The sequence below is a fragment of the Vulpes lagopus genome, chromosome 3 (genome assembly GCF_018345385.1).
Source record: "Vulpes lagopus strain Blue_001 chromosome 3, ASM1834538v1, whole genome shotgun sequence".
NCBI classification, from domain to species: Eukaryota; Metazoa; Chordata; class Mammalia; order Carnivora; family Canidae; genus Vulpes; species Vulpes lagopus.
Genome location: NC_054826.1, coordinates 37,565,503 through 37,698,809, shown reverse-complemented (window position 1 = coordinate 37,698,809; position 133,307 = coordinate 37,565,503). Strand labels below are relative to the sequence as shown.

The following is a 133,307-nucleotide window of genomic DNA, read 5'->3' as shown; positions in this document are numbered from 1 at the left end:
TGGTTGATCCATGACTTTTTTTAAACCATGGTATGTTGGCTTAAATTTTTCAAAAAGTCTAAGATAATTATGGCTATATGGCCCATTGGTAAAATCTCATTTTGTCTCCTTGTGGTCTTAAGTAGCTTCAACCAAATGCATTCAAGGTGCATTTCCCCCATTATTATTGAATTTTATACTAGTTTAATCGCAATCTGGCACTAGAGAATATATGGCTAGAGCAGGAGACATATCTGGAAGTGATAGAAAAGCATCAGCATCTCTAGAAAATAGGTCTAAAGTTAAATGATTTAACAACACTCAGCAATTACTTAGCATTTCAGAAGGTGACCCTGTGTACTGAACATGCTTAACCTGTGTACTTGAGTGTGCCTAATGTAATTATTTTGGTTCTCCTGGCAGCTCTGAGCTAGGCAAAGCATGTGTTATTCCCATTCTACAGAAGACAAAACTGAGGGACTTGTTCAGGTTGGCCATGAATGGCAGAATTTCATTTATAGCCAGAAGGACACAGAAATCTCACAGTTCAAGGGGTTCTTCATCTCCTTTCGTCTGTGGATTCTTTTGGCAGTCTGCTGAATCCTGTGGACCCCCTTTCAGAAAAATGTTTTCAAGTGCATGAGACAAAATCCATAGGATTATGAACAGAATAAATCGTACTGAAATAAAGTTACTGAAATGTTCAAAATATATTTTTGTGATATATATGTTATATATGTATATAACCCATTAAATATGGCAGGAGTAGTAACTACCATGATTTCGCAGTAGTGGTGAGCATAAATAATATTTAAACATATCTAAAACAACTAAAATATGCTATAAAAAGCCTGTGATTTCTTTTGGTTGAAAAAGTCACAGATTCTGCTAATATTACTGTGGTCTGTTGCCTACAGTCGTAATAAAAGAAAATACTACATTTCAATTAGAGGTCAGTGAAAATAAGAATGTAATGTTTTTCCCCAAATTCCTGACCATCCCCCCTGAACTTTATCCATGGCCCTATAGGAGTCTATAGAGCCCAAGCAAGAACTTTGAACTCTAGTCCAATCCCTCATAAACATGAGGAAACTGAGGGCCAGGGAGGGAAAGAGACTTATCTGGGATGACTTACCATGTACTACCAGGGCTTAAACTAGAACCCAGGGTGAGGGTGCCTGGATGCTCTGTCATTAGAGCATGCAATGCTTGATCTCAGGGTAATGAATTTAAGCCCCATGCTGGGCGTGGAGCCTACTTTAAAAAAAAGAATAAACTAGAACCCAGGGGTTGAAAAGACCTTCCTTACAGGGTTTTTATGAAGGATAAACATATTAATATATGTAAATGCTTTGCACAGTATCAGACACACAATAGCCATCTTGCAGAAAAGAATGTCCATGTGATGCAGTAGAGGCACACATATGGGCCTTTCTGGAAGCCTCCTTAAAAGGGGGACAGAGTCAGTTCTTTGCCCTTGTGCCTTTCCTCTTTGGGAGTGAAGGAAGGACATCATGGCCACATTAGAAGGATGGTACAGGCAAATACTAGATGGGACATGGGCCTTTCCCAGCAGTATGAGGTGGCCACACCTTCCTTGGACGGCCTACCTCCAGTCTACCCACATGAGAGAAAACCAAAATCTTCTGACTCTTCAAGCCTTTGTTACTTGTGCTCTCTTATGTGCAGCCAAACTCAATTCTCTCGCTGACACAGTCCTTCTTCTAGTAGGGTGATGGAGCCTCTCGGGGCTCTTCCCTAGAAGAGCCTCAATTTGACGTTGCTTGGCAAGGGTTCAAGGATGAGAGGACTTAAGGTGGTGCCCGGCCCGATTTCAAGTGCACAGAAACAGGCAGTTGTTATTACCATCATGGTTTCAGTGCCCCATGGTTCTCTGTGCTCTCTACCCGACTGGCTCCTAGCTTCAAAACCACATACAGCTTCCCACACCCAGCCCACCCTCCCGCTGTGGCTCTGCGACACAGGCCTCCAATTTGGCCTTGACTGAATGCTTATCATGTCTCCCAGAAAGAGACAGCTGATGAAAAATGCTGACAGAGACAAAACACCTAATAATTAGTGGCTAACAACCACAGACATGGAGGCAATTAGGTGGTTTATACAAATTCAGGGACTGAGGCAGCGTCCCGCTAGTCCTCAGGTTTCTTGCATCAGCCGCAAGAGTGGTTTCTGCCAGTTGTGCTGACTTTACAGGAAGAATGTGGCATGAGAAGTAGTGATTGGAGAGGTTGTGAGGAGGTTGAGAAGGATCTTTTTTTTTTTTTTTTTTTTGGAGAAGGATCTTTTAACATGAAATGCCGTCCCACCCTTGGTCATGTCCTGCTCCAGTGGCCACTTTGCTCTACCTCTTATAATCAAAGCTGTAAGGCTCATGTGGAAGCCTTAGAAGGGCCATGGGTAATGCCATGGACCTTAGAAGGGGCCAATGGGTAAAGATGCATGCAAGTCGGGCTTCCCAAAGATACACTTGGCTACTGACTTGGTACAGCACGGAGTTGTTTCCCCACTGGTCCTTTTCCTTCCCTTTGCACTGATGGATTGGGGACTGAGTGGGATGCCACTGCCTGCCAAAGTAGGTTTCCTTCTCTGTGGGACCTAGAAGGGAGGCATGTGTCTCTCCACCCTCTGGGCTGGTGGGGCTTCTGTAGATGTACTGGGCAGGCTAAAACTTGGCACCCCTCCCAATTAATATCCTTTTATCACCAACAGCTTTTATATTTTTAAAGATTTTATTTTATTTATTCATGAGAGGCAGAGAGAGAGAGAGAGAGAGAGAGAGGCAGGGGGTGGGGGGTGGGCAGAGAAAAAGACAGAGGGAGAAGGAAGCAGGCTGCATGCGGGAGCCCGACGTGGGAGTCGATCCCGGGTCTCCAGGATCATGCCCCAAGCTGAAGGCGGCACTAAACCGCTGGGCCACCAGGGCTGCACATCCAGCAACTTTTAAATTAACATCATTTAGTGGCACTTGGATGGCTCAGCCACTTAAGGGTCTGGCCCTAGATTTTGGCTCAGGTCATGATCTCAGGGTTGTGAAATCGAACCCCACGTCGGGCTTTGTGCTGGGTGTGGAGCCTGCTTACAATTATTTCTCCTTCTCCCTCTCCACCCCTCCCCCCTTTCTCTCTCCCTCTCTAAAAATAATAATAATAATAATAAAAAAGCGCACCATTTAAAAAATTCAGTAGAAGAACAGGCCTCACTTGAAATCCCAGTGCCATTCCCCAAAAGTGACATCAACAATGGTGTGCTGTGTATCCTTCCAGAAGATTTCAATACACTGTTATAGACTGAATTATGTCCTCCCCAAATTCATATGCTGAAGCTCTAACTCCTAATGTGACTGTATTTGGATATAGGACCTATAAGGGGGTAATAAAGCTTAGAGGAGCTTGTAAGGGTGGGGCCTCACTCTAATAGGACTGATGGCCTTAATAAGAAGAGGAAGAGGGACCAGTGATGTACATTCTCACTGAGGTAAGGCCATGTGGGGACACAGCAAGAAAGCAGTCATCTGTAAGGCAAAGAGAGTGGCTTTGTAGAAACCAACCATGTCTTGATCTTGAACTTTGGGCCTCTAGAACCATGAGAAAATAAATTTCTCAGTGATATTTTGTTATGGAAGCACGAGCTAATACATTGACTTAATTATTTAAATACACAAGCAGGACAATTCATCAAAGTATGAAATATGTGCTTAATTTCTGTATTTTTCCCATTCTCCTTCTACCAAGTGGCAGTCAGCTTTCGCAATTCCTTGGCTGAAGGATGGCTAACATGTACCTTCTCTTGAAAAGTTTTATCTCCATTCCCATAAGTACTGCCTGAAAATATTTGTTTGCCCACGTCCACCTCAAAGGCAAATTGTCAAACTCTGCCTGTAGATTTTATTTAGTGAGAATGAGGAAGAACTGATTTTCTAGAAATAAAAATTCATAGAATCAGAGAAATCAGGCAGTCTGAGTGGCTCAGCAGTTTAGCGCCACCTTCAGTCCAGGGCGTGATCCTGGAGACCTGGGATTGAGTCCCCCTTTGGGCTCCCTGCATGCAGCTTGCTTCTCCCTCTGTCTGTGTCTCTGCCTCTCTCTCTCTCTCTCTCTCTCTCTCTCTGTGTCTCTCATGAGTAAATAAATAAAATCTTAAGAAAAAAATCAGAGAAATCACCCAGTGGTGCCCCCTTGCACTGGTGAAGCAAACGAATGTTCCAAAGAAAAATTCAGGAGAGCATCTCACATACTTATTCTCTCTCTAAGTCTCTTTTGTGGTTTTCCTGAACTGGATAACTTTTGGGGACACAGGTTAAAGAGTGCAAAATTAAGATAATGAAACACATCACCCACTCCTCAGGAACAGACCCACACTATGCATTGTTTGGTTTCAGAATTTCAGTGATGGTGAGGCACCCATTGACTTTGTGCGCCTAACATCTATTATTTTTAGTGTATTCTTGTTCTAGCCACCCACATAGTTCAAGTGAATCAATTACTCTTTACCAGCAGACACTTAGAAGAAAGGGAATTCATTATTTTCCAGTGTGTACAAAAAAGGAAGAGCAAAAATTGTTATCAATTGTCTATCTTTCATTCTCCTGTCTCTTGACTTTGGGGTAGAAGATAACCATGGATTGGGGCCCACTTTTTTCAAGGTGGGGCTATTTTTTGATAGAGTTTTCTTACCCAAAGTTAGTGGCTTCTGCTGATCAGTGTTCAGAACTTGGATCTCCCCTCTTCCATGTCTGGGAGAGCCGAGGATGGGGTTGGTTGTGAGGAATGTTGCTGATGACCACAATGACACAAAGAAGCAGTCCAAGGATGTGACAAGGATCTCCATGCCTGAACTACTAGTCTTGTCCCTCCTGGAACCAGCTTCTATCTGCCCAACTCTCCCGCATTTGTAAACAGGACTATTCTATCCTAGGAGCTGAGTTCAATTAACGAGGACTTTCTTTTAGCTGGGCTTCCTAGGGGGTTGCACAAAATTATATTTTGATTTGTGACACATTTTGAGCCAAAATAAAAATCACTATTTGAACACTATTTTTTAACTTTATTCTTAAAAGGAGCAGAAGCTCCTTGCATGAGAATGTTCCCAAACACAGGCAGAACAAGAACTTTATGAAATATGCTCTATGCTGTGATTACTAACATTTTTGTTGACTCTGACCAAATATGTACAGTCAGGTCTGTGTTAGGAAGGAATGGATTTTAAAAAAAATCTCTAAGAACTATCTTCTGGAACAGGAATGAGACCAATTATCTTTTCTACTAATTCATCCCAGTGATGTTTTAGCATTTCTTCTAGAGTCCCCCTTTCCCCAAGAAGCTACACAGCTGGCTGACTACTGAACCCAGCTGTCTACTCTAAAATCCCAGGCCTTTCAAGGTATCAGCCTGAGGCACATTGGGAACTCCTTATTCTCTTATCTAGTAAGATCTTTCTAAAGGTTAAACCATAGACAGTTGTTTTTGTTGTAACTTAAAGTGAATAGCCCTCTAGATCTCAGGTTTAGAGATGGTGTTCATTTGGGGGCTTCTTAGTAATCACTGCTCTGAGGGCTCTTGGAATAGGATGGATGATGGGAAAAATTTTGAATGATTATAATCTTGACCTCACTTCTCACGGGGAATGATCCTGCCAGTGGCATCCTCTTGAGAAGATAACTAGGACTAGTAGTGTGAGTGCAATTCAGGAAGACCTATTTCTAGAAGATTCTTTCACATCTAGAAGATGAGGTGCGATTTTGGAGGCAGTGAGATTGACCAGGCATTTATTTTGCCAACTGCCATCACTTCCCCTGCAGAGAAATTCTGTGATGGAGTCACAGCAGAGCCCTATATTACCATCAGGGTCGGCTCGTAAAGCCTTGGACCAGAAGCCAGCTCCTGTCTGCTCAGCTTTAATTTCCAAACCACAGGCCTCCCTGGCTCACTCTCCTTGTTCCACTACAGTGACACAGTGACAGGGTGGGGGTGAATGGGGCTGTACAATCCAAGTCTGAGCCAGAACTTTGTCCACAGCATATAATTTCTCAAGGTCTGATGTGCTATGGTTCCTGAGAATTAACAGCAGAAATTGAACAGTGTACTTACATCTCCCAAACTGCAGTCATTAGCAACAACCACATCATGATTTCTGTCATTTCTGAGGTCCTCTATTATTTAGGTAAAGTGAAAAATGATTTCGTCACTTAATAAAATTTGTTTTAAAAGGAAAATTTTATGTCATCTGCATAGTTGAAACACTAGTGCCACTTGCTCTAAAGAGAAGTTTTCAGTAACACTGAATACAATGAAAATAAAACAGTATGATTAAATTGGAGTTTTGAGGTCGTCTGCTGAAAGCTGTCATCTGGAGATGTGCTATCTTTTTACTTAAAAAAAAAAAGTCGGGGTTTGGGGGAGAGACTGGCAAGTGTGAGAGGGTTGTTCAGGATTTGTGAGCACCGAAGTGAGTCTTTCAATTCGATGTAATCATAAGTAAAAGAGAGTACTTCCTCATTCTATGGTTTAGTATTACAGCCCATTCAGTGTTTTCTTAAATCATCATTAAGTAGGCTCACTGCAAAGTACACCACTTGAGCAGTTATGGTATCTTAAAAAGTTAGGACCAGAAGGGCATAATGAGGTTGACTTCCTTCTTCCATAGTTGGGGAAAGATGAGGATAGACAGCTTATTACTTCTGCTTTTTCTCTGCTACAGACAATGTAAACACCTTTGCACATCTTTGTACAAGAACATATATTTTATTGAAAGGGTGTTTGCTTAAAATGTTTTAGACGTTGCCAAGTTGCCTCCAAAATATCTGCACTACCTCACCCACCTCCATCCCCCAGCACTATATGTGATTGCCTCTGTCTCTACTCACTCAATAGATGGTTAATGGAAAAAAAAAAATTCCTGCTGTGCTTTCAGAGGCCTCTAGAACCCAGGCCACTCTGCATGTGTTTTTTTTTCTAATGACACAGTAGCCAACCTGCCAGGTTATGTTCTGGGAATCTCTCCCTCCAGGAACGCCTTCCCTTCCCCTCTGCCCTCTTGCTTTCTTTTCTTTTCTCCTTTCTTTTCTTTCTTCCTTTCTTCCTTTCTCCCTTCCTTTCTTAGATTTTATTTATTCATGAGAGACACACAGAGAGAGGCAGAGACATAGGCAGAAGGAAAAGCAGACTCCCTGCAGGGGAGCCAGATGCGGGACTTGATCCCAGCATACCAATACAGGGATCACACCCTGAGCTGAAGGCAGATGCTCAACCACTGAGCCACTTTGGTGCCCCTCCCCTGCCTTTCTAAATCCTTCCAGGTGGGCTGCAGTTCTCCCTCCTCAGATGTTTCTGCCTCAGCCTCTGCCTGGAGGCCTCTGTGTAGTCAAGGTTTATCTAACTATACATTCCACCATTGTTCAACATCTCTTAATCTGGAGCTTTTTGGATTTTCCCACCAAAATATCCTTAATGGCAGAGTGAATGTATTCCTGGGAAGCACAATTGCAAGTAGCTAAAGGGAGAGGAAAATTTCTTTGAAGTCCCTTATTTTATCTCAAAATTGTAGTTTTATATTAAAAATGTTTTAAATCTCATCTCATCCAGTAAAATTGCTGCTCCAGGAGATGCCCCACGTTTATCCTACAGCAGTGTGGAGTCCCTGGCACATCTCTACAGCCCAGGTAAAAAAAAAAAAAAAAGCAGCCTGGGTTTTATTCTCCACTCTAGCCTCAAAGCTCTCCAGGAAAGGGACTCAGATGTAGACCGACCTCTCTGACACAGGGCTCAAGTTCAGTAAATCAGTATTACTTGCACTTTCTGCCTCTGTCTCCTCCTGGAGAGGAGAAGGATCCCTAATACAGAGACCTTCGGCGTTGTAAAGGGTTGTGAGTATGGAGGTCTCTAATCACTTTCAGGGTGTGATGCCTGCTAAGATGTATGTTAGTTTCCTATTACTGCTGTAACAAATCACTACAAACTTAATGACATAAAACAACACAAATGTGTTCTCTTCGGGCTGGAAGTCTGAAATTAGTTTCACTGGGTTAAAATCAAGGTGTCAGCAGATCCTTCTAGAAGCTCTAGAGGAGGCTGTTTCCTTGCCCTTTGCAGCTTCCAAAGGCCGCCTACGTCTTCCGGCTCTTGGTCCCCTCCTCTCATCTTCAAAGTCAGCTGCGCAGCATCTTCAAATGTCTTTCTGTCCTGACTCAGATTTCCAGAATGTCTGGCTCGCCGAAACACCAATGCGGGGCTCCGAGGAAGCGGGCAGAGCAGTACAAGCTGAGTTGCAAAGCAACTTTGTCCTTTTACACTGTCGCTTAGGCACGGGGGACAGCAGGTGGCGCCGGGGTCCGCCTCAACCGCCGCACTTGGCCCATTCGGAGCACCTGCTCAGGGAACGGAGCGTGGAGTGGTCTGGGTCACTGCGGTGTCTCAAGAACCGTTTCCCAGTCTCTGCACGTACGGAGGAAGGACGCCTGGCCCAAGGGCGCCGAGGGGCGGCCCCGGGAAGCTGGGCCCTCCGCCGCGCGCATCTGGAGACGCCAGGGCGCCCGCGCGGGGCGCGCACAGGAGACACCCGCGCACCTGGGCGCGCTGCGCCCCCGCCCGGGGCCGGAAGATCTGGGCTCCAGGGTGTGGCAGAAAACGCAGAAACCTAACGCCAAATATTTGTGAGCCTGCAAAAGACGGAAATTGAAATCTCTCGGCGTGATTTAAACTAAAGCATGAAACAACTGCTGATGGATTTCTGGAAATGGTCTCCGGGAGCTTTTTACAACACTGCCCTTTTGCCTCCAGGCCTGGCTCCTTCTTCCTTGGAGGCAGGAGTGGGGAGGTCAACAATCTAAGACTTATGGGTCAGGCGAGAGGCTTACTTTCTCTAAAGCCATCCTGGGTTTAAGGCCGATGGCAGGCATGGCACACCTGGAAGTCACCTGTCAGGTCTCACAGTGCCCCAATCATGCTTTGTTCCAAGCAGAATGCCCCTATTTCTAGCTCAGGATCAGATTTTGTCACCAGGGCCCAGAGGCAGCATTGCCTGGGCTCCCAGGTGACCCAAAGTCCTTTGAGGAAAGAGCTTCTTCAGAGATTAGAAGTGGTGTGTGGTAAACTGCCTTCCAAAAAAAAAAAAAAAAAAAAAAAAAGAAAGAAAGAAAAAGAAAACCAAAGCCCTGATTTGTCATATTTGCCAATTTTTGTGGTATACATATTCCTACGTCAGTAGACTTCAAGCTACCAGTGTCTCATCACTGAGTGCAAAGTTGGAAAGACATGCTGATTATTGGCCTCATAGCTGGTAAAAGGCAACTTTAGCATGCCACTACTTGAGGCCTGGCCAGGGACCAGATACCAAGATATCATTGATTCACGCAACAAATTTTTAATGAGTGCCTGCTGTGTGCCAATTACTACTCTCTAATCTGGAGATCCAGAAGTAAATACAACGGATCAAGCTCCTGCCAGGGTGGAATTCACATTTTAATGCCAGTAAACAAGCAAGCAAGCAAGCAAATAAATAAATAAATAAGATCAGTTCATGACAAGTGCTATAAAAAAGGGAAAGCTGGGTAAGGAGCTACAGTGAAAGGTGATCTATTATAGAGCAAATGATCAAGGGAGGCCTCTTTGAGGTGATGACATCTAATCATCAAATGGGATTGGAGGAGAAGCCATTGTGGGAGAGAGACAAGAGGTCAATAATATATGGTACATGGTGCTGAAAGAACACTTGACTCTTGGAGACCTTAGGAATGCCAGTGAAGGTCCAGAGCAACTGCACTAGAATATCTGGGGCTTGAAACTTACAGTGGGGAAGATCCTGAGAGAAGGCACCTAGTGCCCCTTAACATCTCCCTGCAGGTAATTCCCAGTGGTGTGGGGAGAGAGAAGACCTGCCCAAGGTGTTCCTTTGGAAGGACCATAGCTGGGGGCTGGCTCTCTCCTGGGGCTCTCTGGAGCAGCAGAGTGGCCTGGCTGAGGAAACCCTGCTGAGTCTGCTGTGTTGGGGAAGCCACCAGCGTCTGCTTTTGGAGTCTGTTCCTGAGAAATCTGCTGAGCTCATCCTGGGATCAGGGAAGGAGGGAAGGAAGGAGGATGCTTTAGCCCTGAATGGTGCAGCAGATGCTTCCTTATCAAACCCTGCTCTGGAAGAAGCTCAGGAGCAGTGGCCTTGAGCTGGATTCATTGTGTGGGCTGGACCCCTCCACACCTGGCTGAGTCAGGGTACTTCATCCTTCATAAACGTGCACACACACAGAACATCTTCATGGCTGGATTCACCCTTTGGATGGGGATTGACTGGACATTCGGATAGTGAATGCCTGGATGACAATCTGTGAAGTTCATCCAGATTTCTGCCCCATACATCCCTTTCCTTACATTCAGGCAGGCAGCAGGTTTTGTGAGGCCTGGATGGGGGAAGCAGGAGAAGCATACAAGGTGTCCTCGCTTTATTTTCTAAAAGCCCAAGACCAGAGAGAGGGCAGAGTTGGGAGTGTGCAGAGGAGAAGGGAGTTTGAGAAGCCGGAGGGTGAGAATCTCTTCTTCCCACACACAAAGGAGGTTTCTGTAGGCTGGGTATGTGCAAAGCAAGACTGGTAGACTGCTTGATTCAAAGCCTGGCTCTGCCTCCTGGAAGCCATGTCCTTGTGGACCACTTAAACTTCTCTAAGCCTACAAATGAGACAATTATGGTGCCTACTTCAGTGAACATGTTACAAGTGTTTGTAACATTATAGCTTTAGTCCCAAAGTTCTGGATTGTTTGTGCTTGTTATGGGGTGACTTGTTCCCCCAAGCCCCCATCACCAGCTCATATGTTGAAGCCATAACCTCCAGTACTTCAGAATGTGACTGTGTTTGGACATAGGGTCTTTAGAGAGGTTAGTTAAAAAATGTAAAATGAGGTTATTAAAGTGAGTCCTAACCCATTATGACTGGTGTCCACATAAGAAGAGGACTTTGGATACAGGGCAGAAAGGATTGTGTGAGGACACAGGTGACTTAAACAACAAGAATTTATTTCTCACAGTTCTGCAGGATGGAAGTCAAAGATCAAGGAGTCAGCAGGGTTGATTTTCTCTGAGGCCTCTCTCCTTGGCTTGTAGATTGATGTCCTCTCCTTCTGGTACTTTGTTAAGGCAGCCTTAGCAAACTAACACAATACTAAATAAACTTTGGAGGTCCTGGAGGTTGGAGAGCACAAATCTGCCTCCCCTAATTTGGACAGAGAAAAAATTAAAGCCATTTGGATGTATACAAAAAAACTATTATTCAGCCTTAAAAAAGAGAGATATCCGGGATGCCTGGGTGGTTCAGTGGTTGAGCATCTGCCTTTGGCTCAGGGTGTGATCCCGGGGTCCTGGAATCGAGTCCCACATTGGGCTCCCTGTGAGGGGCCTGCTTCTTCCTCTATGTCTCTGCCTTCTCTCGTGTCTCTCATGAATAAATAAATAAAGTCTTTTTTTAAAAGAGAGGGAGAAATCCTGCCATTTGAGACCACATGGATGAACCCAGAGGACATTGTGCTAAGTGAAATAAGCCAGATACAGAAAGACAAATACTGTATGATCTCACTTATATGTGGAATATAAAAAGTTGAAGTCATAAAAATGAAGAATAGAAAGGTGGTTGCCAGAGGGGGCAGGAAAGAGAGAAGCTGGTTAAAGGGTATAAAATTGTAGCTATTTGGATTCCAGATGAGTAAATCCTGGGGAATCTAATCTACAGCATGGTAACTATAGTTAAAAATACTGCATTTGTATATGGGAAACTTGCTGAGATTAGATCTTAAGTGCTCTTGACAGATATACATAAAAAGTCACCATGTGAGGCTATGAGTTAAAGTGTGGTAGTCCCATTCCCCAGTGTATACATGTATCAAAACATCAAGTTGTATACCTTAAATACATACAATTTTTATTTGTTAATTATATCTCAATAAAGCTGGGGACAAATAATCAAACCACAAAGTACATCCCTTCCTGGCCCAATCTCCTATTCTTTCCTATCATCCTCTGTCTCCTTGGCAAGTCAAGACCAGAAGGGGCCAGACCTCATATCTTGCCCAGTATTTCATTAGCTTCGTTAAGAGAGTGAACACATTTTGGGCACCAGTTAGGCATTAGGGGTAATGGTTATGTGCAGGGGTTCCAGGGTCAGACTACCTAAGTAGAAATCTTTCCTTTCTAGTCATCTGTTGCTGTGTAAGAAACTTTTGTGGAAAAGAACAGCAGTGATTTATTGTTATCTGTCATGATTCTGGGGGTAGATGGGGCTCAGTTGAGCAGTTCTCACCCAAAAATCGCTTACAGGTCTGATAGTTGAGGCTGGCTGGGCCCTCAGTTGCAGAAACATCTACATGTGGCCTCAGCTTCCTCATAGAATAGCATATAGGTTCCTCTGCTCCTGCTTCTTGCTCGTCTCTACTTGGCCACATCTTTCAGACCTAGCTCAGATGCCACTTCCTCCATGAAGCCTTTCTGATTCTTTGCAGATGGATGTGAACTTTCTTCTTCAAATTCCCAAAGCCCTTTATTTACATAGCTTCAATGGCATTGAGTAATCACAATGGTCTTTTATTGAGCAATATCATGTGCCAGGCACTGTACTACACACACCATAATACCCTATTGAAACTGATCTTCACAACAACCCTCTGATGAAAGATAGTTAGAAGAAAGGCAGGCAGGGACAAGGGCCCTCCTCCCACCCTCAAAAGAAACCACCCTTAAAAGGATTTTACACTACCCCGGAAGGAGCCCTCCACCCTTTCCTGCCTGATGGATGGATGACAAAAACCTGATCCGATGACAGGTGCCTGGAGGGTGAATCAAATTAAAACAGCTGACCAACAAGCCCATAAAAATGGCTAGACTTAGAAACGCCAGTGGCAACCCTTTTGGGTCCTCTCCCTCCTCCAGAACTTCATATTATCGCTTTTCTATCACTCAATAGATCTTGCTTTGCTGCCCACTGGTCTGTCTGGTCTAACTTTTCATTCCTTTTTTTTTTTTTTAAAGATTTTATTTATTTATTCATGAGAGAGAGAGAGAGACAGGCAGAGGGAGAAGCAGGCTCTGTGCCAGGAGCCTGACGTGGGACTCGATCCCGGGACTCCAGGATCGCGCCCTGGGCTAAAGGCAGGCGCCAAACCGCTGAGCCACCCAGGGATCCCCCTACCTCTTCATTCTTTGAAGCAGTGTGACTAAGAACTGAGGTCACTGAAGAAGAAATCTTCTAACACCTCGAAGACATGTATGATTGTTCCTTTTTTACAGATCATGACAACTGCCCCTCAGGGACACTAGGTGACTTGCCCAAGTAGACAAAACTAATAAATGGCTGAATCAGAATTCTCACCTGGTTCTGCCTGACTCTGTGGTTCTCATGCTTAACCTTTGTGTTACAGGTACGTCTTTCTATCTCATATAAGGTTTTTTTTTTTGAGTCCAATTTCCTCTTCTAGACTGAAATTCTCATGAGAGCAAAGCTGGATCTTCTTTGTATCCTTGGCTCCCAGCTTTGTGTAGATGCTGTATAATCATTTGTGGAATAAATGAAAGAACATGGAATGTACAGGTGTAAGTGGTTGCTGGCTCAGATAGCATTTGGTGGAGATGGAATATGCCTCCCACACGGGCTGACACTACACGTGAGGTCGGTCACCAGATTTTAGTGCTTTCCTCTTCTCCAAAGCAAGCCTTTTATAAAGATGCGACATCTCTGAATGAGGCCATTAGCAAGAACCAAAGCTGTTTGTCTTACTAATCCCAATAGAGTTGTCTCCCCAACCAGCTTGTCCCTGAGGATTGTGCCTTACAGGCTGGAATTACAGATTGGCAGGGCTTAGTGGTTGTCTCTGGTTCAGTGTTCCTGATGGTCAGTCAGTAGACAGAGGTCTAGAAAGCGGGGGGACCTAGGGCCTGGCCTTCAGACTCCCATCTCCACTGAGGGGTGCATGTGAGAGCCCTAACAATGGAAACACAGGGGGTGTTAGGCAGTGGGGGCTTCGTAACATTCTTCAGATGTCACTTCCTCCAGGAGGCCTTCCCTGATTAGAACTGTCCCTTCCTCCATCATCAGGGAAGAGGCAGGAGCCTCTGTCAGGAGCCCCCTAGCCCCCTGTTCTACTGCGATTACAGCACATCCATATTCATGCCAGGGACCTATATACTCATTCATCCAAACATATTTGAAAAAAAATATATTTGAGCAACTACCATGTGCCAGGTACCACTTTAGAGGCCGAGATAGTGAACAAAACAGACAAAAATCCCCCCGCCCCATGTAGTGTACGTTTCTAGCGTGTACTTGAGGAGACAAACATGTGAACAGTGGAATATATAACACGCTAGGTAGTGATAAGTGCTATGGAGAAAAATAAAGTAGGGAAGGGCCACAGGGCGTGCTGGGCGGCATTGGCAGTGGGAAGGCCAGTTTGAAAGAGGACGGTCAGAGAAATTGGATGACCATAGAAGTGACACTGGAGCACAGATGGTGAAGGAGGTGAGGAAGGAAGGGGCTCTAAGCAGAGGGACCAGAAGTACAAAGGCCCAGAGTGGGGAGTTGGGCTCCCCCGACTTGAAGAACAGCAGAGGTGGCCTGGCTGCAGGGGTGGGAGGGTGGGGTAGAGGTAAAGAGGAGAAGGGGAAGGAATGGGGGCAGATTACACCTTTGTGCCCTGTCCCACCTCTCAAGACCCATGCTTTAGCATAGTAACATGAAACAGAGACTCTGACTCTAGCTAAGCCAGCCAGGAGTAAGCCACCCATCATCTAGGGGAAGGTTTTCTAGGCAAAGCCAAAGAAAACAGTGTCAAATTCTTGGCTTTTAAGTTTCAGAAGGCAGGGCCAGGTATAAGATGGGAAACCTGTAGGAGGGTGCAAGTTCTTCCAGACTGACCCAGGCCTCCCTCCAGATTCTTCCCCCACTCTCAGCTGGACTACATGAAGATTCCATGGACTGGCAGGGTGGGATGGAGACGGTTCTGAAGAGACCTGCTGAAAGGAGGTGGTGCAGCCAGAGGCCACCATATCTGCTTCCAGGACCAATGAGAAGTTCTCACCCCGAGAATCTGCAGTGAGGAGTGGTTGCTGTTCTATTCTTGTCACCAAGAGGCTGAGAGTAGCCAGGCCAAGGCCTCTTCTTCATCTGGAGGAGTGATGCTCAATGCTTTGCCCAAGTGCCATCCAACCCTCTTCCAAGAATCCAGGGAACTTAACCCTCACCACCAAGCTCCTGATGGATGATGGAGCCTGACACTCAGGGTCTCACCAAGTGAGGAAGGTTCTGGATCCCCGACTCTGGTTATACACCCCAATGGGATTGCCTGGTGCCTGCCCACCTCTCACCCAGGCTGAGCCCCAGGAGACCCGGGTCAAATAAGTTCTCCTCTCTGTGTATACCTCTCTCTGGATTTGATTACTTCCATATTTTGAGGGAGTTGAATCTGTTGAGAAGCTTATAACTTGGGTTTCATGTGTCCATTGGGAAATTCGAGGGGCATGAATTGTAGGGGAAATTTGGGTGGTTACACTCACTTCTTTCTAGTTTTCATCAGATTCTTAAAGGAGCTGCTGATGCAGGAAAAGGTGAGAACTTCTGGAACGGGGGATATATAATGTCACCCACAGGTACTAAAAATAGTGCCTAATTTGGGCCAAGCTCTTTATGTTTTTTTTTCATCCCAAACTTGGGGTGTGTGTGCTAACCATATCCTCAATTTACACACAAGGCAGTTGGCCACAGGAAGGCCAAGGCACCTGGTTCAGGTAGTGGAGTGAGCTTTGAACCCAGGTGTTTAGAGCAGCTGAGTGTGCCCTGCAGTGCCTCCCTGCCCCCGCCCTTGTTCCGCATCATAGGATGCACAATCCCTAAGACATCCAGCCTTCCATCACACACCCATTCTGGCTTTGTCACCCTGGAATGTTCTATAACTTTTATTAAATTTCATTTTTCCTTTCAAATCTGGGCTGATCTCCTCTTTGAGTAACATGTTTCTTCATGCTGTAGGACCCAAAATTCTTGTACTCTGTTATAAACTTGTCTTTTTTCTTTAAGGTGGAGCCTGAGTCCTAAAACCCTGGACTTTGATGAATAATACCGAATTCATTTTCTTTGTCCCGTTTATTCAGATTTTCTAAACTTCATATATCGAAGTCAAGACTGAATAGTTAATACCTCTGCTAATAGCTATCACTCGTGGGATGTTTCCAAGGGACTGACATGGTGTTAATTTATACTCATGGTTTCATTTGATCTGCCTAATGCCCCTCTGAAGTACTATTATTATCTCCATTTTAAGGAAACTGAGGTTTAGATGGGTGAAGGGAGCTGCTCAAGGTCACAGAGCTACTAAATGGCAGAGGTGGGCTTTGAACCCAGATCTGGAGGATTAACCATTACCCCATATTACCAAGCCACTTGTCTCTTTACTTTGGTTGGCAGATGTATTCCTGTGTAGGTCTCAGTGGTGACAAGGACCCAGTGGCGTTTGGGTGGCTGCAGAGGATTAAGCAGGGTGGATTGGGAAGTCAGTGTAGAAGGGACTTGTTTCCCCCAAGGGCTCTTGAATTCTGGGCCCTCTCTGGGCCTGACCATACTGAGGTAACCTGAAGAAGTAGTGTAATGCAGACTCTGGAATCCAGGCCCTATGGGGATGTGTGCCACTGCTTGGCCAACCTTCCTTCTGGAAAAAGGCAGGAGGCTGCTGCTGTCATCCTGTGTTGCCTGTGTGGACTCCAAATACCGGTGATGTGTGAAGTTATCAGAACCGAGCAGCTCAGGAAATGCCTTTGGTGCCTGTGGTCCAAATTACAACTTGCACCTACCCAGTGAGTCACAGTTTGGTGTTGAATTATCTCATTGAATTATCTCATTGAATCCTTTGGGCTTCCTGGTAGGCTGTGATGATCATGTCCATTTGATAGATGGGAAAACACCAAAGAGGTGGTGGTGGGGGGAGTGAACTGCTCAAGGTCACACAGGGTCAAGAGTTGAACCCAGGTCCTACTGACTCTAAGTCTCACTTGCTTGCACTAGACCAGTGATTTCTTTTCTTTCTTTCTTTTTTTTTTTTTAAAAAGATTTTATTTATTTATTCATGAGAGACACACCCACACACACAGAGACAGAGACACAGGCAGAGGAAGAAGCAGGCTCCATACAGGGAGCCCAACGTGGGACTTGATTCTGGGTCCCCAGGATCACACCCTGGGCTGAAGGCGGCGCTAAACCACTGAGCCACCTGGGCTGCCCAAGACCAGTGATTTTCAAACCTCATTCTGTGGAGCCCTCTTCTGGTGCTTGGGGCAGGCCAGAGCAAGGGGCTGTGCAGGAGGGCAATCAAGGGGTTGAGGCTCTGTTGTCCCTTTCCTTCTTCACTGGAGGCAGCTATGCCTGATACCCCTAAACTTTTCAGTTACATAAACTATTGCTCCTTTTCACTAAGCATTTTCTAGTCAATCACCTACAGAATAAATGATTGATGTACTAACCTTACTGGAAAAGTCTCCTGCCATTTGAAAAAGTATGAAGCTCAGGATAGAAAAAGCAAATTGGGAAGAGAAAAAGATTGAGGTGGGTATGTTTCTGTCCTGCTTTTTGAAACTCAGGGAAGAAAAACGCTTCTTGTTTTGTTCCCCATCCTATAATGATAATGGCAACAACAACAATGACAATAATAATAATTATTATTATAGCAAACTGGAGGCTTTTAGAGGCAGAAAAGACTTCAGAATCAATCCCATCATTACACAGACGGGAAACCAATATCCAGAAAGAGAATGTGACTTTCTCAAGGTCATGCAGTGAATCCATAGAAAACCTGAGGCTAGAATGGAGATTACCTTCTCCCAGGTGTGCTCCACCTCTCTACTTCCTCAGTACTTCTTTCCCAGGCAAGCTCTTCAGTTAGCAGAGCTTCAGAGGGTCCTTGTGCTAGGTATAGTGCTTGGTCACATGGATCCATATCTTATCCAGAAAATTCTTCAGTTTGGATTTCTGCATCGGGCTCGGTGGACATAGGGAAGCAATGGAGTGTCTGGCCTAGGGACGCGGAGGAGGTGAAAGGAACAAACCCCCCTCTCTGCCTGAGTCCCGGCCCCTCACAAGCGACAGGCCCACCTGCTGTCCTGGCCACAGAACCCCAGCTGAGACCGGGGTCCCCAGGACCAGGCCAGGCATTGCCCAGTGTTGCCCACAGCAGGATGATTAGATATGCTAAAGGTCAAGAGCAAGGAAGCTCTCCCACGGGCTGGCTCACTTTGCAGCCACCGGGTCAGATTTGTGTAGCTGTGGGAGGCGGGACTGGCAAGGGCAGAAGCGGCGGGCGCCGAGGGGCTCCTGCGCACAGGACCCAGGACGCGTGGCACCGACCGGGACTAAGCTGAAGAGGGAGGGACTCCAGGTCCCGCCCACCGCCCCGTTCACAAACTGCTCGAAGGCGCACGGGAGCAAAGACCTTTAATGTCCGATTGGTTTCCGACCCCGGCCAGGGCCATCCATCCCTCGGGGAGGGCCGAGGAGCGGCTGGAGGGGCGCGAGGTCCCGGGGCGCACGCCCGCTCCGCCCCCGCGCGCGCTCGCAGACCACACGGACACGGCACAGACACACGCACGTGTACCCACGGTTACATACGTGCACACAGGGACTCGTGTGGGTTTGTACAGAGACAGACGGACGCCCGCCGGCGTCGGGCCCCAGGCTCTCGGCATGCTCGCCCAGCTCTCCGCGGTACCTGGCACCCATGCCCCTGCCAGCAAAGCAGCTGCCCCCTCCCGCCCCCCGCCTCCCCCGGGCGCCCGCCCTCCCCCACGATGGTTTCCGCCCCCCTCCCGCCCCCCCACCCCGCGGGCCCCCTAGAACTGCCCGGGCGCCAGGGGCATGTTGGTCTTGAAGCCCGGCTGCCCGTTGGCCACGTCGGGCGCGGCCTCGCAGGCGCCGTCGCCGGCCGCGGGGCTCCCGTGCTCCGCCAGGAGCTTGCAGGTGAAGAGCGGGCCCGAGTCCTGGCGGCCGCGGCGGCCGGGGGGCTCGGGCGCGGGCAGGCTCAGCCGCGCGCCCGGCGCCTTCCACTCGGGGACGGCGCACAGCTCGACGGGCGGCGGCGCCGCGCGGCCCAGGTAGCCGGGGCTCGGCGAGGCCGACGGGAGGGTCCGCTGGCTGCCGCTCAGGCAGCTGCCGCTGTCGTCCAGCGAGTCCTTGCGCGACTGCGAGCGCTCCAGCGAGCCGCCGCGCGTCCACGGCCGGTAGGTGTAGGCGCAGCCGCCCAGGCGGCGGCGGCGGCGGCGGCGGCGGCCGCGGCACTGGCAGCCGAGGATGCGCACGAAGGCGCGCTTGAACTCCTTGCTGGAGCACGGGTAGATGATGGGGTTGAGGCAGCTGTTGAAGTAGCCCAGCCAGAACACCACCTTGAACACGGCGTCGGGGGGCTTCAGGGTGGAGAACAGGGAGCCTGCAGGGGGGGGGGGGGGCACGGGCAGAAAGAGACAGCAGGTGGTGAGTAGTGAGGCCCGCCCCGAGCGCGCCCCGCCGGCGCCTTCTCCGCCTGCACGGCCCGCCTCTCCGTCCCCGGGAGCGAATCCGACTGTCATCTCCAGGGCCAGCCTCCGCAACGCCCCCTTCACCCCTGTAAGACCGTCCCTGGCCTGGCTGACCGGCCTCCGAGCTCCCGTTTCTCTCGCTTTTCCAAGGCAGGGCTCACGGCCTTCCAGCTCAGCCGTAACCATCATCACCTGCATTTGCACAGCTCGTGGGTCGCGGGCACCGTGCCAGGGAGGCGCCGTAGCTGCGTCACTTTGTCCTACAAAAGGCCTCGGAGCGGACAGACGCCCGCTTTATTCCCGCAGCAAATAGGAGAGGTCTTAAAGACCTAGATGTGAAAGGGGACACTTGAAAAGTTAGAGAAGACAAGGCAAAGGACGATGTTTTTGATCGTGAAAAGAAAACGACTTGACACTTCAGACACATAAACTATGAGGCAAGGATGAGAGAAGGTATGTCCAATGTTTAAGACGGTCGAGGGATGGGTACTTAAGAATATATAAGGAACTCCTGCAAGTCGGCAAGAAGAAGGAGCATTCCCGATGTGGGCAAAGAAAATGAATAGGCAGTTTACAAAACAGGAAACCCTAGGGCCAAGATGCTCAAAATATCAGGGAGTCAAATAAATTACAACGAAAACCATAGGCCAAGATGCTCAAAATATTAGGGAGTCAAATAAATTACAATGAAACATAGGCCAAGATGCTCGAAATATTAGGGAGTCAAATAAATTACAATGAAAACCACACAGAGATACAACGTGTCTGTTGGGCTGGCAAAAATCAGGAAGTGGGAGAGTGCTAAGTGTAGGCAGGGTTGTGGGGACATGGGGAGCCTTCTTAAGGGCTAGTGGAGACACAGGCTGTGAAGGAGTGCTGAAGACTCTGGCCCCACTTGGTCTCATTAAGTATATTTACAGACCTCTTGACCCAAAAGTTCTGCACTAAGGCATAGATCTCAAAGAATTTTCACACAGGTCCATAAGGGGACATGCATGAGTATGCTCAGAGCAGTGTTGCTTATGATGACGGAGAGTCAGAGAGAACCTAGGTGTCCCTCACTGGGAATTATGGAAAGGGTGAGTGGGCTGGATGCCTAGTGCAGCAATTGTGCCACACTTAGAGCCCTGGATGGCATGTCCATGTAGCAATATGGGAAGATCCTAAAACCATCATTCTTTATGAACAAATAGGAAACAGAATGGAGATTTACAACACAATACTATTTAAGTAACACACCAAACAACCACACACATTTTGCAAAAAACACTTTCAAATAATGTCAGACACAAAATTGTTGCCTGAGGGGGTAGGCAGAGGGAAATGGGAATACAAGGAAATAAATCAATAAAGTAAGAGAGAGGCCTTCCAGTGAGATGCCATGATGGAAAAACATGATTAACTCATCCCTCTAATTTCAGAGCCAGAAACATTTTATGGCAATATTAAATTAAAAACAATTTTCATTTCAAATGCAAGGCAACTAAGACTTGGAGAGGGTAAATGGCTTGCCCCAGGTTACACAGCCTGTTGGCAGTGTAGCTGGGATTTAAACTAAGTTCTGTTTGAATACAAAATATGGTTTTCAAATGGTATTTATAAGACCCTTTGTGGAAAAATCAGAAAATACAAAAAAGCAAACAAAAATTATTTTGAAAGCACACATAACCCTGCAACGCAGAGTAATCACATTTGGTGTATATACCTTCAGATTTTTTTCCCCTGTTGTATAACGCATTTTTAAATGTTTTGATAAATGCAATCATATGTTATAGGACCTTCCTTCCTCCCTCAGTCCCTCCTTTCCTTTCTTTCTTTTTTGTTATTTCAAACCATGCCTCTGGGCTCCTGGTGCAGGGCTAAGCCCTGCAAGAGTTTAAACTTAGAAAGAGGGTTTATCCAGGGGCACCTGAGTGGCTCAGTCAGTTAAGCATCCAGCTTTTGATTTCAGCTCAGGTCATGATCTTAGGGTCGTGAGATCAAGTCCCGTGTTGGGCTTATTGCTCAGCATGGAGTCTGCTCCAAATTCTCTCTCCCTCCATCTCTCCTCCCTCTAAATAAATGAATAAAGTCTTAAAAAAAGAAAGAGGGATACCCATACCTGGATGTAAGTGCTAATTATAAATGTACTTTTTTTTTTAAGTTTATTTAAGTAATCTCTACACCCAACGTGGGGCTCAAACTCACGACTCTGAGATCAAGAAGCTCATGCTGTAGCAACTGAGCCAGCCAGGCAACTCACTACACTGATTCTTATCCCAACTCAGGGGGAAACGTGGGAGTGGGCTATACATTCTTGGTTTGCTTTAAAGGAGACAGATAAGGGCACCACTTTGTGGTCTGATTTGTGACAAGGTCAGCACCATTATGTTTTCATCCCACCATCCCAGATCCTTCGCTTTATGGAAGGCCCCCACTGAAATACACACATGGCATGTGAACACCTAATATCCACGACTGGATGAGTTGTCTCTGACCATGGGAATGTCCTTGTTTCTGTCACTGAGTCTGAAGGGCATAGGCACTGGTCTTGACAAATGCAAAGCTGGAGAATACATTTTGGGAGAAGTGGAGAGAGGGCAGAAAAGTAGGAAGCCTTGTACATTACCCTGGAGGGCAAGTGCTGATGAGCGTGTGTACAGGTAGGCACACTGTCTTAATGAGGACCCTCAGGCCCCAGGTGTGGGGATGCATAGGCAGTAATGGCAAAAGCAAGGACATTAAGATTAGGAGAGCATGCTTGCTGAAAACAAACTCGTAGCTTTGCTTGCCAACCCCATTGAAGATGATAGTAAAATGTGAATGGCTTGACGGGGCTACATCCTTAGGGATTGGCTCTTTTAAAGGATACACAACCATAATGCTAACTGCTAATATTCATCAGAACCACTGTTTATATTGTATGTGTGCTCTGTACAGGTCCTGTGCTAAATAAACCCTTTATACCATTAGCCGATTTAATTGTTGAAATAATCCTTTGATGAAGGTATTATTGTTGGTCTCGTTTTACGGATCAGGGCACCAACATATGATAGTAATAGCTCTTTACATTTTTATACATTTATTCATTCGCTCATTCATTCATTCCACAAATACTGAGTTCCTGCTAAGTGCCAGTCATGAAGCCAAGCTACGGGGATACAAAGATGACTTGGGGTGTGGTCTCTGTCCCATGGCGGCCCACAGGCAAGTGGGGAGACAGACATAGTAACAGGTCATTGCAACAGAGCACACATGGCATTATGAGAGTGGCATAAATGTTACTGTGTCCCCCCCTATGCCCAGGGGGCATTTCCTTCTGGTTCTTCATTGCCATCATATTGGAAGCCCCTTATCAAGGACAAAGATGGGCTGGATCTTTGCCTTGATTTTCTTACAAAGTATTCTTCAAGGACTATGGCTCTGGGAAGTATTCAGCTAAAAGTAAGGGAATTATGCTGACTTTTTTTTTTCATAGCATTTATTTATAGCCGCATTGTGAGTTTGGACTCCCTGAGCTACTTGTTCCTCTGAGAAGAAGGTCATTCTTTGCCTTCCATTCTTTGCCTGCCTTTGTCACCCTTCCGCCAATTTAGGCAGTGTGATCCTGTGGCTTGAACACAGGGTGTGGGATCTCAGACCTACTTTTGAATCCCTTTCTTTGTGTACTAATGGTTTGGCTTTAGAAAAGTTAATTGGCCCTCTCAGACTCAATTTTCTCATCCATATATCGGGGACAGTATCTGTTCCATAGGGTTATTTTGAACACATGAAAATATCCATGTAAAATACTTGACTTAGGTATAATAAATAATAAATAGAGGCTATTTTTCCAAAAATACTTTATATCCTGGCCCAATCAGGAGCCTTCTCCAGGAACTCTGCTCTGATGGACCCCACCCAACTCACACTGACTTCTTTATTCTGTACTCTGCAGAAGGTATACAGTCACATCTTATTCTATTATTTTACTGTTTGCCTGTTTATGTTGTTAAGCCATCCCAGGGATGGTTGAGTCCTTCTCACCACCCAGACTTTAAATTCCTTCTGGGCAAGAACTACCTCTTCATTTCTATTCTTTTCCCCTCCAGATTTGTATATTTTTATTACAAAAATAACAGATGGAGGGATGAATAGAGGGAGACCAGAGGATTTTTAGGGCACTGGAACTACTTTGTATGATGTTATAATGGTGGATACATGTCATTATACATTTGTCCAAATCCATAGAATATACAACACCAAGAGTGAACCCCAATGTAAACTGTGGACTTTGGGTGAAAATGCCATGCCAGTGAGGTTCATCCACTGTAACAGGTGTACCACTCTGGTAGGGGATGTTGATAATGGCAGAGGCTGTGCATATGTGGGGGCAGTATGGGAAATCTCAGAACCTCCCTGACAATTTGGGTGTGAGTCTAAAACTGCTTTGAAAAATAGTCTGTTAATAAAACCTCACTTGGGGCACCTGGCTGGCTCAGTTGGTACAGCATGTGGTTGTAAGTTTGAGCCCCACATTGCATTAGAGATTACTTAAAAATAAAATCTTAAATAAAAAACAGCAACCACTTCACTTACTTACAAAAAGTGATCCCCAAATTCCTTTCTTCACTTAGAATATATCTAAGACAGGGGTCGGCACCAGTAGTTAAGCATCTGACTATTGGTTTCAGCTCACGTCATGATCTCAGGGTTGTGAGATCAAGTCCCACATTGGACTGTGCATTCAGTTCAGAGTCTTTGTGGGATTGTCTCTCCCTCTCCCTGTGCCCTTCCTTCCCATATGCTTATGCACACACTCTCTCTAAAGTAAATAAATAAATCTTAAAAAATATATTTATATCTATAAAACCTTTCCCCATATCAGGACATTACATTCTACTGTCTGGATATACACCAGTTTAACTTTCTCCAAACTTAACTCTTTTCTAATGATAGTCAAGTAGTGATTTCCAATTTTGACTTTTACAAACTATAGTAATAAAAAGCCTTATGTATTTTGCTTTTTGCATGTTTGAGTGTTTCTGTAGGATAAATTCCTACTTGAAGAATCACTGAGTCAGTGCCACATTTAAGTGCTGACAGCTAGCCAGATTGCCTTCTGAACTAGTTATATCAATTTACCTTCCTGTTGGGTGTGTATGATTCTGATATTTTCTCTATAACTCTGGGTTTGGTCAGTTTTTAATCCTTACTTGTCTAAAAGCTGAGTAATGACTTTGCCCTCTTGTTCCCCTTGCATTTTGTTTTATTTTGTCCTCCGGAAGACCCTACTATTGCATGCCCACCCTGAGCAAACCATTAGTGACTTCTGATAGAAAGTCTCTTTCCTTATTAGAATTGGACTCCTTAATGGAAGGGGAGGTGGGTGGGGGGATGGGATGACTGGGTGACAGGCACTGAGGGGGGCATGTGACGGGATGAGCACTGAGTGTTATACTGTATGTTGGCAAATCAAACTCCAATAAAAAAAATACAAAAAAAAAAAAAAAAAGAACTAGACTCCTTAAGATAGAATCCAGGCTCTCTCACCAGCAGCCAAGTGACCTTGATCAGGTTTCACACTGTGCCTAAACCTCAGTTTTCTCATCAGCAAAATGGGCCTACTACTGATACCATGCCTCTAGGTTATTTTGAGAATTAAGAAGATAACGGGCACTGAGGGGGGCACTTGACGGGATGAGCACTGGGTGTTATACTATGTTGGCAAATCAAACTCCAATAAAAAATATACAAAAAAATGAAAAGAGAATTAAGAAGATAAAACATGTAAAGTCCTTATTAGCACTCAGGGTATCTGGAGCCTGATACCCAATCAACTTTGCATTAATGCTATTAACCAAATAATTACTTTTTTTTTTAAGAAAAATTATTTATTTATTAGAGAGAGAGAAAGAGAGCATGCACAAGCAGGAGTGGCAGAGGGAGAGGGAGTGAGAGTCTAATGGGGACTCTGTACTTAGAACAGACCTGGACTGAGGGCTTGATCTTATGAGCCTGAAATCATGACCTGAACCAAAACCAAGAGTTAGAATGCTTAGCGGACTGTGCCACCCAAGTGCTCCAACCAAATAATTCTTATTCTTGCCAATCACTCATTGGGCTAGAAATCTAATTACAGGAAATCTATATGCAGGACCTATGTTTGATAATTTGATGTGTCAATCAGAGTAAGTTGCTTTCCCTTTCTGGGCTTCACTTTCTTTTCTTTAGTTGGCTGGTTTTATCTGGGTTCTCTCCATCATTTAAATACAGTCTCCACGAAGCTGAAGATGCAAGCCCTGCCCATCCTTGCTGGGAAGTGCCCTCTTCTCTAGACCTACCGCAGAGGGGCAGTGTGTGTCAAGGGCTGGACCAGCGGCTTCTCAATTGCCAGCATAGTTCTGCTTCTCTCCTCCCCTCCCCTCAGCCACACAAAGCTACTGGGCTGAGGTGTCTTGTGTGCTACACGGGCTGGCCCTGATGCAGCCAGGAAGCCTTGATGAATTAGGGGAGGTGCTGGGCCTCTTGAGCATGAAAGAGGATCAGTAAAAAGAATCTTTTCTCCTGGGCATCCAAACAGACCTTTGGCAGGGGGTAAAAAAGGCTGTGGGAATGTGGGTTCCTGGAAGCCTGCTGTCTCTGCTTTAGGTCAGGGCTGGGCAGCCTTTTTGACACAGGCACCAACTCATGGTGCATGTCCTGAGCCTGGCCCTACTTCTCTTGCTCATGAAATGCTGTGATGCTCCTTGCCCCTGTATCTTAGAATCCTGGCTTGACAGAGCTGGGAAACTTTCCTTAATGGAAGTTCAGTGAGAGTGAGTGACTTGCTCAAGGTCACCCAGCTGGTGACTAGCAGAACAACTGCTAGAACATGTTCAGGCATCATTCATTGGATCCAACAAACATTTATTGGTCAGTGGTTAAGGTCCTGTTCAGATGTCAAAGGTAGGTAGATCTGGGTTCAGATGCTGACTCTGGCTTCCCAACTGTGTGACCTTGGAGAAGCTACTTGAGCTCAGTGAGGCTCAGTTTCCTGGCAAATGGGGACAGTGATAATTCTTTCCTGTGTGGAGGAGATGAACCTAGGCTTGATGAGTGCCGGGCATGTTGAAAGCACCCAGTAAGTACAGCTATTCTGACTGCTTCAAACAAGCTGCTATTAGTACTACCAACAGTGCTGTTAGCGCCAGTATTGCTGCTGCAAAGATGAGGAATGTGGCAAAAAGGACAGGATCTACTGTGGTGACCCGGTGCTGGCACTTCCACTCTATTGCTCTTTCTGACACAGGCCCAAGGATGGGCACCATATGACTCTCAAATATGCTGAAATTGTATGCAGTGTTCATGTGTCTTTCTGGGGAAGAATCCATCTCAAGTCTAGGGCTCCCTAAGCATTAGTTACTCGATTACCTGGACCACCAGTTTCTTAATGCTTTTCTTTAGATCAACTTGCTTTTGGTATCTAAACATTTTTTAGGAAGCTTTTTGGCACTATTTTTAAATTGGCTCCACTTGTTATAAATAGAATATCACAGCAGAGAAAAATTAGATGAAAAAAAATGGTATTAGTATCCCTGGATTGCTCCAGACAGTGGAGGACCTGAAGCCTGCTCTCTCTCTGTCTCTCTTTTTTTAAGATTTTATTTATTTATTCATAAGAGACATGCAGAGAGAGGCAGAGACAGGCAGAAGAAGAAGCAGGCTCTGTGCAGGGAACCCGATGTGGGACTGGATCCTGGGACTCCAGGATCATGCCCTGAGCTGAAGGCAGACACTCAACTGCTCAGCCACTCAGGCATCCCAACCTGCTCCCCCTTTTTTTTTCTTTAAAGGAGATTAGCTGGGATTGTGGGGATATTAACTACTTGCTAAACTAAGAGGAATTCCACTTTGAGGAACCTAAGGGATTGAAAGAAAAATGAACAGGGAAAAATATTCTCATAGAACCCAGCCTTGGGGTACATGCTGAATAGATATTTGCTCAATGACCAACTGATTGAATTTGAGACTCAGAGTTTCTTGTGCCATCTCTAGCTGTCATTTCCAGCTATCTTGCACACCAATTCAAATCCATAGTGAATTTGAGCAGCCATCTAGGAACAGCCCTGGGAAATTCTGTGGCTCTACTGTGATGCTGCCTGGTGGTCTCCTACTGAGGCCTTTTTTTTTTTTTAAAGATAGATTTTATTTATTTATTCATGAGACACACACACACACACACACACACACACACACACACACACACACAGAGGCAGGTAGAGACACAGGCAGAGGGAGAAGCAGGCTCCATGCAGGGACCCAGACGTGGGATCCCGGGTCTCCAGGATCATGCCCCTGGCGGAAGGTGGCGCTAAACCGCTGAGCCACCTGAGCTGCCCCTACTGAGGCCTTTTAAGCAGATCCAATGGGACAACACTTAGGAACACTTCTATCTGGGTAAGCAGTGTAGGAGGGGGAGACCAAGCTCCCCCTAGGGGTAGACAGGCTAGCAGATGGTGCAGTGAGCCCACCCACGCCACTTGGGTTTTGCCTGCCTGAGGGCAAGGGCGATTTAGAGGGATTGGGAAGTGTAAGAATCAAAAGCCAAGGCTGAGCAGGATCAGCTCAGGGAGAAGCATTTCTTGGCTGGATGTGGTCCCAGTGGGTCATCCTTAAAGTGCCACTCAACAAATCAGACCAGTGAATACAAGGTCTCAAACCCCTGTGAACCTCCAGTCTTCAAAACCAGAGGGTGTGTTTGTGGAATAGCAGCTACCATTTGACAAGCTCTGACTCTGTGCCAATCACTGGGTAAATACTTAACCTTAGTTTGCTTTCAACTGCCAGCGTTTCTAAGGCAGCCCAGCACGGCTGTGCCAGGTGCAGCGCTAGGCAGTGTCATTCCACATGGTTCTCTACAGCACTTCTAGATGACTGTGGCCAACCTGCATGAGCCCCCTGAAGGCCATGACCATTACACGCAGGGGAATGGAAGGTAAGTGGTTGGATGTCACAGAGTTAGTGGGTGATCCAGTTAGAATTTGAATCCAGGCCGCCTTTGACAGAAGCTGACAATCACTACTAGTATAGTACACAGGGAAACAAAATATGCATGCGGATGTGGATAAAGGACTGAAGGATACACACTGAAGGAGACATCAACAGAATTTATCATCTACGTGCTTTTTGGTGTTTTCCAAAATTGGAAACATGAATTACTTTTGTAATTGGGAAAAAATTCCAATGAATATTATTTAAAAAATAAGAGGTAAACCAAAGATACTGTGTTTATTGGGTCCTTGTTATGTGCCAGCCAACTTCCTATACTGTATTTTATTTATTTATTTATTTATTTATTTATTTATTTATTTATTTATTTATTATATACTGTATTTTATTTAATTCCCATATAGCCTATGAGCAAAGTGGGATGATCCTTACTTCTGGGACTTTAGGATTATAGATTTGATTTGACTTATTTCACAGCATCAGACAAGCTGATGACCTCAAGGGAGCCAGTGGGTGGTAAAACTATTTTGATCAACTTGTAAATCAAATAAAACTCCTTTTCAACATGGCTCTTAGTAGGAGCCTTTAAGTACACCTACAGCCAAGCCAAGTCTCCCTAGCTGAAACAGTTTGGCTCAATAAAAACTAAAAAAATTTGAAATGGTTGCTAATTCTTTCAGCACCAGTTTTATGAAGGAGTTTCCTTGGATCTGGAAATTCCCTTTGAGGTTTTCCATTTTCATTTGCCACTTAACCCTAGAATGAGATCATAAAGTTGTCCAACAAATACAATATCTTTGGGTCCAACAGACCGCGCTAAGTTTTAAAGCAAACAAGAACAATAATACTCACCAGAGCCACCATTTGCAGTGAATGAGGAACCAGTTAGTAGGTCCTACGTTTACATTCATTTGCTCATATAATCCTTCCAGCACCTCTGCTATTACTGCATCTCATTTTACAGATGAAGCAACTGAGGTTTAAGAGATTAACAAAGTCACATGTCTAAAAAGGCTGAAAATCCAACTTTGAAGTCTGGGTTCTTACTCATTGTTTAATAATAAGAAAAAGAAGCTTCTATTCACTTCCTTAAGCACCAGGCAAATTTCTCCCTCAACAGGGAACAATCTCTCTCTTTGCTGAATTGTCAAAGCACTTTATCAGAATGCCAAAATATAGCATTCCTCACTTTCTACCTTGAATCACAGTTGCTGAGGGCTCATCTCTTCTGGTTAGACTGTGAGCTTCTACAAAGGAGAGTTCATGTCTGAGTTTTCTCTTTCCCCAGGGCCTAGCACAGTGCCTGACACGTGACGGGCACTCAGCCAACATGTGTTGCAGGAATGATAATAGTAATATAAATAATAAAACTGAAATATGTTAGCCCCTGGCTACTCAAAGTAAGGTTCATAGATAAACAGCATCCATATCACCTGGGTGCATATTAGAAATGCAGAACCTCAGTGATCCAGTGAATCAGAATCTGCTTTTTAACAAGATCCTGAGGTGAAAGGCACTGCTTTAGTTCATGTTACAATTTTATTTTTAAAATTGTTTTCCTGAGTATCTTGAGATTCATGGATGAGCAGAGGCTGGGCTGAAAGCCACCTCACCAAGGGGTTGACACTCTTGCCCCAAACCCTCCAGTGGCTCCCATAGTTTATAGGATAAAGTTCAAACTGCTGAGCCTGGAATTTAAGACCTTCTCAACTTGGCTGCAGTGGACTGAATCTTCACAACATGAGTTGACTTTTCTGGCTCCTTTCCCTTTATTCACACTGTCCACTGGTCTGAGATGCATTTGCTTTCCCCTCCTCCTCTCCATCCTTTCCAGGCCTGACTCAGAGTCCTCATACACACAACTACAGCCCATGCTGCATGGTTTCCTTGGAAGTGTAAAAGCAAGAGGAGGGAATGAGCAGTCCATAAAGACCTGCTAAGATCCAGGTGACTCGTACATCTTACCTAATTTCACCGTCACAATAGGCAGGAGGGGGAGGGGTGTCTCTAATTCTCAATTCTCAATTACAGATGTGGAAATCGAGTATCTAAAGGCATGGAACTCCCTCAAGGTCACACTGTCATTAAATGGCAGAGCTGGGATTCCAACCCAAATCTGCCTGGTCCTAAAGCTGGGCAGTTTCTCTAAGACAGTATTGGCTCTGAGATCTTAGAACACTTCTGCGATGGGAGGCGTCTAGAGTTTTTTACTTGTTATTTTAATGGTGTAATGGTTTACATATATTTTTTCTGGACATGAAGATGCCAAGATCTAGAAACCAAGAGTTTTAAGTCACTCTACTCCAGTGATTCTTAACCTGCCAATGCTGGTTATGCAGGTAACTTGGCACCACAAATTTGAGGGGTTCACAGACCCACTGAATCCAATCCATGGGTACTCAGGAGGTGCACAGTCACCAGATTAAGAGTCTTTGCTATTCACTCCACAGATTTCTATCATAACACTTGTTGGACTTAGGCGAGAGTCTGCATCCCTTACTTACAAGATTCTCCAGGCCAGGGTCTATCTTACTTGTCTTGGTTTCTCTAGCATTTAACACTGAGCCTGCTTTATAGTGAATGTATAAAAACAATTGTTGAGCATATAATGTCCTCTTCATGTGCCTAGGCCAGTTTCAGATTCATAGGAGGTGCTGAATAAATGGTTGTGAGTGATTCCCTTGCTTATATCTTGCTTCCTTCCTTTTCTTTCTTTAAGTGGTAACCACATGACAACAGCCAGTTCAGTTTCCCCCTCCTTCCTGGAGCCTTCCCCAATTGCTCCAGGCCTCTTCTTTTCTTTATTTCCCATCAGAATAGAGTTGCAACTCATAGGTTAATACAGGATGCCATTCTTAAAGGTTGTGCCACTTGTCTTCTTGGGCAGCATCAGCACTACTTGAAGATGAGGTCTGTGTCCTGTACTCTAGAACAGCACTGGGCATACGGTTAGTGCCACCATTTACCCACTGATTAACTGGTGCATTTCATCTTTCAGGAGGGAAGTTACCTCCTGGTTTAGGCCCAGAGTAGAGAGCAGATGGGATAGAGAGATTTCCATAGCACTGAAGGCTCCACTTTTGGTGCTGAACTGAATGTGTTCCATGCTTCGACCTGACTGCAAACAGCAATTTCTCCAAAGAACACTTTTAGAAACAGTATTAGTGGGACCTATGTGAAGGAAGCTATAAAACTTTATAAAGGGGCATAAAAGGGAGACATATATAAATGGAGAGACATAGCTTGCTTTAGTATAGGAAGTCTCTATTCAAGAGAACTTCAGTTCTCCCCAAGTGAATCTGTACATTCAAGACAACCTCATTAAAATGCCAACACAAGAGGTTTTTTTTGGGGGGTGGGGGTGGACACTAAATGATCCAAATATATAGAAGAATATGGAATGTGGAAGAATAACTATGAAAGAAATAGCCAGGTCAATTGAAATAAAGAATGGTGGTGTGGGGAAGATGGGTAAGCCCATTCCTACAGATATTAAAATCTATCATAAAAATCACAGTAATTAAAGAAATACTGGGGTGGCTCATTTGGTTAAGTGTCTGCCTATGGCTCAGGTCATGATCCTGGGGTCCTGGGATCGAGCCCTGAGATAGAGCCTGACACAGACTTGGTGGGGAATCTGCTTCTCTCTTTCTCTCTCTCCTTCTGCTTATGGTCTCTCTCTCTCTCTCAAATAAATAAATAAATAAAATCTTTTAGAAAAATACCAGAGCAGGAAGTGCAGGACAAGGCAGATAGATCAATGAAATTATATAGTTTAGAAAGAGAGCCAAATATCCATGAGAATTTTATATGCCATTTCAATGTTTATGGGAAAGAAGAGATGATTCTCTAGGTTAGGACACTAGGCTCGCTAGTTGGAAACAAATAGAACCATATCCTTAGTTTATTTCCTAATCAGAATAAACCCACATGCATCCAAGATTTTAAGTATAAAAATTATTAAAGCATTAGAAGATATAAGTGAATATTTTTATAATTTTTAAATAGGAAAGAACTTTTAAAGCATGATAGAAGTTCAGGATCTGTAAAGAAAAGCACTGATGAGTTTGCCTAGACATTCTGATAAGGTTGCAAACTTTGAAAAAACACAGAGGCTTCCTCTAACTTGAGAGAAATATAATTCAAAGCAGTAGTAAAAGTAATAATATTTCCCAAACACAAAGCTATCTTTCAAATCAATCACAAAAAAAACAATTCAATAGAAAACAAAGCAAATCATTATGGATAAGCAAATAACAAGAATTAGATGGCCAGTGAATAAGTGAAAACATAGTTAAATTCCTTTACAAAATTGGGGATCCCTGGGTGGCTCAGTGGTTTACCGCCTGCCTTCAGCCCAGGGTGTGATCCTGGAGTCCCGAGATTGGGTCCCACGTCCGGCTCCCTGCGTGGAGCCAGGCTTCACAGAGGCCTGTGTCTCTGCTTCTCTCTCTCTCTCTCTCTCTGTGTCTCTCATGAATAAATAAAATAAAATCTTAAAAAAAAATTCCTTTACAAAATAAATAATGCTATAAATTAATTAAATGTTATAAATAAATTAAATAGCAAATATTTCAGGTCTATTAGTTTGGAATCTATTGAAATATTGCTTATGCTCAATTTGGCAAAGGTGTGAGAAAAAGAGACATTTTTGTATATTCTGGTTGGAAGTGTAGATTTTGAGTGGAAAATTGCCATTATCTAATAAAACTAGAATGAGCATAGCTTTTGATCTATGTACTCCATGTCCAGGAATTTATCTTATAGAAGAACTCTTAAAAGAGAGGAAAGATAAAAGTACAAGGAACTGCAGTTATGTTACTCCACATAGGAAATTACCTAAATTTCTAACAATAGAAGATTGTGAAATGAGCCTTGTATTATCACACAATAAAAAAATCACACATTATTAAAATTGTGAGCTAAGTCTACAAGGAATGATACCCATGACAGAATTAACTAGAAAGAAGAAAGTTTCAGGAAACAATGCCTTCTGTGATCTGATTTTTATAAAGAAACACTGTGTGTATCTGTGTGTCTGTGTGCTGTGAGTGTGTATTAGCATGTTCACAGAAAAAACAATCTGGGTGAATATATACCAAATTGTTCTTGGTGGTTATTTCTGAAGGATGAATTTACAGGAAGACTTTCACTTTGTATTTAGAATTATTTTTGCAATGAAAACATTGATTTTGTCATGAAAGAGAGAGCAAGAGAGAAATTGAGAGAGGAGTAGGGAAAGGGAGGGGGAGAGAGAGAGAATGGTTGAGCATACAGTAGGGGGAATAGCTGGCAGACCTTTAGGACAGATCATCATCTTTCTGGGGTCCCATTTCTTCACATATGCAATGAGGGGGTTGCATTAGCTACCAGGCCCTCTCCTTCTCAGATTCTAAGCTTTGTGTTCATCTGGTTTTAGAGGCAGAATGAAAATTAGGGGAAAATGTACAAACATATACCTGCAGCCAGAATGCCTCTGAGCCCAGAACAAACAGGCTGTGTGCACTTGCTCCTTCCTTCCAAGATGCATGTGAACCTGCCACTTGGCAGAGAGGCTTGGTGTGTTTGGATGAAAGGCTCCACGAGAGAACAGGGACAATTACTGGCCTTAGGGAATCAGATGGTAAAATGGCGAGATTGGGCCACTTAGGCCATTAGGCTCTGTGCAAGGCCTTTCATCCCTTCCTTCAGTAGCTGTTTACCGACTTCCCTGCCTTCCTGTCTCTGACTCATCCCTCTGTTCTGTCCTGTGGCTGGTGGTAATCAAAGTTTTTCCCTATTTCCAAACTGGTCTGCAGGCTCAGACCTGGGACCCACAGACAGCACTGTGTCTCTTTTCCACTTGCATGGTCTGGTCTGGGACACACTTTTCCCAGCTGGGGGGCCTGCAGCCTTCAGAACTTCTCAACTACAGAGCGAGTGGCGATGCTACTCCGCTGTCTCTAGGCTGTCCTGTCTTCTCACCAGAGCCCTCTCTAGCCTTTGTGCATCATGAGAGCTTGGCACATTGCTGGCTTCCTGAATATTGTATAATAAAATGATTAGTCTTTGCTGCTGAATGCATGCCACTCTCCATATTTTAGCAAAATGGGACTTTATCTTGCTTCTCAATCTAGGTTCACAAACATGCCACAAAATGACCCTGAAATTCCAGCCCTTTCTCAGAGTTCACAGTCTCCTCACTGTTAGGAAACTTTCCAGTTAGAAGTGCCTGAAGGACAGAGAACTGGCTGGGTTTGCTGAGGCCATATGAGAATGTTTTCTGAGCATTTCCATGAAAACAGGACTGGAAGGGCTCAATATTTATGGCCTGTGCTGTTTATATATGTGTAGCCCAGATGTCCGCTGGGAGCCTTTCTGTCCCTTGAAAGCTAGGGAGGATTATCTTGAGTGTCACATTTCCTTAACCTTGGCAAGTCCAAAATCTTCCCTCAAAGTCTCTAGATTCCGAGAGTGGCATAGGGGAACTAACTTCATTCCTGCCTCTCCTGCTTCTTAGGCTCCATTTACCTTGAGAGCCTGCTTTGCTTATACTACCTGGAGGCAATGATCCCACAGAGAAAAATCACCCACACCAAACATTTGAAGTACTACTTAATACTGGGCTCCCTGTGCCCCTCCTTGTCCTTCCCATCTCAGCTCCTCCCAGATTGCTCCAAGAGGTCCAAATTCTTTTCTTTTTGTTTTCTTTTCTTTCTTTCTTAAGGTGAGCATTTCTCTTCTCTCTTCCAGTTGCTTCGTCATCAGCTTTATGGAGGGCAGCGGAGAGGGGACACTTGGGGACAGTGATTGAGGGAGATGGGTTTCACTTTCCATCCTCAGCTCTAATTATTTCCCTAAGACAGCTCCTTTCCTCACAGAAAAATCTGAATTTCCAGAAAATACAATTTTCTCCATCTTTTCCCCTGTAAATAAATGCTCCATTCCATTCGGTGTAGGTTTGTAGATTATTTCTCCTGCTTTGCTCCACTTCATAGCAAAGTCTTTACTGAGCTCTTCCTAGGTGCCTGGAACCAGCTGAGAATTTAATCCAGAAGATTAACATTGACTGGGGAAGCAAAGAGGTTTCAACGATTATTTTATTCAGTCCCCCCAAGCCACGAGGTGCCCATTCTATGGATGAAAAACTTGAGAATTTAGGAAATTGCTCAAGATTACAGAGTGGTGGAGATAGGATTCAATTATAGGCCTGACCCCAGAACAACTCATCTTTCTGCTACTTTAGTGCTGATTCTCACAGACTAGAGATTCATTCTTTCCCTGAAACATTGGGTGTGAGAATGCCTGGGAGAACACTGGGAGGGGCTGGTAATGTGTGGGCCTGGAGAGATGGATGTGGGTGATGGTTTGCGAAGGAGGTGTTATTTGATTTTGGTACTTTCAGGGAACTTTCCTGCAAAAAAACAATTCCCTCCTCACACGTTTTAAGCAGCCAGAAACTGGAAGGGCAGGGGGTTGCATCCCCTTTTTGGTAGGGGTTTGGTGAGGTTGCAAAGGCGATGAAGCAGGTGTGTTTTAGAGAGCTTGTAACTTAAGGTAATTTAGTCCTTGAGGGTAGGTTCGACTTCCTACACAGTGTCCTGATTACAAGGAAGGTGGAGAATGCATGCTGACTCTCAAAATAGTTAGAAATGGACTCAATCTTTATGATGGTCCCCATGAAAAGACAGAAGATGGTGGTGATCCAAATTTAAGCACAATGGTGACAACAGCAGGTACCACTTGCTGAGAACTTATAGGTGGCAAAGGCTGTATCTAATTCTGATGTGCATAATTTCATTTAGTACCCCAAACAATTCAATGTGGGAGGTACAGCTATGGTCCCCATTTTACAGGCATTGAAATTGAGGCTTGAAAGAGAAGTAAGTTGCTCAATCACAGAGCTATGAGATAGTATGAGTTTTATTGCAATCCACGGGTTCTTGCTCTCCCCTCATTCCACTGTTTTGACTATGAGGCAAGCCACCAAGAAACCGAGGGCTAAAAGAACATTTTAAAAAGTGGAACAGATTCCACAGGGTAGTTTGGGGTGCAGAGGGAAACAGAAGAGCCATGTTTGGGTGTGAATATACTAGTTTTCAGATGACTCATCTTCCCAGCCAAGTCCAGGAGGCACTATAATTATTCAGAATTGAAAAGTTGTCCTTTTGCCACCTCTGAGCCTTATAAAAAGTCCTAGGGGCCCAAGAAGATGGGGGGAGAAGAGATGTTTAAACACAGATTCTTCCATCATCTGCAGAGGGGTAATGCCAAGAGCAAAAGCGAGAGACTAAGGCAAAGTTTTTGTAGGCTGGAAAAAAATAAATAGAGTTCAAAAGATGGAATGAAACCATAAGGGCAGAACAGCCGCTTTTCCCATCATGACTCTGACCATATTTCTGACAAGGATGGGGCTGTCTTGTGCAAAATGAGACCCCAAAACTGGCCGTGGCTGGGCGGCAAGTCCAAGGCAGCTCAGGTTCTAGCCTGAGGAGCTGCCTGCACTCTCTGTGTGTGTCTCATGGTGGTCTGGCAGCCCCAACCTGTATATCCAGATGGAGCTAAATTTTCCACTAGGTCACCCAAAAGGGCAATTCACTTAAGGGTGCTAATTCCTCTGTCCACCTCCTTCCCTCCAGGCTGGGACCAGACGTTCCCTCCCAATTCTCAAGATGTCACTGAACCTCAATGGATCGTTATGAAAAATGGTCCCATTACTTCCAGAAACCTGTGCTCAGGCCAAGGAGGGCTCCCAGAAAAGCCTTCCTGGCAAAGCAGCATTCACGGTGGATGGACTGGCTAGGCTCTGGCTGGCATGTCCCCTCCCGTCTTGTCCTAATCTACTGCTTGTGACAGGGACGGGTAGGTAGGGTTGGTGTAGGTTTGACTGGTTTGGGATGAGGCTTTCCAAACCATAAAGGAGCAGGATGTGGGGGGAGATCATGAAAAACACCAGCGTGTGAAGAAGCAGCATTTGGCAGTAGGATCCCGCACTTGTTCTCTGGAGGCTGGTGGAAGTGCATGGTGGAGGCAGGCCGGGGCTGGCCTGCCCATCTGCTCTGAGCTCTTGCTGCTTTGCTGGAGGACAGCATGACCTCAGGAGAGAGTCTTGACCTGGATACCTGCCTCCACCCCAACGTGGCAAATTGTCCTGCCTGGGCATCTTACTGCAGCCTCTTCCGATCTGGTTCTGTATGCTGCAGGATTGTTAAAAAGAACAATCTGGTCAACCTGCATTTGACTTGGTCCTGTTGTTAGTTTTAGTTTCAATGTTGTTGATGTATCAGTCCTTTAGCAAGCACAGCAGTTCTTAGTGGTGTCCATGAATTCCTGTAAAATAAGTGGTTATTTGATGGGCACATGTGTGTTCTCTGTGTGGCTGCTTTATAGATTCCGTCAGAATCTTAAAGGGTTCCATGTACAAAAAAAAAAAAAAAAAAGGATAAGAATCATTGATTTAAAGAAAATTGATGTTTCAGTCTGGAACTGGGTTGTGTGCATGCTCTAAAGGGCACAGATTAAACTAAGGGGAGTCTGGGCTTCATGTCTCTAATGAACAGTAAAAGTTAATGGCTCCCTGTGTTGGTGATGATGCAAGTGGATGGGCATTCAGACTCTGATGGTGGGAGCATTAATTGGGATATGCCTGCTGGAGGGCAACTGGGTGATATGATGCAGAGACTTTATAATTTTATGTATTCAATTACCCTGAGATTACAATTCTAGAAATTGATCTTAATGATTAAGGGTGGTGGCTCTGGAATCATCATCTATGTCACTGTAGGCAAGGTACTGAAACTTTCTGGGCCTCAGTTTCCTCACCTATAAAATGGAGGTAATGTTACTTGTCCATCTAGCTAATAATACACATAAAACATATAGTATGATGCCCAAGACACAATAAATATCAGTGATTATTATGCAGACACAAGGATTTTATTGTTACATTATTTATCATAACTGGAAATTAGTAACAACTCCAAATATCCAACATAAGTGACTGGTTTCATGATCCATACAACTCAACTAGTAAAGATTAAATTAGCATCATGGAAAAAATGTTCATAATATATCAGAAGACAAAGCAGTTTACAAAATAGTATGTATTATACCATCCCACAGAAAAGTAGCTGAATAAATATGCAGTAAATATTTCAATGATTATGTTGAAAGGGTGGCTTTTTATTTTCTTCTTTCCGGTTTTCTATGTCTTCGAAATTTTCTACAATGAGCAGTTATAACTTCTTGCAATAAAGACAAAACTAACCTCGGTAAAAGTTACTTTTGAAGAAAAGGATGTCGAATCTGAGTTGAGAAACTCTGTGACCTTGAGTAGTCATTCCTGTGAGGGTTCCTTTCTGCAGGTCTGAAATGAAAGTTGCACCTTCTTTCCTTCTTGAGAGAGAGACGACTCAAAGGACAGAGCGAGGGAGAGTGTGCTTTGGAAGGGTGACACCTGGCGCGGCGCGCAGCGTGCAGGAAAGCGGGCGCTCCTAACCAGCGCAGCTCTCCCCAAACAATCTGCCTTGTCATGCAGGATCCCGTAGGCCCAGCTGTCTGGGCTTGGAAAACCTGTTTCTGGCTCTGGGCTACAGTCCTGTTATGATCAACTCTGGGGAACTTGGTATGGATCGAGGATGAAAGGTACAGTGACTCTCAGCTGCGAAAATTAGTCTGCAGTCAGGATCGCAAGTTTAATCTCTGTGAAACCGATGGGCAAGTGTGGCCATGCTTACTAATTAGGTAGCAGCAACGTAAATTGATCAAATCAATTCCCTTCGTGACGCAAAGCCTAAGAACTCAGGGACAGCTTGAGCTTGGAAGAGCTTCCAGAAAGGCAGAGAACGTGAATCGCTCTCCGGAGATGTTAACATGGTTAATCGAGATTGCTTTGTTAATTGTCGGCTCCCTTTTCAATAATGGATGATATGGTGACGCAATGTGGCTCCCATGTCCCTCGCGTGGCCAGGCTCTGGGTTGGGCGATTTGAATTGTGCTCATTCATTTCTTTCCTGGATTTACAGCAAGCATTAAAGTTGATCAGGCTTAAAGAGCCCTTGCTTTCTGGAAAGAAGCAAAGTAATAGCCAGGGTTCCCATTTCATTTACGAATAGCTTCACTGTTAATTTGAAAGTCAATGTATTAAAAAGGAATGTAAAAAGGAAACCATTAGAAGAAATGAGGCTTATTGCAGCAACCTAATGTTGAGACCAGCATTTTCAATTTATTTAGTACAGATCAAAGGAAGAAAAGCCAGAGATAGGCTGCTGGGGTGGAGTGAAATGAGTGTGGAATACAGGAACAGACAGAGGAGGCTCCAAGCTCAGCTCTTGTCACTTTTTAGCCCTGAGAAACTGGGCCAGTTATTTTACTTTTCCAAGCCTTGATTTTCTTAGTTATACAATAAAGACAATGATGCCATCTTCAAAGGGTTGGGCAGGTTAAATAAGATAACATATGGAAACCCCTTGCCCGGTGCTAGAGACGTAATGAGTGCTCAGTAAATGCTGGTTCTCTGTCAGTGTTCTGTCCCCTGAACCAAGCCCTGAAATCACTTCTTCATTCTATAAGACAAACTCGTGCATCCAAGGTCTGCTGTCTGTGCTACTGGACTTCCAAACTGTTCTTTTTTGACAAGGCTATTGGCAATCTTTCTAGAATTCGAACCAGGTGATTCTTAAGAGGGGGCTTGACAGAATGTGCATTGGGAATTTTTGTCAAGTTTTAAAAGAGCATATTCCATATCATATTCTAATTTTTTACGTGAAAACCTGTTGTTTTTCATAATACACAACACAAAATACAAAGCATGAATCTTGTCTGGTGGTATATGAATCTCTAATTGCAGAGGGCATGTGACTTTCGGTTTAGGTAAAGGGGTCATGGGTTAAACAAGACTGAGAAAATTGATTCACAGAATATCATCCTGGCAAAACGCACTTGGAATGCTAGTGAGTGACTGGAAGGGGGAAGCATGTGGGGAGCCCCCCCTGGAGGGGGGTATAACCTTTTCTTGTTCTGGCTGCAGAAGATGTGGTCACTTTGTGAAAGCAGATAAGGTGTTATCCTTATGACTGGTGGGTTTTTCTGTGTGTATGTAAACTTTGCTAAAAAGTCTAAAGAAAAGTAAGTGGCAAGCCATTGGCACACATTCAGTACTAGATGGGGAGGGCCTAAAGATGTCTCAAGTCAGTGTATTGAGAAAGGTGGGAGATTCTCTGTAAATCCTAGATGATACTTGTTCCTCGGTGGTTTAGGTTTTTCTTTAATTTTTTAAAATTAAAAAGGGGGAAGAAAGAGAGGGAGAGAGAGAATCCTGAAGCAGACTCCTTGCTGAGTGTGGAGCCTGATGCAGGGCTTGATCCCAGGACCCTGAAATTATGACCTGAGCCAAAATTAAGAGTCGGCCACTTAACAGACCGTGCCACGTCAGCACTCCTGATCTGGGTATACATAAAAAAAACAGAGGACAATTCCAAGCTGCCTTCGACTCTCTCTGGGACCACTGCTATGCCCTCTTGAGTGGCCTCCCTGCTTCCACTCTTGAGCCTCTATAATCCTTCTCTGTTTATCCACAGTAGTCTTTAAAAAATATAAACCTGGTTATATTACTTCCCTTTTGAAAGCCCTTTAGTGACTTTCTATTGCATGTATTGAAAACCCTATGCTCTTTATCATGACCTACAAGACCTTACAAAATGTCCATGCTATCCTTCTATCAGGCATCACCTGTCACCTCTTTCCTTTCTCTCTTCACCCCAGCATTCTAGCTGCCATTGTTCTTGCTCAACCATGCCAAACACATCTTTACATCAGGGCCTCTGTTTCTTATCCCTGCGGCCTGCAGGACTTCCCCCCAGATCCTTGCAAGGCTGGCTCCTTCCAGTCTCACTCAGCTTCCCATCCATGGCCTTCACCAGCCCTCCCTCCCTCCCTTCTCATGTTCTTGGGCTTTCTCATGATCTTCACCCTCCTGTCCCTCTTTAGCATATCACCTCATTTTATTCCCTCCATGGTACTTGCAATGATTTGATATCATATGGTTCATTTGTATATGTACTATTTGTCCATGTTATTCCACCCCCCCCCCAAAGCTGGGAGCCTCATGAAGGTGGGGACTTTGTTGTCTTGTTCACTTTTGTATCTACACTGCTTACAAGTGCCTGACACAGAGTAGGTACTTAATAGAATCTGTATGATCGTTATAAGCTTCTCAGTCTCTGACCTTCAATTTTCACATCTGTAAAATTAGGCTACTAATAAGCCTCTCCTCCTACTCCTAGGGTTGTTGTAAAGGTGATAGGAGATAAAGTATGTGAAGCACTTAGCACCATACTTGGCACATTGTATAAATGGTGGCTGTGTTCCCTGGGTGCTAATTGCAGGGCTTTGTTAACCTTATAACCACCAGAGGCCTCTGATTTATTTATCATGAGAAAAAAAAAAAACCATCTTTTTTAGGGGTACTTTGATGAAATTGTAATATGGCATGTTGATAGGCCAGCTTTCCCAACATTATTCTGATGTTTCTTTGGCTGTTAGTGATTCTCTGTGTGCTGAGCAATTATTGACTGATTAATAGAGACCTTGTGCTACTTTGCTCATCCTTTATAAGACAGGGTAGATGGGATTTGTATCTAGAAGAATGAGCAGCATTCAGGACCCTGGCTATGACCAGATACATAAGAAATGAAAACACAGGAGCAGGACACTCAGGCCAGGAGACGGCTGGCTGGTGAGAAAGCAGATTGCCAGGGCTCTCGACTGGAGTAAACTGGTATCTTTAGAAGTGTTTTGTAAAAACAAACAAACAAAAAATCACCGAAAATATGTTCAAAAGTTCAGAGGGGACAGGACCTGTGTGCTTTAAGAAGTTCACAAAGGTAAGAGTGGTCACTGTGAGATGCTGATATAAATTAATGGGCAGATCTTGGGTGAAGAATCTCATTGAATGATAAAAGCTACTGATTTGCAAGCAAGAGAGAACCCAGAAAAATAAAATCAGGAAGCAAGAGTCAGAGAGAAAGAGAGAGAGAGAGAGGGAGAGAGAGAGAGAGAGAGAGAAAGAATGAAAATGAGAGCCAATTGTGGTAGGATAGGAAGTCAGCCACCCAGGTAATAATATACTGATTGGAAGAAAATCATCACAAAATTTTAGCTGCAAAATGAGAAAGTGTTCATTGTGTTCTTTTTCATTTTATCTTTTCTCCCCCTTATGATCTAGGGAAGAAAAGATTGAAAAAAAAAAAGGGAAAAAGTCAAATGAAAAGCAAATCTCTTCTTTTCCCCAACCCCTAGGAAAAAAAATGCCCTAACTAGGTCACATGCAGCATCCTCAATCATCTCTGTGGGGGCCCAGGCTACAGGAAGCATGAAAGAATTTCAAGGCATTACCTAGATAGATCTGGTTCTTGAGAGATGATGACAGGTGACACAGAGAGGAAGTCATCCAACTAACAGCTTTTAATCAGTTTGGAGCTAGGGAGTCAGGGACCTTTAGGTCTGGGGCTCTTTCGTCAGGGAAACCAGAGGAAGTGGCCCTGTGTGGGTATTTTCAGAGCAAGGCAATGTTTAAAAGCGGTTTGTTCTCTCTGGGGGAATAGAAGAGTTCGATTAACAAAATATTTGATTATACTTAGGTAGAATTTCTTTGAAACTTGCTCTTTATTATATTTCTCTTTCTTCCCCACAGAGAAGATCTAATTTATGCTTTTATTTAAATAAAGAGGGCTTTAAAACTGTTAGTTGCACACATAATGTTTTTCTTTCTAAAAATTAACAACATATCTTTTGACCACTACCTATAATTCTGAACTCTTCCTTCAGAGGAAATTCTTGTTATCTTTTTGTGCATAATCTTCCAGGGTTTTTTTCTATGCATTTTCATAATATATACTCATAGAAAATAGAATATTTGGAATTTTTGTGTTTTTTTTTTTTTGGTAACATTTCATACTATATGCAACACTGAAATTTTCTTCCCTCTTCCCCGAGCAATTTGTTTGGAAGATATTTATTAATTAGTATACACATTTAATTCATTCTTTCTAACTATTGCACAAAGTCCACTGTTCAGCTATGTCGGGATTAATTTCCTCACTTGCTATATATGGCCATTTAGCTTGTTTTCCAATATGAAGAATATTTTATTTTAGATAACTTTTTTCTTTTCTCTTTTTTATTTTTTTGGAGAGAGAGGGAGAGCATGAGCAGGGAAGGGGCAGAGAGAGAAGGGGAGAGAGATTCTTAAGTAGGCTTTACACACAGGGCTCGATCTCATGACTCTGAGATAATGACAGGAGCCAAAATCAGGAGTCGGATGCTTAACCAACTGCACCACTCAAGTGCCCTGTTTTCAAATAACAGTTTTATTGAGACATATCACATATCAAAAAATTCACCATCTTAAAGTCTACAATTAGTGGTTTTTAGTGTGTTTTAGGAGTTGTACAAGCATCACCACTATCTATCCAGAACATTTTCATCACTCTCAAAAGAAACCCAGTGCCCATTAGCAAATCCTACCATCCCTCTTCTCCGCCTCTGGCAACCACTAATTTACTTTTTTCCCCTCTGTGGATTTGCCTGTTCTGGACATTTCATATAGTGGAATCATACAACAGAGGACATTTTTGTTTGGCTTCTTTCCTTCACGTATCCTTTTCAAGCTACATCCATGTGGTAGCATGAGTCAGTGCTTTTTTTTTTTTTTTTGCACTAACATTCCATTGTGTGTATATATGGAATTTGTTTATTCATTTTTCATCTGATGGACATTTGGTTTATTTCCACTTTGGGACAATTATGAACAAACCTTCTGTAAACAGTTGTGTACAAGTTTTTGGGTGAGCATATGTTTTTGGTTCTCTTGGGTATATATCAGGAGTAGGATTGCTGGATCCTTAAGGCGGCTCTGTGTTTAACTTCTTGAGGAACTGCCAAACTGTTTCCCAATGTTGCTGCATCATTTTACATTGCCATGAATATAATATATATATATATATTTAAACAAGAAAGAATATATTCATGGGGCAAAGGGATGTGTTGATTAACTTGAGACATCAACCATGTGTGGAACAAGCTGAGAAACATACTAACTTAGTGCTGTTGGTAGAACTTTCTGTAACTTCGCTGTCTCATGTGGCAGCCACCAGGCACATGCAGCTACTGAATTTTTGAAATGTGACTAGTCTGACTGGGGAACTGAATTTTTAATTTTATTTAATTTTAACAAATTTAAATTTGATTCGTCCCATGTGGCCAGTGGCTACTGTGTTGGTCCGTAGAGTCCTTAATCTTTCCTGTCTGTATAGTTCCCAAAATAGTTGCCTTAATTTACTGGGAGAGTGATATGCCTCTTGGTCTGTATCTCACAGCTCCAAACTAGCTCCTGTCACAGACATTACAGAGAATAGATTTGGAGACTATGATGCCTTAAATTAGAACTGCACCACATTGACATTCAGGTAACTCTCAACTTTTTCAGGGACTGTTTGGGAAATTGGCACTTTGTATATCTCCTTAAGCTCACTTGGATTAAAGAACTGGTTTTATTGTTTTGTTTCTTATTACAAGAGGAATACATATTCACTGTAGAGAAGCATGAGAAGAACATAAAAATGACCGAGGCAACTACTGTTAATATCTTGGTGTGTGTGTGTGTGTGTGTGTGTGTGTGTGTGTGTGTATGTGTTTCTACACAGAATCTGTTTTTATTTCAGCTTTGGGGACAGGAATAGAAGTGCCACTGGAACCAATCTTCCTCCTCACAGTTCCTGTGAGAAGATTTCATCCACTTACTGCGTTCTCAGTGTGTGCCAGGCCCGTGCTTGGTGAGTTGAAGTCTCTTGAGGGGAGCTAGATATCAAAAATCCATTCCATCCCAGCATGATTAGGTGCTCATAGGGGGTAGGGAGGAGTGAGAGCAGAGAAAGCCCAGGAGAGGAGTAGCTTCTGCCTGGGGAGTTGTGGAAGTCTGCAAAGGGGAAGTGACATTTGAGCCAGACATTCGAATTGGAAGAATTTATGACAAAGAGAAGAAGGAGAAGGCTGTTGCAGGCAGAGGGAATAGCATGTGAAAAGGCATAAGATAGCGATAAGCTGGACATGTTCAGGGAAGAGACTGCTCCTGTTAGTCGGAGGGGTTAATAGTATGGGTCACATGTGGCTTATCTGCTTTAGTGTCATTGAATTCTCCTATTCTCCTGATGAGATAAATAAAATGTTGTCATTCCCATTTTTTTATAGGCAGAGAGTGGGAACTGAGGGAGACTAAGTAATTTGCCCAAGGTTGCACAGCTTGTGAGGGGCAGAGCTGGGATTCTGATTTGTTGAGCACAAAGCTCAGTCTTGAGAAAGGAGGTAGGCTGAAGCCCAGTTGTGAAGAGACTTTTCTGCCATGTGCAAGGAATTGAGAAGTTACCTCGCGGCTAGGTCAGCAGGATCATGGCATGATTGGGTCTGTGTTTTAGAGAGATCTTTGTGGCTGCAATGCACAGATTTGGAGACAGCTCCACCCACACTGTAAGCAGGTCAGCAATTTACCTGGGATTGAATCTCTCTCTCTCTCTCTCTCTCTCTCTCTCTCACACACACACACACACACACACACACACACACACACACACACCACAGCTTCAATGATAGGAGCCTCTGAGAATCCAGCACTTTTTGTTGCCTTCTCCCTTCTGCAGTGAAGCTCTGTACCAGCAGCCTGAGTTCTGTGTCTATTCCAGACCACAGTGGAAGAAGGCTGAGGGGCACAAGACATAGCTCCTTGCCAGGGGACCTTGAACAAATCACTTCCTAGTTTCCTCTTCTGCAAAGTGAAATTGTTGGAATTTCCATGTTCAAACATGCTTTCCATCTTAAAAATTCTCCTAAAAGCAGTGGGACCTATTAAGGGATTCCGCTGTGGCTGCACACCATGATTTTTGGAGGAACTGAGATAGTTGGAGACTGCCCCCAGATTTTAGAGCCTCTTGGCCTTTCCTGCACGAGGCCAGAGATCTGGCTTTCTAGGCATCATTGAAAATTTAACAGAATCTTCTTTTGTTTGCAGACTAGGCCAATAGAAGCAAATAACCTAATTAGGACCTCACAAGCAGCTTGCCCAGTTAAAGCTAATTTAATTAAAGTCTTATTAGCTGTTATAACTACTTTTTAATGAAGCTTTATTACATTCAACTACGCAGATCCCAAGCAATTGTATTAAATGTTGGCAAATGACCCATTAGTCTTTGATTTCACTACTTTTTTGCATGGTTCCCCTCCCCCTCCTGATATGCAGATGCCTGTGGTTGATTTGTTTTTTTCTTCAAAGCCAGGTGCAACCTTGAAGGCATATTTCCCTTTTTAATCTAATTTCCTATTTCTCTGGGATTCCTTGTACACTGGAGTTGTATTGGAATGATATGAAGAATAGAGAAAGGCTATCCCATTGGCCTCCCATATTCCCTAATATTTTTACCATAAATCACTCCCAAATGGCACAATTTTGAGGACTAAGGGCCCCTGGTTGAAATGCCAATGGTGTTGTGGAAATAAACACAGAAAACCATTATTATGAATTAACATCTTACTGAAGATTAGCTCATAATATTAGCTAATTGGCCAATAAATGAGACTCAAGAAAATAAATCCTGGGAGTGAGTAGTTTTGATAGTTGTTGGTGTGTAGAGCCGGATGGGGAAAAACCAAGAGTTACTTTCTACTATGTATCAGGCCCTGGGCTAGATACTTCCACATTTATTATCCCCCACTTAATCCTCTTAAAACCTTGATATGCATGCATTATTATAACTGATCTATAGATGAGAAACAGAGCACAAAGAGGCTGAGTCAGTGTCAAAGGTGCACAGCTAGCAAGAAGGAAAATGGGGATTTGAAGTCCCAGGACATCAGGGAAAAGCTCAGAGAGGGTGGCAGATACTTGGCCTCTAGGGGTCAGTATCAGGACACTGGGGGTTAAATTAAGTACTTGGGACTGGGAGTGGAGGGGATTACCTATGGGGGTAAAACCCAGGACAAGTGATTGAGGGGCACTAAAAACAAACCTGACTGGGCTCCAGGTTTGCCCTGGTGGAGCTGATGTGTTTGTGTTGTCTCTCTTTGTCATCAACTGGCAGTATGCTGGCATCATTAAGAGCATGGGATTGGCCTCAGGCTGACACACACTCAGAGGCCAGTTCCAGCTCTTTTCTGTAGGTATGAACCTGGGCAAGCTGTTTAAGTCTCTCAGCTGTGATTTTCTCATCTGGAAAAAGAGATACAGGTGTCTTCCTCATATTCATGTTGTGAAAGTTACAGGCTGTGTATCAAGCATCCAGTCCAAAGAAAGTGCCAGCAAGTAGCACCTCCTTGCTAAACTGATGAACTGTGTGGCTACAGTGGGAGGGCCATGGGCAACAGGAAATGTACCCTCGGGAAAGGGGAGGATCATGTCTTATTAGGCTGGTGGTTCTTAAACTTGAGTGCACACCTGACTCACCTGCAGGGCTCAGGAGACACCCCAGCAACCCCGGGGTGCAACCTCAGTCTCTGATTCAGTAGGTCTGGAGCAGGAGCCAAGAGTGTCATCTCTTTCAAGTTCCTGGGCAGTGCTGGTGCTGCTTGACCCTGCAGCACACTTGGAAACTCATTGGATAAGGTCACTCATAGTGCATGGTCTCTAACCAACATAGATGGTCGCTCCAACCCTGGAGATGGCCATGGGCATAATATTCTGAGTCCTTCAGAGCCTGGGATGAAGGAGAGAAGCAGAGCTCTTCCCCATGTTTTTACTCTGCTTCTGTGCTTTTTTGAGCCACTGGGAGCCCGTTCTTGCAAACAGGGGCCAAAAATGTTCACTTAGTTATGACAGCCTTATTTATTTTTTGCCATACCAGTCTTTGGGCCTGCTAAGGTGGAAGGGATATTTGTGGTTTAAATGAACCAATTTTGTAGCAGAATGTGCTGATACAATTTGTTCTTCACAGAGAGCAGGGAGGGTCTAGGCTCTAAGTAACAATTTGTAATTGATCTATTAGCCTGAAAATTTACATTATCACTGGCTTAACAGGAGAAGATACTCTCAGATATGGAGAAACAACAGTGCTTGCCTTCTATCATTCTTTTTATCAAGAAGGGACATCTTACTAGATACCAGTGAGATAATGTATGTGAAAATGAAATAAAAGTAGATGTGAGAATGATAGTGAAATGAAAAAATGATTTGCTATGTTTATTAGACAAATGTTTTTTGAGCCCTTATAAAATACGACAGCATGCTTTACACTAAGGTTTGTCTACTTTGGCACTAGTGACATCCTGGGCCAGATAGTTTTCTGTCCTTTGCAGTGTCCGATGTTTAGCTGTATCCCTGGCCTCTCCCACTAGATGCCAGTAGCACACTCTAGTTGTGACAAGCAAAAATGCCTCTTGACATTGCCAAATGTCCTATTAGGGGTTAGGGGCGGTCATCCTTGGTAAAGAACAGTTGCTTTACATGAGTAATCTTATTTCATCCTCACAAGGACCCAATGGAGGATGTGTTATTTGTCTCAGTTTAGAGTGGAAAGGAGGAACAGAGAGGTCAAGCAATTTGCTAACGGCCACACAGCTAGTAAAGGAGCAGGAACAGAATTTGAACTCAGGACTGAAATCCACAGCCTCAGTCTTGGTCATTCTTCTTGCTTCTAAGAGTATACATTTAAGAAATTGTAGGGAGGAGAGTCTATTTAATTGCATACATATATCCTGGTGGTTGCTTCCGAGAAGGAGAGAGGTGAACTGGAAGCCCAGTGGGGGCTTTTAGATATATCTGTAACATTTTATTTCTTAAAAGAAAAACAGCTAATTCAGCAACATGTTAACATTTGTTAAATCTGGGTGGAGGAGTCATGGGTGTCTCTCTCAAATTATTTTTTGTACTTTTTTGGAATGACTGAGAAATCTAATAATTAAATATCAAAATAATTTTAAAAAGAGTGAAACACAAGTAGAAATGTAAATATCTTCTGATATTTTCTGAGCATGTGATCATCACACTTGGCACGCTGTTTACCTAGTTTTTTTTAATTCTTTTCCTTTTTCTTAACAAAGGGATTCCCCAGCCTTCTTGTGTGAAGGAATCAATCATATTTTTGTTTCCCCAAAAGGCATAGCTCCTTTGCAGAATGTCATAATCATGACAATATCGACAGGAACTTAATATCTCCTCCAAAGTGGATAGTGTGTTAGAGCCTTCACATATATTAGTAGCTGATATTTATGAAATATTTACTAGTGTTTGGTGCCCAGCTGAGTCCTTTTCATCCTTCCTTATTTATTCCTCACTTACAATCCTATGAACTGATGATTTGGGTCACATTTTACAGATAAATTAATTGAGGCTTAGAGAGACGAGCTGCAGAACCAGCACTCCAGACCTGGATTTGTCTGATTCCGATGTCCCTGTTCTTTCTAGTACTGTAAGTGGCCACTCAAACAGGAGTCACCAAGGGCTGTGAGGCTGTCCCAGAGAAGGGAAGGTGCCAGCTCCTTCCACTGGCTGAGATGGCAGTGGCAGAAGACAGGTGGCAGGAGAGGTTTTCCTGGTCAGGTTCTGAGAATCACTGGCTGGTCGCAGGCACCTGGCTTAGCTTCTTCTTTATCTCTGGTCCTGTGGCAGTGGGTCAAAGTTCGTCTTGGCCCTGCCCTGTCCTAGATGCTGGTTCCAACACCTCTAGATTTAGTACAGTCTGAAAATAACCCTGCTTCTCCTTCCAGATCAGCAGTTCAAGGTCAGTATTAAATTTCACCCCTGGCTGACCAGGACCCATTGACTGCCTCTAGAAAAGCCTCCTTTCACAGCAGAATGTGCTCAACAGGCCATCTCCTTGCTTCTTGAGCAGTGCTCAATTCAATTTTCAGTTCATGAGGCTGGCATCTTCCAGAGCCAATTTGAATTTTGCAAGTAAAATGTGGTGCATTTACCATGCTCTCATCTAAATATAGCCCGTCCACTGCATTCCCTGGATCTGCAACAGGCCCCCATGGTGGGGTGGGGCAAGTTTGGATGCCCAGAGGAATCCTTTCTTGTTAACTCATCCTCCAAATGCCTCAAACTCAAGTGTTTTCCTGGAGGGTGGGGGGCAGCATTTTGTTTTATATTGTTATAGATTTACATCAGGAGCCCTGGAGCCTTGAACCACTGATGCGGACAGTGGTGGGCCTGGCAGCCTTGCAAAAGATCAAATCCGTTTACACACCGTGGGTGACTGCTTTTTGTTCTTACATCCTGGGTAAAATAACACACATTCCAAAGCCGCTGCCTGCTCTGGCTCCCCTGATGGATGGGGTGTTGCATTCCAAGAGGGCAGTTTGCTAGCCCTGAATTTGGGAAGCTGACACCAAATTAGTTGGAAGGATTTGAACCTTTCAAGCCATCTTATCCCCTCTGAGGGAAAGCTGACTTGTCATGCAGATGCCTGAAATTTCTCCAGTGCCAATATCAGTATAAAAAGTAGTTTCCTCAGCTATGCTGAAACACACTTAGTGGGAGTGGAAATTGCTATCCCTTCCTACAGGAAGGTGTATGGTGATGATGTATGTCTGATGCCTTTCACCTGAATCTACCTTTTGATCTAGCCATTCAAAGTGGACTTTATCCTAAGGAAAACCTAAAAGGCAGGTACAAAAAGATCCTAAAGGAAAAATGGGTATAGAAGAACATTTGTCACAGCTGAAAACTCAAAATAAAGGTACATCAAGAGAGGATGGATTATTCTAAACATACAAAAAGATGTTTAGACTCATTTCCCCTGTCAAGGTGGCAAAGATCAGAATGCTTGGCGAATGTGTGGACACTCAAATATCAGTTATGAAAATGCAAATTGGTACAATCCCTATGGAGGATGATTTGGCAATATTTTTAAAAATGTAAAAATTTACTCAGAATAGTCCACTTCCAGGATTTTTGTCTTATAGATGATGTAGAAAATAATGAATTGAGTACAAGAATACTTACTATAGTGTTGCTTGTGATAACAAAAATTTTGAAATAACTTAAATATCCTTCCATAGAGGCCTACTAGAAAAAAACACCATGGAATACTATGTAGCTATTAAAAAAGGACGTTGCTGTATTTATACTGAAGTGGGAAGATCTCCAAGGTAATCATGTAGTGAAAAAAAAAACTGAAGTGCCAAAAAGTGTTTTTTAGTATGTGATTTCCATGAAAAAGAACATATAATTATATTATTATATGCATAGAATATCCCTGAGTGTCTATGCAGGAAATTGTCAACAACTGCCTCCAGGGAGAGGAAGCAGATGGCTGGGGGCCAGTGAAGTGAGAGGGACATACTTCTCATTCTACATTTTGTGAATGTGATACCTCGTGTATCTCACCTCCTTACCTAAATGGGTTGTCATAAGTGGATTGGTTAAATACATTAGGGCACCTTCCATTATGGAAAGCAATGCAGCATTAAAAATGTGAAAAATAAATAAGAAAATGAAAAGATTCAGATTTATTAAAATGGAAAGAAGTCAACGCTTGTGCTTAGTGATAAAAGCACTAGGTGATGGAATTTGTTTATACACACACACTCATATAGAAAATTCTGGAAAGTTCCATAGGAAAAAATATTAAAACATGATTATATAGAGGATTATAGGTGACTTTTCCTTTCTTTTTTATTTCTCACTGTAGCAAATTATTTTTTGCTACCAAAAGTGACAATATTCTTCCCATTTTGGAAAACATATACAAAACCAAAATCAACAAACAACTTGACAACTGGGGCAGTGGGCAGGGCTGTATCCAACAGAGAGGGGACAAAGTAATTTTTAAGTGTTCTAGAGCTGGTGATCACATAACAGTATATATACATATATACACACATATATGTATATGTTTATCAAGAAAAATATATAAAATGTAAGCAAAGTGAAATTATATTAAAAATCACAAAGTACAATTTTTTCTTTTTGGCCATTGGTATTATTCTTTTAAAATCATAAAAAATGAAGAGCCCCATCATAACTCTATCGAAACTCAATTTATATTCTGTCACATTTCTTAATCACAAGCAGAATATGTGCTCATGGTAACATGTGAAATAATACAGAAGTATATAAAAAAGTTAATAATCAACTCTTTTTCCCTTCATTCTAACCCTGCCGGTGATTGAATTAATGGCTTTGAAAAATGGTATTACATGTTACTCTATGAGTTACTTTTTTAAACTAAGTATCCTGAGCCACCCTCCTAAATAATAGATTGGTAGACATAGATCTAACCTATTACGGTTATTTTTAAAAAAAATTTATTGGTTTATTTTAGAAAGAGAGAGAAAGAGAGCATGAGTGGGGTGAGGGACAGAAGGAGAGAGAGAAGGAGACAAGCCGACTTCTCGCTGAGGGTGAAGCTGACGAGGGGCTTGATCTCACCACCCAGAGATCAAGACCTCAGCTGAAATGAAGAGAGTAAACACTTAACCGACTGAGCCACCCAGTGGCCCCTAACTTATTTGTTTTAATGATACCCTTATTTTTACTATATTTTAAATTTCTTATTTACATAAAATTGAACATAATCAGGCTAAACCTAAAATACCGAACATTCCTTGCTCCAGTGATTCATTTCTAGAAATTTATGCTGCATATGTGCACACAGACATGTATGCAAAAATATTAATTGCAATAGTGTTTGTAGCAGTAAAAGGGCAAAAACAACCTAAATGTCAATCAGTGGGGAAACTGGTAAGTACAATAGGATGCTCCATAAAATGGATTTCTATATAGTCATGACATAGAATTGTGTCCAAGACACCTTGTTGAGTGTAAAACATAACCTTCATTATCTGATAGCTTTTGCAAAATGATACCATTAGTAAAGGTAAACAGGGTAGAAACACAGATTCCATACACATATACATTCAAGTATATGGACATACACTTATGTATATGTATGCTTACAAATAAATAGAATATTTCTGGAAGCATACACAATCTGGGATAATAGTGTTGCTTCTGGGAAAAAGACTGAGGGTGCACAATATAGGCGGACCTGGGTCTCCTGAGGGCAGAAGAATTTTATTCATTGCTTTTTTTTTCTTCTTTCTGATTTAAAAATTTATGCATTATTTTTAAATAAAAAAGTTAGATGATAAAAAGTTGCTACAACTATTATGAAAAATAGTTACAAAGCATGATGACATAGTCCAAGTTCCCTGTGTCCTAAGACTGCACCATTTGAAAAAAAAATGTATTAGAGAACTTCACATCCTGAAGTGCATCTTTACAATGTTGTGTGGCAGGGCTTTTATTCTGGGGCTGCGGGGTGGGGTCTGTGAACTTGGATGGGAAAAAATCACTTTAAAAAATTTTTAAACTAACCTTTTGGCTGAAAGTTAGCATTTCCTTCAGTAGGAATGTGGGCAGCAAACCATAGTAGAATTACTAGCAGGATTTGTCACCAATAGAAATCAGATTTATGATATCACATTACATTTGTTGCAGATATCTTGAAATATTTGCACTTGTCACTACTTCAAAATTATAGTAGTTATTTATTTGACTTGCTGCTAGATCTTGTTTATTTAATATGTTAATAAAGAAGAACATTCTTTACTCAATCATAAATTTGTTTTTTTTTCAACATCAGAATAACTATTTCAACATAATTGGTTTTCTTTGCAATCCTGTCTCTTATTTTATGTATTGTTGGTGAGAAGGGGCTTCACCAGATTGCTGAAGGGGCCCAGGGAGCAAGAAGGCCCAGGAGCCCTTGTGTTAAGATACCTTCGGAAGGGTTGGAGACAAGAAGTCACAAAGGGATGCTGTGAGGGTGTACCTGCAAGCAGGGAGAGGGGCCCTACCACATTCTTTTGATGCCAGGGGGCGATTTATGGCCTGAATATATAAATTGGAGATGTAATTTCGTTGTTGTTGTTCCAGTTGGTGGACCTTCCTTCCCCCCACCAGCTGCCTCCCTGGACCTCTGCCCGGCTGTGCTGGTGGTGTGAGCCCTGGGGCCCGTGCCGGCGAATGACAGTAAGCCCGGCTTGCCCTTGGTCCCATTTTAACCTTCTTCTGGGGCACAGCCAGGGTGCTGAGCTCAGCCTCTGAGCAGTGCACGTCAGCCTGGCAAGAAGCTCTATCTTAAAGAAGAATTTCAAAAATTGTGAAGCCAGAGCCCCAAATGCATCCCAGCTTTAGGGGAGCAAGATGCTGTGAGCAGATACCCCTGGAAAAAGTTAAATGGGGCTCTGTGAGGAATGGTCCCTCGTGTGTGCTAGAACATTCTGTTCTGAACTTTTTGGCCTGAACTGCTCTTTGATGCAAACTTATAGCACAGTTTGTGTGCTCACACCAGAGGGATGCTTGAGTGTTCAAACGGGGCTCAGATGTGCTGCTGGTGGTGAGTGTGGTTAGATGTAATCTTGACAGAGTCCTAGGAACACAGGCCTGCCAGTGAGGACTATACCCTGGGCTGACTCATGCTGTCATGCCATGCTCCGTCATGCCATCCATGGGGGTGATGGATGGAGTGAAGATGGCCCACAGATATTCCAGCCTTTGGAGTCCTTTAGACATAGCTTACTCTCCCTTCTGCTCCCCAGATCGTATCATTTCGGCCTACCCCTTCTCTTTATTCTGCATTCTGGAGACATGTGTCCTTTAGATCACACCACTTCTCTTGGGTGAGATGGATCCATTCCTTCATTTACTAAGTATCTAAGGCCAGCCAGCCATGGTTTCAGACCCCACCTACATCACTTGTGTAACCAGGGTAAGTCAGCTAAATGAAGATCTAAAAATTTCAAATAAACATTTTTAGTAACTCCTCATTCCCACAAAAAATAGACAAATGAAGTTGCATCTTTCCCCTTGAAATTGCTCTTCACTTCATTCTCATGATTCATCATTCTTCAGATGGTTGAGGCTGTGGGTACCAGATTCTCTTTTCTCCCCACTTCAGGTGCTCAGTGACCTGAGGCACTGTTATATGCTTCTCTGTAAATGCTCTTACTCTAGGGTTTCAGGTAGGGAGGTATGTTTAGCACTCAAATTTTGAGTGATAAATTCACTCTGAGAATGAGAGGGGGTTATCATGATCATGATCATGATCATGTGTTGGTAACATAATAATGGAGGCTGGGACATCTGGTCACTTCATTATAAAGCAATACTGTATTACCCAACAATCAGACCCAATGATCTTTAGTGCATTAGCAAACCTGTGACATCTCCACATTTTTGGGAAGTAGTTTGATGTTAAAGAAATCAAATAGTTTTCATGAATTAATCAGAATGTTGTGGACCTAACATTTATTTTGGGCATGCGTGTGTGTGCATGTATGTATTTTAATTTAAAATTATAGTTGGAGGTGGGAGCAGCATTCACTTCTCATTACCTTGGGCCTCACAAAAGGTCTTAATCTGGCCCTGCCACAAAGTCACCAGAATTGTCTCCTCCCCTTCTTCTTTGGGGACCACGTTTGGCCATATCCTTCCAAGAGGTGAGAGGCACTTGACAAGGGGCCAGTAAGGTGAGTGGAAATGGGGTCAATTGGTACTGGACAAAGTCTCCCTCTAAGGTGGGTGGAAGAATAACCTTCTAATAAAGAATGAAGATGCTGTCCAATTTACAAGCTCATGCCTGTGTCCCCTCAGGTCTTTACATATCCCATATTTCTTCATTGGCCCTATGACCAAGCCCATATTGGCATTGGTTTTACAAGAAGCATTCATGATAGTCTCCTTTCAATGTGCTTGTGATCATTTCTGGGAATGAGATAAGTCATTTAATGCCTCTAAGCCCATTTCTTTATTTATAAAATGGGTAAGACCCTAATACCTATCTGATGGGAAAGTGGTAGATAAAGTCTGGAATGCACTGTATGAGTCATAGCTGCAATTGATATTTTTACCAAGAATCTACTAGGTACATGTCTTTAGGCATGGAGGATGAGATGAGTCAAACCTGGACCCTGTCCTCCAGAGGTCTGAGCCTGATAGCGCTGCCAACAATGTGCACATCGTCCTGGTCCCCATAGGCAGATGTAGCCAGCATCAGAAACCCAGGGGGCGGGGGTCACTGCCAGGAAAGGCATGGGAACCAAGGAAACGTCCATGAGAGAGGTGTCCACAGAACCGGGGTTTTACACATAGGCAGGATTGGGATATTCAGAAGGTACAGGTAGAGCATTTCTAGTAAAGAGGAAACAGTCTGAGCAAATGCACTGGGAAAGAAGATGCAAGGTGTATTTGGGAAACCACAACTAATTCTGAGTTATAGTACACTCCTAATTCTCCTTCTATACCCACACTGCTGCTCATTTACTCATTTGCTTAGCTTTTGTGAACACTCATGTTAGGCAGAGAGGAAAGATGAAGTCACTGCTTACAAGACATTCACAGTTTGTAGAGGAGAGAGGTAAGTGATCAGTTAGTTACCAGGTTGCTAGGGAGAGCATCCCTGCAGTGCTGGGGTGTGAATGAAGGGCATCTGCCTGGCCTTGGTGTTCTTTTCTCTCTCTCTTTTAAAGATTTATTTATTTATTTTTGGGGGGCAGAGAGAAAAGGAGAGAAAAAAAGAGAAAGAGAGAGAGAGGCAGACTCTCTGCTGAGCACAGAGCCCCATGTGGGGCTCCATCCCCCGACACTGAGATGATGACCTGAGTCAAAATCAAGAGTTGGTCGCTTATCCAAATAAGCCACTCAGGCACCCCAGGGTTCCTCTCTTTATGAGAACTCCAAGGTCTTGGGAGGGACCCTCAGGAATTTTCCTCATAGTTGTATGATTTTGTAAAGTTTTCAAAAGTAAGATCTATTAAGTGCAATTGATTAGGGCCACTGTCTGTTTCCACTTTGACTTCTGTCATATTTCCCCTCATATCGGTGTTAGGGGCCACAAGCATTTTTTGGGAGCTATTAAGAGTTGAGATGTATTTCATTTGAGTTTTACTATATATATATATATATATATATATATATACATATATTTATAATTTGCAGACTTTTCATTCTATATAGCTTGGTCATCACTAGTCAGTAACTTGTAAGGTGGAAAGATAGCTTCTCGAAATACTCTCTTGTTCATGACGCTGACTCACCTGGACTCATAGCATCAAGAGGTCGTAGCATCAAGAGGGGTCGGAGGCTGAGTCATGATAAGTCCTATGGTGCTACAACCACATGTATGTGGGTAGCAGAGGTGAATCATGGTCTGAAATATATCTAGACAGAAACTAAACTAAATTGTGCAAAAGTCTTCCAAGTTCTGTATTTTCCCAAATTTGATAATAATCTTTTAATAAAAATTTTATTTATTTGAGAGAGAGTGAGAACGAGCAAGAGAGAGAGAGAGAGAGAGAGCAGTGGGAGGAGCATAGGGGGAGGGATAAGCAGATTCCATGTTGAGCGTGGAGCTTGATGTAGTGCTTGATCTCATGACCCCAAGATCATGACCTGAGCCAAAATCAAGAGTCAGACACTTAACCAGTGAGCCACCTAGGCACCCTCAAATTTTATAAAAATCCTTTAAAAAGTATGTGAAATTACCAATCATAAGGTTGCAAAACGTCTAAGTATCCATAATAAAAGGTAAATTTTGAGTTATCTTGCTAGAGGAAAGACCTAATCATTTTTATATTTATGTTCTCACCAGGACATGATGCCTCTCAGTTGCCAAATGATAGGCAGTCACTTGCCCTTCCTTTCCTCCTCTCTCAATAAACTCTGGTTTCCCCCAACTCCTTTTTTTGGGTTTCATAAATCGAAGCTCAGAGCTCCACACTTTGGGTACCCCCAGTGATGACCCTTCAGTATTATCTGATTGCCTACATGTGAATCTAGGTTCTATCCCTAATCAGCTGAGTGGCCTGAGGCAAATCACTCAACCTCTCTGAGCTTCAGTTTCCTTATTTGTAAAATGAGGACAGTAACAGTGCCTGCTTCGTAAACCTTTGGAGAGAGGAGTTCATGAGAGAACGCAGAGAAGCACCCCTCAGCCCTGTGTAGCACAGTGGGTGCAGAACATAGCAAGACCTAATAAATGGGATCTATTAGTATTATTATTATCAGATGTGGTCTGGGAGCACAGTGACTGCGGAAACATCTTGCAGATATCGGAGAAAGCAATTTCCCAGTGTGGCCCAGCGGCCATCAGTTATTTTTATGAGCCACGCACACACTCAGGTAAAGGCATTTCCTGCATTAGAGATCCGAACGGGCCCATCTGTGATGGCACTGCAGCTACACACACACCCGTTGGCATTTCTGTGGCCTGTTTTGCCCCAGCAGGATTCGGTACCTCCGCAAATGGCCCCCCCTCCTTCACATATTGTCCCTCCCCCTCCTGCCCTTCTGCCCCAGTCCTTTGAATGTCACTACAAAAGGGAGGCTAACTCATTATCCATCCCCTCCCTCCCTTCTGCCCTCCTTCCCTCCTTTTTTGTCTTGCTTTCTTCCACAAACATGTATTGCATCTAACTACCATGGTATCTTCTACGATTCCAGGACTTTATGAGACTCACAGCAAAATTTCAAAACATTTTTGGTGTGGATAGGCATAGGGCGTACCAACTTGTTATTTTGCCAAGTAGGACATTTAACACACACGTACACACATGACTATCATCACTACTTATTACCATCATTCCATCAAAGAAATGCTATTTCAGTGTCCCAAAATAGAAAGGACATAATCTTTAGAATAAAAGGACAGTCATTTATATTGAATACATTTGGGAAAAACACAGAATTTTTCTAATTTTTTTCTCATTTTGTCATGAGCCAGTGAAAATGTTACATGCATGGGCACCAGACCCCAGACAAATGTTCAGAAAGTACTGCAGTAACGACAAGAATAATATAACAAATGCTTATTGAGTGTCAAATGTGGAGTCTGATAGACTTGACCACTTACTAGCTGTGTGGCCTTGGGCAAGTTACCAAACCTCTCTGAGCTCTTGTTCCCTCACCTTTAAACACAGGGATGATGATACTTGCTCTCCAGAGGGGGTTTGTGAGAATTTGAGCAATACATCACATTCAGTGTTGAGCAGTGTACCCAGTACATTGAAGAGCTGCTTCTATTCTTCTGCTCTTCTCTTCTCCAGGGAAGCTCTAGTTTAAAGAATTCACCTTCCTTCCTGCCAGCCTTCTGCCTTTCTCCATGTGGACTAACCCAAGGGACTAGGCAGGATTGGAAGTACTTCTGGCCTCACTGGGGGAAGCATAAGCAAGTTCTCTTGGCTCCCCATGAGGTGTTCCTTCCAGGGTTTCCCAGGCATGGGGAGGACTGGCGCTATTCTGGCTGCATTGGAATCACCTGGAAACTTGTTAAAAATGGCAGTTCTCCACCCCCTCATGAGAAATTCTGAAACAGTTGGTCCGTGATGGAGCCCAAGAATCTATGCTTTTGGGAAGAGCTAGATGTTTCTGATAAATAGCTGGTCAGTAATTGGTCACGGCTCCAAGCTTTTGAGTTGGGACATTTTATCTACTCGGAAGAATGTCTGGCAGGTCACTCCTAGCATGCTGTCCTATGAACCCTGATGAATAGGGTCTGAGGAAGGTCCTGAGAGGAATCCGCTTGGCTGTGTCTTGCTGGCATTTCAACGAATGATACCTGCATTGCTCAGAAACTTCAGAGTTATTCCAGACACATTTCTTGTTCTCACTAACCCTCCTAAATCATAGAACCAACTAATTCCAAGTCTTTGTCCATTTCTCTCCACCTTCACTGCCCCCAGCTGAGTCTAAGTTATCATCAGCTCTCACTGGGATGGTGGACATCTAACTGCCGTGCCTTTGGCATGTGTTCCATATAGTGAGGCCTGATTCATCTTTTCAAGATATAATTCAGATGGTATCTCTTGTCTGTTTTAAACGCTTCGGTTGTGGCCAGTGTAGCTTAAGATAAAATCCTAAGTCCTAGAAGTGGCCTAAAATCCCTGCCTGGCCTGGCCTCTTCCCACACCTGCAGCCCTGACTTGCCCCTGGCTCCCCATGTTGTCCAGGCTTGCTACTTCCCCACCAGCTTCTGCCTCAGGACTCTTGGGCATGCCCTTCCTTCTGCTTGGACCCTCTTCTTCTACCTGCCGCCTTCACTCACTGAGTTAGCCCCTCCACACCATGTCACTCAGGGACCCCTGTGATATGCTGACTCTTGTTATTTACTTTTTTTTTTTTAAGATTTTATTTATTTATTCATGAGAGACACAGAAAGAGGCAGAGACACAGGCAGAGGGAGAAGCAGGCTCCATGCCGGGAGCCTGATGTGGGAGTCGATCCCAGGTCTCCAGGATCAGGCCCTGGGCTGAAGGTGGCACTAAACTGCTGAGCCACCCAGGCTGCCCTTGTTATTTACTTCTAATAGCATCTCACCCCTTTACTTTCAGGTTGCCTGTTACAATTTGTGTTCATGTTTAATTGTGTGCATGTGTTTTTCCAATGATCTGGTTCCCACTAGAACTAAATTCTATGAGGACATGGAGCATAGATGTTTTGCTCACCATTGTATCTCTAGCATAACACCTGGACCCAGTAGGCATCCAATAAATATATACTTATTCAATGAATGAATGAATGAATGAATGAATAAATGATTAAAGATGTAGAGCTAGATTCTTAGATGAAGGGCAAGGCCTCACTGTTTCCTCTGGCTGGGGTGATGAAAGGCCAATCACTGGGAGACCCACATCCTATGCAGTGCTGGAGGTGTGGAGCAAATCTAGCCCTGAGCTAGAATGTAGATGACTTTGCTGACATATTCTGGGTGAGTCTTTTTGCAGGGATGAGCAGAGAGTGGAAGAAATGCAGGGTCTTGTAAGAGAAGCGCAATACCCAGCTTTCGATACGGTGGCTCTGGAGTTTTGGAGCATACTTGCCATGGGAGCAGATTGGGACTAGGGACCAAGAAGGCCAGACATCTCCCAGCTGCAGTGGAATAGGTCTGTGCCTGTCCTGACAGACTGGGATTCAACCCTTGGCTCTATCATTACTTGCTGTGCGACCTGGGACAAGAAGACTAACCTCTCTGAGCTCCTGCATATTCATCGTTAGAGAGGGAGCAATTACTCTCTCCTGTCAGGGTAGCTGTGAGGATTAATGAGATAATGTCTGTGGAGAGCCTAGAAGAATGTCTGGCACATAGTACATGCTTCATAAAAATATGATCTCATGAGTCTGTAAACATCCTGCAGGAGGAGGCCACATAGCACTTAGTAGGTGTGTTAGGAAGTCTTTGTTAATGATTTCATAAATGGTTGAATGTATTTTCCTTCAGAAGGATTTCCTTTTCCAGGAAGGATTCCCTGTGTCTAAAAATTTCTCCCTCATTCAAACCAATTGCTTTGTGAGCAACTCAAATTCCTGTGTTTTGAAACCTCAGAGCCAAAGGGTTAGTGTGTATATTTGTGGTCGTGGCCCTGTCCTGAGTCATCTCTGAGACCCTTGCCCTCCCTTGTGCTCTTGTGGGAGGCAGGAATTCGTCAGCTTCATCAGCCTCGATTTGAATGAGAGGAAGCAGAGAAACAAATCAACGGAGAGAGGGATTCCTAGTTGGTCCCAGCACTATGAGAACACAACTGTTTCTTTGAAATTGACCTTCATTTATTTGGAGGGGAAAGCAGTTAGTTCAATAATGGCTTCCTGGTGCCTTTCAGCATTTTAAAAGACGGAAGAAAGATTTGGAGCAAGGCAAGGTTCCAGTGTTTTCTAAACAACGCACTAAACTCAGCTACCAGTTGGCTGCCCAGCACTTCCTGCCCCCACACCCCCCACCCGCCAATCTATCCCCACAATGCAGTGTACATCCCTCAGTAGCCCAGCTGCTCCTTGAGACCCTGGCCAGCCCAGGTCTTCCCCAGGTGGGTGGGAGCTAGGTTTCATTCTTAGGCCTGGCAGCTGAAGATTCCTTGGACATCTTGCACATGGCCCATTGAGTAGAAATGCTGCTGTATTATATTCCAATTATTTCCTGTCCCTCCATGGCCCAGTTCCAGGGGCCGCATAAAGAGGTCCTTGTTTGGTGGAGTCCATCCCTGCTCCTGAGTAAGTGAGAGTCGGTCCCTGGCCCAACTTGGTCTGAGGCCACAGGGGAAGGGTGCGGAGGAGGTAGGGAGGGTGTTGCAGGTGGGGAGAGCACCACAGGAGATGAGAAGCCCAGCCCTGCATGCAACCCAACCCTGCTCCCAAAAATAAAAATAAGGGAGGAAGGAAAACAATTGGGGCCCCCTGACCAGTACCCCATAGAGGGCACGGATATTTTCTCTCCTTCCCAGGAGGGATCCCAACCCTTCTCTCCCACAGAGAAGACAAACACAGCTATGGAAATCTCATGCCATCCAGGCACCTGGAAGTCTGTCACTAATTGGAAGGTACTCCTACCTGCACTTCTCTGCTTGCCAATGACCAGCTCCCCCTAGATCCGCTTTCTTTCCTTGTGAGTGAGTAGCATTTCATGGAAAATTTTGAATTTGCAACCTTGTTCAGATTCCAAAGAGTTATTGTTCTACATCATGCTCCTTTTGTTTGGGTGTTATTTGAACTCAGGTAGAAGTAGAAACCCATATCTCCCTTTTGCTGGGATACTCTCCCTAAGTTATTAAGAACACGTTAATTAAGCACCTTCTCTGTTTGAAGCTCTGGAGTACCTTTCAGAGTCCATCTCAAACCCAAGGCCTGAAGTCCATATTTTGTACCTGTCAAGACTTGGGAAGCCAAGGGAGAAGAGGTGGGTAGAGTAGCTTAGGGATAGCACACCAAGAGATCTCCAGGAGGCAGTGTCAGGGGTGTTCAGAAAGGTTTCATGGCAAGGAGAGGGGAAACAAATTCTGAGAGCATGCCACGGAGGCCAGGGACCTGAGACGTCAGGGGGTTAAAGTCTCAGAAAATCATGAACAGAAAGGGAGGAAAAGTGGAGGAGCTAGCATTGGTGAGAAGAAACTGAGAGAGAAACTGAGTTTGAAGAGCAGGACCCACAGAGAAACCACATCATCCTGTACCACCACGTGCCTGGGGAAGGGTTAAGCTTTGCAGCATTTAAAACCTTGGTGTCCAGGGGGCTGGAGCCTGAAGGTTGCTGAGAGGTCCTCTGGCTAGTGATTCTCAAAGCCTTGATTTGTGGACCACTTCTTCAGAATCACCTGGTGTGCTGGTTAAACATGAGGATTCCTGGGACCCATCCGATTTACTGAATCAGATTGTCTGTGGATTATGTCTAAGACGGTGAATGTTTATCAAGTTCCACAGATGACTCTGATCTTTATTAAAATCTGAGAGCCCTTGATTAAGTCCAACTCTCTTGTTCCCTGGAAGTGAGATCTGAAGTCCAGAGAGGTTAAGCAACAAACCTAGGGTAACAGAGCTGACTGATGGTAAACCTCACAGGAAGACTCCATTGCGCTTGGCCCCCAGGGCAGTGCTCTTTCCCTTTTAGCATGCAGGCAGCCTCTGAGCCTATTTGGACCTGTTTCCATTGCCCCCTAAAGTGAAAGCTTGCACCTTTGATCCATTCCCTGCATCCTGCTGTGGCCTTCTCCTTCCTGAGGATGCTCTGGTCATAGCCTCTGCAGGCTGGAGGGCAGAGGCAGAAGGAAGAAAGGAGAAAGACTCAATTCTCTTCTGAGCCTTTAATAGCGGTGTGGGATTGGCAACTGAGTAGAGAAGGAGAAACACAATTATAGCTGAGGGGCGATTGGGATTTGGTTTGTAGTACAAAGCTAACTTTCATTAAGCTTTTGCTGTGCACCAGACACTGCATTAAGTCCTTTCCATGCATTAGTGCAAACCCCATGGAGCAAACAATAATTAGCCCTATTTTGCAGATGGAGAAACTGAGGCTCACAGACCATCAGTCATTTGCCCAAGGTCTATAGCTAGTATAAGACCAAATCACTTCCATGTACAACGATGATCTTTACATAGCCCAAACCAGTGTGAACTGTTACCCACTTTAACCCAACAAGCCTGCAAGAGGACCCCAAGACTTTGGAAAAAAAAAAAAAAGAAAGCTTCTCTGCAGTGAGATGTGACCACTCCTGGGGGTGGGGTACAGCTTCAGATGCTTTCCACGTAACACACTAAAAATATTTCCCAAAGGCATTAACTTAACTTGCAAGCCTGCCTTAGAAATGACAACATGGAGAGTAGGTTAAACACCTTTTTTTCCCTTTATCTTTTTAAAATGGAAACTCGTGATGTCAATTTGCTTTCTTTCCATTTGCCCTTTTTCTCGTGAAAGCAGTGTGTCTCCAGAATTTTAGTTATTTGAGGGATTTGGTTATGTTCAGTGCTAATGGAGCCCCGGGTGTGATCACAGGCATATATGGTGCATGGCATGTAGCAGCCGTTACCTCTTCTGATATCATGGCACATGACTTTGCAATGATCACCTCCCTCCATTCATTTTCTGGAGTGTCCCCCAGGGATGGGAGAGGAAACCAAAGCAGATCCGTGCCTTAGAGAAGGGACGTTTCCCAAGCCTTGTGGACAGCATGTCACGGTGCCCTCCTGTAGGTTTACCTCCTAACCAGACCTTGTCTTCTTAGGAAAAATCAGGAAGCTTTTTGAATAACTTAGTAAGACCACTAAACAAAAGAAGATGGACATATTTGTATCGGAGAGGAAGAACTCCGTTTCATCCCAGCAGGGTTTGGTGTCTGGCAGCCTAAGGTGAGGGGCCGCTGTACTTTAAACCTGGGTATTCCATGAGTCACCAGAGTTAGGAACATTTTTGGGTAAAAACTGAAAACATGTGGCCCTCTGGCTGTCCTCCTTCTCTTTCAAATCTCAAGCTTTGGATAACTCAAAGGCTGATTGGGGCAGTGCGGGTGTTAAAATGTTCTTATTAACTCATAGTGAAGGGAAGTGCATTGAGGTGAGAGCAGGCAGTGAAGGGAGGAGGGGAGAACGCAGCCTCTGCAAAGCTCACGGGGAGCGTGGGTCTCTGCAAGAGCCCTGGAAATGCTGAATGAAACCTGCCTTTCTGCGTACACGAGCTGCCTGCCTGCTTCCCAAATGCCGCGTCTGCGGTAACTACAAACTATTTTGTATGCTGCATTAGTGACGCTGCCTTAGCCGGCACATCATTACTACTGAGATAACGCTGGTGTGATGTTCAAGTCCAGTGTCCTTTTTAATTATTAAACTGACTCTGTTGAATGAGTCATGCTACATACCAGATTTTCCTCCTGTGGTTCTATTTCGGGTGACTAGCACCTTACTTACTGTGTTCCCCTAACACCTGAGTCGGTTCTTAGCCAGCTGCCCAATCTGCAAAGCCTTTGCAGAACAAACAGTATTCTTCAATCTCCAAACACACACAGACTGCATAAAAAACAACCCCCCCCCCACACACCCCCACACCCACACACACCCCCACACACAAAACTTTACGGTAAGCTCATCGGTGAACCCAAGATCTGAGAACACCCGGTTCCCCTCCAGCAGTCCCCAACTTACCAAGTGGTAGAGCGATGAAGAAGGGTAGCCAGCACAAGATGAACATACCGACCACAATGCCCAAGGTCTTGGCTGCTTTCTTCTCCCTGGAGAACTTAAAAAGTTTGACGGCTATGGAACTCCTGGGGTTGTGGCCCTTGGCCTTGGTACTGCTGAGGGTGTCCTCGTGGAAGTTCTTGGAGTGGATCCTCAGAGTCAGCTCCTTGGAGTTAGACATCTCTTTCATGACCCCGGCTTCCAGGTTCTTGGTGGTCCTCTTGGCAACGATGTACACGCGACAGTACATGACCAGAATGACCGCCAGCGGGATGTAGAAGGAGCCCAGCGAAGAGAAGAGGGCGTAGAAGGGCTCCTCGGTGACCCCGCATTCCTTGTCGTCGTTGGGCGCGGGCTCCTTCCACCCAAGGAGAGGCCCGATGGAGATGACCGTAGACAGGACCCAGACGCCGAGGAGCGCCAGGATGGCCTTCCTGCGGGTGACCAGCGTGGGGTACTGCAGCGAGTAGCGCACCCCGATGTAGCGGTCGATGGAGATGGCGCACAGGCTCAGGATGGAGGCCGTGCAGCACAGGACGTCCACGGCGGCCCAGATGTCACAGAAGACCCGTCCCAGCACCCAGTAGCCGAGCACCTCCAGGGCCGCCGAGAAGGGCAGCACGGTGAAGCTCAGCAGCAGGTCGGCGATGGCCAGGTTGACGATGAAGTAGTTGGTGGGCGTCCGCAGGTGCCGGTTGCAGGCCACCGACAAGATGACGACGATGTTGCCCACGATGGCGAAGAGGATGAAGGCGCCCAGCACCAGGCCCACGGAGATGGCCCTGGTGATGTCCAGCTGGGGCAGTGTGGAGTTGCTCGAGGTCTGGCTGGGGCCAGTGAAGTTGGCATTCTTCAGCTCTGCCCAGCGGGCAGGTGCGGATGTGTTGTGGCCGGCGTCCAGATCGGGATTCATTTTAGAGTCGGCGCTCCATAGCCCGGGCGAGCGGGCTGCAAGGGCTGCGGCCGCGCGGCTCAGCTGCCCCGCGCCTCGGCGTGGCCCGCGCTCGGCTTCCCCGCGGCGCCCTCCCGGCGAGGACGCATCTCCCCGGCGGCGCGGCCCCGCGGCGCGTCTCCTGCGCGCACCGAGCCGCCCGCCCGCCCGCCGGCTGCCAGGGGAGGCGGCGGACACGGGGGCCGCGGCGGCCGGCTCCAAGTTTAACGGCGCGCGTCAGGCGCGCGGGGGCCGGCCGGGGGCGCGGGCGGGGGGCGCCCCGCGGGCGGGGCGGGGGCGGGGCGGGGCGCGGGCGGGGGCGCGGGGCGCGGGGGGCGGCGGGCGGCGGCGCCCGGCCCGGCCCAGCCTGCGCCGAGGAGGGTCTGCTCGCACCCAGCCGCCTCTGGGCTGACTGCTCGGCGGTGACATCAGGCGGGGGAGCCCGGCGCCCTGACTCCGCGCGGCACTAGGGGGCAATGCGGGCCCAGCCAAGGCGCCCCAGCCCCGACGCCGCCACCCCGGGCGGCCGCGGGCCCCGCGCCCCCCGCCCCGCCCCGCCCCCGCCCCAACCCCAACCCCAACCCCAACCCCAACCCCCAACCGACGCGAGCCTCGGGCCGAGGAGGGGGGAGGAGCGACCCGAGAGTGGGGACCCGTGTCCCCCCACCCCGAGGTGGCCTGCTGGGACTCTTGCCCCTTCTAGTCCCCCTGCTTGCTGCTAATGGGGGCGCGCCTGCAGGCAGCACCCAGATTTAGGGGGATGCGCAACTTGCGTGGCGCCTGGAAAGAAAAGGATCGCGAGGCAAGGCAGGTGACACGGACTTGAGTGGGATCTGAGACCCCCCACCCCCGCCTTTACCTCCCCTGGGAAGCCTCTCTGGTCTCATAATAAAGCCCAGACGCTTCTCTTCCTTCATTCGTTTATTTGCTCTCTCTCCCTCCCTCCCTCATTCGTTCATTCAACAAATTTTTAACCCAGGACCCGCTGCCCGCACTGGGGGACATAGCAATCGAACCAAGTCGGCAAAGACCCCTGCCCTCCAGGAGCTTGCACTCTACTGGGAGGAGACAGACAATGAGCACAAAAGTAGCCCAATTACGAGGTGCGTCCTCCACGGACGGGTGTGACAGAAAATAAAGCCCGGAAGGAGAAATGGCGTGGTGATGTATGTCGCGGGGAAAGGGTATTGGAAGTTTTAAATGGGTCCTCCCCATGTCACCGAAGTGATGCTTGAGTCAAGACCTGAAAGTAGGGAGGAACAAACCAATGGACTATCTGCGGGTGAGCGGCGGCGGTGATGGTGACAGCGTAAGAGATCTCCAGGCATTTGGGGAAGGGACTTGTGAAATCTGGGTTATTTATTGATTATTTTTCCTTTTCTGTCTGATATTCATGTTGGACATGAAGTTGTAGGGACACACTCCCAAAGGTGGGTTTATGGTACTTAGGAGAGAAGATACGGGTTGAGGGACAGCCTTATGTTAGTTAACATTTATTCAACACTTGTTATGTGCCAAACAGCACGCTAGGTACATTTTGCATTTTCTCACAATCCTAAGAAAGAAGGGCTCTTCTCATCATTATTTCCATTTCGTGGATGGGACAAGATGCAGTGAAGTTTGTCTTTGCTCAGGTCCACACAACCATCATGGAGAGAAACTAGGAACTGAACCCAACTGCAGGTCTATCTAGAGTTGAGCACCAAGCAGCTGTGTCACATTTCCCCCCTAGAAGCACTGAGGGGCTGGATTTCCGCACCCCACCCCCAGATCTATTGAGATATAACTGACATATAACGTTGTGTGAGTTTAAGGTATACAGTGTGTTGATCTGATATATTTGCAAGATAATTACCATCATAGTGTTAGCAAACATCCTTGTCATGTCACATAAATATTATTTCTTTGGTGGTGAAAATATTTAAGATCTACTCTTTTAGCAAGTTTCAAGTATATAATAAGTATTATTAACTGTAATTACTATGCTGGACATTAGATCCTCAGAACTTATTTATCTTATAACTGGAAGTTTGTACCCTTTGATCAACATCTTCCCATTTCACGGTCTCTAGCTCTTGGCAACCACCGCTCAGTTCTGTTGCTATGAGTTTGGCTTTTAGATTCCACATATAAGTGATATCATCTAGTGTTTATCTCTATCTTACTTCACTTAGCATAATGCCTTCAATTTTCATCCATGGTGTCACAAGTGGCAGGATTGCCTTCTTTTTCTTGGCTGAATAATATTCCGTTACATATGTGTACCGTATCTTCTCAATCTGCCCACCAGTTGATGGACACTTAGGTTGTTTCCCTATCTTGGCTCTTGTGAATAATGCTGCAATGAACATGGAAGTACAGATACCTTTCTGAGATCATGTTTTTATTAGCTGTGGCTATATATCCCAAGTGGAATTGCTAGGTCAGAGTTCTATTTTTAATTTTGGGGCGGACCTCCATACTAAATTTTCGGAAGTGACTCTACCAATTTACATTTGAAGAGGGGAGTAGAGGGAGTTGTCCTCCAAGTAGTAAACTTTGGGACCTGAGTGACTAGTGCTACAAGGGAATTCCCATTTATTGAGCTCCTACTGAGAGCCAAGCATTTACTCATTTTCTTTTATTCTTCATGACAATGCTTTGAGAGGGGCATAACCATTGCCCATTGACAGGTGAGAAAACTGTGGTTCTAAGAGAATTAGTACATTTTTGAGGTCATGTGGCAGCGCAACAGAGTGAAAGATGCAGACTGAAAGGTAAAGCTTGATGCCTCCTTTTCCTGTTGTCCAGAAGCCCACATCTAGGGCTTTCCACTGTCTGCCCTTGATAATCACTATAACCTGATATGCAGGCGTGAGGAATGAGGAAGTCACTCAGGGTGATTTACATTTAAACTCCTCAACCTAGAGATAGGTTCTTAACCTCTTTTAAAATTTATATAAACATATAATAAAAATAGAAACACCTTTATATATGTATTTGGGGAGTAGGTAGTTATCACACATCTATAGAAGGTTTTAATCTAAGGCTTTAATCTTCTCCACCAAAATGCAGAGATTCCCAAATGCACAAAATATACAGTTTCAAGGGGTTCCCTGAGATTAAGAAACATGTGGTAGCCCTGAAAACAGATTTTTTTTCCTATTTCAATTAAATTTGCTTAAGTTGTATCTGAAGATTCTAAAATAAGAGATTCACAGGTTTATAGTGATTTAGCTCTTCAAGAGCTAACAGAGCTTTCACTTCCCATTTTGGAGGTGGTCTAGGAGGCAGAGGGAATTGGTAAACTCTCATATAGTCAAGTATAGAATTGGTTATCAAACTCCATTTCCCCTAGACCACAGAGTAGTGCTCCTTCCTCTGCCCCAGAGGGAAGTCACACATGATAGCCACTCACGACTTGGTTCAGGTATCAGAATGTGGAAGAGATTATTGAGCCAGATCAAAAAGTTCAAAATCCGTGTAGATTTTAGACATATTAGCATTTACCCGTGTCTTTTATGAAAGCAAAACAAACATCCTACCATAAGGCAAACAGGTATTAGCTTTAATAGTGGTCATGTACCAGGACCCCACTAAGCAACCTTTGCTGCTCCTCCCCTCCCTTTGCTGGAGATGCCTCTTAACCCCTCTGGCTGATATCTGACCCATGGAATTGACCATTTGTTTAGGTGTCATGAGGATACAGACGATATTTCATTTTCTCGGTACTCCCTGGGGCAAAGCCAAGCATAGAGCTCTGACTCACTCGAGGCTTGGGGAAGAAGAACCTTTTCATTATCCATCTGATTACATTAGAAACCTCTGATGTTGCAGACTCCCATTTCTGTGAGCCCTCTAGGAGAAGCTGTCACTGAGTTTGACCTGTGGGAAGACCTAAGCTATGGGAGGTCCCGAGATCACCTTATACGCTTGATGGGAGGAGATCTCTCACCTGTGACCAAGCAGTTTTTCATGGCATTTCCTCTCTAACTCTCTCAACCAGCTGCAAACAGCGACATCTGCTCTGTGTTAGGTATCATGTTAGGTACTGTGGGCAAATCAAAGATAACTTAAATCAAGCAAGCGATGACCTATCCCTGAACTAGGTGCTGTGGGAGAGGATGATGATGGTAAAGCGCCTCTCAGAAAGTACCTGCTATGTGCCAGGCACTGTACTACGTACCCCATGTGTGTTTACTCAAATCTTCACAATGGTGCAAGGTAAGAATTGTTCCCATTTTACAAATGATGAAACTTAAGTCCAGAGAGGTTCATTCACTGAGTAAGCAGCATTGATATTCGAAGCATTGTTGTCTGGCTCCAAAGCTTGCATCCTTCTCTCTGCACCAGACTGAGATTAAAAAAAAAAAAAAAAAAAGTGGCGGAAGGTTCATTGTTAGCCCTGAAGGAAATTACAGCAGAAAACAGAATGTGATCAGGGTCCTGAGCAAAGCAGAGGTCAGGGAGGGGACGGCAAGGCAGAGCTGTCCAGAAGAGAGGGCTCTGCAGAGGGACTCTTGAGGTCAGTCTTCCTTGCCTAGGACAGCACTCGGTCTGCCGACTTGGATTCTAATCCTGCTTCCCTCATTTAATAGCTATCAATGTGACCTTGGGCAAGATGATAAAGTGAACTCTAGCATCAAACAAACCTCGGTTATAGCCCAGTCCTGCTAATTTATTAGCTGCGTGTCCTTGGGCAAGTTGCTTAATCACTCTGAGCCCCAATTTCCTCATCTGTGAAATGAAGATCAGGATAGTCCCTAACTCAGATTGGGCTGAGGTGAAGATTGAATGTGACAATGTGTGTAAAGTGCTTAGGACAGAGTAATAGTAACAGTATCAGTCAAGAATTATTAAGGGCTTACTAGGTGCTAGGCATTGTGCCCCAAATGCCATATATACATTACCTGATTTAGTCCTGATAATAATATTATGAGGTGGGTGCTATTGCTATTATGAATGACATTTTATAGATGAGTCTCAGAGTGGTTGCCCAAGGCTGCAGGGCTAGCAGGTGGCAGAGCTGGAATACAATGCACCCAGGGGATGAGGGTAAAAATGAAAAAAGAATTGGAGGTGTGTGAGGCGTCTGCTTCATGAGGTAGATTGAGGTCTTAGGGACTTGAAGGAGAATTTTTGCCCTTGATGTAGCACGGATGGGAGAGATGAGAAGCACCCCTTTTCCTGGACAGGGGACACTGGCTACAGCAGAGGCATTTCCTTTGCCTCCAAAGGCAGCAGGTCAGAGGATCCCAGAACTGAGAGATTCCAGCTCCCTCTGGGCAAACCTGTCCTCTCTGGTAATTACAATTTGTCAATTTTGGTGTGGGTTCCCCAGCCCTGAACTTCCGGTAGCACAGCATTGCCCGCTAAGGTAGAGCTCTGTAGCAGTCCTTTGTGCAGTAGGCTGGTGAAGATTAATTGCCAAGTCATCCAGGGGCTGAATTCATATCACGTGCTCAGGGAAAGTCTGGAAACCCTGAACTGGGGGCTGGAGTGTGAGGGCACAGGGTGCCAGAACACAGAGTGTGAAAACCTGCGTACTCTGGAACCAGGGAACCGGTGCCTTCTTCCTTATGCCCCAGCAGCTCCTCTGGTAGGACAAAGTAAACAGGTTGCCAACGCCAACCCGCGTGCTGCAGCCTGGAGGGCAAAGGGGAGCGTGTGCAGTTTTCTCAAATGACTCTGGCTGTCCTCTTATGGCTGTGGGCTTTGCCCATCATTTTGCCCAGGAATCTATGGTGGTTCCAAAATTTCTCCAGAAAGAGCCTTTAGGTTGTGATCTGGTTTGAAGGCGAGTGGAGGCTGTGTTTGCACTGTGCTCTCCACAAGCCCGATGCTGTTGTCCATAACAAAGACGGAGGGCGGGGAGCTGTTGGGAGTTTTACTGGGGCTAAAGCCCTCCCAAGATGCCTGTGTATTGCCACTGCCAGGATTTACTTTCCAACCAGATTTGTTAAAACCATCAAAGTTAATGGAAAACATCACAAAGCAAAATTTATGGCAATAGGCTCCCTACAGCTGACTTTCAAGTCACTGGCCCCTCTGAGCTCTTCTGGTATAGTCAGGATCACCAACTTCTGAGATGTCAGAATCAGAAGGATCCTAGAGATCATCTAGTTCAGGGCTCAGCAAACTATAGCTGGTGAAACAGACCCAGCCCATGCCTGTTTTTGTAAATAAAGTTTTATTGGAAAACAGCCATACTCATTCACATATGTTTTGTCTGTGGGTACTTTCATGCTACCATGACAGAGTTGAGTAGCTGCAGTAGAATGATCTGTCCTGCAGAACCTAAACTATTTACTCTCTGATCCTTTATAGAAAATGTTTGTTGACCCTTGATCTAGTTTAACACTGTTATTTTACATGTGGGAACACAAAGGCACAGAAAGGGGAAGGGATTTGCCTAAAACACAGCCAGTATTAGTAGCCTAGATGTTTGACCCCATCCCCATGACTGTTTTTTGCCACTGGTTTTTTGTTTTGTTTTTTTTTTTACCTCTGTTTCTGCAGGCTGGTGCGGGTTCTGAGTTTGAATCCCAGTGATAGTTGATGAGATGTGAGACTTTGGCAAGCTATGTAATCTCTTGCAGCTTCCATTTTTTTCACCCGAGACCTGGGGATAATGCATCCTTGAGATAAGGCACATACTAGGTGGTTGTGAGAATTAAAGGAGCTATAGTATATAACACTTTAGGATGGGAACTGGCTCATAAAAAAGCACAGTAAAAAAAGTGTGCTACTATTATTGGTGTCCTCTGTGATTTTATATGTATTAATCTTATCCCCTACCCCTGCCACATTTCATGAAGGAAAGGGCTACCCCTTACCACTGGTTCTTTAACTTTTTCGGTCCTAGACTTTATTGGGGGTCTACTGAGAGCTGTGGACACATTGCTTTATTCCACACTTTGCCTGAATTTTTTATAGGACCTTTCTCAGTGCCAGGTTCCTGTCAGGTCCCCTTGATCAATTGATCTCCACTCTGTTACTTCTTATTTTTGTTTGCTAGGCTTCTCTCCCTCTAATTCTATCTTGGTGTGACATCTTTCACTCTTGGGCAACAGAATGAATCCAGTGTTTTACCTTTCATCGTGGAGCAACACTTGAACTGAATAAAGTGAGTGGATGCTGACTTACTCTGTCTTTCCAGACCTCATGGTCTAAGATGAATAACGGGAATGTGCATCTGAGGGTGCATAGAGAATTGTGTCTGACATTGAACATGTATGTGAGTTAAATAAAGAAACAAATACATGGCATAGGTCTCGAATTTCTCCATCCTTCTTCTTCCTCTTTTGTACTGTCTGAACCAAATCATCCAACCTTTTTTGGGGGATTTTCACTTGCGTTGGCCACCAAGTTCAGAAAGGTCTAAAGGAAGTGGTGGGAAGCTTTTTCCTTGGGGGCATCTAAAAATTGTATCGGCTATTAGAGACCAGCTTTGGAGAGGGCAGACCCGGCCTCTGGGGAGCAAGGCGAGGAAGTGATGTCAGAGGACGATTTCTGTCTTCTTATTTCCATTCTCTGACAGAGATGACAGCGTAGGGCCCTGGGGTGAGGATGGGCTCTTTTTGGGAAAAGAGTGTGCCATCCCTGTGGGTCCTGTGGGCATGGCAAAGGAAGGAGGAGTGTGAGAAAGAGGCAGTTTTCTTTGCCTATCTCTGCCATAGACTGAAGAATGCTGGGACAGGAAATGTCCAGCGTTTCTCAGCTATTTACTGGACGCCAACCCGACAAATTTGGAAGGTTGCCTCAGGAGTCCTGAAAAGATGAAGGAAGAAGGAGGAGCCTTGTTTATTTATTTTTTTCTTGCCTTTTGTGGGACTTCCCTGGTAAGTGCTTTTAGGTAGGTGGTATGAGGAAGATGTTGTGGAAACTTCTAGACAGAGCACCTAGTATAATGGCTATTAACCACATGGTATGAATTGCAAGTTTCTGGAGGGGCTTCCAAATGTCTCCCAGCCCTTTGGAGTGCTCTCCATTTAAAGGTAAGCATTGCCTTCTTCCCATGGCCCTATTTTAATTAACTATAAGTACAGTTCTGCACCAAGCATATGCCAAGCTAATTCGCAGGCTTCATCTTATTTGATTCTCCCAATAGCACTTTGGAGGAAGATGTTGTTGGCTCCAATTTACTGATGAGAAAACTGAGGATAAGAGACATCAATAAACTTGCTTAAGGTTACCCAGAGATGGGATTAGTGCAGAGGCAGTTTGACTCACAGTTGATGCTTTTCACCTCCCAGATAATCCAAATTTGGCTGCAGGCCGACCTCACTGCTAAACAAAACTACAGGAATTTCTGGGCAAACCTCAGTGGGCTGGGCACAGAGATCTAGAGAGGCAGAAGTCACTTTGGGCCATGTGCTACCACACAATACAAACATGAATCTTTTTCTGGAGTTGGATCTAAGGACTACATCTCTCTTGCTAACTCATCCTTGTGAGCTCAGGCTTGAATCTGAATTCTTCCAAGTGGAAGGGTGGGAGACCTGATCCAATAATTGTCTTTAAGGACTGCAAAGTTTATGTTATTAGTCCCATCATGGTAACCAACTATTGAAGGGAAAGATAGAGAGAGAGAGAGAGAGAGAGAGAGAGAGAGAGAGAGAAAGAGAGAAAGAAAGAGAGTGTAAGCACATATATAGACTCCAAAGAGCATGAGAGATGCCAGCTGGACCTCAGGAAGTAGCTTATCAAATATCAGATCAAATTCTAGTTCCGCCACTTCCTAGTTTTGTGACCTTGGGCAAAGTTACTTCATTTATTTAAGCTCCCAGTTGTTTATCTGTAAAATGGGGATCTTAATAATATTTACCCCGTATCAAGTGGTTATAAGGATTAAATGAGGCTTTGGCACCTAGAAAGCTCCCAGTAAATATTAGTTATCATCGATATTTTCTATCATCCTAAAAATACAGACTAGGTTTCTCAGTATCTGGAGTATTTAGGCACAAATTTTCCTAGCTAATTTCTCAGTGATACTTTCAACCCTTCACTTGCTAGTTCATGCAACTGATTCCTTTGTTTGTTTGTTTGTTTGTTTTTTCTGATACAAATAGCTCTGAAAAAACAGTGGCTGGAAAAATAGCAATAATATAAACAACAATAGCTATAATTTTTTTGAGAAATTACTACATGCTAGGCTTGTGTTATGAGCTTTGCACGCCCCATCTCATCTTAACACTAGAATCCTATCAGGTAGGAGGAAATATCTATCTGACCTTTGAGATGCAACTTATGAAAATAACTCTATCACACTCAGAGCCCAGGGCTTGATGGAAATATTTCTTCATGCAGAGAACTCCTAGTGATAATGGAGACTGAGCCAGGGTGGGTACCGTTGGGCTCGGGAAGTGGGGAGTCGTAGGTTAGCCCCAGAAGCTTGCTGTGTGCAGAGGTAAAGGGAACCAGCTTGGTCTGGCAGGCAGGGCGACAGGCTCTTGGACTATAATTCTTGGCCACTGGTACAATTAGTGTCAACAGGAATTTTCATCGTGTATCAGACTGAAGAGGGTCACAAACCATAAACCATCACATCAGAGGCCAACCATTTGTGCCCTAGATAGGGAAGAAAGGGGGACTCATGAACCTCCACCTGCCCTGGACACTGCAGAAAGGACTAGATCCATGAGAAGGGGAAGAAGAGAAAGTGGGAAAAGGCAGGGAACAAACTCCAGTGAATACACATTTTAAATTAAATTCCGAGGTTTGAGTAGAGCAGTGAAAAGAAAATGAGGTATTCAGTCTAGAGCTTTCTCTCAAGTTAAGCTGGAGAACTTGTCCCTAAAACAGCTGGACCAGCTCCAGGTATAAAAGTTCAGTCGTTCATTGTCACCTTAAAACATTAGAATGTTCTTTTGCTCAGTCTGGGGTATTGCCCACTTTACGCCTTCTGGGTGCTGCTCTGTTGGAAGCCTAGAAATTTAGAAAGGAAGAAATATGGAGCCACTGAGCCGGCAAAGGTTTGCTTAGAGAGCCAGTGATGCTCAAGCTTTACTGGGCCTGAGTTACCTAGAGTGAGCCTTAAGATGCAGCCCCAGAGATTTTGATCCAGTAGGTCTGAAGTGAGGTCCAGGATGAATAAAGAATATTTCTTCCCCACAAGGATCTTTATGGGAAGGTGGGTCATAAACTAGCATTTAATAACAGTGTGGCATTAAATAACACTTCTAAAATCTTCAGTATCTCATCATTTGTCACACAAATGATGGCAATCGCAAATGCTATGAGTTTGAATTATACTGTGTGTGTAATGTGCTTTGTGTTGGATTTGACACATAGTAGGTCCACTCAATAATGTCAATTCTTCTTCCTCTAAGGGAGGAAGAGATTTCCCATGGCTGACTAGGTTAGCTGGTCTCTGCAGAGGAGGGGTGCTCTCTTTGGGGCTCTGGGGGAGTATATTCTACTCTCAAAGTAATTTTTTTCAACTCCATAAATGCACCCATTTTCATTCAGAATGAATATCTATCTAGAAACAATTATTCTCTTTGTGTTCAATCTGGTCCCCTTGAACCCAACTGATCCACTTGCTCGATGAAACTGGAAGAAGAGAGGCATTCAGAATCAAAGCTGGAAGGGTTTGGAGAGGTTGTGTGGCCCTTCCCTCATGTCACAGATGGGGAAGCCAAGGCAAGACAAATGATGTGACTAGGGTCACTCAGAGCCAGAACCAGGACTGAGTCCTCTAAGGTCTAGCCCAAGACTCTTAAAAATAAATATACTTAATATAACTTTTCTTTGCATTATTTAATCACTAAACCGAAGGAAATAGATTTTAAAAAATTATTGAACTAAATTGTTCCTATGGTAAAAGCTATGGAAAGGTACAGAGAACCAAAGAGAAATTGCCCTTTATTCCACTGTCCAGAGAGAACATCACTGTAAATATTTTGGCAAATGGTTTCTAGACCTTCCACTCATATATGCACATGCATGTGCAGGTATGCCCACATATGCATGCACACACATATAAGCGCATCTTGTTTGGGTGCCTAGCCCCTGTTCCCCTTGTACCCACAACTGTCTCCCGAGTTCCCCACAGCCAGACCCAGGCTGATGGTCCCCTGTGGCTCTAGAGGGGGACACACTGACCCCATCAGAGCCAGAGAGAGCTCAAGGACCCTTTTGGTAAGGGATTAGAAGATGTGGGGATGAAGGTTTGTAGTAAGGTATGGCCGGGTATTCCAGTCATCATGTGACCACAGTGTGGGCTGTGGACATGAATGGAACTGAGTGATGTCTGTCCTCACACACTCCCACAGGAGTCATCAGAATAATTCCTGTGCGTTAAAGTGGCTAGTTGGCTGTTACAAGTGGATCCAATTCTTAGTAGAACTTTTGAATGAGTGACTTAATCTCTCTGAGCCCAGTTTCTGCCTCTGTAAAATGGGATAATACTTGGAAGACTACGGTGAAGATAATATACTACTGCTAGTACTACCAATAGCAATAATAATGATTAAATTTATAGCTGCCTCTATTAATTGTTTGCTGTGGTCAGGACTTATGCCAAGCAGTTTAATATATTGTTTCACTTAATGTTCACACCCACAGAGAATGGAAGGGGGATCTGTTGTGTGTGATTGCTTGCGTAACAGTGAAGGACTGAGATGCGGGACCAGATTCCAGCTGCCCTGATTCCTGTCACAGTCATTTTGCTAATTGATCCCTCCTGCTTCTTTGAACATTAGGTAGGGGGGATCTTGGTGCTTTTCTGGGCTTCTTGGCTGGGAGCCACCTCTGCCCTCTGCAGGGGACAGGACATTGGTTCCAGACTAGAGACTGGGAAGTGCCTGCTGGGCTGTCACTGAGAGGGCTGGGACACTGGCCAGAGCCCTCTCTGTCTGCAGCATCCTTCTTCCTGGCTGTGCCCCAGTGTTCCCTAGGTAACCACGGGGGACGCGGCACAGATTTATGGCCCTGCCGTTCCTGAGCAAGTACCTGACATGTTCTGTCCGAAAGCAATGGTGTCTGGCTCCCAGATGACTCATTGGGCAGGGAACAGACACATGCGGGTGGCACAAAAGGAAGGAAAACCCCCACTTTCACCTCCCATAAACAGAGACACCGAGAGGAGATACCGAGAGGAATGGATCCATCACACAGACTGTTTAAAAGTCAGATGCTCAAGGCTCCCATTTTATAGATGGGGAAATTGAGGCCCTATTCCGTCTGCTCCTTTATTTCGCAAACATTGGTTGAAGTTGGTGCCAGGCTATGTTAGATGGCCTGGGAATCACAAATACGGAAAAAGCACAGACTGCCATCAACGATGCTATTGACTAAGCAAAGGGAATAACGCTGTGCAACAGGGAATTGTCACCAGGGTGGGATGTGAAAAGTGTGGAAAGGCCTCAAGAGTTAGCATGCCAGTCATTTTTATTTAAATAGGTTCACGTTTTTGGGCTGGGGGGCAAGGAATTCTTTGCAGGCGGGCTGAGATTGCCTCTCCACCCCCTATCAGAGCCAAGGCACCTGCTGCAACTCTCCACCTGGCTGCATATAGGTCCCAAAAAGAATTCAACGTGTCTCTCTTACCACCAGCTTCCCCCATACTTCTCAAGGGAGACTCCGGCAATATACATTCTTGATCCGATGCAGTCCCAGCTGCAGCACTGGAAGAACAGAATGCATATTGGATGTTATTATAAGAACCAAGTGTCAATACAAAAATCATTTTGTCAGTAACAAAAAATAGGTTCAATTTCATTTCATTATTTTAATATCTACTAGGTGCTAAGGAAAGCTGAGATGAACATGAAATCCCTCAAGAAGCTTCTAGAAAGGTTTTGGGATTTTTTTTTTTTTTACAAGGTAACATCTGGATGATTTTAAGATAGTTGGATGTTACAGAACTGAAATTACATTTTACAGCAGGTTCATTAGTTCATGCTGGTAGTTAGCACGTCTTTATTTATTTTTAAAGTATTGTTCCTATTGGGATTCTATTTGGCCTATTTGGCTGGTGCTGGAGGCAGGAGGGGATGCACCTGCTGAGAAGTCTCCTCACTTTTCCCTCTGAGGAAGGTGAACATGCTGCTCTAAGACAGAGGGAGAAAAAGAAGATTTGACTGGGTTGCTGTAGAGAGTGAACCATCTTTGGTCTCCACTCCTTAGGAGCTTGTTGGAATAGCACACATAGTTTACATAGTAAATAAGTCTACATTAATGTACTTACTTAAAAGTAATGTCAGTGCATCCAAATGTAGGGGACGCCTGGGTGGCTTAGTGGTTGAGCGCCTGCCTTTGGCTTAGGGTGTGATCCCAGAGTCCTGGGATCAAGTCCCACATCAGGCTACCTCTGAGGAGCCTGCTTCTCTCTCTGCCTATGTCTCTGCCTTCCCTCTGTGTCTCTCATGAATAAATAAATAAAATCTTTAAAAAAATACACCCAAATGTAGATTTTCTCTTTCAGAATAATAACCTCAGCAGGCAATAAGCTTGTTTCAATAATTCAATTAAAACTATGTTTTCCTCCTCTTCCAATATTGTTCTCAAACCAATGCACATTCTTGCATCCATCATGGTGGAGTCAAATATCCATTATCTGAGAGCAGATGTGATTTTTAGAATTGATAGTCCTAGGTACCTAGCTCTGGTCTGTCTCAGATCCATCCATGACTTCCCCTGTGCTGTTTTATAAGGCTGGGGGCTCACCCCACCCATCCTCTAGGCTCCCTTGCCACCTCCCTTGCTTCCAGATGGGTTAGGTCAGAGGGGAGCATGGCAGCAGGGCGAGAAACAGAAGTTATTCTTTAACAAGAAATGTATGGGACCTCTACGGAGAAAATGACAAAACTTCAGTGAGCAGCACTAAAGCGGACCTGAATAAATAGAAAGATACGTTACACTTCTGGAAGTATTGTAATGATGTCAATGTCCCACAGTTTAATCTATTAATTGAAGACAATTACATAAAAAAGATATCAATGAGATTTGGAGGGAACTTAACAAATGATTCCAAAGTGCTTTTGGAAGAATACATGCTTAAGAATAGCCAAGAAAATTTGGAGAAAGGAAGGTTATGTGCAGGGAATTGCCCTACCAGATTAAAATGCTTGACCATGTCACTGGCAGAGGTTAGGCAGGCAGATTCCCAGAATAGAATAGATCATCTAAAACTAGATTCAACAATGCATGAAAATTAGTATGTGAAAAGATGACATTTCCGTTTTTCACAAATGGTGAAGATTTTAAATACTTGGAAAAAAATAGTTAGAGCCTTACTTCTCACTTTACATGAATTATACACTCCAGATAAATTAGACATTTAAATGTAAAATATCTAAATCATAGAAATATTAGAAGAAAGTCTAGGTACATATTTTTAGTTCTTAGGGTTAGTGAAATTCTTTTTAACAATCAACATCAGAAATCATGACAGAAACAAGTACAAATATAAATAAAAATGTGAAGCATAAAACAAAATTTCCTACATTATCAAGTTAAAACACAAGAAGTATTAAAAAGATTTTCAACTTATATGAATAAGGATAATTAATATTCTAGATATTCAAAAATCCTTATAGATCAACAAGGAAAAGATGAATAGCATCCAAATAAAAATGTGAAAAGAACGTGAATGGATAAATCTTAAATAAAATATATTGATGATCAATAGTCATATACAAATTTGTGTAGTGATAAATATCTAGTTTTTACCTACTGGGCAGATAGAAAGGAATAAAATTAAGTCTGAAAAGTCTGGAAAGAGTGAGAGAAAATTGATCATCCCATACAGTGTCTATAGGTGTGTAAATCGGCACATTTGTCAAGGGAGTTGACAAGAGGTGTTATAAGACTTGCAAATGTGTATTCTTTAACATAGCAATTCCACTTCTTCGAATTTACCTTAAAGAAACAAGCAAACAAATGCACAAAGATCTGTTTATCACAGTTTTGATATAAAAACAAATTGACACAAACACACTCACACCTAGTTGGAAGCATCCTAAAAGTCTGCTAGTAGGGAATTGCTTAAAGCATTCGGAGAAGGCAATGCAGCCATTTAGAGGACAGAGATGGAAAATTGTGATGTAGTATATACTTAATGAATAGCCTTTCCAGAAAATATTGGAAGTGAAAAAAACTAGGATGACAAACTTTATGAATAAAGTCTGCTGTTACAATACATATAGAAATGTGTAGGTGATTTTAAAAGAGGTGATAAACATATAACAAATACATTAGCTGGGATTATATTGGAGTAGGTAGAGGGATTATAGAAGGTTTCATAATTTCCCCTGTTTTCTAAAGGCTTACCCCCCCTTTTAAAACAGACATGTAATCAATTGTCTTCCTCTTCTAAAAAATAATAATAATTTTGGAAAGACAAAATCAATTGTATCCAAATCTGGAATCAAGACGGGAGGCTTTTTTAAATTTAGAGCTTCACTAAAATGGTACTTAACCATTTTTCCACAAACTTTTTGGCCCATTTTGTTCCTTTAGCTAGAAATATTCTTTCCAAGATGACTTCCCCCTAACAATCCCAATCTTTTCCACTTATTAAAATCCCACTCAGCCTTTGAAGGTTGGCTAAGTCCCAGCAGGAACTCCCCTCTCCCACACACCGTCCTCAGCCTTGCAGCCAGATTTGCTTTGTCCTTCTTCAGTGCTCCCAGCACACGTCAGACACTGCTATAGCACAGTCCACACCTGCAGCTGGGTGCAGTAGTTTCTTGGGAATTTCTTGTCTTAATACCCCCGACCCTGCCTTTGCAGGAGCATCAAAGTGGAGTTTTATGGGCTGAGATACAGGTGGGGAAGCCCTACCTGGGGTATTGGAAGGCATCATGTTGGAGGGGGATGCAATACTTACAACCACAAAAGTCCAAAAGCAGGAATTAGGGAGAGGACCAAATCTGGCTGGCTGGACAGACTTATGCTGGGACTAGACATCAGATCTATCAGGCCCACATGTTTGTAAGGACTCTTTGCTCTAGTTGATGGAATATCAGCTGCAACTAGCTTAAGCAAAACCAAGAATTTATTATAAGTCAGTTGAATATAATAAGCAATTCAAAACCTGGCATGTATCTGGGCTTCAGTAGCAAATGGAACCAGGGCTTCAAGACCCTTTGGATAAATCTTCATATACTGTATCTCAGCTTTGTTTCCCTTCACAGGATGAAACCTCTTTTCCTCTGATCCACATGATGAGAAACACAACCACAAAACAACTCCCATTTTTACATCTTAGAATGTAGGCAGCCACAAAAAGCCTGGCTTCTTTCCATCTTATTCCCAAACTTCCACAGAAGGGCTCAGACAAGTCTGCTTGGGTCAGAGGTTCTGCCTCTGGGCCAGTTGGCTATTTCTGGGAAATGGGTCTTATGATTGGCTCAGGTTGGGTAGGTAAGCAGCCCTGGGCCATCCACCTTTGCCAGGGGAAAGGGGGGTGTCACATAATTCTGAGATGACTTCTATGGTGACCATAGAAAGAGGTGCCTCACAGGTATTCACTAGAGCACATAAGGATCCAAAATGGGATGGAGGAGAGAAAAGCAGGAAGAGTTTGCCTACAAAACCACTCAATACTTGAAAACTATTCTTAAGAGCCAGCAGGAGTACACTGTTTGGATGGATTGGGCAGCTGCCTTATTTTTTCCTTCTAAATTATAAATGCTCTGAGGCCTTGGATGTTTTTGTTGTTGTTTCTCATTTCCTAGTGCTTGTCCTAACCCCTTACACCTAATGGGTGGTCAGTGAAGGTTTGTTGTAATTTTGATCTACAGCATTCTCATTGGGGTTTTTGCAAACTGTATCTGTACTACTTCAAAAAAGAGTACTAGAAGCATTTTTGACATTAAGAAATAAATCCACAGCCTCCCTCCCCGGTTAGCTGCTTTGATAAGAGCACTCACTTGGAAGAGGAAGTCTTGGTAAGCATGGCAATAACTTGTTTCATTTCCCCAGTCCCTTTGTGCGTGAGTGATATGTGTGGGAGAAGCACATAGATGGAATTTGGGATGCATATTGAGCATCTCACAGCGACATGCAGACTTCCCATTTCTCTTGGGCTCTTGTCAGTTATACCAAGGCCAGTTTTAGCCAGAGGTCAAGGGTGCAAATTTCACTCTATAGATTCACGAATTCAGATATATTCAGTGAGGATTCTTTTAGTGGAAAGTCTGTGCCAGCCTACTTAAGCACAAAGAATTTATTGGTTCGTGTCAAAGAATCTCTGGCTTCAGGTGAAGCTTGATACAGGGCTCAAACAGTACCAGAATACAGATTCTCTATTTTTTTTTTTAAATTTGCTTCTTTCATAAAAGGTCTATTTTTAACATTTTTATTTGTTTATTTTAAAAATATTCTCTTTATTTATTCATGAGAGACACACAGAGAGATAGGTAGAGGGAGAAGCAGGCTCTTTGCAGGAAGCCGATACGAGACTCGATCCCAGGACCCCAGGATCATGCCCTGAGCCGAAGGCAGATGCTCAACCACTGAGCAACACAGGTGTCCGAGGCCTATTAAAAAAAAAAAAGACTTATTTATGTATTTTGGAGAGAGAAAGTGGGAGGCAGGGCAGAGGGAGAGAGAGAACCTCAAGCAGACTCCCTGCTGAGCACATAGCCCTACTCGGGACTTGATCCCACAACTCTGAGATCATGACCTGAGCCAATTAAGAGTCAGACGCTCAACTGACTGAGCCACCCAGGTACCCCAGGGATCTATTTTTAAACAAGGTTTCCCATCATGTTCCCACAAATTACTGCCAACACTTCTTGGGGCTACTACATCTTTCCAGGTTTATATCCAGTAGAAAAGATGAAAACCCCTTTCTGTGCTAGATTTAAAAATTCTCTGGACTTCAGCCTCACAGCCCTATTTGAGTTATGGGTCCAACTCTGAACCAGTCACTGGCTGGGGGTTACGGGGTGCATGAGATGCACTGCTTGGTTTAGTTCAGTGATATGCTCACAACTGGAGTAAAGCTTAAAAGTTGAGAGTGGTGAGGTCAGCTCCCCCAAACAAAATTGGGCTATGATGTCACAAGAGGGAGAGATGTTGGGTGGCAAAATCAGCAGCAAAGGTCACAACATACATGTTTGGCAGGGATTTCAGGGACCTGTGGTCTAAACAGCTCATTTCATAAGCTAGAAATCTGAAATCTAGAAAAGGAAAAGAGCTCACCACAGGACACACCACAAATTAAGAGCAGAGCCAAGGGTTCTTAAATTCCCATTTAGAGCTCTTTGCACTAAAGCACCTACCCTTTAAGGACCCATCTCTACACCTGGGTCATCATCTCCTACCTCAAGTTTTATGTCCATGAGAGATAATAGGAGCAGGGCTGCCAGGTACAGTTGTACAGGCTATGGACTGCACAATTCTGGGGGTTCCATTTACATAAAAATCTATATAAATGGTGCTCTCTAGACAGGCATATTTTGGAGTCCTGCACAGGAGAATAGATCTGGAATTTGTTTTTTAGTAGAGATGGCAAATACTTGTCGCATGTAGTGACACTTCTCTCGCTAGTATCCATGACATACATTCCCTGTCAATCATGTCACTCTTTCCTACTAAACTCAGACTTAATCACAGAATCTTTTTCAAACCAACACTTTAGGTTCCCACCAGTTTTCTTTTTTTCTAATATTTTTTTAAAGTTTTTTTTTTTTTTTTAATGATAGTCACAGAGAGAGAGAGAGGCAGAGTCACAGGCAGAGGGAGAAGCAGGCTCCATGCACCGGGAGCCCGACGTGGGATTCGATCCCGGGTCTCCAGGATCGCGCCCTGGGCCAAAGGCAGGCGCCAAACCCCTGCGCCACCCAGGGATCCTCCCACCAGTTTTCAATTGTGGCTGGCACTTAAGCTAATATCTATTTGCCTTCCTGTTCTAAAATGAGTAGCTCAAATCTGTCTTCAGAATGACACTCCTCCCAAGCTTTTACCTTAGTTTCTATTCATTGATATTAGCACCAGATAGTGAGGAAACTTCCCTCCAAAATAAGCAATCAGTACTGCCATGATAATTTCAAAAAGTGTTTTAAGGATTAAATGAGATAATATAAATGAAGTTCTTAGATAGTGATGGGTATCTTGCAAATAGTCAATAGTTAGTAATTTAAAACAATAAGAAAATATTTAAAATCACCCTGTTGGAATCTATAAATGTATATCTGATGTGCTAACAGTGCCTAATGTTTATATTCTTTTTTTAAAATTATTTATTTATTCATGAGAGACACAGAGGGAGAGGTAGAGACATAGGCAGAGTGAGAAGCAGGCTCCATGCAGGGATCCCAATGTGAGACTCCATCCCAGGACCCTTGGATCATGACCTGAGCCAAAAGCAGATGCTCAACCACTGAGCCACCCAGGTGTTCCTAATGTTTATATTCTTGATCTAACCCCTAGGTTATGAAAATAAGTCAGAGGCAGAAATTATTGAGTATTATTGAGAATTAGAGCTTTATCAGTGTTTCAGTTGCCACACGCAGACACGCAGACATACACATACCCCTCCTGGGAATCAGGTTCTGGGATCCAGTGGCGTTTAAAATCTATGCAGTAATTGTCTCTATCCTTAGGTCTTATGGCTATCTCATGAGTCAGTCTTTCTTTTTTCTCTTTCCCCAAACCTTCTATCTCTCTCAGTCTCTGTCTCTCTTATCTCTGTTTTTAGAGGAGAGCAGCAAACTTGCAGGGTTGTGGTTATGGCAGAGGCCAGAAGGGGCCATCCTTCAGTGGTTCTCTCTGGCAATCCAGAAGCAGCCAAACATATTTGGGCAGGGTCACAGATACTAAGACAACTGGTTTCTTTGAGTGGAGTCATAGATAGAGCCAGCAGCGATACTTTGCTCAGGGCTTCTCTGCCTGTGGTTTGCCAGCCTTGCCAGGCTGAGCGAGGAGAGGGGGAGGGAGCAGGAAGGGGCAGCGGGTGTTATTAGCTCGATGGCATTAGAGGCAGGAGCTGTTCCAATCTCCGAGTGTCCAGGCATACCAGGCTCTGGCAGGGATATTTCTTTTCAGGTGCCAGTGTCCCTTATCCCTATCCTGATATTGGGCCTTTAATAAGTGGACCTAGAAGAGGTGGCCAAACTCCTAAGATGCCTGCTTACCTCAGAGTGACAGAAAATGTCTCTGTAGGAAGGGACTTCGAAGATTGTGTGATTCAGGCTTTTCATATGAAAGATGAAGGGAGCCTGGAAGCCAAATCTTTTTTTTTTTTTTTTTTTAGTTTATTCATGAGAGACGAACAGAGAGAGAGAGACAGAGAGGCAGAGACACAGGCAGGGGGAGAAGCAGGCTCCATGCAGGGAGCCCGATGTGGGACTAGATCCCGGGTCTCCAGGATCATGCCCTGGGATGAAGCCGGCACTAAACCTCTGAGCCACCCAGGCTGCCCTGGAAGCCAAATTTTGACTCAGATGTTCCACCAACAGAGATAGTCCTGGGCTGTTTTGAAGACTCAGATGGAACCATTCGGTGGAGGGTAATGTGTTGACTCTTGACCTTGGAGAGAGGTGGATAGGGATCTCAGGTGCCTTGGAAGGCCATTAAAAGAAACATATTTTGGGGCAGAAAAGTTTTAAAAAATCTGCTTCAGTGACAATCTGCTTTATCCATGCATGGGACTGGTCTGAGACGTAGCCAAATAAGCCAGTGAGAGAGGCAGAGGCATCCAGGAAAATAGCCCCAAGTCCCAGAATCTGCATGTCCATCTCGGCTCTGCTACCTCCTTGCCGTGTGACTTTGGTTAGCGGCTTGCTGGGCTGAGCCTTGATTTTCTCTTCAGTTGCGTGGGGGGACATTGCCAGTTGGCCTTAAAGGGTTGCTGGGGAGTAAAAAAAGGAAAGGAAAAAAATGCAAGCAATTTTCAAATTGCTCCATATTATGTAAATAATTATTTGGGATCTGGACAGAATTCTTCCATGGAGCTCTTTCATTATCACAGAAGGGAATTTTTGGATTCTGATGTACTGGGCACTGAGATTCTGTTGTGGTGACTAGGAGAAATAGGTGCTTTTCCTGCCCTGTGCTGGGCAGTGCTCTCTGTCCTTGAGCATTTTGTCGAGGGGGTGGTTACACTTAAGATCCCAGCGGAGCGAGGCTGATGAGTATGTTACCCTGAGATGATCACATCGTAAAACAAGAATGGATTTGACAGAGGACTTAATGTGCTCTTCAATATGCACTTGGTTTCACATAATATTATGTTTCCAAATCCTGCAAAATAAGGGACCTATTGTGCCCCTACCTTTCCTCCCCACACTTCCACACCCACATTCCCTGAACAATAAATCATCAGATGTGTCCTCTCCTCCCAGAGCATGAACCTTCCATCTGAGTCAGAAGGAACACTTGAGAATTCCAGGAACACATTTAATCACTTAAAATTGGTCGATGCCATCCCGTCTCTGGGGAATTGATGCACGCGGTGGGAATTATAGCGAGCGTTCTTGTGGCAACATGGTGCTGAAAAGATGACTCCTTTCAGGCTCAGGTTTGGTTTCAGATCCAAGGCTTTTAAGGTTTTAAGCTGTCTACATTGATCTTGAGTAACTGAGTTGGAAAGTGTTCTCTCTTCTTCCTTTGCCTGTCGGTGCTTGTTTGCTTATTTATTTACTTAAGCAGAAGAACGCCCCATTTAAACTGCATTCATTTCTAGGAAATAAAATTATAAAATCTTTGTTCTGCTTAATCTTCAAGTAACAGATGTCATTTATGGATTCCACAAATCTTCCTGGAGATCCTTGTATGTGCCAAGCACTGCACTGGGTACCAGGATACCAGATTCATGGGGTGGACACTCAGCCATACTTTTGCCCATTATCCATTCATTCATTCATTCATTCATTCAACAAATATTTACTGAGCATCTCCTATGGGTATCAGGCACTACATTCTATGAAGGGGACACAGAACAAGACAGAAATGATCCCTGTTTTCATGGATCTTAGAGTCTTCTGGGAGCATTAAAACATGAGTTGTGTCTTCTAGGAGCTCATAGTTTGATGGGTGAGGAAGACACATGCACAACCCCTGCAAACTGCTATGTTAAGATTTTAGTGCAGTTGCATAGAACAGGTCTCTGGAATGCCTAGGAGAGGATGGGGATGACATTAGGGAAGGCTGGGACTGTAAATGTTGAGTGCAAGCTTTGGAGGCCTAAGACCTGAATGCCAGCTTTGCTTCTGGTGACTTTGTGATCTGGACCTCCTCCAGTCTTGGTGTCCTCTTCTATGAAATGAAGATAGCTGTGGCATCTACCAGGGTTGTTAAGCTTCAACAAAGTTCTGTTGGTAAAGCACTTAGCGCAGTACCTGGTGGCATGTCTTCTTCTTCAGAGTCCATTCTGGACAGTTTCCTAAAAAGGTGAAGGTCCCTTTGGTTCTGAGATGTAGTGGGCTGGTTTTGAAATGGATCCAGTTGGTCTTTCCTGCCATTCTGGTCTAGAAGGGCAATGGCAGGTGAGAGGAAGTGGATTGGGCTTAGGCCAGGTCCACTTGTTGGCCTAGGTCAGCATTTCCCAAAGCATGATGTGCATAGATAATGTTTAGGTGGTGCCGAGGCAAACACTGAACACTGTTAAGAGCTATGTATTTTACATGCACTACAAAGATACTATTTTTCCATTTTCAATGGTTCTATAATGCTTCCTTTAAAAATCAATTTATATAGTTTAAAAACAACTGATATGATTAAAAGGAGAAGCTTAAGGATTAGCAGAGTGCATGTGAGACCAGGCATGCTACTTGCTTGTGGAGTTTTGGGGAATGCTGGCCTAGAATGAGGCTCTTAATGGTACCAGTTCTCCCATTCCTGATTTGTCAAAGGGAAGTGACAACATTACCCCCGGGAGCAAGAAGATGACATGAGAGGCTGTGTGGCAAAGGCCGTGCAGGGGGCTTTGGATGAACGCCCATCTTACCTGAGCTGCTCTGTTCCTGCCTCCTTCTAGATCTCATTTCCCCCTTTGATTGTCTTCATTGCCTGTATTGCTATTTCAAATCATCTTGTTTACAATTCTCCTCCATAATTCTGAAAATCCAAATGCCCTGAAAATGGAACATAAGAACAAAATAGATTTGGAATTCATCTGTTTATTTTTGATATAAGCTTGCAGTTTTTGCAGCAAAATCTGAACTGAACTGAGGTAAAGCTATCTTTCTCTTTAATCTATCTTTAATTTCTGGGATAATTCATCCAAGCTCACACAATTAGTAAGTGGCAGAGCTGGGACTGAAATCCCAGGCCTGGCTGGTACTTCTGACATTTTTCCTACATGGATTGGGCCTCGTCGAGCTTCTCCATTTCCCTCCTTTGAGTGGTCTCTGCAGATCACCAAGATGGAAACTCCAACTCCACCTGCTGAGCCCTGCATCCTGAGATGAACCACTTGACACTTGGAACAAGCCCCCTTGGGTCATGGTGGACATAGAAGCATGGGGCTCTCTGGCTTTGCACTTAACATGTCAGGCTCTAGAATCCCACGGGGCTACCTCTAGAATCCCATTAGTTCTACCTCTAATAGCACATACCTTCCAGAATATAAGTTCCAAGAAGCCTTGGTACATATTAATACAAAAACCTGTGTCTGATTAATCAATTTGGTTAAATCATTAAATCAAATGATATCTATAAAGGTCATAGTTCAGTGGCTGGCATAAACTAAGCATCTTCAAGGGATAGTTACTACTTTTATTTACCAGCTGGAGCCCGTTTTGAGTTTCAGTATCCATAACTCAAGCTTTTTGACAAGTGCAATTGACTCCTATTTTGCAGGCATGGTAGAAAACTAAAGTGACCAAAATCAGGGCCTAGAACATCTGTGTTTTGAGCAGCCAGCGTTGGTACCCAATTCCGACTTCCCTGACACCACTTTGCCCTTGGCTCACATGGAGTAAGGCCTAGACTGCAGCAGAAGAACTGAGGGAACAGGGCCACAGGAGGGTGTGAGGAACATTCTCAGCAATGAATAACTGATGCTTTGCTGGAAGGCTAAAAGCACAGTCAATTCATTTGATGCCTTTCCACCTTCAAATGATCCGAACCCTACCAGCTTGGGCATATTAAGTCAAGTTCGTGATGGCCTCTTCTTCCTGTTGTGTGAGCCACCATCCTACCTGGTTTCCTCTCCCATCTACACAGGCTTGCTCACGTGGACCATATTTCATGCCAAGTGTCAGCTCCGGGGGGGTTGGGTCTTCATGAACATAATTCAAGGCGGCACAAGCTGAGCTGGAGAAGTGTAGCATGAGTGATTTTCGAGCCACGTTTGTACTTAACACTGAGTGGTTTTAGTTACTTCCTTTTTTTCATCAGAAAAGTCATCTCAGAGTTTATTGATTAAATGAGTCTATGAAAGCAGAGTACAATGTGAGCTCTAAAGCAGTGTAGAGCTCTGAGGGGTTATTGCAATTTTTTTCTTTTTTTTGTATATTTTTTAATTGAAGTTCGATTTGCCAACATACAGCATATCACCCAAGCTCATCCCATCAAGTGCCCCTCTCAGTGCCCATCACCTGGTCACTCCCACACCCAGCCCACCTCCCCTTCCACTACCCCTTGTTTGTTTCCCAGAGTTAGATGTCTCTCACGTTCTGTCACCCTCACTGATATTTCCCACTCATTTTCTCTCCTTTTTCCTTTATTCCCTTTCACTATTTCTTATATTCCCCAAATGAATGAGACCATATAATGTTTGTCCTTCTCCGATTGACTTACTTCACTCAGCATAATACCCTCCAGTTCCATCCACGTTGAAGCAAATGGTGGGCATTTGTCATTTCTAATGGCTGAGGAATATTCCACTGTATACATACACCACATCTTCTTTATCCATTCATCTTTCAGTGGACACAGAGGTTCCTTCCACAGTTTGGCTATTGTGGACATTATGATATAAACATTGGGGTGCAGGTGTTCCGGCGTTTCACTGCATCTGTATCTTTGGGGTAAATCCCCAGCAGTGCAATTGCTGGGTTGTAGGGCAGGTCTATTTTTAACTCTTTGAGGAACCTCCACACAGTTTTCCAGAGGGGCTGCACCAGTTCACATTCCCACCAATGTGAAAGAGGGTTCCCCTTTCTCTACATCCTCTCCAATATTTGTTGTTTCCTGCCTTGTTAATTTTCACCATTCTCACTGCTGTGAGGTGGGATCTCATTGTGGTTTGTTTGTATTTCCCTGATGGCAACTGATGCGGAGCATTTTCTCATGTGCTTCTAGGCCATGTCTATGTCTTCCTCTGTGAGATTTCTGTTCATGTCTTTTGCCCATTTCATGATTGGATTGTTTGTTTCTTTGCTGTTGAGTTTAACAAGTTCTTTATAGATCTTGGATACTAGCCCTTTATCTGATAGGTCATTTGCAATTATCTTCTCCCATTCTGCAGGGTGTCTTTTAGTTTTGTTGACTGTTTCTTTTGCTGTGCAGAAGCTTTTGATCTTGATGAAGTCCCAATAATTCATTTTTGCTTTTGTTTCCCTTGCCTTCATGGATGTATCTTGCAAGAACTTGCTGTGGCCAAGTTCAAAAAGGGTGTTGCCGGGCAGCCCCGGTGGTGCAGCGGTTTGGCGCCGTCTTCAGCCCAGGGCGTGATCCTGGAGACCAGGGATCGAGTCCCACATCAGGCTCCCTGCATGGAGCCTGCTTCTCCCTCTGCCTGTGTCTCTGCCTCTCTCTCTCTCTGTGTCTATGAATAAATAAATAAAATCTTAAAAAAAAAAGAGTGTTGCCTGTGTTCTCCTCGAGGATTTTGATGGATTCTTATCTCACATTTAGATCTTTCATCCATTTTGAGTTTATCTTTGTGTTTGGTGTAAGAGACTGGTCTAGTTTCATTCTTCTGCACATGGCTGTCCAATTTTCCCTGCACCATTTATTGAAGAGACTGTCCTTTTTCCAGTGGATAGTCTTTCCTGCTTTGTTGAATATTAGTGGACCATAGAGTTGAGGGCCCATTTTTGGATTCTCTATTCTGTTCCATTGATCTATGTGTCTGTTTTTGTGCCAGTACCACACTGTCTTGATGACCACAGCTTTGTAGTACAACCTGAAATCTGGCATTGTGATGCCTCTGGCTCTGGTTTTCTTTTTCAATACTCCCCTGGCTATTCGGGGTCTTTTCTGATTCCACACAAATCTTAAGATGATTTATTCCAACTCTCTGAAGAAAGTCCATGGTATTTTGATAGGGATTGCACTAAATGTGTAAATTGCCCTGGGTAGCATTGACATTTTCACAATATTCGTTCTTCCAATCCATGAGCATGGAATATTTTTCCATCTCTTTGTGTCTTCCTCAATTTCTTTCAGAAGTGTTCTGTAGTTTTTAGAGTGTGGATCCTTTACCTCTTTGGTTAGGTTTATTCCTAGGTATCTTATGCTTTTGGGTGCAATTGTAAATGGGACTGACTCCTTAATTTCTCTTTCTTCATTAGTGTATAGAGATGCCACTGATTTCTGGGCATTGATTTTGTATCCTGCCACACTGCCAAATTGCTGTTTGAGTTCTAGCAATCTTGGGGTGGAGTCTTTTGGGTTTTCTATGTACAGTATCATGTCATCTGCAAAGAGGGAGAGTTTGACTTCTTCTTTGCTAATTTGAATGTTTTTAATTTCTTTTTGTTGCCTGATTGCTGAGGCTAGGACTTCTAATACTATGTTGAATAGCAGTGGTGAAAGTGGACATCCCTGTGGTGTTCCTGATCTTAGGGGAAAGGCTCCCAGTGTTTCCCCATTGAGAATGATATTTGCTGTGGGCTTTTCGTAGATGGCTTTTAAGATGCTGAGGAATGTTCCCTCTATCCCTATACTCTGAAGAGTTTTGATCAGGAATGGATGTTATATTTTGTCAAATGCTTTCTCTGCATCTATTGAGAGGATCCTATGGTTCTTGTTTTTCCTCTTGTTGATATGATCTATCATGTTGATTGCTTTACGAGTGTTGAACCAGCCTTGCATCCTGGGGATAAATCCCACTTGGTCATGGTGAATAATCTTCTTAATGTACTATTGGATCCTATTGGCTAGTATCTTGATTAGAATTTTTGCATCTGTGTTCATCAGGGATATTGGTCTATAATTCTCCTTTTTGGTGGGGTCTTTGTCTGGTTTTGGAATTAAGGTGATGCTGGTCTCATAGAATGAGTTTGGAAGTATTCCACTCCTTTTTATTTTTTGGAACAGCTTTAGTAGAATAGGTATGATTTCTTCTTTAAACGTTTGATAGAATTCCCCTGGGAAGCCATCTGGTCCTGGACTCTTGTGTCTTGGGAGGTTTTTGATGACTGCTTCAATTTCCTCCCTGGTTATTGGCCTGTTTTCTATTTCTTCCTGTTCTAGTTTTGGTAGTTTGTGGTTTTCCAGAAATGTGTCCATTTCTTCTAGATTGCCTAATTTATTGGCGGATAGTTGCTCATAATATGTTTTTAAAATTGTTTGTATTTCCTTGGTATTGGTTGTGATCTCTCCTTTTTCATTCGTGATTTTATTAATTAAAGTCTTTTCTCTTTGGGGTTATTGAAATTAATATCTTTGGGTTTACGTGCATGACTGGGAGCCTGGCTAAAATGACATTTGCACTTGTTTGTTTTTCTTTAGAAGAAAGATCCAGAAGACTATCTGGGACTCACTGAATACAGTCCTCATCTTAGAAGGTGGGTAGGTAATAGTGCATCCTGTACTCACTGAAGGTGGTCTACTTAGAAGGGCAGGTACAGAGTGAGTTGTTGCGTGATCCAAGGAGAATGAGCCCACAGAGACCTTCTTAACCTGTGAATTACTGAAGGTGGCTGGGGCAGAAACTATTTTCCCAAGATGGCCACATCAATATCTCTCCTTATCTTACAATGTGACATGGACACTCCTGAGACGTGAAATCTCTGTTCCCTCTCCATGAAACAGGGTGGATCCATGTTAACTCCCTTGCACAATGGAATGTGGTGGAAGTGATGCCACGTGACTTCCAAGTTTTGATTGTAGAAGGCAATCCAACCTGGCTCTTAGAACCCAGCCATGACATGGAGGAAAGCCTGAGCTATGGAGAGACCATGTGTGGGAGTGTTGCAGCTGATGGCCCAAGCTAGACCCCAGTTGACAGCCAGATTCTGATAGAATCTTGGTGATTCTTGATAGCCCGTGGGTGAGTGCAGCCTCCTCCAGGCTTTGAGTTTTCTAGCTGATACCCTAAAAAACTGGGAAGCAGAAATAAGCATTTCTACTCTGCCCTAACTTTATTCTGCCCCCCCAAACCATAAGAGACAATAAGTGACTATTGTTTTAAGTTCTAAAGTTTTGAGGCAATTTATGATACAGCAATAGATGACTAATTAAATAGTTAATGATTTGGAATAGGAGGAGCAGGGCAAGCATCCTACCCTTGGAAGATCCTTGGCTAATATTGCAAGGAAGCTGGAAGTTCTGAAACTGCAAGGGAGCAGAGGTCAATCATTTCTGACTGTGATTGGCCTGGAAGAGGGCAGGAGATGAGACAAGAGCTTTCCAGATGGAGTGTTTCTCTGGGAGAGGCAGGCAGATGACTCCATCTCTGCCATTGAGTTTTGAGTTGATCCTTGAGACAAGGAACTCTTTGGCAAGGTCACTGTGGCTGGAGATAGCATGCTGTCACACCTCTGGATGCTGGATGCTGGATGCTGGAAGCTTATCCCAGCTCCTCAGGACTTCTGGAGGGTTTCATACCAAAGCCTATTTACCTGCCATTGCCTATTTCTCTTCGGTATGGCAGGAGATAAAATTCCCTGAACCCTTTGGGCAATCATAAGTTTTAGACTCAAGATATAAGTTCTCTGGCCACAAAACAGTGAAGGAGTTTATGCTGGCCAAGATTCTTGGTTACAAACAATGGAGAATTATTCTAGATGATTTAAGCAGAAAATGAAATTATTGAAAAGAGTTGGGTAGTTTTCAAAATCCTTGGGAAGGGTAGAAAATAAGGGCTAGATCAAATGATAGAATTAGTTCAGTAAGGACACAGTGGCCACAGCCATTGGAGCCTGGATGTTACTGAACCTCAGATGTAGCTACTATTATGGCCCTGGGAACCCAGATAGAGCTACTTCTCCACCAGGTTGGAACTTCTCTGTCTGTACTCTGGGTTACTAGCACTCAATTCCAAGTCCAAGAGCAAGTGTGTCTGATTGGTGGATTATGGGTCATGTGCCACCTCCTAGCTGCAGGGGAAGCTGGGAAATCAAGGATCTAGCTGGGAAATCAATTTGTCTTTGTACAACAGAGAATCTCCCCCACATTGAAGGAGGTTTCAGGTACTGGGCAGACCAAAAATTACAAAGGTCCACTACCAAGTTCTAGGCTCTTTACTATTGAGGATATATCAGTGTGTCAGTGTGTCAGTTTGTGGAAAGGAGGAGAGCAGAGCTTGAATTTGAGAACTATGGAGAAGCTGCTGACAAGATCATTATATTTAGAAAATGTGATGTGCAGTTATCTGCCTGCTTATTCTTAGCACCATGCTTGCCCTTTAGTGTTCTACTTTGCACAGGGCCTGGACCCCTGCAAACCATGGATCCTAGGCTCCCTTGATAGGTTCAGCCAATGTGAAGCACTGGTAGGAAGTTGGAACATAGTAGGAGGTGGGAAGGTATGTTCTCTCTCTCACCATTTCTCATGGGATCTTTGGGAGTAACTGTATCCTTTACAGTTCAGTCACAATAGCTCAGCACTGGTCTGGGAGAGGCCTCCTGATTGGTCCCAGTACAGTCCCAGTGGGTCCTCCTTGGTGGTTCTATCACTCTTCCTGGCACTCTTTCTCCCAGTGGTGCGGTCTAGTGCATTTTGGGTCTTGGATAATAACATGTTATCATCTGTCCCAGCCCTCAGAGAAATAGCCGCTTTCTGTAGGCTCCTATGTTCTGTCTTATGTCCTTTTCTCTTTTTGTTCTTTTAGCACTTCCAAGACTTTGCAACTAGTTTCTTGGATTGAATCCGCTGTATTTGAAATAGTAATATGCTTCTTGTTTCCTGACGGACTCTGACTGATGCACATGGAAACTTGGTAAGAACAATATGCCTGACATTTATAATATTCTTAATATCAAAGAGCTTTAATGTTGGGAGTGCTGCCATTTCTTGCCTTTTCCAACTGGTAAACTCATATGCACCATTCAAACTTTGTTCAGGTATTAGCTCTCCAGGAGGCCTTCCCTGATATTATCCTTTGCTCCCTAAGCCCCAAGGAGCCAAATACAGTACCATTCACTCTTAAGTAGGTATGTGGCAGTAGTGTCTGTTGATGTTGACAGTGGCAGGCAGGAGGATTAGAAGTGCATGTTTGCGGGATAATACTTCAGTGGTTTTTCTTAGGCAAGAGTGCTGATTTTCAAGTCTGGAAGTCTGGTTTGGATTCCATTAGTAGGTAACTGTGCAATCTCAGGCAAGTCACTTGACTTCCGTGGGCTGCAGTTTACTCTCTTGAAATATGAGTGGGTTCAATTAGGAGGGTGATTTCCAAACTTTGTGTGTGTGTAAGTTTTAAGTAGTATTATGTGGAAACCCAATATGTAAAACAGAAATAAATGGTCTGACCAAAGTTAGGGGTGGGCATTTCCAGTGCTCCTCTAGCCCCGGACCTTTGGTATACCTCTACCACACCTCTAGGGCTCCATGGAACAAAATTATAACTGCAGTGGATCACTTTGTTTATGTATTTTAGCTTTACACATACAGGCACAACAAATAGGTAAACTGAAGCCAATTAAAGATGATGCCCATGCATTGCTCATATGATAATCTACTTCTATCCATAGATTTAGGGAACCTGAGTACAAATCTTTCTTGAAACCATGTCAAATAAGAGATGTATATTTTGGCTACTAGAAAGCCACACCTTATTCCATGGTAAATGTAAATTAAATCCTGGGGAAATATTTGAATAAAGATGGTCCAAATCTTTTCACCATGAACCTGATAAAATCATTGTAATAGGTCTGAATGCTGAGGCTCAGTTACCTTATAACCAACATTCCCTCTTGAAACTAACCATATCCATGTTGGTTCACTTTTTCCAACCCTGTATGTAGCCTGACTAATTGGATATACTGAGCTGAGGTGGATATTTATCATTAACAAAGCTTGATACATTAGGAAATCATCTTTGTAGCAGCCACAGTAGAGACAGTTGATTGTTTGGGTAAAGTTCAAGTGCACTGACTTGTACTTTCCTTATGGAGGGAATGTAGGGGCACGGGGCAGAATAGAAATGTAGGGGCACAGGGCAGAATAGAAGCGGAAATTTTGAATAAGGCTGGAATCTATCTGGAGTTGTTCTTTTTTTTTTTAATTTTTTATTTTTTTATTTATGATAGTCACAGAGAGAGAGAGAGAGAGAGAGAGAGAGAGAGAGAGAGGCAGAGACATAGGCAGAGGTAGAAGCAGGCTCCATGCACTGGGAGCCCGACGTGGGATTCGATCCTGGGTCTCCAGGATCGCGCCCTGGGCCAAAGGCAGGCGCTAAACCGCTGCGCCACCCAGGGATCCCTATCTGGAGTTGTTCTTAAGGAGAAACTTTGACCATGAGAGTTAACATATGTTCTATATTCAATTTTTTTCATCATTATCTTTGCAGCCAACATCATTATCTTCAAATGCATTGAGCATTTACTATGTGTCAGGAATAATGCTCAGCATTATTCCTACAACCATCTTACCCTCGTTGTTTACAAATGAGAAAACGGAGATTTAGGAAAGTTCTATTACTCACTCTTTTTTGCATTTATCAGCTAACAAGTAACTGAATTTGGAGTCAAATGCACATCTGCTTAATTATAAGACTATGCTCATAAATGACATCCTATTGCCTTTCCATTTCCTGAACCCCACAATGCAAGGGTGGGCCCCCTCTGCCTGTTTGCCTTATTAGCATGATGACATTGCCATCATTAGTCTGTCCCCTCACTCAGACACAACAAGGCCTCTGAGTCCCCATGGTAAAGCTCCTGGTGACTTATCCTCAGCTTGAAGCAGCTTTAAGTGTTTGCTTTCCTTCCATGCCTGCAACTGCTGGGTACTGTTGAGCTGTCACCTGGCTTGGGGGACCCGATGAATCAAGACTGAAACCAATTAACATAGGAAACCTGCCAACTCATACTCCACACCCCGAGTAGACAGCCTAATTTCCTTGTTGATGAGAACTTCTCACTAGCAATGATCTTGCCCTTGCTACGGGGGTTTTCCAGGAGAATCACATGTCTCTCTTCAATGGCTGCAAAAAGTAAATTAATGAGCTAACAAGACCGAAATGAAGAAAAAGGTGGCAAGGAGATGACTATAGAGAGCCAGAGAATGTGGCCAATGATTAAAGAGAAGGGCCAATCATTTAAGCCAGACTGTAGGTCCCGTGAGAAGGGATGCTTTGGTTTAATGGTGATGGGAGAGACCACACTGGTTCTTGATCTCTGAAATCATCACTGTCTACATGAACATTGAAAGAGTGCTAGACCTCAGTTTCAATCCCTGAGTGATACTGATGTATGGTACTTTTGGAACAAGTTTTTCCCTTTTTTGGGTTGTATAGCAGTTAAAAGTGTAGGTTCTGGGATTGAACTGCTTATATTTTGAATCTAGTCTCCATCACTTACCAACCGATTTTGAGCACATATTTAACCTCTCCAAGACTTCATTTTCTCAACTATAGAATGGGATAATGATAATATTCATCTTACAGGGCTGCCACAAGGCTAAAGGAAAATAATTCTTCCAGGGTACCAAGCACAGTGGCTGGCATATGGTAAATATTCTCTAATTTGGGATGTTTTTAGCTGCAAGTGATTGAACTTCCTGTTCAGAGAGGCTTTTTTTTTTTTTTTTAAGATTTCTAATTTATCTAGTCATGAGAGACACAGAGAGAGGCAGAGACACAAGCAGAGGGAGAAGTAGGCTCCCTGTGGGAGGACCCTGGGATCACCATCTGAGCCAAAGGCAGATGCTCAACCACTGAGCAACCCAGGTGCCCCTCAGAGAGGCTTTAAAAGAAGTGTGATAGCTCATATAACCGGAGGTTCAGGGAGAGGATATACTCAATGTTGGTTAAATTAGTTCTTTGGTGATGTCCTCAAGAACCTGGTTCTTTCCATATTTCTGTTTTGCGATCTTGAGTTTTGTCTCCATAATCAAGATGGTAATAGAATGACTGCTGTCTAGATGTGTCAGTGTCCTAGGGAAAAAGAAGAATGAAGAATGTCTGTCTTTTCTGTGACTCTATCTGAAACAAAAAGTTTTTTTTTTTCAATCCCATCAGCAAAATTGTTTACCTCTCATTGGCCAGAATTGGTTCACATGCCTGTTCTGACCAATCCCTGTAGGAAGAATTTAACCAATGGAATCACCTAGGAGTTAAGGGGTATCTCAACTTCCCTTGTGGTTGCATGGAGGGAGATTGGATGGCTGAACAAAATTGAGGTTCTGTTAGGAAAGAAGAAGGGAGGCATGGATGCCGGCTAGGCATCTGATTGAAATCTCCCCAATCAATACATTTCACTATTATTTTTATTATTACTGTCTTTATCATCAGTTTCTGCTTTGGACTACTTGCTAGGTATCCCAGTCTCTTTTGCATTCTGAAAGCATACTTTGATCTTACTCATTGTTAGTATGTGCTGGGCTAAGTTTGGTCTCTGCCTCTTCTGATGAGAGGGCAACTGAAATGTAGCATTTCTGCTTCCAACATTCATTCTCCAACCAGAAACATCTCATGCCAAACACTCCAGGTATACAGAGCTACTAAGAATGAGCCAAAGGAAATTAATTTCAAGATCCCAGCATCTGTCACTCACAGCAGTGAGTTGTGTAACTGAGCCGATGATATAGTTGATTATGTGCCAAAGCCTTTTTCTACTTTAGAAACACTCCTGGGAATCCTTTCTCTCCTTAAGATGACAAGCCCACCTCAAACAGTGTTCTGGATTGAAGGATGGTAGATTTAAACATTTCTAGCTCATTGAGATAGCTCCTCTATGTTTTCTGGTCACAGACTGTGTGGCTAACATTTTTTTTTCTTCTTTCTTTCTTTCTTTTTAAAGATTTTATTTATTTATTCATGAGAGACAGAGAGAGAGAGAGAGAGAGAGAGAGAGAGAGAGAGAGAGAGAGGCAGAGACACAGGCAGAGGGAGAAGCAGGCTCCATGTGGGGAGCCTGATGTGGGACTCGATCCGGGGTCTCCAGGATCACGCCCTGGGCTGAAGGCAGCGCTAAACCACTGAGCCACCCAGGCTGCCCTTTTTTCTTTTTTAAAGAAAGACCCATGTTGATGGCTTGGTGACACATTACTACCATTTTGGAGAAACAATCCAAACCATGACATATCAAATATTCCTCAGTTACATGGGACAACCAATTTTTTTTAATCTCCTTCACCCCAAAGCACAGTTTAATTCCACATGCATAACTGAATTGATTTTTTCTTTTTAATTTAATTTATTCTTGGCTTTTGATCACAAAAAAGGCTGCTTGTGGAGCAGATGGCATAGACCATTTCCACGTGTTATGAGTGGTCAGTTCAATAGACCATCATCAGCCCCTCATCTGCTAGCCAATTGGCCTGAGTCAACCAGAAAATGATGTGTTTGGTTCTGAGGGTAGATATGAGTCTATTGCCTCATAGTTTAGATAACATTTTTCTTCCAAGGGTCAAGTCAGACCCTGTTCTCTGATGTCATAAACTCCCAGGCAAACGGCAGAAATTCAGTACCATGGGAGTGCTCTCAATGATCAGCCAGGAAGTCTCCAGAATCTGGTATAGTGAATTATGGTTCATTGAGTAAGATGTTCATCACCTTCTTCTTAGAAATACCCTTCGCTTCATCAGAGAATCATGAACCCTCAGAGCTAGAAGTGATTTTGGAGGTTATGTGTTTAAATGTTTCTACTGCCAAGTCCACAGGGTGCTCCTAATTTGTGTCTGCTGCAGGGACTCTGATGCAGAGATTCTGTTTGTGTGAAGTCCCCATAGGCCTTCTAGGAGAGCCAGTGATGGAATATGTTAGAGCTAACTGTTCACTTAAGGCTAAAATTCTTGAAGTGAGATGGGGAACAAGGTTGCCTCTTAACTCTTGAATAGATTTATTCTAAGTTTGAGTCTAGTTCTTGGATGGCTTGTTAAAGAAGGGGGATAATTTTGGATGCTATACATTTTACATCTTGCCCTCTATCCTGGTCCCCAAAACCTATTCCAAGTTCCCAGAAGGGAAGACATGGTAAGAAATTATATGTGTGAATCAGAGAAAAGAATCATAACCCTAGACTTCAAGATGCTGAGAATATAAGGAGACTCTGATGAGTTTTGTTGTATGATTCTTGGAGTGGTGGAGGCATGATGAGAACCAGATCCGGGAAAGCAAAGAAAGACTACAGCCACTTGTGAGCTAGAGAGCCTGTGACTGCTTGATCAATGCTATTTAAAGGGAGCAGTAAATATAATGGCCCACAGAGCCTGGCACCAGCAGCTGCACAAGAGAACTTTAGTGGTCACTAAGGAGTAGTCATGTGAACTGAGCTCATCTATGTGTCTCACTCTTCCAGGACCTCACATGTTGGGAAGCTTGGTTGACCTTCATTTATTCTAGCCATAGTGCCTTGACATTGTGGTTTGGAGAACTCTTCATTGTTTTCCCTCATTCTCTCTTGCAAGAGTTAGAGTTGGGTTCTATTGATTGCAATTAAATTACACTGTTACAGGGTCGCTTTATGAATTAGCTAATTGCAAAATAGACAGACACCAGAGGAGTGAATTTGGCCATTTAGGGGGCCTGAGCCCTGAAGCTGTCAGCTCATCACTGTCCTGCTACTTGAACACTGCCAAGCACAGCTGTATGTTCAGGCTATTGGGCAATGGAAATGTGTCAGTAGCGAATGCTTGGTGCTTCACTGCAGGTGGAAGACACAGATGGTTAGCTGTCATGATACTTATCCTTGTCAAAAATCATTGCTCTCTTTCTTGTCTCAATATGACCTGTGCCAACAGAAAGAGGGCTCTGGGAGTCAGCACAGCTAGGGACTAGCCCAGCTCAGGTTCTAGATAGCTGTGTGACCATGAGCCAGTCATTCTACCTCTCTGCAATCAGTTTCCTCACTTGGGAAAGAGTGAAATAACACACACCAATCCAGCATACAATACTTAGGACAGCAGAATAACTCTGGTGGCCAGAAGGATGCTGGTGGGCCAGGAGGTGGTGGTGGTGGAAATCTGCCTACTCAGGCTTTCCTGTTACCTCTTATTTTGGTTCTTGAGGTACTTGTGGGGAATTCTAGAGATCTGAGGAACACATCGATGACCAGGTTGGTAAATAATCTCTAAGGAATTTTCCAGTCTACAATTCAATTTGTTTGAATTATTATTATTATTATTATTATTATTATTATTTTTTACAAAATAGTCACATTCCTGTTTCTGCCAGCCCTTCACTAACTATAGCCTCATCACTCCATACATATATACTTTCTCTGTGTGTACAAGGAAGGAAAAAAGTGGGCTGTTTATCTGCTTAGTTCTTGCTGATTAGATCTTCTGTATTTTTGAAGATGGCCCAGATGACTAACAATGTGCCATGGAACCATTAACAACTCTGATAGAACTTTCTACTGGAGGAAGGAATCTTCCAGGTCACTTGTGGTCACCTATCAGGCTTTCTAGGGCTCCATGGCCCTGAAATAGACTTACAGAAGCACAAGAAGTTCTGAAAACTCCTAGTCTCTAGAGCCCATGCTTAGATATGCTAAGGATAAAATGCTTCTCTGAGAGCATCCTCAGAGGTGTTCATCCTCTGAGAACCTTTCAGATCAACTTGTAATGCTGGTACTTAAAGGAATACAAGAGATGTTAGCATTTCTATTCACCCATACTCCTTTCCCAAAGAATCTTCCCTCCCCTCACTCCTTGGAAAATTTGCTAAAAAAGTTGCTGAAGGATCCATGTTGGATCACTAGGTGATACTTTCCTGATGCCTGCCAACCATCTCTGATTGGTTTAGAAATGGCCACCTGACTCAGGTGTGACCAATAAATTCTACTCTACTGGGACACAGAGTCCTTGTCATTTAGATGTTGATAGACATGGAGCCATATGGGAATATGGCTCTGGGAATATGGCTCATGTTGGGCCATGAGCAATAGAGGAAACAAGTATGCCAAGAAAAGAACATAGCAGACACACAAAGAGAAGGTAGACAGTAGACAACACAGGGAAAGAGAGGGAGAGAGAGGGAAAGAGGAAGAGAGGGAGAGAGATGGGGAGGGAGAGTGAGAGTGCCCACTTTCTGATATTGTTCTCAGTCCACAAGGCCATTTAACTTTCCTACATTTATCTTTTCTTCAGAGTCCCTTGGATCCTTGGATCCTTCCATCAACCCTGAATTGTTACTTGAACTAACCAGAATAGGCTCTGTTCTTGGCAATCAGGCAACCCTTAATTAAGACAAAAGACTTAATGAAACAAGTCATGGCACCATCTACCCTGAAAGAGCTTGTTCATCTCTTTATTCACTCAACTGATATTTACTTAACCTCAATGTGCCAACACTGTGGATAACAGCATGAAGGATACAGTGGTGAACAAATATTTAGGGATTGAAAATTATTTCAAGTGTGGAGTGATTGAAAGGTCCAGCTTGGTGAGGAAACAGTGTGATAACCATCATCCTTTATTTCAAGGGAAGTGATAGGAAGAGGAATTAGACTTGCTTTGTTAGCCCCAGAGGGCATAAGAGAGTTGATGGGTGGAAATCAGAAGGGGCAGATTGGGACTGAGCATAGGACAGAATTTGGCAGCACTTTGGCACTGTTTAAAGATGAAACAGATTGTCTTGAGAGTTGAGTTTCTCCTACAATGGGGCCAAATGGCCAGTTGTGGGGAATTTTGTAGGATAGATGCAAACATTGGATGAAGGTTTAGATTGTATAACTTCTAAGATTCTTCCCCAGAGCTCTAGATTATAATTTTACCTTGAACCTTTAGGTTTGCATGATTTCAGGCAAGTTATTTAACTTCTCTGGGGCTGTTTCTCACATGTGAAAATTAGGATAAGAAACTCTCTTGCTCTGTGGTTGTGAGGAATAAATTATACGGCACTTAGTAAAAGCCTGGCACAGAGAAGGGACTCAGTAAATGAGTGTTTTCTTTATTCTTTTCTGTTACAGGTGAGGCTTTTCTTTTCATGAAATGCTGCTTTCTCCACTGCTGTTGCCACTTCAGGGATTTTATTTGCTTCAAGCAGCTGTATAGTTCATGAAGATGATATAGTTTATGTCTTATTCTTGCTTAGCATAGGGCTGTGCACAAAGGAGGGCCTTAGGAAATACTAGTGATTCCATATGGAGTCTTAGCTAACAGTCCCCATGCCAAACTTATACGAGAATGCTCTTCTCCACCCTTTGAAATTAAACACTGAGTCACACAAGTAGACACTTGTCCACAAAGAATTGCATGCATGCATGCACACAGACTGCACCTAAGTAAATGCACAAGGCATGCAGACAAACATGACTGTGCACAACTACACACACACAGACACGGACTTTCACTTCCTCCTCCCCGTAATCAAGAAGATACAAGAGGAATCCGCCTGTGGGATGAGTCACGGAGGCGGTTGGGATGAAGGGCAAAATTCAGCATCCCTGGGGAATCTTTATTTATAGCCCCAGTGGCTGGAGAGGGGGCTGAAATCATTCCTAAGGAGTTTCAGCGATGGAGAGTGATAAGATAACCAAAAGAGGTTGTTCCCACCACCGAGCTGTCTTCGAAGCAGGCGCCTGTTGCTACTGAGCAGAGAAGCGCTGTGTCACTCCAGGGCTGCTGTGGACATGGACGGGGAGGAGCTGAACTGACTGCATTCTAGCTGGTCCGAGGGCTGCTGCTGGACCCCTTTCCCCAGTGAGCAGGCAATCTCTATGCTAATCCCAGCAAATCCTCCCAGCTCCAAACAAACAGAAACCTCTCTGGGCCTGCAGAGGCCACTGATCACAGAGGATGCAGTTTAGATTCATAATGATACAGTCTAATCCGCTGGCCCAATGGTCCTGCCTCTGTCAACAGTGTGGTTTCTGTAATGAGCAAAGCAAGAGGCACGGGGAAAAGGCAATGCTGGACCCAACCTGCCTTCCCGAGAGAGGGGGTGGAAAGAGGCAGCTGGCTCTTTGCTGAGCTTTGAGGGACAGTCTGGTGGGGGGGTGAGAGTGGGGCAGTGAGTTTTTTGAGTGCAGACTCCGTGTCTCATCTACTGTTGCACCCCTAGCACCCAGCACACTACCTGACATAGAGGCAGTACCTAGGTCTTAGTTGGCAACTGGATAACATGCATGACCTCTTTAATTTCCAATTATATGAAGGCCCCAGTTATAGTTCTTGCGTTAGATGCATGCTTGAGAAGAAAGAATATTTTCTAGGGAGCCAGGAAGACCAGGGCTCCAATCCTGCCTCTTCTTCTAAAAGCCTCAGTTCCCTTATCTGTAAAATGGGGACTCATGGACAACTATTATGTTTGGAGGGCTGTGCTAAGTATTAGAGATGGTGCAAGTATGTTACTTCCCTATAGTATATGCTACTGGGAGGAATGGATATCAAGTTATTATCAGCCAATAACCCTTCAGTTGAATTAGTTGGTCAGATTGCACTAGGTAGGAAACAGTGAACACTGCCCCTCCCGCCTGCCAAGACTACCTGGGATGGTTTGTTCTTTTTTTTTTTTTTTTTTAAGATCTCTGTATTATTTATATATTTATTATTATATATAAAATTATATATTTATGTTTTTTAAAAAAGATTTTATTTATTTATTCACAAGAGACACAGAGACATAGGCAGAGGGAGAAGCAGGCTCTCTGTGGGGAGCCTCTTATGGGACTTGATCCTCTGACCCTGGGATCAGGCTCTGAGCAGGCTCTGAGGGAAGGCAGACACTAGAAGGCAGGCACTCAACCACTGAGCCACCCAGGTGCCCCTATTTAATTGCAGATTTGAGAGAGAAAGAGAGAGAGAGGGAGGGAGGGAGAAAAAATTGCATTTTACACCTACGAGCAAAAGCAAGGGGAGAGGCAGAGAGAAAGGCAATCTCTCAAGCAGATTCTTTTTTTTTTTTTTTTTAAGATTTTATTTATTTATTCATAGAGATGCAGAGAGAGAGAGAGGCAGAGACACAGGCAGAGGGAGAAGCAGGCTCCATGCAGAGAGCCTGATGTGGGACTCGATCCTGGGACTCCAGGATCATGCTCTGGGCTGTAGGCGGCACTAAACCGCTGCGCCACCGGGACTGCCCCTCTCAAGCAGATTCTATGCTGAGTGTGGAGTCTGATGCAGGGCTCGATGTTAGAGCCCTGAGATCATAAAGATCATGACCTGAGCCAAAATCAAGAGTCAGATGCTCATCCAACTGAGACACCTAAGTGCCCCCTGGGATGGCATGTTCTATTGGCCCCTTACTTCTGAGCTGTCCTGCTTGGCCTGAGCCCTGCTCTGAGTATGAGTTTTCCTCAGCCCCCACTGCTCTTAGTTGGCTCAGATGTGTGCCTGGACCTTAGCTCCTAGCTGAGGTCGGAGAGCTCTTGGACTGGACACCAGCTGCCCAGTACAGATCCTGAGCTCTGCCTTACATACTTTTCCTCTTGGCCTTTGACCCTCACTTGGCTCCTGGTCCTGAATGGTTTAGGTATAAGCTCCTTCTCTTTTATGAACTCTACTGCTGGTTCTGATCTTCATAACATGTCAGGGTTGCTGGAGACTGGCCTGGTATTTGGTCCTGTGGGTTTCCACCTCTGATTCTTAGGGTTAGTTCAGCCCTGGCCTGAAGAGACCAAGCTACAGAGCCCTGAACCTACGTTTCAAAGATAGAGAGCATCAAATATAGCACTTGAGCTCTGAAGTTATTCCCAAGGTAGACCAGAGGGCAAGGGAGAACAGGACATGAGTCTGGGGAGAACAGAAAAAGTCAGGAAGTGGAGGACAATCACCTTAATGGTATAATGTCCATCTTTATTCTTAATAATAGTCACTGCAACTGCAATTAAAAAATAATTTCCTAGACTGACAGAATAATGTAGTGATTATTTAAAGCCCAGTCTTTTGAACCAGACAGATCTGAGCTTGAAACCTGGCCCTCTTGCTTGCTAGCTTGGGCAAGTTGCAACCCCTTTCTGAGTTTTGGGTTCCTAACTTATAAAATGGGATCCAAAATGATCCCTGACTCATAAGCCTGTTGAGAATGTTAAATGAGACAATGGATGTAAATGCTTAGCACAGGGTCGGGGGCACAGTAGGCAGTCAATAAAATAGTGGTTATGATGACTAAGATTTGTTCTTGTGAACCCTGCCCTAGTAGCTGCTCAGGGTCATCAGGGGGATCCCATAAGATAATGAATTTAAATATGTTTAGAAGAAGACTGGAGGACTTGATGTCAACAGAGTATTGAAATAATTACCTTCTTTCTTGGTCTTTGAAATTTGCTAAGCGATGTGCTATTGAACATAGATTGGGTGTCTCACAGCCAGTGGGTGTCTCACAGCCAGTGGGTGTCTCACAGCCAGTGGGTGTGATGGACTCCCCCAGACCCAGCTCCTGTATGACATTTTGATATGGTGCAGTGGGATGGAAGGGGCTTCAACAGCATCTTTCTATTTTCACAGGGCCTTCTAGGCCATCAATGTTTCTCAGTCTTTCAAGCTTAGCAGAGTGGGTTATAAGTGGGGAAGGCACATAGGACCAAGAGCTAACTATTTTGCCAACAGTTCGCCAACTGTTTCTCAGAGCCTGTGGCTTTGAGTCTGCCTGGGACTGAGTGATCCAAGGAGGTGACAAAGGACCAGGCAGCAAGCCCTGATTTATGACCCAAGGTTCCCATTCCAGAGGCCACATCATTAGTCCCTTTGGGAAAGAGCTTTAACCAGATGAACTGCCTTTCCAACTGCAGGATTGAGTCCCAGGCCTGCTCCAAAGGGCTTCTCCTTTTTATGTACCTCCTTTTTATGTACCTTCCTCCTTTCTTAGGGGGAAGAAAGCCCGGAGAGCAAATTCTGGGACTGAGTCAGTATGGGAACCTGCCCTCCTACTGGCCAGGCAAATGTGGTGGAAGATAGTGGTAGAGTTGTTAATGTATGCTGGACAGTAGAGTCCAGAAGAAGGGACAAATAATCTTTTACTTTGTATTCCGATCTTATCTTACAACCTCTATAGACACCACTGTGGCTAATGGTGCTCAGCCACATTTCAGTTCTTCCCTAGCATCCCAGCTGATGTGGGACCATTATAGTAGAATTTTGGGATGGCTTGTGTGGCCATGCCTTTCGCAGATGGTAGGTATTACAAATACCTACCATTCTCCCCATCTTCCTTTTTAGCATAACTGTGTGGGCAACAATGTGCTAAGGTGGACCCCTCCGCTAGACCCAGGCATGAGCCATGTTTGGTCTCACTCAAATCTAACATTTCTAGTCCTATTTGCTAATGATTGGTTTAGGTGTGGTCATGTGGTTTAACTCTGGTTAATGGGACCTGAGGCAAAGTCTCCTGGAATCATCTAAAAAGATTTTGCTCTTTGATAAGAGAGAGACATGTGAGGAGAAACTGTGGTCTCTCTTTTCTTTCTTTTGTATGTCATTGGGTGAAGATGTGCTTGAAGCTGTGGCTGCTATCTTGCCACTGTGAGGAAAAAGCCAAGAACACAGAGCCTTGAAATTGTTGAACTCCTGATCTAACCCTGGATCTAACTGCCAAGTTGTAGATTTTCTGTTAAAGTATCAAAAGCCTGTATTGTCTAAACAAATTTTGTCAGAGATTGTTACATTCCAACTAGTACATTGGGGAAAACCTCTCTTCATTTGACTTTCTCTTTCCTCTCCCTTCTCTGCCTTAACTTAAGGAACTCCAGCCTGACTGCAGGGACCAGCACCGGAATACAGAAAGGTGAATTTGGCTTGGTATAAGAGAAGCAAATTGGTGAGTGCTTCTTGTAAAGGGGCTGGTACTGGTGATACAGGAATGCTAGCACGGTATGGCTAGATGTTTTCATTATTCAAGAGAAATTGGAAAACTACATTTTTATGTGGAATCTCTCAATTTTATATGTGCAGTTAAATTGTAAAGATACTGCAATGGGCAAAACCAACACATCTGAGTATTAAGTATAGTCCAGAAGTCACACATTTGTGCCATGGTATTAAATCCCAAAATACCATCTCTTCCTGGGCTTGATCTCAAGTGTGGCCTGTCAATGACTTCATTCAGATTTTAGTTGAGTGGGGCTATGGCTGTGGGCTTGGGTGGTACAGGGATGGAAAATGGAGGATGGGGGAAGGGAGGACAAAGGTGATGACTGTGGCTTGCCATTAAGGCGTAACATCTATAAGACGACAAACCTTTACCCTGTGGGTCAAACCTTTTCTTCACATAGGGCCTGGGTGTGATTTTTACAGAAAAGTTCCTGTCACTTTCTCCACCAAGTCCCATTACCAGACTTTTCTTATTCAAACATCACTGTTGTTCAGGTTCTAAAAATGGAGGTGAGGAGAATCTATTCCACCAAACAGCCAAAGGGGCCAGGAAGTTGGATGCCCACCTCCTAGAAGATTGCCATCCCTTAGGACTTGGTGAATGCTGTGGAGACACACGTTCTGTCTGGAGCAAGCCATTTAGTCCAATAAGCACACTGTTCGTTTCAACAAATTAAAAAATATCCCATGGAAAATCCAAGGACACTGTCTGCAGAATGAGGCTGGTACTGGAGGATTATTCTCCTTCCATGCTAAGAGCATTTTGGTGGGTGGGTAAGTACAAACACATCCCTCCAGGGAAGACCTGGAAGGCAATGGGCATTTTAGATCTTTGCTAAACTAACTTTCCATGGACCTAATGACTCTGCTCTTCAAGGGTAAGTTGGGTCCTGGTCCCTGTGTGACCCAAGTAGGTTGTTTGATTTAAGTCCACAGGCTATAAAACTGGAAATCTTCATATTTGCCTTTAGGTCATCAAATTAAAAAGTTTTTGGAGTGCCTTTGTTGAAAGGCATCAGAGAAGAGCTAACATGAACTTCTTGCACTGTACTGTATAGAGCCCAATGATGCTCTCTCGATGACAAGGGAGGATGAGTCACCACCAGCTTCAGGGATTGAGAGGAAATGTCAATGAAGCCATGAATAATAGGTGCTGTACTGACACTTAGGAAGGTTAAGGGCAAGAATTTGTTGGCAGGGAAGAAAACTAATGCGGGGGAGGCCAGCCCCAATCCTGCAGAGCCCCTATAGCTCATTGCTATTTGATTGGATACTCAACAAAATAGCGAGTTTCTTTCATTTTAAAGGGAAAAAATGTGGAGGTGTTGGAGAGAAGGGTCCTTTTGCAAGGGCAGAGAGGCAGATTTGATGGCCAGGGAAGGGTACTGTCTTAAAGTGGCTCTCAACAGCTGAGCTGGTAGTACCTACAGCAGTGGGCATGGTGAGTTCTTCCTTGAATGGAGGTCTGTGTCCTTCACAAAATCCAAAACTCAAACCCAGAGAAGGTCCTCTTACTGGTGTGATAGCCATGAACAGCCCCCCATGCTAACTCCTGATCAAGGCAATTGGACAAAGCAACTGAAATGTCATTGATGGTAGTGAGAATGAGCATAGCAGAAGTCAGCCTTTGGATTTGGGTAGACCTGGATTCAAAGTCCACATTAAGAGTTACCAGCTGTGTGACCATGGGAAATTAATAATCTTTGCTGAACACCATGTCCTACTCTGTTTAATGGGGATAATATGAGCTGGTCCTGGGCTGATGTGTCCTTAGATCCATGCTTTCCCCTACTTCCTCTGTTTTGTGTACAGCAAGCTGCTGTACCCAGGCTCCTGTGTTGCTGGCTTCTACTTGGGTTTGGCCAATGGTGGGAGATCTCAGGGCAAGAAGAAGGGGCCCATCAGCATTGGTGGTGTCTTCAGCAACAGCTCTATCTCCACAGAGGGAAGCTAGTATTAATATGATCACACTTTAAGGACTATGTATAGAGTAATTGATTAACCATCGCTCGTATAGATGATGGGAATTTTTTTTTTTTTTTTTGCAAACACACGAGGGTTTATTTACAAGCTCGAGCTTGGGTCCAAGTGTGCCCGACACAGCGGAACAGGGACTTGGACCAGATGATGGGAATTTTGATTAGGACATGGAAAAGCAGATGATGGAAGTGTGTCAGGGCTTGTACTGCAGAGACGTGATGAATAACCAAAGAAGAGTGGGGAGGGCTTTGGGGTATCAAATAGTGGCATTGGGGCAAGTGGTACAAGATGTTTAAGTAGCTGTGGAAGTAAATATTGTCAATATCGTAGCTCTGCAAAAAACTAATCCCTCAAAGATATTTGAAATTAACATTCAAAGCCCGTCAAAATAGAGCTTCAACCCACCTTTATTATTCTTTCTTGAACCTTGTAGTGGGTTGAATTGTGACCCCCAAAATGTAGGTCAAAGTTTTAACCCCAAGTACCTAGGTAAGTGATCTTACTTAGAAATGAGTTCTTTGAAGGTGTTAATTAAGGATCTCCAGAGGAGATCATGTTGGATTTCGAGCAAACCCTAAATCCAGTGACTGGTGTCCTTTTAGAGAAGGGAGGAAGAGGTTTGAGACACAAGATAGAGGGAAGGTGGGCACTCAAAGACAGGGGTAGAGATTGGAGCTGTCTCATCACAAGTCAAGGAATGTAGGAACCACCAGAAACTGGGAAAGTCAAAGAACGAAATCTCCCCTACAGCCTCCAGGGGGAGTGAGGTCCTATTGACACCTTGATTTGGACTTTTGGTTTCCAGAACTGTGAGAGAATAGATTTCTGTTGTTTTAAGTCGCTCGATTTGTGGTGGGTTGTTATGGCAGCCTTAGGAAATTAAAACAGACTTAACTTTCAGGTATATTGTTTCACTGAGCTATTTCTTGGAAGTCCAATTCTTTGCTGACTTCAGGTTATGTTACGTTGGACATGAATCATATTTCTATTTCATGCATGCAAATTTAACTATTTGGCAAAAATAATAAGAGATAGCTATTGATAGATTAACAGAAGCAGAGTAAAAGCGAGCTAATAGTCAAGCTACTGCCAGCTCTGCCCTCTTTCCACACAGTAAGTGGTGAGTGTCCTCCCTGGAGGATGCTGGAGGCATGCCAATGACTGCTCCTCTCTTCTCTTCCATAAACCTCACACTATGTGTGAGTTCAGTATTTAAGAATTCCCATTTTTCGTACTTCATGGTACCTCAAAGCACACTCATAAATTCATTTGATGTTCAGATGAAGCAACATAAATGTATTTCAGGACTAAAAGAAACATTGGCTGTATTGGATTTCTTGAGAGATAGAATGCCATATCCCAATATGGTCCCTGTTGACCATAATCTAGTCATGATTTTTTTCCTTGCTTTATGAATGATTTTAGAAACCAGATGCTGAGTAAGATTTGATTCCTTCGAATTCACTTTGCTTAGAATTGTCTAGCATGCTTCAACATGTTACTTTTTATAAAAATTTTCCCTTCATCCCCTCATCTGTGTTGAATTTCTAGATTCTTCAACTTCCATGAATTTCCCTCCTCCTTGTTGACATATTTTTGCTTATAGGAACTTGTGCACATACTAGGCTTCTTGATACAAGTTCCTTGAGGTTGGGGACTACATATCATTGAATCCCCCCTACATAAATAGATGTAGGTATGTATGTATATATGTATAAATTGATAAATTTATAGATTTCAGAGAAAAACCAAATGAAAACTAGTAGCTAAAGTAAAGAAAACTTGTCTACACTTCCACTGCCTAATATGAGATTTGATGCACAAATTGAGACTCAGATCAACAGGTGACTCCATACCATTGTAAACAGCTGGCTTCATTTCTCTGTTGACTTAAAGCCAGCCATCAGGGCATCCCTTTAAACCACTGGTGCTGGGATACATCTGAATTGCAACTTAGCTTAAATATCAATTTCTCAAAGAACTCTTCCTTGCACCTTCCAATCTAAATGAATCATTTTCTCTTCTGTCACACTCTATCATAGCATCCTCTTTTCCCCTTCATAGCAAATGTCATAGTTTAAGGCTATAATTATATCTTTTTGTGACTTTTAGTTTAATATCCTTTATACTCTCCCACCTCCGAGCTGACGTTAAACTCAAGAAAGGTAGGATTCATGTGTTTCTTAACCCTGGTGACCTAATGTTAGCTCAATGCCTGACATATACTACCATTGCTACTAATGTCGAACATTAATCAACTGTGTGTAGTGTGTCAAACACTGTTCAAAAGTGCTTTACATAAATCATTTCCTTTCATCTTCAGAGCAACTCTATAAGCAGGAACTTTTATTATTCCCATATTATAGGTGAGGGATTGGAAAGTGAGAAAGTGGTGGAGTTGAGATTTAAACCCAGCTATGCTGGTCCCAAAGTCAGGACCAGTTGCTAAATATTTGTCAGAAAAATAAATGAATCATGATAAATATTACTGTGTATTGAGGAACATGGGACTCAGAACTGGGAAGATACACATAAATTTTCTGGGATAACCTCCTAGCCCATGTAGTCACATCTGCATTAGCTATTCTGTTAGTTCTTCAGATCCTTCTACAACACTTCTGGCAATGGAGACTCACTAACTTATCTGATGGGATGACTCTAACCATTGGGGTGCTCTTCCTTATATGACACTGAAATCCACTTCCATGGTATTTCTACCTGTGCATACTTGTTCTACCCTCAGCAGTTTAAAAGAATTTTAGTCCTTCCCATATATCTCTGAGAAAAGTTTCCAATTAGATGACAGTTTCCATCCCAGCAATAGCTCCAGCTTCTTGCTAAATCATAGCATATTGGTATCCCTACTAAACTGTGGTGTCCATATCTGAATACAAGGTTTCTCAGGCAGGGTTAGTGCAGGAGGAGTAGGGTGGGATTATTCATCTCTGTATCTGGGGGACTGATGTGGTTCTTGAACTGAAATTGAGTGATTTCATAGTGGTAATAAAAATCCCTTTATTTTATAGTTGAGAAGTTATAAAACAGTTCTGCATGTTTGATTTCAGCTGATTTTCTCTGCAGTATCACATTTGACCTGCATTACTTTTTGATAAGATGTTTTAGGATGTTGGAGCTATAAGCAGTGTAAGAAGTACTCTGAGGCCCAGAAAGATTGAGTGGCTTGCTTAAGATCAAGCTAGTAATAAAATTAAGGTTATTTTTAAAATTGGTACTTTCTGGAAACTGTCCTTGCCAGGATCTCCCATATACCTGCTGGGTTTCCCCAACCCTGGTTCTTTTCAATATGTTAACTGTGGTCAAAAGTGTTTTGGCACCGAACTTCCTGTCATTGGAAGTGTGCAGACAGATAACTAGATGACTTTTGGGCAAGGATATTGTACCTACAATAGTTGAGACATCTATTGAGTTTATATAATCTTTCAGTCTCATAGTTCTATGCCACCTCGGGGCATAGACTGTTTAGGGGTCAAGTAAAGTTTTAACCATAAAGCTTTGAAGAGTTCTATCAACCAAATAATTTCTAAATAAAGCCACAAAGCTTTTCACCTAAACTGGTAGAAGCCAGGATTATCATTCTCCAAGATTAAGACACTAACGGAAATATACAACACTTCAACACTGATTATCCACTCCTTGTGGAAACTCCCCAAGACCTTTTGTCCAAATCCTACTCATTCTTCACTCCTAGCTTGACTTCTATCCACTCTGAGGAATCTTTCTCAATCCTGTCAGCTAAAATGAGACTTTCCTTCCCACATATCACCCTGGCACTTGGTATCTTTTCTATAAAACTTATTAAAGTCTTCCCTGCATTATGTAAGCTCTCTTATTTCATTTAGCAATCAGTATTGATTTGTGTATTTGCCCTCCATTTATTATTTTTGTTAGTCATGCACCAAACCAAGCACTTTACATGTTTTGCCTTATGTATATGTGTGATTTATGTGTGTTGCCTTATTTGCTCTTTGCAGTGACCCTGTGAAGTAAGATGTATAACATCACCATTTTATGGATGAGAAATTGAACCTTAGTTGTCATTTTCAAAAGATTACATGGTAAGTTTGTGTCTCTTTGAGGGCAGAGGCCATGATTCTTTATTCCCCCCAAACCCTAGCATAGTGTTTTGTATACACCAGGTGTTTAATAATTTTTTTCTGTTGGTTATTGTCACAGACCCAGAAAATATTATGCTATACTCAGAGTATGAAAAGCACATGGTGCCAGAGAGTCAAAGGCAGATGGGTATGCTGGGTATTGGACTGAGGTAAAAGCTATCCTCAGGCTGAGCCAGGAGAACACTGAGGAGCAGTATTATGATAGGAACTCTCTGCCACTTTCTATTCTGTGGCCACAGGGATTATTAAAACAGTGGTCTACGTCTTTGATTTTAGTTTTAAGTGAAATGAGAGGTAGAACATTTTTGTTGTCTTAGCAGTTGGTCTGAGAATTCTTTCTGAAGAGAGATTTACCTTGGTAGGGGAAAAAACTCCTTGATAGGCCCGCTTACAATAGAAGCTGACACTCTGGGTATACAGTATAACTGTCTGAGCAAAGAGGAAGAATTTGTTGCTTTGGAAAGGAAGAAGGAAATATGAGAGATGGAGAGGGAAGGAGTTGTGGAACCAGCAAGATGGTGAATCAGCTGTGCTGGGTTGTGCATGATATAAATACTCTCTAGAACTATCCGATCTTCAGTAAATTTTGAAGAGCTTGGCAAATGGTAGATAAAATGAGGAAAACACTGTGCCTTGGGGTATGGTGGTAGAATGGTGACAGTGAACCAAAAATGGTAAGATTCTTAATACCAGGAAAAAGCAAGATCTTGAAGTTTTAAGGCTTTCTCATGCTGTAGAACTAGGGGTTCAAGGCAACATTACTGAGATCTCAAGTGTTTGGGAGGGACCAACTGCCTTTCATTTGGCGACATAGCCACAAGTGGTCATATGGCTAGTTTGAATTCAATTGAATTGAGAGTAAATAGACCTATTTTGAGGACTAACTCAATGCCAGACACTGTGCTAGGTTGGACATCATCTCAGGGCTGACTGGGAGAAATTGTGACCTTGACCAATGGGAGTGCTTCCTCTTTGTTCTGCTGAGAAATCTTTCTCAGTTTTGCTCATTCCTAAAGTAATTAACTCAGATTATTTTTCTAAGAGGAAGAACCTCAGTCTGGAAGTTTTCTTTTCCTCACTTTGTCCCATCAAAACTTGCTCATTTACAAGAAGCTATAGGATTTCTTTGAAAGTGATCTCAGCATAGCCTTAGGAGACCTAGGAGGAAATTTCTGTTCTGGAACTTTCCCGCTGTTTGAGTTAGGGCAAAGCATTTCACTTTTAAGGGTCATACTCATTTTGGTTTGTCTCCCTATAATGATTTTTACATGTCTGTCACCTCATGTACTGCAAGTTGCTTGAGGGTGAACAACATTATCTTGTCTATAAATCTTAAGCACCTTAGCATAGTGCTTGGAAGTTGATAAAATTTGTGATCAGAATAAATCAATGAATGAACGCATACTTATCCTTGCTATCTCTGTGAAGCTTGAATGAGTTAATGAGTATGAAAGAAGTTTTTAAAAAAACCCAAACTTGCTTGTTTATTAGTAACCTCATCACATCTAGATAGCTGTCACATTAGAAATTATAAAGCTATCCCAATTTAAGGCATTAATGTTTGGGAGTCAGCTGTATGGGTTACCTCTGCTAGGGACTACTTGTTTTTTTTGTATGTGGGTTTTGGGAAAGAATGTTATATTTTACAAAGGGAATTTAATTAACCTATAGGAATTGTGGACAGCAATGACTGGCATACTAAAAAGAGATTTTTAGATAAAGGACTTGCTTGAGTTCTTTAAGCAGGAAATAAAATCTGCCAGCTTCAGTCATCCTCACAAAGGCCACAACTACAGCATATTTTCTAAGACTCCTGTAAAAATGCAGTATAGTTATGACAGGCTATATCTTTAATTTAGTCTAGAAGCAAGAGGCCAGAAACAAGTGACCAGGCCACATAGTGATTATGGGAATTAGTGAGCAGCATGGGCTATGAAGTGTATGAGTTACGTTTGTCTTTGGGTTTCATGCAAAAACTTCTCTCATTTCAAGTTACATCTGCTTTGCACAAGTGATTTTTTTTTTTCCCAGAGCACCATGAATGATTTATGACTTTCTGACGCTGCATCCCACAAGATTACATAAGGAACAGAGAAAAACAAGTGATTGAGCCAAACTTAAAAAAAAAAATCAAACATTTTCAAAAAGTGAATTTTATCTTGGCTTCAGTCAGATAACAGTTTTCTACTCACCACAAGTGCTTCCTTGTTCCGAAGTGCACCCCATTTATGTGGGATCCACCTGATTTCATTTCACCTTTGGCCGCACATGACCATCAACTTCATTTGGCCTCAGTGATGTCCCGGAATGTCCAATGGCCCCGATTCCTCCCTTCTCCCCCAAAGTGAACTTTGCAGTTGGATTGCACAAATAGTCTCATTAGTTTGGTTAATGATTGGACAAAAACACTGATGGGAGTAATATCTACCAGACTTGTCATTTTTAAAATCAGAGGATAGTAGAATTGCAGAGTTCACAGGGCCCTGGGACCATCTACTTCTATCTGTTGTTTGACAGATAAAGAAACTTATGACAGAGAGCTGAAGTGACAGGTCCAAGGCCACACAGTGAGATTGCCTCAAGCAGAGAGATGGACAGAATTCTACTGCAGAGTAGAATAGTTTCTGTGCATTTACCAAGAAACTCTCATCTCCTTAATTAAGAGGATATGTTAACATTGGACATTATTTTTCAACTACAGGGAATTTGGAGGTTATCTGATGGAATGTCTGTTGCTGACTTTGTTTATTGAGCCAGAGCCAATCTAGAAAAGGTGGCAAAAGTTTGAAAGGCAAGGGCTGGTGTTCAGGGTGTGAGAATGGGGCAGCAGGCTAGATGGGGCGCTGTGGCTCCCTGAAATAGTCAGAAGTAACCACATCACAGGATTAGGGTTTGTTTGAAACTGGAGGTCTAGGTCAGTGGGTCTATATGCAGTGCCCAGTTTAAGGGATAAGTATAAGATGACAGCCTGAAGATGAAACCAGTGTGAGGAGTCAGGGAGTGACTGGGGGTGAGAGAGTTGGGAGGAGTGGCCAGGGTGAGGGCTGGGGCTGAGTATGAGAGCCACCAGGTGGGGCAGGGCCAGCTGTTGGCTTCAGGGAGCAGGACTGGGCCATGCCATTTCAAGTTGAAATGCAAGGATTGAAAACCCACTACCCTTACTTACGAGAAAAACAAACAGGTTGCAGAACAGTGTGTAGAGTGTGACTCCATATATTTGTAAATCTGTCTCTACTGGAGGAATGGAGAGTGACATGCAGTTTCCTGGTTAAGAACACAGAGTAAGGAGTAACAATTCCTGAATTTGCTTTTTGGCTCTGCCTTTTACCAGCTGTGTGATTCTGGGCAAGCCATTTAACCCCCTTATGGCCAATAACAGAATAAAACCTACTTTATCAATTTGCTATAAGGGTCTGAGATAATGTGCATATAAAAGTATAAAAAAATGTCTGGGATATAGTAAAAGTGTAAAAAATGGTCACTACATATATGCTTTTAGTCTTGATATTTGGAATAAGGTAAACTTAGATTTGAAACCCAACTCTGTCACTTATTAGCTGTGTGCCCTTGGGCAGGTCACAATCCCTCTGAGCCTGTTTCCAATCTGTAAAATGGGAATAATACTTGTCACATTGTGAGGATGTTGTAAGAATTAAAAGAGGTAATATAAAGGGCTTGGCTCCACATACTCAAAGGAAGGTAGTTCTGGGGGACTGGAAACACCAGGATGAGGTGAAAATATTGGAGTCTGTTGGAATGGTGGAGTCACAGAAGTGAAAGGAAAGATGCTCATAAAAATGTTGGCGGTGATCTTTATTTTCTTCATGCTTAGTCTCCGTGTTGTTTGAAGAAAAAAGTGTGTTTATGGTGAGCCTGCTTACTGAAAGGAAAGAATGACTAGAAAATAGCAACATTTAAATAAACAAAGATAAAGCCTACCGCTTGCTTTGCAATGCTCTGGTGCTAATGATAAGTAGGTAAAGCCGAAGCAAGGCAAGTTTGGCCTGCAATGGAGATAGATTGATGCCTAGAGATTTCTCTTAAGTGGAATCACTGCGCTTGTTTTGGATCAAAATAACTTCTTTTTTTCTAAATCTCTTTATCAGGCTAAGTGTTTTTAGGGTGTTGACATGATCATAGCCAGTAGCAGAAATATCCTAATTTTTAGTGACCTGGTGTACTGAATTACAGACTTTTCCAATTGGACATAATTTCATCCTTGTCACAAGGCAAACTCTGGATGTACCTCTCTCTGCCTCAGGCCTTAGGGAATATCCGAGAACCCCCTGAGAGGGGCTGGTGCAGCAGCCTACTCTCCATCACACCTTCTCATTTGGGACTCTGAACCATATCGTCCGTCCTCCATCTAGCAACCTCAACTTCTATCAAGAATGCAGTTTGCCCAATATGTTTATATTTGTACCATTGGGAAGATCTCTGAAGGTCTAAAAATGGGCATTTAAATAAAATCCCCAGCTTTCCATCAGAGGGGGAGATTCATTCATATATTCATAAATCTTTTATTCAACAAATACTTGATGAGAGTTTATGGGCCAGGTACAGAGCTATATATCAATCAACCAACCAATAGAAGAAAAAAGAAAAAGAAAAAGCAGGGCTAAAGGAAAAGACTGTCTTTTACATTAAGATAGAAAAAAGGGCCCTGTACCAGGAGTTAGGAAAAAACTGGTATTTTTAGTTGCAGATGTGCTATTAAATAGCTCTGAGATCTTAGGCATGTCACTTCTCCTTTGGGTCTCAGACTTTCTTCTGTGAAAATGAAGAGTTTGGGCAAGTAACCCTGGCCAGAATGATCCACTGAGTTTTCCTCCTTGGAGAATAGACTGGCACGGGGTTCACATTGAACCATTCCTTATTTCTTTTCTCATCAGCAGAAGGAAGACCTACAGAAGAGGGACTTCCCACTTGTGTTCATCAATCCGGTAGGGGGCCTTGGCTGCCCACCTGGTTTTCCAACTGCTATCAAATCTAAAAGGCAGGGATGCTGGGGTGGCGCAGTCAATTAAGTGTCTGTCTTCGGCTCAGGGCATGATCTGAGTCCTGTGATCTAGCCCCACTTTGAGCTCCCTGCTCAGCAAGGAGCCTGCTTCTGAGCTGGGAGTTTTCAGTATTGACAACAAGAGATCTAGACTCAGAGGGGTGGGTGCCAAAGTGGATCCAAACTGACACAGGCAATCCAAAAGCTTCTGGAAACCAAAGCTGAAATCTTTCCTTTCCCATCTCGATTTCTTTCTCTCTGTCTAAACTTGGAGTTCATTCCAGTTTAGTGACCTCAAACTTGGCTTTCTAGCACTAACTTGTGTTGTTCAGTTCTTCAGGATTTTGCCCCTGGCTACCCCCCTCAAGACGTGTTTACTTGGCACACCTTCCTGCAGAAGAGGAGACCAAATTTTGCACAGCAGTGTAGAGTCCGCCTGTCCAAGATGACAGGATTTCTGGTGGGGGTGGGGTGGGGAGTACACTCCACAATGGCAACAACACCAGCTGCTGGCATCCCCAGAGGCTGCTAATGTTTGGTCTGGAGTGAGGGGATGTGAATGACAATGGGCTTTATCACAGTGTTCTTGGAGATCGTTCACGACTTCGCGACAGATTATTCTTTCCTCCCCACCCCCAATCTTGGGGGAAGAGCATCCCAGCCCTCAGCAAGGGCTTCTCGGGTGCTTCCGGGGAGGTTGCTGCTGAGACGGAGCCAGTGCTCAGGGTAGTGCCCACCCCGACCGATACCAATTCTCTGGGGCTGCCTTTAGCCTCCAGCACTAACTCGTGGTGTCACCAGAGACATGGTACATAAATTGTCCCATCTGTAAAACGAGGAGGATAAGTTAAATCATGGCTTTTCCCCTTGTGGGGGAGAGGTGATGGGGATTTGGTCCTGAAATCAGGGAACTCCTCTTTACTCCCTTTTACATCCTGAACTTTGCTCAGAAGATTTCCTTTGAAGAAAGTGTTCTCTTTGAAAAAAAAGTTTTTGTAAAACCAATAGAATAAATACATACATTTGTGCAACATTGTTTTTGAGCACCAGTTGTGTACTGAGCATTGCAACAGGCACTGGGGGACCCAAGTATACCAGCCACTGTCAGTGTCTTGCTTCTACTGGCCTGAGCTCATCCTTCTCTTGCTCACCAGCTTCTTCTTCTTTTTTTTTTTTTTTTAAAGATTTTATTTATTTATTCATGAGAGACACAGAGACAGAGAGAGGCAGAGACACAGGCAGAGGGAGAAGCAGGCTCCATCCGTGGGACTTGATTCTGGGTCTCCAAGATCACACCCTGAGCTAAAGGTGGAGCTAAACCTCTGAGCCATCCGGGCTGCCCTCACCAGCTTCTTATTGCAAGTACTTGTGACTCTGCCTCAGGGCTTTCTTGGGCTGCAGGGCAGTGTGGGGATTGATACTGCAGAGTCGTCTTCAATTCACAGATGAGAGTTGGTGGAAAATACTCCTTGGTGGGGGCAACTCTGAGGCACGTTCTCCATCTTTTCCCAGAGGTCCCCATTGGGAATATGACTCAGTTGCTTGTTAACACATCTTGTTTTGGCTGCCTTCCCTTCCATCTTACTTTCCCAATCCCCTATGGGTGCTTCCTGGGATCATTTCCCAAGTGAACCACTGCCCTCAGAGTCCCTGACTCAGGGTCTGCCCTGGGAAAGGCGGGATATTTCAACCTGTCCTTGGGAAGCTTTCAATTATGTGTGTGTGTATGTGTGTGTGTGTTAGTTGATGGTGAAGGTCCTTGTAGTTCTAGCTTAGTTAAGGAAGTAGAGCCAAGGACCTGAAATTGCCTTTGATCAGGGTAAGCCCCCCATCAGCCTTTAATCAACCTCCTAATTAAGTTGCCAAGTATTTGCTGTGTGCTAGCTATGAACTGGTCTCACACTTGGCTCTGGGACAGAGAGCTAAACACTGGATGGGAAAAGAAAACTTTAAGACCTCTCCTTTAAGATCCACTGGAATTTTTTAGGTTTAGAGAAACAAGAGATATTCTTAACTTGGCAAGAGAAGAAAAGGTTTATCTATGAATAAAAGCAAGGCAACAGGAGATAAAGGTTGGGTTGTATGACAGTTCACAGGTAAAGGCAAAATATAACATTATTATTAATATTAATCACATAATAATATTGTGTGTATGTGTATACTCATACCCCCCCCCCCCCAATACACACACTACTTCTTAAGACTAAAGAATAAATGTACCAGTAGAAGATGCATACCTCTGTTAGCCTTTGGAGGCAGAGAGGAGGTTGGTTCCTTAAGAAGGCTGGTCTGCAGAGCACATCTGGTTAGAGGCAGGGGACCCTCTCCAGTGGGCAGACCATAGGAGTCAGGGGGGTGTTGTGTCACAAAGTGGAGTGTCAGCAACAGAATGGTCTAGAACTGTGTGCTTCTAGGTCTTCTCAGTATTTGCAAGTGAAACTCCTCTGGGAGAGGATGTAGCCACCCAGAGTCCAGCTCCAAATGGCATTGTTTTCCCCTGAGCTCCACGGGGGCTTGGACCTTCATTACACATAGGCTGTTATGTTTGACCCTCTTCTCCAGCAATCACCTTGGCTCACTGTGCTAGACGATTACGTTGTATGTTTCATCAGGCTGGGCAGGGGTGCAAAACTGTTATGTGAGAAACTTTGCTAGGTTGTAGGAGAATATGAAGGCTATGTTGCCTGGCGCTCAAACAATTGATCTATTTGTTTGAATAAAATGGGTCAATTCATTTAAAGAAAACCAAGCCAACGTGCTGGTTGTTTGGCACGGTGAAGACAAAACCACTGTTTGAAAGGGGAAGTCCTCATCTTTCACCAGGCAGTACAGACTCTCCATAATCACCCTTGGTCAAAAGTTTTTTCCCTTTCCCTTTTTATTTTTAATAAAATAAACTTCTGAATTCAATAGCTCAGATCCCAGTTGGCTGGAAAGGATCTCTTCCCTTCTCTTGGCTCTCCCAGGTCTTCTGTCATGGAGATTATGAATTACTAGGTGTCCAGTTGCAGGGCCAGGGAGGGGCTGACATAGATGGAGAGGGGCTCTGCAGCCTGTCTTAGTTTCCTCAGGCCAAAGTATGAGCCCCAGCCCAACTACAGTGGTGTCTCTAGTCCAAGAAGCTGTCCCTGTTCATTTCCCCACTGGGCCAAGAAGAGGCCTGGCTCAGCTGCTAAACAGTGTGGCGTTCCTCTGGGGTGGGGTTGGTGGGTGTCCACTCTATGAGACCTGGAATCTCCTAAGGGTCCAGACAGCCCCCTTGCACAGCTCAACTTGGCTTAACCCAATTTCTGCAGTCTTCAGAGACCAGCCCCAGATTCCAGGTCTGGCTTTCTTCATCATTTGGCTCCTTAGTGATCAGCTTAGTGCAAACCCTGGCAAATGGAGTGGAGGTGTCTCCCTCTAGGTTGGTGGCAGAGTAAGAACCAGAAGCTCTTGCCCTCCGTCAGGCTCTCTGTTGATCCAGTGACAGGAGGCATAATTTCTAAGGGAACTGTGTTCCAAAGTGAACACATAAGGAAAAAAATTGGGTGTGGTAGAAATTTCCCCTGAATGCCCCTTGGAAGGATGTGCCCTTATTGCAGTTTGAAGAGGTCAAAACACAACAATTTTCCTCCCAGTATTGGACTGGACCACTGCTGCTTCTTAGAGCCTCAGATGTCATAGCTGGCTTACTTTTAGAGAAATGAAAAAGTGTGTCTAGAGTCACTCTGCATGCAATGATGATGATGCTACAAAAGGTGGCAGTGGACTGATCACTGGAGCACATTGTCTATCTGACACTCACCTTGGGGTCCATGGTCTGTGGTTAGAAAAATAGGTGAAATTACCTATAGTATTAAATTATTTCTCTCTCTCTGATTGTTTTGCTCCCTTGCTTGAACATCTCTAGATGAATTTTTATTAAGTTTCACGTAGTTTTTGGGTGACTCCACTTTATACCATAGTTAAGAGCAAGAGCTTTGGAGTTATACTGATGTGAATTCTAATTTTGGCTCTTTACCTGTCTTGTGGTCTTGTGCTATTTTTTTTTTATGATAGTCATACAGAGAGAAAGAGAGAGGCAGAGACATAGGCAGAGGGAGAAGCAGGCTCCATGCACCGGGAGCCTGATGTGGGATTCGATCCCGGGTCTCCAGGATCGCGCCCTGGGCCAAAGGCAGGCGCCAAACCGCTGCGCCACCCAGGGATCCCTGGTCTTGTGCTATTTACTAATTCTCTCTGTACTTCTTTCCTCATCTCTATGATGGGAATAAGAATACCTCATATGGTTCTTGAGAGATTCAAATAAGAAAATATGTGCAAAGTGCTTGGCACAGGCCTGGCTCAGACACTCAGTGGCTCTGAGGATGTGCATGAGGATGGAATGATGATGATTTAATGGTGTTCCTGGGGGCTAGACATTGTACACATCCAGAATTCTTCTAATTTGGGATTCCATGCTTTCCCTTTTCTCACTTCTTCCTTATTTCTTTGCTAGCTCTTTTAATTTGGCTTGGTTTTCATGAGTTTGAAAATAAAAGCAAAAGGAAAGCAACAAAAGGTAAAGATCACAGGCACAAGCATATATGCCTAAATGAGATTCCCCTTCTCTCTGGATGTGAGATAACGTTTTAGCCCACGTCTCAAAGGAAAAGGAGCACATTTGACTGAATGTGACTTTGATCTAATTAAGGACAGAGTATTTGCATGGGGAATATTGTTATCTAATAACTAGTAATTCAGACTAATTATTGTTAGTGCACAGCAAATATTTGGAGACATAAAACCCATTCCTGTGTCTGTTACACAGTCACAAAGTATCCTTGGGCAAACCACTTTTCTCTTGGTCTCAGCTTTTCCCTTTGTATAATGAAGAGGTTGAATTATTTTTACTAGTGAAAACTTTTCATCCTGCAAAATCCTATAAGGACCTTCAATATAAAAAATTAGATCAAAGTGGAACTATTCTGGTTGAAGAGCTCTTGGGGGGCCTAGGGCTTTGGTAATTGGGGATCCACTTTGTCTCCCAAAACTGCTTCTTATGTACTTTCAGGATACCCTCTTCTCCAAGGCAAAAAAAACCCTCTATCCTTAAGTCTTAATTAAATGGTGCTTCTACCTTTAATAGCCTCCAATCCCCCAGATCCCAGTGAGAAAGGAACTAGATTGAAGATGGAATTGCAAAGTGGCTGTCCAAGACAATGCTCTACCTACCATTGTTGGACTGCTCTCTCTGAGAGAACCACTGTGCTCAGCACCTTGGAAAGCTCACCTCCTTTAATCCTATCGATTTTCTTGAAAGTAGCTACTGTTGTTATTCCCATTTTAGTGCTGGAAAGACTAAAGGTCAGAGGTAAGTAAGTGGCCCAATGTGAGAGAGCTAGGATCTGAACTAGATCTGTCTGTCTCCAGAGCCCACATTCTTACCCACTTATCTATCTTCCAGCATTGTGGTCAAGGAGAGATTCTAAGCAGGCTTGAGGATATCTGCTCTATTTCATTATGTTGCTCACTTCTTAAAACCACAGTTACCGTAATTGTTGAGAAATTGTTGCCAGATGTAATTTTTGGTAATGGATCTGAGTATACTTGCATGTTATAAACGTAAATAATTCACACCCCGAAGGAACTTGTTTGTTGGAGTGCCCTCTTCATCAACACCGAGACCCTGGAAGAATCGTTAGATGCATACCCTGGGAGTTGGACTGTCAGATGAGTTTCATAGATGACCTGGTCGTCCTTGGGCTGGACAAGGAAGGTCGCTTTCTCTTTTGGCTGCCATCTTAGCTTTTTCCAGTTCTTAGCCAAGTTCAGGAGCTCCTCCCTACTCAGTCATCCAATCAGCTTGGAGTCAAACTCCTGGCTGGCCAGGCACCTGTTAGTCAGGATGAGTCAAGCCAAGAGCTAGCCAACAGCCGTCTTGACACGTTAAATGAGGCAGACAGCCCAAGAAACATGTTGGCTCTGCACTGTCCTTCTGACTCATCATCGTCTACGTGACTTGACTCTTCTGTCCCACCTCCCACTTCTGGGGTGTTTTTCAATTTACAAAACATTTAAAAATCTTTTATTTCACTTCATCCCCAAGTCACCTCTAGGAGCTAGGTAATCTTAGCTTCCATGTCTAGATGTGGAACCAAGACTCAGTGGGATTCTGTGTCACTCCCCAAATTACATGGCTACTAATTAACAGAGGAGTGACTCAAATCCAGACTTTCAGTTGCTAAATGATATACCTCAGTTTTGACTCAAGCTATGGGATTTAAAATCCTCTCTTTCTTTATTCCCTAGTCTGACCTCTGACTTCATAAGCTCCATCCTTTCCATCCCTGATTATGTTACATGGGTTGGTAATTTCTGCTTTGGACCCTGGTCATTATTCCTTAAGGACTACATAGTGATTCCATTTGTTTTCTAGTTCATTCCTTCATTTTGTCATTCATTCATGAACACTTATTAAGCACCTACTGTGTTCAGGGTTGGGACTATAAGGAAGAACAAGAGATCATCCTGAGCTCTGCCATATTGGATGCCACTGACTAGGCTCTTTTTTCTCTTTCTTTCATTGCTTCCTTCTCCTTCATCCATGTCTCAAATATTGGTCTTAAACAAACGAACCAACAAAAACACAGGAGGAGGGCCTGAGCTGATAAATGGAGATCTAGAGAGCTGGTGAGGGCCAGGCTGAAATATGGCTTATGGAGTCTTTGCTCAGGTGTTGTGCTTGAAGCTCAGGAAAGAATGAGGCTACCTAGGGAGAAGACACAGAGCAGAGCTACCTGTGGGTTGGATCTGCTGCTCAGATGCTTGTGTTGAGTCGACACTGGATTTTAGAAAAAAAGCAAATTAGTCACCAACTCTAAAAAAAATCAGAAAACAGTTCATAAAAATCTAGATTTCTGGCTTCTCTTTAATGTTGAAAAGCTCTGGCAGTACTGGGTCCACATCAGAGAGCAACAGGTAATGGGAGTTGAGCATCTGTGCCCCTTTAGTGAGGCACATCCTTTTCAGGTCTCATTGTCCCCAGACAATGGGAACATTCTCTTACTTCTGTGACCTGTCTGGCCCCTGAAGACATCTGAGTTTGTGATCCTGGCAGAGTAATGGGTAGGAGGATGCCTGGAGGACACTCACATTCATTGGATAATGTACTCCTGGGGAGATTCCTTTTTCTGGTTTTACCTTAGACTCTTTATCTTTACTTCAGATTCTATTCATAAGATGTGAGTTCAATCTTCCTAAAGTGAAGGAAGGGCCTCTTCACAGACAGAGAAGTTCAGTACGTTGCTCATTGCAGTGGATGTGGGTGGAGGTGGTTATTTCCTTCAACTGACAGAATGAAGCCTATTCCCTGGTCTCTTAGAGCACTGGCAAGTAATCAGTGCCAAACAAAGTTGGAAATTAAAAGACCCCCTACACTCACCCCAGTCCTGCCTACTACAGAGAAGGGATAAGGAGAGTTGGGAGTTCACTGTTCAGTCGTAGAGCCAGGAACCACTCAGACTGGGCTGGGAAGCAATTTGTTTTTTGTTCTCCAATTGCCACCTGCCTGACTTTCCTCTTGTGATGTAATCTTGTTCTGCTGCGGTTACACTAGACCATGTAAATTCAGCCTTTGTTCTCCAATGAGACAAACACTCCCTTGCCTATCCTTTTTGCTCTTACAGAAAAAAAAAAAAATCATTACTGTATTTTCTACCTTAGACTGAACGTACTTTTAGGAGAAAAAAATTAGGAACCTAAAGCCATAATTTATTCGTGATCCAATGAAAACAGTATTCTGGGTTCTGGGTTGTTTTTGCATCCTGCCATTGAAAACTCTGAAAATTAGATTATTTTTATTTATTTATTTATTTATTTATTTATTTATTTATTTATTTATGCAAAGTGGCTCATCACAGCTGAGGCTTTCCATAATAGCAGCCCCGGTTCCAGGACTTCCAAGGTGCCTTTTAATTTGTTCTTTCATAAGATACTATCAACATAGTAACCTGAATGTCATGTGTTGAGTAAAATACTTGGCTGGGAGCTAGGGTTCTGGATTCTAGAGCCACTCTGTGGCTAGTTTGCTGCGTGACCTCAGGCAAGTCACTTTTATCTCTAGGCTTTGAGTCTTCACTTGTAAAATGAATGGATTGGACTGGATTAGGCTTCCTGAGATTCCATGGTTCCAGTCCACTTCCTGTGATTTTCCCACAACTCTATGTCCGTTTTATCGTTAATATAAGTACATCCCTTTTACAAATACATTTTATTTTATTTCTTATTTTCCATCCAGGTGACCCTACAAATGCATATTATATTACTATTAAAAGTGGTAAACCAAATCTTGTTCCCCACATAAAAGAGAGCCTTAAAAATAAGGACAATGAGAGCAAAGCTGTTCCGTTTCAGTCAGCTACTGTAAGCTGCCAATAATGGGAGCTCACATTAGCCCAGTGCTCTGGGCCATGCTGGCTTCCTCTGAAGTTACTCATTCAATCCTCATGGTAACTCTATTACACAGGACTGTTATTATCCCCATTATACAGATGAAGAAACTGACCTACGAGAGGTTAACTAACTCGCCTGTGGCTCTGGAGTCGGTGTGCACCTTAGTTGGGATTTTAACCCAAGCAGGTTGTGCTGTGTTGTCTGTCCAGGTGGACTGGCTCTCTGTCAGGAAAGGGAGAGCAGTGGTGTCAGAGGGGGTGAAAGCCCAGAAGAATTTCTCACTGATGTCATCGGAAAGTGTAAAGGAGAATCAGAAGGGAACAGTTCGCTCACCAAGTGATTCAGTATCTTCTACTCCTTAACTTATCCTGTGCACCTGTCATTTCTAGTGTCTACCTGACTAAAAAAAATCCTGTTCTGTGATTTGCTTGCTCTGTACCTAAGCCCTTATCTTACTCATTTTCAATGGTTGAATATCACATTGTGCCCCTAGTTATTTTTCTTAAACTAAATTTTAGAAGAAAGGCACAAAATGGGATTTTTTCACATGAGGCAGCTCCCCTCCATTTGGAACACAAAGAGAGTCTGAGATTAGCTCTAATCAGCTAAGTCCCCATAATGTTGCAATAATAACTTGGAGTATCTTTTAATAGCAGTTAACAAATCCTGGAGGGCCAGAGTGGCTCCCTGGCAATTGTCATTCCCATCACTCAACATCTCTCTCTTTCATTCTGGGTTCCTGGGTGATGTAGGGTGGTGGCTCATGCCAGTGGGTGGAAGTGGAAGGAGGGGATGGGAAGCAGGCTGACATGGAGCCTGTGGCTTCAGGACCATCCCTGGAGTGAAAGTGGCACTGAGTCGGGACTGCAAGGCTGACTCATAGCAGGTCCGGGGCCAGAGTCATGAAAAGTTGATTCAAACATTTGTGCAAAGCACTTTCCTGATGTGCGATAAAGGGCCCCCATAAATGTGACACATTCTCCATCGTCAAGAGATGTTGAGTGAGGCTGGCAGGTGGAATGGACTGGAATTTCCTGCCAGAAGTCCGATTCATTGGCACTGGCTGAGCTCTCACCCCCTGGGTAGCCCTCGTGGCATCTGAGGAAGGGGGTCAGGTGACCAAGGTGTGATGAGCTGATTTCTCAGTACAAGGGCTGTGGGCTGATTCTTACTCGTGCCCTAATAGTCATACCAGGAGCGAGTATGGAGCCCATGCTAGGGATGAGGCATTAGGCAAAATACTCAACATGCATAGTCATCTTCAATCCTCTTAGTAACTCTCTGAGGCCAGTACTGTTATTAGCCCCATGCTACAGATGAGAAAACAGAGCCTTGGAGCAGTGAAGTAACTAGTGAGTGGTGAAGCCAGGATTTGCAGCCAGGCAGTCTGGCATTAGAGCCAAAGCTTTTAAGCCCTGTGTTATGCAAAAGGAAAGGGGTTATTGGGCAGATCCTGGGAAGCTCACAGAATGGAAGGGAGAGGAACATTGGGCAGGACAGGAATCAGGGCAGATGTGGAACTATTTCTTGAGACCACTACCATTGAACAAGTTAACTCCAACCAGCCTTGAGGAGTGCACACAGTACATCAGCAGCTGATTTCTACTCTGTGATTGGAGGGGCAGCTGGTTACAGAATGGGCTGTGTTTTATTACTTTCTGCTTTGGGGTCAACTCTGGAGGTACAAAGTCTATGGGACATGTGACCTGGGAAAAGGCATTTAATCTCTCTTGGCCTTAGTTTCCTTATCTGTAAAATAGGAGCAAAAAATCACACCTATCACATAGAGATGTAATAGGGATTAAATGAGCAAATATTTGCCAAGTATTTACACTAGTACTTGACACTCAGCAAGCAGCATGGAGTGGTTGTCAGTAGAGGAAGGGTGGTGGCTGGTGGGACCCTGATAGCTGTGGGTTCTGGACACTCACAGGGTCCCAGGGTCCCATGTCTTCCTCAGTTATGCTGTCAACTCACATGAAGGGAAGGGACTCAAAGTGTGGTTCATGGACCAGCAGTAGTATCACCCATGAGTTTGTTTGGAATACAAAAAAATCAGACCTCAACCTAGACGGAATCAGTCTCTGCAGTTACCAAGACCTCCAGGTGAGTCATAGACACAGTCAAGCTTGACAAACACAGTTTTGGAAACTTTAAAAGTAAATAAAAGAAGGAAAAATAATCTAAAATCTCCTTTTCTTTGATTCAGTCCAAAGTGGCTTGGTTCCCTAAGCTAGAATCTTCAGGATAATAGTAATTCACACAGCAGTCGCCCTTTACAATCTGACAAAAGGACTCTCCTCTCACACCCATCTTTTGCTTGCTCTGCAACACTACCCTGTGAGGCACACAGAGCAGCTAATAATATTCTCTCCATTTTACAGATGTGAAAACTGACAGAGCCTTAGGTGGCTTTCCAGAGTTATCCTGCCACCAAATGTCAGAGCCCTGAGCCAAGCCCAGCTGTTCTGACATCATACTTTGAGGCTCATTGTGGTTAACACCCTGTTCATCAATGATGAGAGAACTGTTGCCAGTTCTTTCTTCTTGATTACCCAGACACAGCCCGTCACCCAGTCCCCTGACTTTATTTCAGCAGGGTGACTGGGAGTCAGCCTAATGGTACAATTTCCCTGATTCCAGCCTCAGGCAAGCTCTTGTGATAATAAGGACAATATTAGTTAGAGCACATTGAGACTTCCTGTGCTAAGATCTTTCCTTGTGATACCCAACTCATCCAATTCTCCCAGCCCCCCTATGAGGTGGTGCTGTTATCACTATCTTATCACAGACGATGAAACTCAGGCTCCAAGTGAGAAAGGATCCAAGATCCAACGATAGCAGGTAACAGAGCCGAGATATGATTGGGAAGAGTTGGTCACGCCTGCTCTCCAAGCTTTCATGGCATGGTGCCTTTCTTCCTGTCCTTCCTCCTGCCTTTCCCGGGCAGCCTTTTCTCAAATAGTCTGCTCCAATGAAGTTACTTTCTTTTTGCATTTCACAGCACTCAGAAAAATGCATTACCCCTTATTGTGATTTATTCGTTTAATTCTTTTGTTATTTTCACTAAAGTGTGAGCTCCATGGAGGCAGGGGCCACGTCTTCTTGGTTATAGGTGTTGTGACCAGAGTCGGTGCTCAGTAGATGTTTATTTTTTTAAAAAAGATTTTATTTATTTATTCATGAGAGACACACAGAGAGACGCAGGGATACAGGCAGAGGGAGAAGCAGGCTCCATGCAGAAGCCCGATGTGGGACTCGGTTCCGGGACTCCAGGATCATGCCCTGAGCCAAAGGCAGGCGCTAAACCGCTGAGCCAACCCAGGATCCCCCTCAGTAAATGTTTATTGAATGAACATTGCTTATGCCTAAATTTGGTTTCTTCACCTAGGCAGTAATTATAGAAAGAGAGAATCCATAACTCCTTTTGTATCTCCCTCCAGCACAGAAAATATTCTGAAACAGGGCAGATTGTTACCATTCATTGATACCAAGCCATGTGCTCTCCTGAGTTATTCACTCCCTCTCTGAGCACTGATCGAGAGTTGACATAGGCACTGGGTCTTAGTCTTCTGGGTTCTTATCTCTGTCTAGGACAAGGTGAGGTGAGGGTGTTATAATCACCTCACTCATGACGGTCAGGATCCTGGTGGAGATTTCTGGCCCTGAAAGGCCAATAGTAAGGAGATATTCTACCTCAGATGCAATCTTGAACTCAACTAGAGGTCTTGTGAAATCAGTGGCTCCATTGACCACAGCCTGTGTCTGGGCTCATATGCCAGGCAGGGGCCTGAGGGAAGCCAGAGCATGCCCCTTCCCAGCCCCTTGGCAGACACCAGTGCCAATGAACAAGGGAAGGAATTTCTGCCCTGGAGGCATGAGCCAACTGAGTGGCTGCCACAGATCAGCTAAGGAAAGAAGTCATCCTAGCCGCCTGTGGCTTGCCCAAGAGCCGATGCCAGA

The 133,307-nt window shown here is 43.8% G+C and overlaps 1 protein-coding gene and 1 long non-coding RNA gene across 2 annotated transcripts; one reads left to right on the top strand and one right to left on the bottom strand.

Annotated features, from left to right (window-relative positions):
• Positions 1-18,422: 18,422 nt before the first annotated feature.
• ADRA1B (adrenoceptor alpha 1B) lies at positions 18,423-67,046 on the bottom strand. The gene is made up of 2 exons (XM_041749916.1): positions 65,885-67,046; positions 18,423-19,427 (listed from the first exon to the last, which is right to left on the bottom strand). The coding sequence occupies exons 1-2, from the start codon at positions 66,831-66,833 to the stop codon at positions 18,835-18,837; spliced, it is 1,542 nt and encodes a 513-aa protein (XP_041605850.1). The 5' UTR covers positions 66,834-67,046; the 3' UTR covers positions 18,423-18,834.
• On the top strand, positions 44,880-109,749 carry LOC121487857. Its single transcript, XR_005986925.1, has 5 exons — positions 44,880-44,909; positions 45,165-45,275; positions 94,410-94,465; positions 96,733-96,840; positions 109,685-109,749. It is a non-coding gene; the product is annotated as an uncharacterized LOC121487857 (long non-coding RNA).
• Positions 109,750-133,307: the final 23,558 nt, after the last annotated feature.

Coding starts and splice junctions, on each gene's coding strand:
- ADRA1B (XM_041749916.1), bottom strand. CDS start 66,833: ATGAATCCCGATCTGGACGCCGGCCACAACACATCCGCACCTGCCCGC. Junction 19,428..65,884: donor CTTCATCGCTCTACCACTTG/GTAAGTTGGGGA, acceptor CCCCCCCTGCAG/GCTCCCTGTTCTCCACCCTG.